The 144179-nt window shown below is 43.0% G+C and overlaps 1 protein-coding gene across 1 annotated transcript; it reads left to right on the top strand.

The window, feature by feature from the left end:
• The first annotated feature begins 65270 nt into the window (after positions 1-65270).
• LOC143990191 (uncharacterized) lies at positions 65271-123572 on the top strand. Its single transcript, XM_077490314.1, has 7 exons — positions 65271-65409; positions 73400-73550; positions 97219-97312; positions 97460-97578; positions 106647-106789; positions 113040-113237; positions 123369-123572. Exons 1-7 carry the CDS (start codon positions 65399-65401, stop codon positions 123481-123483), a joined length of 831 nt encoding a protein of 276 aa, XP_077346440.1. The 5' UTR covers positions 65271-65398; the 3' UTR covers positions 123484-123572.
• Positions 123573-144179: the final 20607 nt, after the last annotated feature.

Here is a 144179-nt window from a genome sequence, read left to right as displayed (position 1 = left end):
AAAATCCCAATAAAATACATTCACGATTTTGGTTGTAACATGACAAAATGTGGGAAATTTCAAGGGGGTAGATCTAGTAAGGAATGGCGACACAATGGGAGCGGTAATATGTAGGAAATTAGGAGCAGTAAAATGGCACATAGGTGATCCCCATTAAGAAGCAGGACCTCCCATTTAAAGAGACTAAGAGACTATCCATGCTACTTCTATGACCCCCCCCCCCCCTTCTGCTCAGTCAGATCCCTCACTCTGTTGCTTTACCGGGAGCAGGGCTTATGGTATGGAGGAGCAGGTGACTCTCTCACCCCATAAGACAGTGTTTAAGCCTGATTGGCCAATTACCAAGCCAAATACTGTTATAAAGGGGATGGCAGTGAAATCATCCACTAGGATGAGCTCCATGCAACACCAGAGCTTACCTACCTGTGGACTGCAGCAGGGAGATGGTGAGAAAGTATGGATTTTTAAATCTATCTTGCTTAATGGACTGAGAATATATTTTCATTAAGCCAGTGTAAACCACATTGGGAAGAGGGCTAGAATAATGGTTACAAACACTGGGGGTCCTCTCCAAGTTGCTATAAGAAAAAGTAAAAATGTAATTAAACCGCTTTTTAAATTTGTTCACGTTTTATTAACAGCAATTTTCACTTGTAACAGCATTAAAAGTAAGATGTTAGATCTTCGCTACTGAATGACCCTAGAGTGAGGACTTAAGCTGGGCAAAGATGGTTGGGGTTTTTTTGTGGGGGAAAAAAAGGAACAGATTCCTCCGCCAACACAAGTGAGGCGGAAGGAGGAACCCCCTGCAGGGACATTGTATTCTGACAGAAGCCAATCAGCAAAAGCTTGCTATTGCAATTGTTCGACAGAAGTCACTCTATTGATCGACTGCTGTCAAACAGGGAGGGCCACACACCGATCAAAATGCAGCTGGTCCTTGCTGAGCCACATGAATTTCACACTGTCTATGCCCCACTTCAGAGGATTGGGTCCCACAAGTAAAACTGGATCTGGTACTAATCAAGTGTGTCCACATCCCTATCATGTTCCTTTTATAATCTTCATCTGTTGTGATACATTTCATGACACAAAAGTGATTAGATTAAGGTGGCATGAGTTGCTTGTGCGGATATAAATGCAGGGGTATGGGTCCCCACACTTAGGAAGTGAACTGAATTGAAGAAGCCACTTGGATGAGTGATGAAATGTCTTTAACATTATAGAATACGTCAAGTTGAATGTAACAAAATACTTTATATGAATTGTGTATCTTTTCAATTGTTGATTATTACTAAAAATAACAGACTTTTTTTGATCCAGTTGTTTTTGCTCCAGGTTTAATACATTGCTGCTTTTTTGTTGCTATACAGAAGGTGTCCATTTTAGTTTACAGTACAAAATCCTGTAATAAATGTCACTGTTTTATAATTTACTAGAGTCTTTAATAAAACATTCAATTCAAGATGAATTTCCTGTATTTAGTTGTTTTTTTTTTTATAAGGATGGCGTGATCACAGCCTACATAAGCACAAATTGCTGAACAATTTATGGTTTTGGAGATAGAGTTTTAATCTGAGCAGTAATGCCTGGCAGCTTTTTATTAGCAAGAGGGTTATACAGTAAAAGACAGATGTATGTGTGTATTACTGTATTGTGCTGTCTCAAGGCATTCTACGAAGAGGATGGATAGCTGTAATGAAATGAATAGCACATAGAACACTTACATAAAATGGCCTTGTGATGATCTTTCTTTTTTCTCCATCTGCAGTCTCTTCCATTAAAGGCCGATACATGCAGCATAAAGTCAGGATTATAGTGTACAAAATGTACAGGAAAGTGTACAGCAGAAAGTATTTATATCCAAATGTAGACCATTTGTATTGAAGGAGCTCCTTTAAGGGTGTTATTACTAAGAGATTTAATGCCTAAAGTTGTGAGAAGAAACACAAAATAGCAGGTTAGTTGTTGGAGAGTGAAACTTTTTGCTGATTTCCTTACTGTGCTTTATGTTCTTTTTATTTAGACATTTTACAAATTACTCTTAGGCTTACTAAAACATTAACCTTTAACTCTTGAATTAACCTAGTCGAAAAAAGCTCAAGTAAAGTTGGGTATACCCTATGAAAAATTAAGTATGAGGCCCGATTCGATTTTAGTATAGTGTTTACACAACTTTCGACATCCGATCCAGACTTTCCAAATGAAAATTTCCGAAGGGACAAACTCCAAAAATTTTCTCGTATGTGAACAGAACTAATGATTTTAGTTTAATGTGTCGTTTTCGGATGTTTTTTGTATGAGAAAAATCAGATACAAAAGACTGTGCATGATCAGATACATTAAACAAAAAAGAAAAAAGCCTTTGTCGTACAAAAATGTTCAACCATTAGTTCTATCCTCGGTTTTGGCCTGCTGTGAAACATCGAGGAAAACTGGACGATTGTTAACCCGATTTTCTTACATCGTGTACTGGACTTAACATGAAACTCAAAGGATTCCAATTGACTCTTTTAGCACTAATTATAGGTTTGAATATGAGAAACCAAATAATCTAAAATGAAGACCTACATAAACACAACACATTTTCAGCAATATATAGTAATATAATACAAGAGGTGTTAAGCTACACATACAATGACTGATATTGGGCTGCTTGATTGTAATGCCAGTGATAGTTGGACAGTGAAGGAGATAATGCCAGAGGGATAACTAAACACACAAGCATTGGAAGTGCTTGTTAGCGATATGTGGGATTATCCACTATGTTGCCCACAAACAATTATTCCTTTTGCTCCTTATAAGAAAGATATGCCTATCTATGACCAAATTCTACCCTGTTATAAGAAAGATGTTTCTGTCTAATGTCATCTTCTACCACCATGCCAGAAAAATCTATTTGTCTAAGGTCACATTTTACCACCATATAGTAAAGATCTGCCTATCTAAGGCCACCATCTTATGGAAAAAGTTTCCTGTCTATGGCCATCTTCTACCACCCTGTTAGGAAAGATGTGCCTGTCCAAGGCCACCTTTTATAACTCCAAAAGAATAATGTTGCTGTCTAAGTTGACCTTCTACCATGCTTTATAGGAAAGATATACTGTCTAAGGCCACCTTATAGGAATTACATACTAGTGGTGCCTAGCACTTATCTTTAGTGGTACACATATGAAGGACACAGACACTTAAAGGAGCCCACAGAACAATACCCATGACAGGCAACTGTGACAATAGTTGGAATAATCTCAGGGAATTCTGCCTTCACAATTCTCTTGTGTCCACAAAATATGAAATGGCAGCCAAGTACTAAGATTTTTATTAGTGGAGTAAATGTCCTCCCTCCACCCCCAATTGGATGCTTAAAGAGGAAGAAAAGCTGTTCTACATTGGTTTTTGCATGTTGAGAATGAGGCCCTATCCTATGACCCTATGTTTCTATAACACTAGCCCCCCTTGTAACTTCAACCTTCATACTAATCCTCTCTAATATAAACTTAAAGCTGAACTCCAGTAACCTAAAAATCCTCCCTTGCAGTAGGGCTGTGCCTGCACTACTGCATGATTCAGCAACTATGTGACGTGGCAAAACTGTTTTCTCTTACCTGATCCTGCCGCTGCAGGCTCCTCTGCACTGCTAGCCTGGTCCCTGCAGCCTCATCTTTCCTATGCACCAGCGGTCCAAGGTGCTAAGACATCATCAAGACTGATGCAGGTATCATAGCCCTGCATTTAATGTGAGAACACAGAGGAACAGTCCAAAATGTAAGCATGGGGTAGCCTTTCCATCTCCTAGACATAAATGAGCAGGGCTTTTAGGTTTCCTGGAGTTGTGATTTAACCCCTTGTTTGCTTGCTCACTTCACCTGCACACAGGATCTTAGGGACAGAGTCTACCGTACTGAAAAAGCTGTTCCTATTCGCTAGAGATTATGAGGGGATGCTAGGAACTGTGTGAAGTCATCCTCCTGAACATCATAGCTAATGCAACAGCAAAATAGCTCAAATTGCAAATGAATAGATCAGTAATTATGCAGATAGGTTTACTCATCCCTAGTTGTAAGTGTAAAGCCTAGTACCTACTATAAGTTTCAACCCAGTAGGCTGAATGAAAAAAAAACAAATGCATGCAGAGGAGATCATGTACTAACAAGACGATATTATTACAGCGATCTATCTGCTGAGCTAAAACACACAGGTCAGCGCTTGCAGCCATTGGTTGAGAGTGGTGATTACATGGTGATCGGCAGACCTTTTTTTGGTCAAGCACCTTCAACAGATGCTGGACATCTATGTGTGTATGGGGCTTAAAATGGTTGCAAACCCCATTCATGAAATCTGACCTATATCTATAGTGTTTACTTATCTATCTCCAAAGTTCTAAGTGACGTGTCTTTCTGCTGCTTCAATCCTCTGTTATCAGCAGAGTCACTTCTGACAAGTTCTCTGACACAGGCGGTAAGAGCAGCAACAAATTTTTTTGGAGGGAGCTTAGAGGGAGATTAGCAGAGAGCTTGTCTATTCACAGTACAGCTATGCATGTTCCTTCGTTCCTCTGCCTATGTGGAGGGGGTGTGTGCCTTTCCTCCAATCAGCTCTCACACAGTGTAATCCCAGACTCCACACCCACTGCTGAATAAGGAACGACAGCAGATACAGTATCTCACAAAATTGAGTACACTCCTCACATTTTTGTAAATATCTTATTATACCTTTTCATGTGACAACACTGAAGAAATTACACTTTGCTACAATGTAAAGTAGTGAGTATAGATCTTGTATAGCAGTGTAAATTTGCTGTCCCTTCAAAATACTTCAACACAAGTGAAAATGTCCAAATTTGGCACAATTGGTCATTTCCCCTCCCCGGTGTCATGTGACTCGTTAGTGTTAAATTTGGTGTTATCGCTCTCACTCTCTCATACTGGTCACTGGAAGTTCAACATGGCACCTCATGGCAAATAACTCTCTGAGGATCTGAAAAAAAATAATTGTTACTCTACATAAATTTGGCCTAGGCTATAAGAAGATTGCCAAGATCCTGAAACTGAGCTGCAGCACGGGGGCCAAGACTATACAGCAATTTAACAGGACAGGTTCCACTCAGAACAGGCCTCGACATGGTCAACCAAAGAAGTTGAGTGCACGTTCTCAGCGTCATTTCCAGAGGTTGTCTTTGGGAAATAGACGTATGAGTGCTGCCAGCATTGCTGCAGAGGTTGAAGGGGTGGGGGGGGGGGGGGGGGGTCAGCCTGTCAGTGCTCCGACTATACTCCACCATCTGCATCAAATTGGTCTGCATGGCTGTCATCCCAGAAGGAAGCATCTTCTAAAGATGATGCACAAGAAAGCCCACAAACAGTTTGCTGAAGACAAGCAGACTAAGGCCGCGTACACACGGGCGGACTGTTCGCCCAACTTTGTCCGCTGAACAGTGTTTCAGCGGACAGTCCGCTCGTGTGTGGGCTTCAGCGGACAGTTTTAGAGGACAGTCTGACGAACAAAGTTTTTCGGAATTCCCGTAAGACAGTCCGCTGAAACTTGGTTTCAGCGGACAGTCCGCTCGTGTGTAGGCTTGTTCGACAAACTAAGTTTCGCGCATGCTCAGAAAGGATTTACACGGCGAAGGTTGCATTGCAGTGTATTGGATGTCGAATTTCTCGTCCCGTCGTACGTGCCGTTCATGTCATCGCGCACGCTTTCAGCGGACTGTTCGTTCATCGTGTGTGGTCAAGTCCGTTCATGCAAATTTTGAGCGGACTGTTTGTCGGATTGTTTGACGAACAAAGTTGGGCGAACAGTCCGCCCGTGTGTACGCGGCCTAAGGACGTGGATCACTGGAACCATGTCCTGTGGTCTGATGAGACCAAGATAAACTTATTTGGTTCAGATGGTGTCAATAGTGTGTGGCGGCAACCATGTGAGCAGTACAAAGACAAGTGTGTCCTGCTTACAGTCAAGCATGGTGGTGGGAGTGTCATGGTGTGGGGCTGCATGAGTGCTTCCAACACTGGGGAGCTACGGTTAATTGAGGGATCCATGAATGTCAATGTGTACTGTGACATACTGAAGCAGAGCATAATCCCCTACCTTCGGTGACTGGGCCGCAGGACAGCATTCCAACAGGACACGACCCCAAACACACCTTCAAGACAATCGCTGCCTTGCTAAAGAAGCCAAGGGTAAAGGCGATGGACTGGCCAAGCATGTCTCCAGACCTAAACACTATTGAGCATCTGTGGGGCATCCTCAAATGGAAGGTGCAGCAACGCAAGGACTCTAACATCCACCAGATCCGTGATGTCATCATGGAGGAGTGGAAGAGGACTCCAGTGGCAACCTGTGAAGCTATGGTGAATTCCGTGCCCAAGAGGGTTAAGGCAGTGCTGGAAAATAATGGTGGCCACAAAAAATATTGACATTTGTGCCCAATTTGGACATTTTCACTTAGGGGTGTACTCACTTTTGTTGCCAGCGGTTTAGACATTAATAGCTGTGTTGAGTAATTTAGAGGGGACAGCTAATTTACACTGTTATACAAGCTGTACACTTACTACTTTACATTGTAGCAAAGTGTAATTCCTTCAGTGTTGTCACATGAAAAGATATAATAAAATATTTACAAAAATGTGAGTGGTGTACTCACTTTTGTGAGATACTGTATATATGTAAAACATATGTAGGGAGATTTGTTTCATCCCTGTGCATCATCTGAGGCTATTACCTGCAATGGGTATAGGAGAGGGTTCCCATCCACTTTAACCACTTCCCGACCAGCGCACGACGATGTACGTCGACAGAATGGCACGGGCAGGCATATTGGCGTACAGGTACGTCCAATATTCAATGCCGCCCTGCCATCGGGAGCGCGCCGTGAGTCTGGTCGCGGGACCCGCGGACTCGATCGCCGCGGGCATCTCCGCGATCGTCTCACGGAGCGGCCGAATGGAGGAAATGCAGAGTAAACAGCATTTCTCCATTCTGCCTAGCAACTAGTGACGCTGATCTCTGCTCCATGTGATTGGAGCAGAGATCAGTGTTCACTAAATGAAAGCCCAACCCCCCCACAGTTAGTAACACACCCCTAGGAACACTTAACCCCTACACTGCCACCCACTGGTTAACCCCTTCACTGCCAGTGTCATTTACACAGGAATCACTGCATTTATATAGCAGTGATTACTGTATAAATGACAATGGTCCCAAAAATGTGTCAAAAATGTCTGATGGGTCCCCCACAATGTCGCAGTCACAATAAAAATCGCTGATCGCTGCCATTACTAGTAAAAAAAAAATAATAAAAAATTATTAATAAAAATGCTATAAAACTATCCCTATTTTGTAAACGCTATAACTTTTGCGCAAACCAATCAATAATCGCTTATTGCGATTTTTTACCAAGAATATTTAGAAGAATATGTATCAGCCTAAACTGAGGGAAAAATTTTTTTTTTTATATATTTTTGGGGATATTTATTATAACAAAAAGTAAAAAATAATGCGTTTTTTTCAAAATTGTCGCTCTATTTTTGTTTATAGCGCAAAAAATAAAAACCGCAGGGATGATTAAATACCACCAAAAGAAAGCTCTATTTGTGGGAAAAAAAGGATGTCAATTTTGTTTGGGAGCCACGTCGCACGACCGCGCAATTGTCAGTTAAAGCGACGCAGTGCCGAATCGCAAAAAGTGGTCTGGTCTTTGACCAGCAAATTGGTCCGGTCTGTCAAAAGTTATAGCTCTATAAAACATTTTGGCTGCAGTTGGCCTTTAAAGTGGGAGTAAACTTCCATAAATAAATTTTACCTATAGGTATTCGTATAATAAGGCTTACCTATAGGTACTGTGAATATCTCCTAAACGTGTACCCTTTAGGAAATATTTACTGTAGATGCACCTGGTGACGTCCCCGCAACATGCACTCTGAAGGCCACCCGGGCCGCTCCTTCAAAGTCTTGTGCCTTAACCACTTCCCGACCAGCGCACGACGATGTACGTCGACAGCATGGCACGGGCAGGCATATTGGCGTACATGTACGTCCAATATTCGTTGCCGCCGTGCCATCTATCCCTATTTTGTAAACGCTATAACTTTTGCGCAAACCAATCAATAATCGCTTATTGCGATTTTTTTTACCAAAAATATGTAGAAGAATACGTATCGGCCTAAATTGAGGGAAAAAAATGTTTTTTTATATATTTTTGGGGGATATTTATTATAACAAAAAGTAAAAAATAATGCGTTTTCTTCAAAATTGTCGCTCTATTTTTGTTTATAGCGCAAAGAATAAAAACCGCAGGGGTGATCAAATACCACCAAAAGAAAGCTCTATTTGTGGGAAAAAAAGGACGTCAATTTTGTTTGGGAGCCACGTCGCACGACCGCGCAATTGTCAGTTAAAGCGACGCAGTGCCGAATCGCAAAAAGTGGTCTGGTCTTTGACCAGCAAATTGGTCCGGTCTGAAAGTGGTTAAAGGATGACTCCCGCTCGCATGCGTGGAAGTGACATCATCGGGCTCTGACCACCCACACAGCTGGAGTCTGCAAACCCAGAAGGAAGACCAGGTGAAGATGGGAACGCCTTCTGCGGTGACAGCGCATCACTGGAAGGCTTTGTTTTCAAGTAAGTTTCACATAATGTGCTACTATGCAATGCATACTAGCACATGCTGACATTGCCTTTCAGGGTTTTAAAAAATAATAAAAAATTCAGCCATTAGTAGTGCTTTAAATTTAAACCTTATTTTCTAATCTTCATAAATTGTATTATTTTTTAAAACGTTTATACTATATAAACATATCAGCATTTCTATTTTTACAGCTGTAGATATGGTGAATCATGCCGGAACACACATTCAATCCAGAACTGATTTTTTTTTTTTTTTTATTTAACATAAAACTTTCTATACCAAGGCTGTTAACTGGAAACTATACCATTTTTGTAATTAGACTACAGTCATTTTCTCAGTAGCACTCCAGATGACATTAATTATATTTCAGGGGTTATTATTTTCTTCTTGTTTTTGCAATTGAACAAAGAAAGTCAGTTTTTGATTTTGTTCAAGTACAGCCTACTTTCAGCATTCTTGTTGCAGGTACATATAGTATCAATGACTGACAATTTTTCATTCCACCAGGATTTGCGGTAAATCATACAGTGCGGACTTGAGGGGCCCAAAAGACCAGCATACATTTTTTTTTTTACTTTTTCCATTAAATAATTAAACATCTATGAAGGACATAGTTATTCATTACTACTGTAATGCAATTGTAAAGAATGTACAATCTAGTTATTGGAAAAACTTGTAAGACATTTCAAATTACAAAAAATTACAATTTCAAATTACCCATAAAAAAGAACAGAAAGTCTTTAGATTTCTATACAAATTGACCAGGAACTGAATGAAATAGGGAAGCTGTTTCCACCTGGGGAAGCAATTAGTGAGAGTGAATGATTTAATTAATGCTATTTGTACAGAGCAAAATGAAAACCATCCTGCATAGTACATTGGTAATTAAATATTTTATTTCCTTTGCCCCTTCAGTTATTCCTTTGTTAGAGTTGCCAAAACAATCTTATTGTTACAAATGAAGTGCCCAAATCAAGTACATTTTGCAACAACTGGGTGACTGCTGGTCTGTGTAGGGATTTTCTTAGATGACCATACACATTCACCACAACTACACCAACATAGGAGGAATTCAATAAAACTGCTGCTCCACTTTTCTGACGTTAATTGCCCTTGTTTCAACAGCGACTTGTGCACCAAGTTCAGGTAGTAGTAATTTTCTCCACTTCTGCATTGTGGAACAACAGTTATAAAAAAACAGACCCTAATCTGAGCATGCAGCCTGGCAGGCACCACCTTCTAGTGACATCACCGACCGAGGGCATGCTGGGTCGGTGAAGTCACAAGAACTGTCAGACGGCAGAGCTGGCAGATGACAGGAACCTTTGTCGAGACCAGAGTTTTTTTTTTTCTTTTTTTGGGTCGTCGGTGGCAGCAGTCATGATTGATGGAACTACAGCAGGGGGCATTTTTTCTAATTTTTGACAAAAACTTGTGTTAGGTTTTTATTTACTTTTTGCACTTTTTTGGTGAATGCGTAGGGGTACTATGTATCCCTACTCATTCACATAGGGTGGGCCGGGATCTGGGGGCCCTCTTGTTAAGGAGGGCTTCCAGATTATGATAAGCCCCCTTCCCACAGACCACTACAACCACCAACCATGGTTGTTGGGAAGAAGCCTTTGTCGTTCCCCCCCCTCCCCCTCATTTTCCTGCATGATCAGATAAGGGCCCAGTATGGATTGGGGAGGGACCCCCGCAACATTTTTTTTTTTTTTTTTTTACATTTTTTTTTTATTGCCGGCAATGTTTTTTTACATTCAGCTGTCAGCGGGAAACCCCGCTGACAGCTGATGACTCATCCATTGTTAAGAACGCAGTGGCTGGCTTCCCCACCCACTCCTTAACCAGCTTACACACTAGGCAAAACACTGCTAAACGTTGGCAAAAAAAACGCTAAAACATTTGTGTTTTTTGCTCAGCCTTTCTAAAGCAGTTTTTAGCTTTGTATTGTGCATGAAGCCTAAAAGAAACCATAACTCTATAGGCAATGGGTAAAAAAAAGATTCCAGTAGTCGCTCAGTGTGTAATGTAAATGAAAAGCAGTTCAAAGGCATACAGATCTTGTTTGGCTATTAATTCTCATTTGATTAATGAGATAGAAGTCAGTGATGGATGGGAATAGGGTGTTTTTTAAAAGCCAATAAAAAAGTCTAGTAATGTAAGGCATGTCAAAATAGCTTAGCTAAGATGCATTGCATTATTTGCATTTCTAAGAAATGGAATTCATAGTGAAAAAGTGAGCAAAATCATGTCTTGCATTAAGAGAGGTATGGACTTCAGAGACAGAAATATAACTTTGCCCCTGTAAAAATCATTAGTAAGATCTCATCTGGAATATGCAGTTCAGTTTTAGGCACCAGTTCTCAAAAAGGATATCGGGGGACTGGAGAAAGTGCAGAGAAGAGCAACCAAACTGATAAGAGGCATTAAGGAGCTCAGCTATGAGGGACTAAATGTATTCTTTCTGGGTAAGAGGAGATTAAGGGGGGGATATGATCAACATGTACAAATATACAGTATAATGGGTCCATGTAGTAAACTTGGTGTTGAGTTAATCACTTTAAGGTCATCACAGAGGACAAGGGGCCACTCTTTACATCTAGAGGAAAAAAAAATTTAATCTCTGAATATGGAAAGGTTTCTTCACAGTAAGAGCTGTGAAAATGTGGAATAGACTTCCTTCAGAGGTGGTTCTGGCCAGCTTAGTAGATTGCTTTAAAAAGTCTTGGATTCTTTCCTAAATGTACATAATATAACTGGGTACTGACATTTAAAGGTAAATTTCATCCAGGTTATATCAAATTTGCCTCTCATGGATCATGCTTTGCTGGGGTTTTTGCCTTCCTCTGGATCAACTGTGGATAGGATTGTGTATATGGGATTGTAGGATTTTTTTTTTTTTTGTGTATTGGTATGTAACTATGTACTTATGCATAGTGATATGACACTGTATGGCCACCATGCAGTGAATTAAACTTGGAGAAGGGGAGTGTTAAAAAAAATCTTGTTTATTAGATGCTTGCTTTTAGCAAAGTTGGTTATCACAGCAACTATGTACTGTAGATATTCAGAGTTATTTTTCCAATGAAGGTCAAGTTGTGCTGACCTCAAACATCCAGTCATGTGTAGGAAACATCATATTTTTAAAACAAAATTTCCTTGCATATGATTGGATATTTTATGCAAAGTCAATTCTTGTTTGACCTCATTCACTTACTTAAGTGAACATTCTCTTGGAAAGTTAATATGCTCTGTTCTTTTAGTCTATTGGGGTCATTACGTTTACAGACTGTGCTGAATACAAACTTTTGTCCTTGACATAAATGATCACTTCTCAGTTTTTGGAGAACTTCTAGGGAATGTGGTCTCTACAGATGTATTGTAGTTTTTTTCTATTGTAACACTATATGAAGCAGTGATAAAATTGATTGTAAATATTCACCTTGACTTTCCTGGGCATCTAAAGGTGCTCCTTTCTCAACCAATAACCAACCAGATAATTTGTTTATTACCCACACAAGCAGCAAATGCAATTACATATTCTCCTAAAATAAAAACACAGATACAGTATTGTACAGAATTATTATTTATAAACACTCATCTGTATTCACATAATCAGAGTTTAAACCGTTTTTAGAATAAATCTGTCATGAAAGAAATCTAGGGCCGCTATTGGTGACCTCTTTCTGAAGTTTCAAGCTTGTTATTCTGACCTATTGGTCTTAATACTTTGAGTTAGTGACCTGGAAGAAGTATGCAAGGCACAGAAATGTCAATCGTCTTTATCAACATACTTATTCTGGGCCAGTGACTCAGAGTAGTGAAGGAAGAGGGTCAGCATAACAACCAGGCAAATAGGATTTTCAGAAGGAGGCTTTTTTTTTTTCATCTGGGTTTCTTTTAAACTTAAACTTTGTCAGCACATCTATTTTCACTGGTACCACTGTTATAGTTAGCTGTAATCTTTTATGTTTAATCAATTATATTTAGTATTTGCAGATAATACAGACTTTCTGTACAAATACAAATCTTGCCTAAACAAATGCATCCAAACTTGTACAATTCAGATATGATAATCAAAATACAATGTAAAACAAAAGAATTGTGTTAAACAATGGTAACGAGACACAGATAGCAAGTATAGAATCAAAACCTTCAATACATCAAAAGCCAGTGGACTATATTGAAGAAACAGCAGATGTAAAAGAAAAGGTATGCATCATTTGGGATACCAAACAGCAACTTTAAGTTCAACTAGGGGTATAATATGCAAGTTAGCAGCCAATGCAGTAAAATGATCAAATAAATGATACAAAAAAATAGCAGAAGTAGTAAAAAGAAGGAAGAGAAAAAGGGTAAAGGGAAAGAGAGAAAGAAGGGAAAAGAGGGGTGGGTGGAAAGAAAAATGAGAGACCATGAAAGGTGTCCAGAAGCAATAGGAACGTCAGGCGTTAGTAGAGATCAAGGAGTCAAGGTCAGAGGAATATCTGAAATGAGATCATACTGTCCACATAAGTTTGTATCAGTCAGATTTGTCCTCATCCCATGTGATCATATGTTCCACAGAAGTAATCTTGTCCATTTTCGCAAGCCCATTTAGCCATTGATGGAGCCTCAACCTGTCGCCAACACCTGGCTATCACAGAACGGGCTGCTGTGATAAAGTGCCTAAATAATTTTCTTTTAATTTGCCTATAAGAGCCTGGCAACATAGACAATACATTAATCTGAGGTTCATTAGAGATTTTATCTCAAACCAGTTTGTGAAATAAGTTTAAAATTTTATCCCAGAATGGGAGGATTTTCAGAAAGGTACCCCAAATATGGCTCATGGTGCCAGACTCCTGTAAGCATCGCCAGCAAGTATCAGGAATAGATAGCTCAATTTTTTGCAGAAGTGTAGGGAAACTTTACCACCTAGGTAAGATCCAATAAGTACGCTCATGCGCATGAGAGGATATAGATAGATTGTATGAAACGGACAGTATTTTGTCCCAATCCATAACAACCGTCAATACTTGCAATTCCAATTTTGAAAGAAATGGGGGCGGGTCTGGGTATGACTCCCGCAACAAGATCTGGTATATCTGCAAAATTGTGTGGTCCGGCCTGGAAGATTGGGATAGCAGAGATTTGAAATCTGTATAAGGTTGTGTCAGAAAGTATATCAAGGACCATGTTTTCAAATAATGTTCTACCTGTGTATACTCTAACCTTGCACGTAATAAGCTATGACAGGAGGGGAGTATCCTGGAGAAGGGAACAAGAGTCTGACCACTAAGGTTATGACTCAAAAGAGGGCAGTCACTGCTAGTTAAGAAACTTAGGGCTTGTATCTGCATGAATTTGTATCTGTATGAAGCACCACTTACTTATTAAAGTATATCTAAACCCAAGAGCAACAATGAAAACATCTTGCACCTTGCCAGCCCTTATATATGGGAGCTGCATTCGTTTTTACAGCAAAATCCTATGTGCTTGTAAGTTCCAGTGAGCTGGGCAGAAATTTCAAACAATGTTATGAGCTTTTATCAGTACTCTTCTGTTATAGAGAGGGGAGGTTTTTGTAGTCAAAATTGGGAGCACAGCCTAGCATGATAATGCTGTTCCTCCAAAGATATAGTAAAGTAAGTAAGCATTGTCACCCTAGAAGAGAAAGTCTGTTACTAGGGATCAGCAGGTACAAATAAAGGATATAAGACTTGAAAGAAGAAAAGTGATGCAGCCACAACATGTAGATCTGGTAAGATACAAACTATTTTTATTTTGTTCCTGGGTTTAGATACAACTTAATAATTTGACTTTTTTAGTTACAGATTTTTAAATTTTCATGTACAAATGACTCTTGATACTGAATTGAAACAGCATTGGTCAAATTTATACATGTGAATGCAGTGCTGTTTGATCACATCTGTACATTTGTGTGTATTATAATTTAGGGCTATGGTACAGTCCCAGTTCAGCAATGGTGGCTGTAGACCTTGCTGCCTTTCATGATGCAATGGACCTGATGTTGTAATCAGGGCTGAAACTGGGGGGGGGCATGGGGGACATGCCCCGGGTGACGCATCTAGGGGGGTGCTGCCAGGGGTTTCCATCAATACCACTTGCACTGGGAAGAGCTGCTCTAAGGGTGTCACTGCTGCCTGCTGCTTAGTTTGCCAAACACTGGAGAACCAAATAAGGAGACTGCACAGGCGCACTAGCGCTAAATCACTCTGCTCCTCTCGCCCACCAGCACTATAGAAAGGCATTCCAGAGTTACACTTCAGTATGGGAGAGCCTTTGTGGAACTGGTAGGCATGTATTAGGACAAGGAGAGGATTTTGTGTGCAGAAGGCCCTGGACTAGGAAGTTGGGGTTGGTATAGCAAAGGATTGAGGGGCTTGAGGGGGTGCAGAGAAGGCCCTGGATGAGGAGGCCCTGAGTGCAGGGGGGAGTACAAAAGAGGCCATGGGCCGGGGGGATGCTGAGGAGGCCCTGGACTGGGAGTGCAGTGCAGGCCCTGGGCTGAGAGGGGGGATGTGGAGGAGGCCCTGGACTGGGGGGTTAGGAGGAAGCCCTGGACTAGGGGGTGCAGTGGGGGCCTTGGGCTGATGGAGGTGCAGAGGAGACACTGGGCTGGGGGGGGTGCAGAAGAGGCTGTGGAGTGAGGGGTTGTAGAGAAGACCCTGGATTTGGGGGGTGCAGAGGAGGCCCTGGGCTGGGGGGTGGTGCGGAGGAGCAGGGGCGGACTGACCAGTCGGTCACTCGGGCGCCGCCCGAGGGCCTGCGGACATTAGGGGCCCGGCCCGGACTCGGCCATATGAGAGGCCACTTGTAGCGGCTGAATTACATGCCGCGATGCAGATGCTAACTGTGCGCTGATCCCTGCCACCCCTCCTTCCCCCATCCATCCCAGGCCAGGTGCTTGTACTGTATGCATCGTGACATCACCTAAATTGGGACCGACGAGAAGAGTGGAGGGGCCGGCGGGGAGCAGCGCGCTGTTAGAAGTGTCTCAGGCTCAGCATCCAGTGACTCGGTGAGTGAAGCCGAGACACCAGGGCCGCCACACGCGATGGGGGGGGGGGCGCGGTACAGACAGATGCATGGGCCCCGGGTCCCTCCATCCCACAGAGTCCTCCTGTGCTGTGTGCATGTCCTATGTGCATGTCCCCCTGTGTGCTGTGTGCATGTGCTGTGTGCATGTCCCCCTGTGTGCATGTCCTGTGTGCATGTCCTGTGTGCATGTCCCCCTGTGTCCTGTGTGCATGTCCCCCTGTGTGCTGTGTGCATGTCCTGTGTGCATGTCCTGTGTGCATGTCCCCCTGTGTGCTGTGTGCGTGTGCTGTGTGCGTGTGCTGTGTGCATGTCCTGTGTGCATGTCCCCCTGTGTGCATGTCCCTCTGTGTGCTGTGTGCATGTCCTGTGTGCATGTCCCCCTGTGTGCATGTCCTGCTGTGTGCATGTCCCCCTGTGTGCTGTGTGCATGTCCCCCTGTGTGCTGTGTGCATGTCCCCCTGTGTGCTGTGTGCATGTCCCCCTGTGTGCTGTGTGCATGCCCCCCTGTGTGCTGTGTGCATGCCCCCGTGTGTGCATGTCCCCCTGTTCTGTGTGCATGTCCTGTGTGCATGTCCCCCTGTGTGCATGTCCTGTGAGCATGTCCCCCTGTGTGCATGTCCCCCTGTGTGCTGTGTAAGTGTCCTGTGTGCATGTCCCCCTGTGTGCATGTCCCCCTGTGTGCTGTGTAAGTGTCCTGTGTGCATGTCCTGTGCTGTGCAAGTATGTGTCCTGTGTGCATGTCCCCCTGTGTGCATGTTCTCCCATGTGCATATTCTCCCGTGTGCATGTCCTACCGTGTGCATGTCCTCCTGTGCTGTGTGTGTGTCCCCCTGTGTGCTGTGTAAGTGTCCTGTGTGCATGTCCTGTGCTGTGTAAGTGTGTGTCCTGTGTGCATGTCCCCCTGTGCTGTGTGCATGTCCTCCTGTGTGCATGTCCCCCTGTGCTGTGTGCATGTCCCCCTATGTGCATGTCCCCCTGTGCTGTGTGCATGTCCTATGTGCATGTCCCCCTGTGTGCTGTGTGCATGTCCTGTGTGCATGTCCCCCTGTGTGCTGTGTGCATGTCCCCCTGTGCTGTGTGCATGTCCTATGTGCATGTCCCCCTGTGTGCTGTGTGCATGTCCTGTGTGCATGTCCCCCTGTGTGCTGTGTGCATGTCCTGTGTGCATGTCCCCCTGTGTGCTGTGTGCATGTCCTGTGTGCATGTCCCCCTGTGCTGTGTGCATGTCCCCCTGTGCTGTGTGCATGTCCCCCTATGTGCATGTCCCCCTGTGTGCTGTGTGCATGTCCTGTGTGCATGTCCTGTGTGCATGTCCCCCTGTGTGCTGTGTGCATGTCCTGTGTGCATGTCCCCCTGTGTGCTGTGTGCATGTCCTGTGTGCATGTCCCCCTGTGTGCATGTCCCCCAGTTTGCTGTGTAAGTGTCCTGTGTGCATGTCCTGTGCTGTGTAAGTATGTGTCCTGTGTGCATGTCCCCCAGTGTGCATGTCCTCCCGTGTGCATGTCCTCCCGTGTGCATGTCCTCCCGTGTGCATGTCCTCCCGTGTGCATGTCCCCCTGTGTGCTGTGTAAGTGTCCTGTGCGCATGTCCTGTGCTGTGTAAGTATGTGTCCTGTGTGCATGTCCCCCTGTGTGCATGTCCTCCCGTGTGCATGTCCCCCCGTGTGCGTGTCCTCCCGTGTGCATGTCCTCCCGTGTGCGTGTCCTCCTGTGCTGTGTGCGTGTCCCCCTGTGTGCTGTGTAAGTGTCCTGTGTGCATGTCCTGTGCTGTGTAAGTGTGTGTCCTGTGTGCATGTCCCCCTGTGTGCATGTCCCCCTATGTGCGTGTCCTCCTGTGTGCGTGTCCTCCTGTGTGCGTGTCCTCCCTCCAGTGTCCCCATGTGTGTGTGCATTCTCCCTCCAGTGTCCCCCTGTGTGTGTGCACTCTCCCTCCAGTGTCCCCCTGTGTGTGTGCATTCTCCCTCCAGTGTCCCCCTGTGTGTGTGCCTTCTCCCTCCAGTGTCCCCCTGTGTGTGTGCCTTCTCCCTCCAGTGTCCCTCTGTGTGCGTGCCTTCTCCCTCCAGTGTCCCCCTGTGTGTGTGCCTTCCCCCTCCAGTGTCCCCCTGTGTGTGTGCCTTCTCCCTCCAGTGTCCCCATGTGTGTGTGTGTGTGTGCGTTCTCCCTCCAGTGTCCCCCCCTGTGTGTGTGTGTGTGTGTGTGTATGTGTGTGTGTGTGTGTGTGCGTTCTCCCTCCAGTGCCCCCCCCCCTGTGTGTGTGTGTGTGTGTGTGTGTGTGTGTGTGTGTGCTTTCTCCCTCCAGTGTCCCCCCCCCCGTGTGTGTGCGCGTTCACCCTCCAGTGTCCCCCCCTGTGTGTGTGTGCACGTTCTCCCTCCAGTGTCCCCCCTGTGTGTGTGTGTGCGCGTTCTCCCTCCAGTGTCCCCCCCGTGTGTGTGTGTGTTCTCCCTCCAGTGTCCCCTCCCATGTGTGTTCTCCCTCCAGTGTCCCCCGTGTGTGTGTTCTCCCTCCAGTGTCCCCCCCGTGTGTGTGTTCTCCCTCCAGTGTCCCCCCTGTGTGTGTGTGTGCGCGTTCTCCCTCCAGTGTCCCCCCCGTGTGTGTGTGTTCTCCCTCCAGTGTCCCCCCCCCCCGTGTGTGTGTGTGTTCTCCTTCCAGTGTCCCCCCCCGTGTGTGTGTTCTCCCTCCAGTGTCCCCCCCCGTGTGTGTTCTCCCTCCAGTGTCCCCCCCCCGTGTGTGTGTGTTCTCCCTCTAGTGTCCCCCTGTGTGTATGTTCTCTCTCCAGTGTCTCCCTGTGCAGGTTTGGCTTGAGTGTGGAGACCAAGGGGGCCCCATGATCTTCTATTGCCCGGGGGCCCCATGAGTTGTCAGTCCGCCCCTGCGGAGGAGACCCTAGGCTGGGGGGTGCAGAGGAGGCCCTGGACTTGGGGGGGTGCAGCGGAGGCCCTGGACTGGGAAGGTTCAGCGGAGGTGCTGGAGTGGGGGGTGCAGAAAAGGCCCTAGACTAGAAAAGGGTTGGTGTGGCAAAGACTCTGGATTAGGTGAGAAGGCCCTGGACAAGGAGGGGAGTACACAGGAGGCCCTGAACTGGGAGGTGCAAATAAGGTCCTGGACGAGCAGGGGAGAGCAGGAAAGGCCTTGAACTGGGGGATGCAGGGGGGGTCCTGGATTAGCAGGGAAGTAAGCAGGAGGCTCTGGGCTGGGGGGGGGTGCAAAGGAGGCCATGGACTGTGTGATGCAGAGGAGGCGGCCCTGAACTAGGAGGGTAGTACTCAGTTCTCAGCCTTAGAGCTGGTGGGGTACAGATGCCGCATCCACCTACGTATGTATGATAAAAAAAAAATTCCCATTCCCGACATCTCAACTTTCTGCTATCTGGCCCGCCTGACAATTAGGCCTCATACACATGGAGCATATGCGTCTATGCCCAGTGTGATAGCCGTGTACCGTGTGGGGATGCATGGTGTCCTGTGCATCCCAGTGTAGGCAGTTCAGTAAAAGTCAATTGGAATGCAGCAGCTGCATAGACATAGTCGAATGTCAAAATGTGACACACAGGAAGGGATGCATGTATCCGAATGCACAGTGTCTGCATGCAGATCTGTGCACCCATTTCTATAGATGAAGCTCTCTGGCGGATGCAGATGCAGCAAAAAATAGCTCAACATACAGGACCTGTTTCAGCGCCTGTCTGAATGAGCCCTTAAGGGAATTTATCAAAACTAGAGCAGGCAGAATCTGGAGCGGCTGTGCATGGCAACCAATCAGCTTAGCTTTTATTTTCATTTTCAAAGCTCAGCAAGCTAAAGATAGAAGCGGATTGGTTACCATGCACAGCTGTTCCAGATCTGACTGCACCAGTTTTGATAAATTCCCCTCATTGTGTTTTACATTTCTTACTCCTGACTACTGCATTCTAAGTACAGAATTCTTTGTTAAAGTGGTTGTAAAGGCACAAGGTTTTTTACCTTCATGCATTCAATGCATGAAGGTAAAAAACCTTCTGTGTGAAGCAGTCCCCCCATCCCCACCTAATACCTGAGCCCCCTCTTGATCCAGTGATTTCCACAAGAGCCTTAACTCTATGGGGACTCACACTCCTGATTTTACTTTTAGAAGCAGCAGAAGTCATTGGCTTCCACTGCTGTCAATCACAGCCAACAGGGCCGGTGCTACCACTAGGCAAACTGCTGCCTAGGGGCGCCCAGCTGCTGATTTTCCTCCACAACAGCATGCTCTGCAGGCTGCAGCATGTAACTAACTCAGTCCCAGGCAGCTGCCCCGTCCGTCTGGTGGTGTAATTAGAATCACAGCAATAGAGTCCCAGCACCAGAGGAAGCAGAGCCAATGCTTCCTGTATAGCGCTGCCTCCTGTCACATGGGCAGGGCAAAGGGGATGGAGTCAGGGGTGGAGCCAATGGGGGCCGCAAAATTAGGTTTCGCCTAGGGTGTCAAAAATCTTTGCACCAGCCCTGACAGCCAATGTGCCAATCAGGAGACGGAGTGGGTGGGAGTGAACCTTCTTGGATGCCCCCAAAGCAAGCTGCTTGTTGTGGGGGTACCCAGAAGGAGGGAGGGGCCAGGAGCACCTGCAAGGGACCTGAGAAGAGGAGGATCGGGGTTGCTCTGTGCAAAACCATTAGATAGAGCAAGTACAGTATTTATCGGCATATAACACACACCCCAAGTTTAGGAGGGAATTTTAAAGAAAAAAACTTTTAGGAGGGAAGTTTAAGGAAAAAAACTTACATTTAAATGCCCATTAATGCAGCCTTGTCAGTTTCATTTGCAGCCTTGCATTGCAGCCTTGTCACTCATTTGCAGCTCTCGTTCTCGGCGGCTTTCAGCTTTTATGAAAGCAGCCGAAAGCCACCGAGAACGGGCGAGTGCGGCCGAAAAGAACAGCAGAGAAGCTGACAATCGGCGTATAACACACACCCACGATTTTCCCCTGATTTTAAGGGGAAAAAAGTGCGTGTTCTACGCCGATAAATACGGTAAGTACAACATGTTTGTTATTTAAAAAAAAAAAAAAAACAAGACTTTAACTACTTAAGACCGGGCCTATTTTTTTAACTCGGTGTTTACAAGTTAAAATTATTTTTTTTAATTACTTTTTTTTCATAAATCCTTTCATACATTCATAAATGGCAGTCGTTGCAATACTTTATGTCACACCGTATTTGTGCAGTGGTCTCACAATTGCAATTTTTTGGGAAAAAATAATGTTATGCCAAGTAAATTGATGCCCAACATGTCATGCTTCAAAATTTCGCACGCTCTTGGAATGGCAACAAACTTTTATCCTTAAAAATCTCCATAGTCGACATTTAAAAAATTCTACAGGTTGCTATTTTAAGTTACAGAGGAGGTCTAGGGCTAGAATTATTGCTCTCGCTCTAACGTTTGCAGCGATACTTCACATGGTTTGAACACTGTTTTCATATGCGGGCGTGACTTACGTATGTGTCTGCTTCTGTGTGCCAGCTTGGTGGGACGAGGCATTTAAAAAAAAAAATGTTCTTATTTATTTTACTTTTTATTTTTACACTGTCCTTTAAGAAAAAAAAAAATGGGTCTCTTTTATTCCTATTACAAGGAATTTAAACATCCCTTGTAATAGAAAAAAAAGCATGACAGGCCTCTTAATTGTGAGATCTGGGGTCAAAAAGATATTTACACTAAAATGCAATAAAAACAAAACAAAAAAAAACGCTGTTTCCACCATCCAATGGTGTAGAGCCGAGCAGGGGCCATCTTTCCCTCACTTGGCATCTCGTCTCCGCCGCTACCGATGGCTTGTGTCGAATCTGCCACTGAGACCACTTTCATCTGAAAGCGAACCGCCCGCTGAAGCAGAGGATATCTGCTGCCACAACAATGCTATTCCTCTTCAAACAGCCAACGTACAACTGTGGCAGGCCGTAAGTAGTTAATGTCACGTTAAGGTTAGCTGTGTGTAGTAAAGGATATGCAATATAACAATTTTATTTTATCAAAATTAGTGTACTAAATTTACACTCAGTACACTAAAATTAGTGTACTGAGGTTTGTTCAGTCTGTTACATACTCACTTGTGGCACAGTCATTAAAGCATATGGCCATTTAAGCCCCTCCCACTGTTTATGCAATCTGAACACACCCACGGGTTTGGTGTGGCACCGCTACAGTGCCTTCCAAAAGTATTCACCCATCTTGGCATTTTTCATGTTTTGTTGCCTCACAACGTGGAATTAACATGGATTGTTTGAGGATTTGCAACATTTAATTTACAGAACATGCCCACAACTTTAAAGATGTGTTTTTATTGTGAAGCAAACAACAAATAGGAGAAAATAATAGAAAAAGTCAATGTGTATAACTATTCACCCCCCTAGAGTCAATACTTTGTAGAGCCACCTTTTGTGGCTATCACAGATCCAAGTTGCTTTGGATAAGTCTCTATGAGCTTGCCACATCTTACCTTTGGGATTTTTGCCCATTCCTCCTTGCAAAACTGCTTCAGCACCTTTTAAGTTGGATGGTTTGCACTTGTGAACAGCAATCTTTAATGCACACACGATCAGACTGTCCAGCGGACAAACCGCCGGACTTTGAAGCGGAGGTCCGCCGCACTTTCCGAACGAGCGGACCTGCCCATACACAACCGGACTTTTCGACTATGGCGGGAGTCCTCCGCACTTTTGAAAATGAACGGACTTACCCACACACGGAGGAAAGTTCGTTCATTTTGGACGCGGCTCCAGGTAGACAGGACTAGGGAAGGAAGTCAATGTCGCCGCCTTCAGTGGCGAGATTGATACGTCGCTGGCCCCGTCACCTGGTATGGACTTAAAAAAATGGCGTGGGGGTCCCCACCAGGTCCATATAAGACCCTTATCCGAGCACGCAGCCCGGCCGGTCAGGAAAGGGGGTGGGGATGAGCGAGCGGCCCCCTCCTGAGCCGTAACAGGCCACGTGGCCTCAACATGGGGGGGTGGTTTGGTGGAAGGAGGCCGTGTGCCCCCCACCCCAAAGCACCTTGTCCCCATGTTGATGAGGACAAGGGCCTCTTCCCAACAACCCTGGCTGTTGGTTGTCAGGGTCTGCGGGCGGGGGGCTTATTGGAATCCGGGAGCCCCTTTAATAAGGGGGCTCCCAGATACCAGCCCCCCCACCCTATGGGAATGAGTATGGGGTATAATGTACCCCTACCCATTCACCTGTGAAAAAAATGTAAATAAAACACAACACAAGGTTTCAAAATCATTTCAGAAAGTAATAACAAAATAAATAGGCATTGACCTTAAATGATTATAACAATGGAAAAACACCTTAAGTGCATAAAGAACACAGCAATGTGTAAAGTGAAAAAAACATAAATAAAAGTCCATTCAAGGGAAGTTCCTATGTGGATCCAAATAAGCGTTTGTGACACCACGGTGATTAGAAACGATCCAAAAGCTCATAAAAGTGCCCGTCACCGTACAATGAATGTGCTTACCAGAAAATAAGCAATTTGGGCGTTTGTATATAATCGATGGGTCCCATCAAAAGATATCCTCCTTTTTAGTGGGTCAAATCTCCATCTCCCAATAATGCCCTCCAGGTATTAATATGCTTCGTGGAGCTCAGTAATTCCCGAAAAAGAAAGGGGCTTTTATGCAAAGAAGATAATCCATCAAACGATCTCATCTCTTGACCTGACTACAGTAAACAGAAAGTTGATAGTCTGTATCCTCATTGCTGCTTGGGGCGTTTAGTTAGCCTAGTAGCAGGTTCTCGGCTACTAGGCTAACTAAACGCCCCAAGCAGCAATGAGGATACAGACTATCAACTTTCTGTTTACTGTAGTCAGGTCAAGAGATGAGATCGTTTGATGGATTATCTTCTTTGCATAAAAGCCCCTTTCTTTTTCGGGAATTACTGAGCTCCACGAAGCATATTAATACCTGGAGGGCATTATTGGGAGATGGAGATTTGACCCACTAAAAAGGAGGATATCTTTTGATGGGACCCATCGATTATATACAAACGCCCAAATTGCTTATTTTCTGGTAAGCACATTCATTGTACGGTGACGGGCACTTTTATGAGCTTTTGGATCGTTTCTAATCACTGTGGTGTCACAAACGCTTATTTGGATCCACATAGGAACTTCCCTTGAATGGACTTTTATTTATGTTTTTTTCACTTTACACATTGCTGTGTTCTTTATGCACTTAAGGTGTTTTTCCATTGTTATAATCATTTAAGGTCAATGCCTATTTATTTTGTTATTACTTTCTGACATTTTTTACTGTAGGGTTGGCGCAGTTTTTTGTCTCTGTATATTTGTTTGGTGTTGTATCACATCTATTGCTGCTGCCTGTTTCACATTTAGTATATTTGTTTTCGTTTTTTTCCTAGTGCGGAATAATTTTTTCCATTTTCAAAATCATTTATTGCACAGCTCCCGGGGTCTTCTTCCGTCTTGGTGGGTCTTCTCGCCGGACTCCTCCACTATCTTCTGCTCTTTTGCTAGCTCTTTTACTAGCGGAGGAGCCCAGCTTTCTTCTTTGTCGCCGCCGCCAGGGGGTCTTCTTCCGACTTCAGGGGTCTTGTCCCCCTCTTCGGTTCTTCTTGACGGGCCTCCGCTCCTTCTTCCAGATCTTTTACTGGCGGTGGCCCAGTCTTCTGTCGCCACCTTCTCTTCTTCTTCCTTGAGATGTTGACTCGACGCTGTTTCTGGCCGTAATGACAGGGACGTGTTGCGCAGCAACTTATATAGGGACAATGGGTGGGGTCACCGGGTGATGTACCCGCCCATTATGATGTCACAGTCCCAGAGGATTATGGGACTGTGACATCATAATGGGCGGGGAAATCACCCGGTGACCCCGCCCATTGTCCCTATTTAAGTCGCCGTGCAACACATTCCTGTCATTACGGCCAGAGACAGCGTCAAATCAACATCTCAAGGAAGAAGAATAGAAGGGAGTGACAGCAGCGACAGAAGACCGGGCCACCGCCACTAAAAGAGCTGGAAGAAGGAGCGGAGGCCCAGCAAGAAGAACCGAAGAGGGGGACAAGACCCCTGAAGTCGGAAGAAGAGGCGGCAACAGAAGACCGGGCCACCGCTAGTAAAAGAGCTAAAGGAAGAAAGCGGAGGCACGGCAAGAAGAACCAAAGAGGGGGACAAGACCCCCGAAGTCGGTAAGAAGACCCCGGGCGGCGGCGACGAACAGGAAAGCCGGGCTCCTCCGCTAGTAAAAGAGCTAGCAGAAGATTGCGGAGGAGTCTGGCGAAAAGACCCCCCAAGATGGAAGAAGACCCCCGGAGCTGTGCAATAAATGATTTTGAAACCTTGTGTTGTGTTTTATTTACATTTTTTTCACAGGAGAATGGGTAGGGGTGCATTGTACCCCATACTCATTCACATAGGGTGGGGGGCCGGTATCTGGGTGCCCCTTATTAAAGGGGGCTCCTGGATTCCGATAAGCCCCCGCTCGCAGACCCCGACAACCAACGGCCAGGGTTGTCGGGAAGAGGCCCTTGTCCTCATCAACATGGGGACAAGGTGCTTTGGGGTGGGGGGGCGCACGGCCCCCCTTTCCCAAAGCACCCCCCATGTTGAGGGCACGTGGCCTGGTACAGCTCAGGAGGGGGGCGCTCGCTCGTCCCCATCCCCTTTCCTGACTGGCCGGGCTGCGTGCTTGGATAAGGGTCTTATATGGACCTGGGGGGACCCCATGCCGTTTTTTCGGCGTAGGGCTTCCCCTTTAAGTCCATACCAGGTGACGAGGCCAGCGACGTGTCAATCTAGCCGCCGAAGGCGGCGACATTGACCTCCTGCGCTAGTCCCGTCTACCTGGAGCCGTGTTCAAAATGAACTGACTTTTCTCCGTGTGTGGGAAAGTCCATTCATTTCAAAAGTCCGGCGGACTACCACACACACGGCCGGATTGTCCGGCAGACTCTGGTCCGCCAGACCAAGTCTGCCAGATAGTTTGATCGTGTGTATGCGGCATAAGTCTGACCACAGATTTTCTATTGGATTGAGGTCTGGGCTTTGACTAGGCCATTCCAACACATTTACATGTTCCCCTTAAACCACTCAAGTATTGCTTTAGCAGTGTGTTTGGGTCATTGTCCTGCTGGAAGGTGAACCTCTGTCCTAGCCTCAAATTACACACAGGGTGGTACAGGTTTTGCTCAAGAATATCCCTGTATTTAGCACCATCCATCTTTTCCTCAACTCTGACAAGTTTCCCAGTCCCGATTGCTGAAAAAACATCCCCACAGCATGATGCTGCCACCACCATGTTTCACTGTGGATGGTGATGTGATGTGTTGGGTTTGCGCCAGACATAGGGTTTTCTTTGATGGCCAAAAAGTTCCATTTTAGTCTCATCAGACCAGAGCACCTTCCTCCATACATTTTGGGAGTCTCCCACAAGCCTCTTTGCAAACTCAAAATGACTCAAAACGTGCCATTTTGTTTTTTGCTGAAAGTAATGGCTTTCTTCTGGCCACTCTGCCATAAAGCCCAAATATGGAGCGTATAGCTTATTGTCATCCTATGTACAGATACTCCAGTCTCTGCTGTGGAACTCTGCAGCTCCTCCAGGGTTAACTTAGGTCTCTGTGCTGCCTCTCTAATACCCACCCTGTCCGGTCCGTGGGTTTTGGTGTGCGGCCGTCTCTTGGCAGGTTTGCTGTTGTGTCATGTTCTTTTCATTTGGTTATGATAGATTTGATGGTGCTCCTAAGGATCATCAAAGATATTTTTTTGTTACCTAACCCTGACTTGTACTTCTCAACAACATTGTCCCTTATTTGTTTGGAGAGTTTCTTAGTCTTCATGGCAGTTTTTGGTTAGTAGTGCCTCTTGCTTAGGTGTTGCAGCCTCTGGGGCCTTTCAAAAAGGTGTATATATGTAATGACAGATCATGTGACACTTAGATTGCACACAGGTGGACATAATTTCACTAATTATGTGACTTCTGTGAATTATGTGACTTCTGAAGGTAATTGCTTGCACCAGAGCTTTTTATGGGCTTCATAACAAAGGTGTTAGATGTAGAGTAATAAAAACCTGGTTGATCCTGCCATTCAGTGCTTCTTCCTTCTTGTCTGTGTCCTCACTGCAGCATCTGATGCTGTGAATAGCCCGTTGCCGCTCCAGTTTCAGTAAACAGACAAGCTGTTCAGCTCCTCTTTTGTGTGAGTCTAGTCAGCTCACATGACTATAAGTCATTATTCTAGCCTGGGCATTTAAATGTTGATAAATGACAGGCCCCCCTCTCTCCTCCTGCAATGCAAAGCACAAAAATGCAAAGCATGCAGAAGATGGCTAAACAGAATGGAAGAGAATGTCAATAAGCTAAAACTATACCATTTTAATTAACAAAAGTATTTTTTTTAAATATTCCTTTGAAAGGTTAAAACACTTGAGATGTATTATGTATTTTTATTTTACATTACAAATGTTTTTTTGTTTTGTTTTTTTACAATGTCATGTGACCTCTACAGACGCAAACAGCTCTGTGTAGGCACTGACAGCTAGTTCATCAGATTACTTTATGCTCCTCATCCCAATGGGAACGAGCATGGAAAGATAACATGACCACTGCAAAAAAGATTTCAACTAAGGTATCTGGAAGCTTTATTTTAATAAATGAAAAGCAAAAGGATGCTGTGTAAACTTATTTAGTAAGCCTCATTTCACTTATTGTAATTGAGTTTGGTGTCTCTTTAACAAATGTGGAAAGCAAAACATTTTTTTGTCTATTCCTAGTACAACCAAGTGCATGTATCCATAATGGCCCTGTACTGTGGCAGAAATAGAGGAAAATGTACACTTTTATTATTACTATTAATATTATCATTATTATTATAATTATTTTATTATGGCATGGCCCAAGAGTGATGATCTTTCAAGAACAGTCCAAAAGTCTGTGCTTAGAATAATTGGCTAGCATTACTTAAGTGTACCTCAATAAACTACAAATATATATATATATATATTCCAAAACATCTTCCACTTACCAAACTGCGATGTGCTTAATGTTTAATCCAATAAAGGTGTAATAATAAAAATAAGGTCTTATGTATGAATGCATTCTTTATAAAAACTAAAGTTAACTAAGCCCTCATTCAGCAGCAAACATGCCCTAAAGTTTGAGACTGATTGGTGGTTTTGAGGAAAACACATGTAACCTAAATAAACTAATAAATATTTTGAGACCTTATTCATTTTACATTTTTACAACGATCTCAAGTAGCGAAAAAAAAAGGGTAAGAGCTGACCGTTGCCACTTGCCACACATGCACCTGTTAGAAATACTCAAACTAGAGCGTCAACTAATTATTCCCCTACTTCTTTTTCATTTACTCTACAGTAAAAATAATGTCCCTTTTAGCTTGTTGTGAAACATGTCCCATGGCATGGTTATAGAAGAAAATATCCCTGTAGCCGCACATCAAAATGATCCCATTCATCTTGAGTGTATGGCAGCCTCAGCCTGGGCTCCAACCAGACCATTGCTCTAACGTGTTTCTCTCTGCCCCTCGGAGCTTAATCATGTTTGACCATAGAGCTCCATAGTCTTCAGAATTAGACTCGTATGCACCTGACACTCTTTTTGTAATCTTGTGTGACAGCCAATGATGCATAAAATCCCCCCTCATGATCTCCATACCCATGATTAGGCTCCGAGGGGGGAGTGAAATGCGTTGGAAAGTGGCCTGGTTGGAGCCCAGGCTGAGGTTGCCATACACTCAAGATTATTGGGATAATTTTGATGTGCTGCTACAAATAGATTTTCTTCTATACTTAGTGATGGAAGGAGCTGGGAGGAGCTCCCTCCCAAGCCAGCACTCACAGCAGTGGACACCTAGAACTTGCACCCCTTCTAAAGCCAGTGTGGCTCACATAACAGGTTCCAATGGCACCAGTGTTGTATATGTCTGCCTTCCTTTTCAGTAAGCTTTTTAACCATCTCTGTATTCTGGTTTATATTTGCTATGTATAGAGCCATCTCCCCTGGGGACAAGGATTGATAACAGACATGAGGGTACCAATAAAAACCTTAACATTACTAAGAAACTTCATATACACCAGGTACATTATATCTTATTAGACTAGTGAAATAATTGTTCATCTTCAAGCATAGATTTATTAAGCTCCATTATTTCATTTAATGACATATTAATCTTTGAAACACTATATTCTGTGCAGCCACATAATGTGATGTTAATAGAGGGTAATGTCGCATTAAAAGCAATGAATAGGACACTTCAGAAATTGATGGTAATGATTTTCTATTAAGATAGAATCACTATCAGAATTTCTGGTGTGATGACACCAACTAATGGATGGTATTTAAGATTTTAAACTATTATTATTTAAACTTGAATTGTGAATCTTGAAAATGTTAATAATCACTTGTAAATAATCGGGTTATTACAAGCTTGCAGCTCAATGAGAGCTTAAATTTCATTGGCCATAATGTTTCATATTGCGGAATACATGGTTGAAGCTGAGGGCTAGTTCACATTTGTGTGGATAAAAAATGCTGGAAAAACTGATATGCAATCACCTATGCTTGCTTACCTGTGTTTATATGCACATTTCTTAAAACTTATAACACATTTAAAATTAAGGCAAAGAGGTGTATTTCAAAAGGACCTGTGATGCACCGCTCAGCGCCAAATTCAACCCATCAGTATCTTTAAAATATAACGTGCCCCTTCTAATTAGTATGGGGTAAAAAGAAAGGGAAATTGAGAAGCCGTTTAAAAAGAGATAAAGAATTATGTAACCAGTAGTATAAAAATGAATCAGTCCAGTTCCTGTAAATTTAAATACTAAAACAGCACTCCAAATAGAATATATAATTGGGGTTTGAAGCGGTCCACTTGTATCTGGATAGAGATTCCGGCCTTCCCACCCAGCAGGTGACTTTTCTTATGTCCCTTTTGGAATTTGCTGCCTCCCATAACTATTTTTGGTTTGGGAATCAATATTATAGACAGACCATGGGAGAAGTCTGGCGAATCTTTTTATGGCCAAATGGGAGGAGGATGTTATCTATGCTCATAATACACCCCAAATTGTCCTATGGGCTAGGTACATAGATGACATCCTCCTCCTATGGGAAGGTCAGGAATGTGATTTGAGGAACTTTTTGGAGTCTTTGAATAGAAACGAAAGGGGCATACAACTTAGCTACGAGATAAGCCAATTAAGAATCAACTTTTTGGATTTGACTGTCTCTGTGGTAGAGGATCGTTTTGTCACCTCAACTTTCTTTAAGGACACTGATAGGAACTCCTTCATTCCTATTGACAGTTGTCACCACACCCCCTGGCTTAGGGCAGTCCCCAAGAGTCAATACATCAGATTAAGGCGTAATTGCTCAAAAGTTGGTGAGTTTTTGACACAGGCTGAGGTCCTTACCTCGAGATTTCTCGAGAAAGGATACCAACAGGATTTTTTGACCGAGATCCTTAACGAGGTGACCAATATCGATCGACGTGATTTGTTGGTAGAGAGAGGCCCACGTGAAAATGCCATCCAGGGAAGGGTCCCTTTTGTGACCACCTATTCACTTCAACAGAAAGGTATAAAAAGGCTGATTAACAAACATTGGCATATTGTTAGCAGTGATGCCACATTGAAAAATGTGTTGGGTGAAAGACCACAAATAGTGTTTAGGGGTGCACCGTCAGTACGAAATCGTCTGCCACCAAATGTTATTGACCCACCCGTGAGAGGTAGAGGTTTTTTTGACCAACTCACCGGGTTTTACAAAGGTGGAAGATGTAGGGTCTGTTCTCTGAATTCCTTCCTTCATAGACGGACCACTACATTTAGTAGTACAGCCACAGGGATGGACCATAACATCAAGCCATGTATTACATGTGTTACTACTGGGGTGGTCTACATGTTGCAGTGCCCATGTGGGCTGCAATATGTGGGACGGACCAAACGTCCATTACAGATGAGACTCAATGAACATATAACAAATATAATTACTGGTTTTCCTAACCATTCAGTGTCCAAACACTACTTGATGTTCCATAATAAGGACCCTTCCAAAACCTTATTCTTAGGAATTGACAAATATAAACCTCACTGGCGGGGTAGTTCCCTGGTAAGGGAAATGTCAAAACTCGAGATGTCCTGGATTCATCGTTTAAAAACTTATGCCCCTTACAGACTTAATATTGATACTGATGTCAATGCTTTTATCGATAACTCTTAATTTCTGTTTATTATTGCATATGTTTTATTAGCATATATTCGTCTATATTGGAGTTTGGTGGACTGACCTTCCTCTAGATTTCTTGTTTTACCTGTTCTGGGATGCCAGATAGGTCTATAAAAATTATATTTTTTAATTATATTTATAATTTTATGTACACTATCTATCGATTATTATGTATCGATATGATATTTACACACAATTTGTGTTAAGATAGGGATCTGGTAATTTTCTATGGACTATATTCACAGATTATCACATATTGTTTTGACATTTATATATATTATTTTAATAAATTAGCTGACATTAATATTCACTTCATTACAGCAAAATTTATTTTTCATATATACACATCTTTGTTCTACTAATTCACATATTATAGGTGTGTGACATTAAATATAGTGGCACAATTATTGTATCTATTTGCTATTGGATTTGGTTTTAGTTACTATGCCATTTACATCGTTCACTTTTTGCGTTGGTGTATGGCATTATGTGGACTATATACCGTTTATTTTAGGATATTAGCATACTGATATTCATATATTTTTATTATTTTATTTATATATAATTTTTGATTTTTGGTTAAGGTTATTCTTACCCTAGATTGGATTCGACCCTCTGAACCGCTCGCGTGATAAAGTGAGTTCTTATGAGCTACATTAGTCCATAAGATACGCGAGTTTGTTCTTTGTTTTAGTGAGGAACCAATCGTACAATGTTCAGGGCTATTCGCCATCAACTAAAATGGCGACGTTTGACCGAATCTCGCATTTCAGAACGAGGTTTCTGTTTAGCCTTGGTTATATAAGGTGGTGCGTCGCTGCGCTGCCCGTTCCCCATTGACAACGTCATTTATGACGAAACGCGTCTGGGAAGGCACGCAGTGACGCCATCACGTTGTAGGAGGGGAGGACGGGCTCCCGAATGCCGGCTGGCTTTTTATGTTCCATTTATGCATGCTGTATTGATTCGATGCTCATGTAAGTGCGCTACTTTTTACTTCAATAAATCGTCCAAACAGTATCACACTATGTTGGTTTCCTCTTCTTCCCTCGAGCTACTGATAGTAATTTTTGGGATCGTTGATTAAGATGTGCTTATAAGAGTGCTGTTGTTCATTTCGGTGAGCTGATCTACTAAAAGGAGGAATATTCTGATGTGATTGAGGATATAGTTACAACGCTCTAACCAAGGTTCCATCTGGTAAGCGCACTCACTATATGGTGACGGGCACTTGTGCGCATCTGAGTGTGTTCAACCACCGTGGTGTTTTCACTTAGGACCGCAATTGTTGATCATTTATGGACTCTTTTATGAACTCTTTGATGATGAATTCATATTAATTGTTATTCTTTATTTATAAGTTTTGAATATATCAACTATTCACATTCTTCATTTTATATTTTTCTTTTTGGGGAGTTTACTTATAGATTATTTTTTGTTGGCGCACCTTTTTGTATTTTCTTATTGCTGTTAGGTGTTTGTATCCCATTTATTGCTGCTGCCTTCTTTATAGATTATTAGTAATTTTTGTTTGTTTTTGTTTCACCCAAGCGCAGTTTATTTTTCCTTTATCCAAATAGAATACAGTCCAAAGTAAAACCATATAAAATGTAATATATATAAAAGTCTTTTTTGTGCAGTAAAGGTGATGATAGTGGTTCCATCAGTGTTGAAGGGTGTTAATGGTGATTATTCCAAATGTTGTTACAATACCATCCCCCAGAGTTCACAGGATTTCACCACGTGTAACACATCCCCTTAGGGGGTTAAACTCACCAGACAAAGCTGATAAACACGCCTTTAAGGAGGTATTCCCTTAATAGGTTACCATATTCCCATCATCCACTAGGGTCCAGCTGTCATATGTACTCCATAAACGTCTGCTGATTGTAGCCAGCAATAGATCACTGTCTTACGCTGGTCTCCACTCTTCACAAACCAGATCTAGACCCCCATGAATAAAAAAGCTGCATAATGCCCCTGGATGTCTGAAATCACTGTAGTAGATACTGATGTTTCAGTGCTCTCCACTTGCTTCTGGGTCCTGAACACAGGAGATCGGCCATGGCATGACTGCAACATTGCGGTGGACATATCGGACCCTTTTGACACTATTTTGTGACCATTCACATTTATACAGTGATCAGTGCTATACAAATTCATTGATTACTGTATAAATGTCACTGGCAGGGAAGGGGTTAACACTAGGGGGCAATCATGGGGTTAATTGTGTTACCTAGGGTGTGATTCTAACTGTAGGGGGAGGGGACTCACAAGGGGAGGAGACCGATCGGTGTTCCTCTGTACTGGGAACACATGATCAGTCTCCTCTCACCTGACAGGACGTGGATCTGTGTGTTTACACACACAGATTCACGGTCCTGCTCTGTTAACGGGCAATCGTGGGTGTCTGGTGGACATCGCGTCTGACGTGGTGGGGGAGTGCGTGCCCCCCCAGATGGCTGGGAAGTCCAGGATGACATTTGACGCCGGCTCAGGATGGGAGATCCCTTCTGCGGATGTCATATGACTATGGCTGGGACAGGAAGTGGTTAATGTGTTATCATTTCCTTTTCACAAAAAAATACAATAAAATAATTATTAACTGACACAAAAACAACATAACTTACAAAATCCCTGCTAAATATAAAAGGTAACATTTTATTGAGGTAATAAATAAAGTATGTATGTGAATGAGGTCTTGGGGCTCATTCACATGGGTGCTGTGGCCTGTACAGTGTGATCCAAATATTTTTTTATGTGGCTGGAGTGGTATGCAGGCAGCCTGTTACTCTATGGGGATGCATAAACTGTATGAACACAGTCGCAGGTCCTAATTTGACAGACATGTATAGCCCCAAACACAGATAGTGTTCATTTGGGACCACTCCCCTTCACCTGTTAAATTAGGACCTGCGGCTGTGTTTGTATAGCTGCTGCGTCCCCATAGAGTGACAGGGGGCCCCAGACACATGAGGAAACCCATGTGCCCTTATATTTTTTTACATTTTGAATTATGTTTACACTTTTTAAATTATTATTTGATGCCATTTTTTTTTCTCAATGCTTTTTTTTGGGGGGGGGGGGGGGGGGGCGGGGGGGGTTCAGTGGATGGTGTCAGTAGGGCAGTGGACAAAGTCAGTAGATTTATTTTTATTATTATTTTATTTTTATTTTTTACAAGACAGAGGATCCTGTTCATTCACAAACTAAAGCATAGTAAACACAGTTTACTATTAGTCAGTTACGAATATACACAGTGAATGATCAGTAGCGATCACTGGATGTGTTCATTCAGAAAAGGAAGAGGCAGGTATATTACATATTTACTGGCCCTTTCCCTGCTCTCCATCCTGAAAGCATCCCCTCAGCAGCTGGCAGGAGAGGAGAGGAGGGAAGCGAAGCTGGAAGTACTGCAGGGAGATGAGGTGGGGGGGGGGGGCAAGGGAGCACCCAAGGGGCAGAGGCAGCAGGGGAAATCTGATGGACAGTTGAGTATGATCGATATAATGGGGAGGGGGCAATTACAAGAACTGATCTTCCTGCATGGCTCTCCATGAAGCAGCTGCAAGCCACTGGAGGGAGAGCAGGAGAAGCTGGCTTACCACTGCTGCGCCATACAGGGAGATGGGTTCTTGCTTTTAGTGCCTCTTTTTATCATACACCTCTGTCTTTATCTGGCTGGCCCAGCCCAGGGTTGTGTTCCCTTCCGGGGTTGTGATCTGCGGCAGTTCTTTGGCAGGAGGTCAATCCCCACCCCCACCAATGGATGAGAAGGGGCAAACAACTGCCGCACATCGCAACCCCCGGAAGAGAACACAATTCGATCCCTATCAACCATCAAAAAGCAAACCCAGTTTAAACTAATGGGCAAAAAAGGGGGGACTGAAACAGGAAATTAAGGTAAATGAGTATGTAGAGAGACTCTGGGATATAAAATGTTAGGTGTGACAGGTCACTAAAAGCGTGTGTCTTCCACCCAATTTGGTAGAGCACGAAGGAAGGTTTTACCTGGCCAAATGGCGGGCCTCCATCCTTATTATGAGTTGACCTGTCATGCCTAACATTTTATATCCCAGAGTATCTCTACCTGCTATTAGTTTAAACTGGGTTTGCTTTTAATGTCTCTTCTTATCATTTGTGTGTTTACACAAATGAAGGCTGGGTTCTGACGTGTAGTTTATTGATAAAACCACCCCGAAAACCAGCCCCAACTTATCAGCTCTGCCCATCATTGTAAAATATGGCCTCTTCTGTAGGCATCCACCCCTTACATGATTCTCAATAATATATCCGCCCCTTTGAGAAATCCACCCATATGAGCTCTGCCCATCATGTGGCCTCTTCTGTATGCATCCACCGCTACACCCACCCCTTGCAGAGTTGCATGAGCATCGGGAGCGTGCGGCACAATGTAGTCTTAATTGCGCAGGCGCCATGTACAGCTGATGAACAGCAGTTCATGTTTGTAGACTTTTGGCGTCTCCTTTGTCCTCCATACTACGTAAGTGCTGCGTCTGCACAGTACAGGGCAGACACTATCCGACAGGGGAGTTTTCTCGGCAGAATAACGGCTTTGCTTCCCTCCTCTCCTCTCCTGCCAGCTGCTTTTCTGTCCAGCAAACTCATAATAGGGGTGGTCAGAGCATGACGGACAGGACACAGGAGGTGGTCAGAAGATGGAGGACAGGACTCAGGAGGTAGTCAGAGGATGGCGGACAGGACACGGGAAGTGGTCAGAGGATGGCGGACAGGACGTGGGAGGTGGTCAGAGGATGGCGGACAGGACACGGGAGGTGGTCAGAGGATGGCAGACAGGACGTGGGAGGTGGTCAGAGGATGGCGGACAGGACACGGGAGGTGGTCAGAGGATGGCAGACAGGACACGGGAGGTGGTCAGAGGATGGCAGACAGGACACGGGAGGTGGTCAGAGGATGGCAGACAGGACACGGGAGTGGTCAGAGGATGACAGACAGGACACGGGAGGTGGTCAGAGGATGGCAGACAGGACACGGGAGGTGGTCAGAGGCTGGCGGATTGTTACTTCTTTATACACTAGTGTAGACAAGTTGCATAACAATATCTCAGTTATAGCCAGAGTTATGAAAATTGTATGAAACGTATTCTGTGCAATTCAAAACCTAGACCGCAGATATGTTTTGTGGAATCACATACCAGTTAGACATTTATCGATCTGCCATTAGCCAGCCTGGATCAAGGGGCAACCTATTAATGGACTTTATAGCCTCCAATTATTAATTTACAATCAGACCTCTTGACAGGTTTCTGGTTATCAGGGTTCTTCTTATAATACAAAAATGAAAAACAAAAAAAGAGATTATTGGGTGTACCCTGCCAAACATAGGAGCACACCAACTCATTAATATGTTGTACCTCTAACCAACACATACATCTACCAACATGACCAATAGGGTTGTCACAACCTAAAGGTTAATTAGTGGGGCAGCCAACAGTTTAGCTCATAGTCATGTATTATCAAAAATCTTTAAAAAAAATACTACAAACAGAAAAATACCATTACCCTGCACCATGTTAAAATGACAATGGTGTCATGGGTAGTGGTATTTTTATAAAAGTTTCTACCACATTTCTTGATATTTTTTATATTAAATAATATAAATGATCATGAGTTAAATTGCAATTGTTTCACTAAATAAGAGAGATTGGCCTAACACCCTCCAGTTCGATTCGTGCCAAAACTTTCGATCATCGGAGCTGAACCATGAACCCCATTAAAGTCTATTGGACCTGAAAAGGAAAAACCAGAAGTGCCCATTTTGAAGGCCTACAGTATATGCACGTTTTTGGGCATACAAAGGGTATGAGGGTCTAGACACTGCCCTGGGGGACATGTATCAATGCAAATTTTTTTTTTTTTAAAAGATCATTTTTAAATGAGCAGTGATTTAATGATGCTTAAAGTGAAATAATAAAAATGAAAAATTCCTTTAAATATAGTACCTGGGGGGTCCCCTTAATATGCCTGTAAAGTGGCGCATCTGTACAGTGTATAGAACCTGCTGCAGCAAAAATGACATTTATAAAGAAAAAAAAAATTTCCCTGCAAGCTTCCTTTATTATGTAAAAAAATGGCTTGGGGAGCCAGTCTGTATGATGCCACATTTTAATTCACTCGGAAAAAGATTACAGATTTTTTGGATAAAATCTGATGTTTGTTTGACAGACATTGGATAAAAGTAACAGGTATGGAAAAATTGGGCTTTGGGAGATTATGGTGCCTTCACCCAATAACCCTATAGAGGTGCTGTTGATGAAAGCAAGAATTGGCCTTGCTGTAAAAAATGTTTTATTATATGCACCTGACCTGTCAAACAGGTGCAGAAAAATTGGTCCTTTTGTGTCAATTGTGCCCATTAAACCTATACCAAAAATTACTTCCAGATAAAATCAACACCCACAAAGCTAGGCAGCCTAGACAGTCTTTCAGAGATTCCACATTCCAAACACCCTTAAGCGGCGACATCGCCATTAGAGGGTTTAACCACTTCCCACCCGGCCAATGCATATATACGGCCGGGTGGGAGCCGTCTAATCCTGATAGGACGTTCAGGAACGTCCTTCAGGAGTAGCGGGATCGCGCGCGCGCGCGCCCGCGCAGCGGCGCGATCCCGATGTGCTCGTGTCACCCGGACACGGCACATCTCAGATCGGCAGGAGGGCTCTGTGATTGGCCCTCCTGATCACATGACGGCCGTGTCCAATCACGGCCGTCATGTGATGTAAACAAACAGCCGGTTGCTAGGCAATCGGCTCTCCTCTCCTCACACGGAAGTCACCGCTGAGGAGAGGAGAGCAGAACGCTGCAGCCGGCTGATGATCAGTGAGTATGAGCTGCTTTTTACAGCTTTTTACTCACTGATCATCAGTGTAGTGTAAACACACAACACACCACACAGTACAAACACAGTCCCCACATATGTACCCAAAACACACATGTCCCCAAAACATACATGTCCCCAAATAATAAAAACACATGTCCCTAATAATAAAAACATGTCCCCCACATATGTCCCACTAAAATCACATGTCCCAATGATTATCTGCACACATATGTACGTGATCACCTGCACACATATGTACATGATCATTTGCGTACATATGTCCGTGATCACACAAACCAATTATTATACACTTAACGAAATTTTTTTTACCAAAAACATGTAGCAGAATACATTTTGGCTAAAATTTATGACAAAATTTGATTTTATTGGATTTCTTTTCAAATAGAAAAAAGAAAATATTGTTTTTTTCCCAAATTTCCGCTTTTTTTGCGCTTATATCGCAAAAAAAAAAAAACGGAGTCGTGAATAAATACCACCAAAATAAAGCTCTATTTGTGCGAACAAAATGATAACAATTTCATTTGGGTACAGTGTAGCATGACCGCGCAATTGTCACTGAAAGCGCTAGAGTGCTGAAAGCTGAAAATTGGGCTGGGAAGGAAGGGGGTGAAAGTGCCCTGTATTGAAGTGGTTAAACAGGAGGTCTTGGGAGTAAGGAAGAGAACTTTTAGGTTGATATTTTGAGACTAGGCTAGGGATGTAGCTGGGGGCCATGTTGTGGATAGCCTTGTAAGTTGTTGTTAGTATTTAAAATTTAATTAATTGGTTTAGCGGAAGCCAGTGGAGGGATTGAGGGCCAGTTCACACCACATACTGTCCAATGCATTTTTTTCATCATCAAAAACGCATGGAAAGTAGGTTATATGTTTTTCAATGGCATAGTTCACACCAAAGCTTGCAGTTCCAGTGCATTCCAGTTAAAAAAAAAAAAGTGGAACATGTTGCATTTTACCTGCACTGGACTGTACTGGAACCCTGTAAAATGCATAAAAATGCACTTGAACACATATGTCCTTATTTAAGATTAAGAAAAAAAAAGGGGGAAAAAAAAGCACTGGACTACATCAAAAACACACTGGAACACATCAAAAACATTTCAAAAACGCACATGCAGAAAAGCATCTGGAACGCATCCGGACTGCTTTTTTAGGGTGTGAACTGGCCCTGATAGAGAGGAGTAGTAGACACTGAATGGTTTGGTAAGGTGGTTGAGCCTGGCAGCCGCATTTATAATTACTGAAGGGGGATAGCCTATGCAAAGGTAAACCAATGAGGAGGGAGTTGCAGTAATCGAGGCAATATCAAATAGAGGAGAGAAGCAGAACACATGGAGTAATATAGTTATCCTCAAGGGCAGCCCATCCATTAAAGGCACACGGGTGCCGCCCTCCCTATCTTTGCATGGATTCCAATGGGAGGTGTGTGGTTTTTTTTTAAGCTCCTGATTTGAGCCATAGGCTCTAATAGGCTTCAAAATACTAGGTGTTTCAATAGTTAATGAATAGAATGAGTAATCCTCCTCCCAGCCAATCAGGAAGCTAGTCTTGAGACCCGTCACCAGATTGGCTGAAAAGACAGGTGATCCTATTGGACGCTTAGGAGAAGGGAAGGAGATGCTGCTGTGATGGAGGAGAGGTCACAGGAGCTGCTGCCGATTCTACCCAGCTTCCACCTGCGACCCATATGAGTTAAGTGCCTGGACCAAATGGCAGACAGCGAGCGGGGGGTGGGGTGATTTTTGCCTCCCCCATCCCCCCAAAAAAAACACCAGCTGCCACTGCATCCTATATGTACCTGGAGTGTCAGAAAAACTCAGCAGAATATTTAACATACATAGCATCCCTATGGGGTTGATTTACCAAAGGCAAATAGCCTGTGCACTGCAAATGCACCCACAAGTGCACCCACACAAGTGGTGGAAACCAGTGGGATCCAGGAATACCCATCTACAGTCTGGAGAAGTCTGGCTAGAAATGGTCTTCATGGAAGAATTGCAGCCAAAAAGCCATACCTCTGACATGGAAACAAGGCGACTCAACTATGAATGAAAACACTGGAACTGGGGTGCAGAAAGATGGCAGCAGGTGCTCTGGACTGATGAGTAAAAATTTGAAATTTTTGGCTGTAGCAGGAGGCACTTAGTTTGCCGAAGGGCTGGAGAGCTGTACAATAATGAGTATCTGCAGGCAACAGTGAAGCATGGTGGAGGTTCCTTGTCAGTTTGGGACTGCATCTTTGCATATATAGTTGGAGATCTGGTCAGGATATATGGTGTCCTCAATGCTGATACTTATACATCATGCCATACCATTTTGGTGGAGTGAGATTCGTCCCAATCGAAACAAAGTCAACAACCCCAAACATACAGGCAATGTCATTAAGAACCATCTTCAGGGTAAAGAAGAACAAAGGAGCCAAGAGTCCTGGAAGTGATCGTTTGGCCCCATCAGAACCCTGATCTCAACATCATTTGAGGCAGCCTACATCCACAGGAGACCTCTGGTTAGTTCTCCAAGAATGTTTGGAACAACCTACCTGCCAAGTTCTTTCAAAAACTGTATGCAAGTGTACCTAGAAGAATTGAGGCTGTTTTGAAGGCAAAGATTGATCACACCAAGTTTTCATTTGATTTGCATTTCTTTTCTGTTCATTTACTTTCCATTTTATACAATTAGCAGTTTTCAATTTGTTCATTTTTGTTTGCTATGACTCATTATTATAATATACTATATTTTACATTGAATCCTCATCCTCTATTTTGTGAGGTTTGTAGGTAGCCTGTCATAGAAACATATTTCTAAACTATACACTCCAAAAAGCTATGTGATAAACATTTTTGTAACAGAAATGTGCTGTGATGATGTTATTGTTATTTAAAAGGCAAAAAGACAATTTCCAAAACATAATAATTATGTTTCAGAATCCTGTCCCTTTTTTACGGTGTCACCTTTGTTTTCTCTCTTTCCAGCATCTGCATTGGCAAAGGTGTAATAAATGTTATTCAGGTTTAGGACATTTGCAATTATATACTCTAAGTGAAAACGTGCATTGGTTTCTAAGATCATTTTTAGATCTGGAATTATGTTGGTATGAGAAATTTGCATTTCTCACCTCTAAAACCAGAAACATAATTGTATTACTGTATTTCCAAACCTTTATACATTTCACACTCTAACAATGTGTCTGTTGGGAAAGGGAAAGCATCCAGTAACACACACAGGCATGTACTGGCCATTGGGACTACCGGGAGTTTCCCGGTGGGCCGATGGCTCAGTGGGCCACTCTGATGTAAAAAGGGCTGGTGATGGGACACTCTGATGTAAGGGGACTGCTCATGGGACACTCTGATGTAAGGGGGCTGCTCATGGGACACTCTGATGTAAGGGGGCTGGTAATGGGACACTCTGATGTAAGGGGTGCTGATGGGACACTCTGTTGTAAGGGGGCTGGTGATGGGACACTCTGATGTATGTGGGTGCTGATGGGACACTCAAAATGTAAGTGGGCCGGTCTGGATGAATTCCAGGGCCAAATTTCTGTCCCAGTCCAGCCCTGAACACACATGCTTCCATATTGTTATACAGTGCTGCAACAGGTATCACATTTCCCCCCATAACACCTATAGAAATAACACAAGTATAATAAGATACACACAGATATACAAGGGTGGACTGAAAATAACAACGCTGGCCATATATTTTCTACAATAAATGCAATAATGCTGCACATATATAGATAACAATTGTATAATGTGATCCAACCATTGAAAAGGTTTTCCACCAGGCAATATTTATGTAAATATGCACATTCATATCATACAATGTACTGTAATTTGAAAAGTAGAAAAACCAGTAAAAAGTATTTTTCTGGGGAACAATGGGCTATGAACCATAAAAATCTATTGCAGTAAAAGCTCCTTTCACTACTGAATTCTCGAATGCTCCCTAGAGCAGATTATAGTTCAAAGTGTAGGTAACAGATGAGGGCCATGTAAAAACTTTGGCTACTCTAGCATTAAAAACATTTAAATATAATTTAAAAATCTTTAAAAGAAATAGGTGGGAAATCACATGACATAAACTATTTGAAACATGTGGGCTCCTTGAGGGTAGGGACGGATGTGAGTGTGCAATGTACAGGGATAGGGACAATTGTAGACACTCACTCAGGTTGAACTGGATGGACTGGTGTGTTTATTCAACCTTACTAACTATGTAACTATGTTGTTGTCTCCATAGGGCAGTCTGCAGTCCTTTGAAGAGTGGCTACGTTGCACATCATAGCTTTTGTTAAAGGGTAACTCAGGGTAATAGCACATGGAAAAATAATATAGCATATCCAATTGCTACACAAGCCATATAGAAATGTAATGTTATTTAAATTTACCTTTCCTTTTCATCCTGCAGCTGTACATTTCTGTAAAGTTCAATGCAATATGGCACCTTGGAGGTGTTCCCTACATGTTGGTGTACAGAACGCCTCCAAAAATGGAAATTCCTGCTTGTGTGTTTTTTGGTTCATTGATATACTCAGAAGTCTGCACTAAGATGCAAATCGGATTTTAGGTATCCTCTGCAACAGAAATTGCATTTTTGGTGACATACTCCCTAAGGCAGTGATGGCAAACCTTGGCACCCCAGATGTTTTGGAACTACATTTCCCGTGACGCTCATGCACTCTGCAGTGTAGTTGAGAATCATGGGAAATGTAGTTCCAAAACATCTGGGGTGCCAAGGTTTGCCATCACTGCCCTAAGGCCTCATTCTCATGAGGCAGATCCGCTTCCACGGAGTCCGCCTCTGTCCGCCAGCTCAGCGGGTGATCTCTGCTCACTGAGCGGGGAGGGGCTTGTTGAGCGCCGCTGGTTTCTATGGAGAGATCAGATGAAAACGGACAGCATCTCACCAGATCCGATCCACCAGCGAGGGATCTGAATGTAGGGCCATCTGTTTGCTTTTAGCAGATCGGACCGGGTTGGATGTCAGCGGACATGTCACCACTGACATCCGTCGCTCCATAGACTAGCATGGAGCGCCCGTTCAGGTCCACCGTCAAAACTGACAGGCGGACCTGAATGGTCAGACAGTGTGAAAGGGGCCTAAAGGTTAATTATTTATAAATAGATACAGACTACAGAACACTGAGAGTGGACAAGGTGATTATAATGAACTAGATCCTCCCATTCAGAATCAGTATCCATAGGACATGGTCAAAAACCGCTATTTCTTCATAGCAGAAAAAGGTAGAAATCTGCAACAAAGTTTGTTAAAGGTTTAGATCGCTTTTCCAAAAAATAAAAATAAACTGTCTATGTAGATAAGGACCACATGTAGATGAAAACCAACTGTAAAACTTTGATTATGGTTGAATAATATCCCCACTGTATTTGTACCTTTGCATACCTCCTGCAGCCTGGACAAAAACTCCCAGGAATGGTATCCCCCTATTCTTCTATGGTGGACATTGTTCTCTCAGATTCAAATCCCTGTACATGCACATTCCCTCACCTGTTTTGCAATAGCTCTGAGCTCAGTGCTGCTGCAAGAGAGGAGACAGCAAACTGTTTGTGTTCAAAGATTTGATTCGAACAGATATTGCTAGAGTGCCCCCCTTCCCAGTAAGCGGGTTTTATTACCTGTTGATTCTGCCAGTAAGTTCCTTTAACAGACTAACTTGTTTAGGAAAAGTGCCAGTTGGAAGGTTAAGATAAACCATTTTAAAAGAGGTTCTTACAATGGTCAGTTTGAATTTATATAGGTAAAACCTTTATCCTATAAAGGAAAAAACTTGCTGTAACTGCTTAAAAATATTTAGTTGGTGTCAGGCTTGAATTTGTTAGTCACCTATGTAAAGTCCATCTAATGCCGTGTGCACACGACCGGACTTTCCGACAGCAAAGGTCCGATGGAACGAATCCACCGGACAATTCGATCATGTGTGGGCTTCATTGGACCTTTGCTGTCTAAAAATCAGACGGACTTTAGATTTAAAACATGCTTTAAAACTTTCTGACGGACTCGAGTCCAGTCGAAAAATCCATTTGTCTGTATGCTAGTCCGACGGATGAAAACCGACTCTAGGGAAGCTATTGGCTATTGGCTATGAACTTCCTTATTCTAGTCCGGTCGTATGTCATCTCGTTAGAATCCGTTGGACTTTGGTGTGATTGTGTGTGGCCAAGTCCGTTCATTCAGAAAGTCCATCGGAACTCTACTGAAAAGTCAGTCGGGAAGCCCGTCAGACCTAGTCTGCCGGAAAGTCCGGTCGTGTGTACGTGGCATTAGTCCATTACCTGCACTACCTTTTCTACAATGCTGCTGTCCAAAGATGGTTACATTGCTGCTCCAGAGATACAGTGGGGGACTCAATGTAGACCCCGAAGACTGGAAGTGTATGATATATTACATTTTTGTTTTGGGGTTTAGTTATGCTTTAGATGATATAATTGCAGGGAGTGGCATGGTAATGAGTGTTATGCCCTTTAATAGTGTACAAGATATGGATCAAGAGCTTTGTTACACAAAGGTTGAGTTATATAGTCTAGCAGGCAGGGTTTTTGGCATAACAAAGGCACTGGGTTATTGACGTGAACAGGAAGTTAGGATCAGACTGGATTTCTGGAAATTATTTTTGTACCTGAGGTATTGTGCATGTAGTGTAGAGATGTACTAAACATGTTTAGCCTAATTATAGAGTACAGCAGTGGTTCTCAACCTCAGTCCTCAAGTACCCCCAATTGGCCATGTTTTGAGAACTTCCCTTAAATAAAATAGCTCTTATCAATACCATGTCATTGATATTGATTTAAAGCAGCTGTGCAAAGTACAGGAAAACCTGAAAACCTGGCCCACTGGGGGTACTTGAGGTCTGAGGTTGAGAATCACTGGAGTATAGGACACAGGCTGAATATTCCTAGAGCCTGGGTTATGGGCTGCTACCTTCAGGTGAATGGACACTGGCAAAGCTTTGCTAGACATGGCCCCATGGGCGTAACCCTATAACCTTACCCCAGTCTGTGATATTATTATTTTTTCTGGTGTCCTTTGGTGATGGGCCTCTTATTCCTTCTGAAAAAAAAAACATTTTATGCCTAACTAGTTTATTTTTTTACAAAAGATTTTCCAATCAGCTCTTAAACAATCTCTTGAACGCCTTAATCATCAATAGAAATGGTACATCCAGATCAGTGCAACCTCTGTAAAACCTTGGAATCCGTACCTGAACCCCATGCTGTGAGGCCTAAAATGTTGCTTCAGGCACTGAATCCTGCTTGGGGGCACTTAGTGCAACAAGTGTAGTTAGCTTCCGAGTCCAGGACTGTGGTCCATCCCTATGGAACCCAAACCCTGAAAAAATCTGCAGGGGTTTTCCCACTGTGATGGGGAAAGCCTGGACCCTTTTTAGAAAGCCGCAACAAGGACAAGTAAGACAGGTTTACCCTGTATTGGATTGATACTGTAACCCCATTAATTACAGGTTTCCTGAATATTATGTTGTAAAACTGTCAGGAAACCAGATGCTAGATGCTAGATGCTTCCCTAGAAGAAGACAGGATCCTATTTTAGCACTGGTCTCTGCATCCAATTCTACCTATATCCCAGGCACACATAAAGATTCTTATCTGACCAAGGCAGATTTTCTGTGATTGTGTCAGACTTTCTTTGATGACTAAAGGATTTAATACAGCAATTACTGTACAGAGCAGAAAAGCACCACGATTCTTCTATACCCTTGCTGTCTCTGCCAGAGTCAGAAAGTGAAATGCCTCCTCTAGAGAATGTAGGTATTGATGGAAATGAAGATGACCAAGAGGCAGTATTAGAGGAGCCTGAAGAAGATTTCTCACCCTCAATATCTCATACACCTGATGATATTGCATAACACAATATGCTTACCAGTGTAGATAAGCTCCCTTTTGCTGTGCACAAAAAACCTTTGCAATGTCACACTTGAAACTTCTCCATCTGAAGAAGCCTGAAAAGACCTGCTAAGTACAAAAATAAATCATTCTCTATTCATGAACAAATACAATTAATGATGATTGGTTTAACCCTGAAGAAATTTTCACCCCTCCGAGAAAACTCTGAGAAAGTGGTCTTTCTGGTACTAGACCCTGGTGTCTCCATCTTAAACTAACATCCTACTGATGTTCCTTCATTTAATTATTTCTTGCAGTCTATGCTTACAGAAAATCTGAGATGCTTTTAAAGGCTCCTTTAACTTTGACCTGAGGTACTGTTTGTAATGTTGGCACAGTTGTTTATGCCTTGTTGCTGTCCTGGATGTCCTTCGCTTCTCATTCATTGCTTGGGGTTGTCCGCAGGTCTGTAAATAGGCCACCTTTACTTCTGTCCCTGTGTTATTTGGAATTTGCTAAAAAACTGAAGTTTAAACATTTTCTTCTATACTGAAAAGTGCCACAGTCCCTGCTGTAGAGAAAAACCCCCATAACAGATGAGACTAAAATTGAATTATTTGGCCTCAACACTAGGAATGCACCAATACCACCTTTTTTAAACAGAGTATGAGTACCGATACTTTTTTGCAATTACTCACCAATTAGGGAGTTGGGTGAGGGCTGGGGTGATGGCAGGGTGGAAGGGGGGTAGAGGGGTAAGTGAGGGCAGAGTAGTTGAGGGAGGGGTGAAATAGGGATTGTGGGGTGGGAAAGTTGGGATGGAAAATGCTGTGATCACTGGGGGAAGAGGATGGGAATGGGAGGGTCACTGGGAGACATGGGAACAGAGATCACAGCTGGTGGGAAGTAGGAGGCAACAAAAGGTGGGCAAGAGGACACAACACAGGGAGGGCACAGCACAGGAAGCAGAGGGGGTGCAGTACAGGGGGTTAGGATGGCACAGTCCAGGGGGTTAGAAGGGCACAGTAAGGGAGTTAGGAGGGCATAATACAGGGAATAAGGTGGGCAGAGTACAAGGAGTTAGGAGGACGCATTACAGGGTGTTTGGAGGGCACCGTACAGGGGGTTAGGTGGGCACAGTACAAAGAGCTACTAGGGCACAGTACAGGGAGAAGGACACAGTACAGGTGGTTAGGAGGGCACAGTACAGGAAGTTAGGAAGGCACAGTACAGGGAGTTAAGAGGGCACAGAACAGGGGGTTAGGAGGGCACAGCACAAGGAGATAGGAGGGCACAGTACAGGGGGTTAGGAGGGCACAGTAAGGGGGTAGGAGGGCACACTAAGGGGGGTAAGAGAGCACAGTGCAGGGATCACTGCTGGCAATCTACTAGGCAGAGCTCTGTCTCCCATCCCTGCATTGTACACAGCCCGAACACAGGCAGAGCTCCTGCTCTACACAAAGCACACGCTGGAGCTGAAATCCTATTCTCTTACAGCTACAATGCACCCAGTGTATAGCTAGCTACCTGGTTGCAGTTCCGACCTGTGAAATTCCTTGGTAGGAACAGCAACTTAATGTCAGTAGCTAGCTACACACTGTGCACACATGGTAGCTGTAAGGGAATGGGATGGGGAGAAAGAGCTCTTAGTGCTGTGCTCATAATGTACCATGTGGGACAGGAGACTGCCGACAAACGTCAGGGGCAGAGGAGGGCTTAGAAAGCCCACCCCTCCCCAGTACTCCCCTAAATCGGGGCATGATCTTACTACTGCTGTGCTCCATGCTGGAGGGTTGTCTACTGCTCTGAACCCTGCTGCCCCCAGCTGACATCACTTCCTGTATTGGTTTTTGGTATCGGAGCATTTTTTACGAGTACCGATACTCACGAAAATGCCTAGTATTGGCACCGATACCGGTATCGGTGCAACCATGCTCAATAGCCCACAGTATGTTTGGCGGAAATCCAACACAGCTCACTATCCATATAACACCATTCCTACAGTAAAGCATGGAGCTGGTAATATCCTGTTTTGGGGGTGTTTCTCTACAGCAGGGACTGGATCACTTGTCAGGATAGAAGGAAAAATGCAAGGCAAAATACCATAAAATTCTTGAGGAAAAGCTGCTGCCATCTGCCAGAAAGTTGTCAATGCGAAGAAGGTTTACCTTCCAAAATAACAATGACACAAAGCACAAAATAAAAATGAACACACAGTGGTTGAAGGAGAAAAAGGAGAATGTCCTTGCATAGCCCAGATATAAACCCCAGGGAAAATCTGTGTAAGGCTACTTTCACACTGAGGCACTTTACAGGCACTATAGCGCTAAAAATACCGCCTGTAAAGCGCCTCAGTGTGAAAGTGTCCTAACTATTTGCAAAATAGCAGTCCACAAATGGTCACCATCAAATTTAACTGAACTTGAGCAGTTCTGCAAAGAAGAGTGGGCAAATATTGCCAAGTCAAGATGTACAAAGTAAGTAGAGACATATCCCAACAGACTAAAGCCTGTAAACCAAATGGTGGTTCAACAAAATACTGATATAATTGGGTGATCCTTTTTCCAACTCTGGTTCTGTTTTTGAATTTTTTTCTGACATGTTGATGTTATATCTTTTACTTGCATGTTATAGGTTGCACTAGTGAATATAGCTGGATAAAACAAAAACGTTGTCTCTTCATTTAAGGCTGCAAAGCAACAAAACGTGCGTATTTTAAAGGGGAGTAATTCTTTTTAATACCCACTGTAGGTGCACACAGCACGCCTCTCCCTCCTTTCTCCACAGTCCTATGCACAATTACTTGAGGTGGTCATTCATGTTTAGAGATGTGCTGGCTAGTAAAGATGCCTGAGGGTATCAGACTTGAAGTGGTTTCTATGACCAGATTTACAAAGACCCCTGTTCACAAAAGCATATGTAAACACAGCAACAATGTTTAAAATATATAGATTTCTTGAGATTTGAGGCTAGAGATGCTGCAGCTGGAGTATACTGTGGATAGTGAGAATGCCACTTGACATATACCTCGGATTCCCGGTCAAACCTTTTAAAACCTTCAGTCATGCCAGCTCTTTTTACAAATGTCACTTTATAGAACCGTAAAGCTATGAACTAAAACAATATTCTAAACTCATTAAAGTATATACTATATAAACTAATCACTAAAATCTGATGTAAGATCAGAAGCGGCTCACAGCAGGGGTCAGGTGCATCTTCATTTATTTGGACCTGAAACGGACCAAGAGACGCACAGAACTCCTGTGCAATTCACACCAGAGCCGCTGCCGAGATGTGTGAACCAGCTCCATAGAGCGCTGTCACAATCTTCTGCTATGCAAATTGGATACGGGGAAAATCACATCCAATTCACACTGGTGTGAACCCAGCCTTAAACACAGAAAACCCGGTGACCAGGAAATACACATTTGCTGCAATTCATTGTAAGTAATTAGGCATCTGTTGCCATAAGTGTAGCTTGCTGATTTGTAAAATATATTTATGCTATTTGTATATAACACTACTAGATAAACTTTATATTGTAACTGTTTAGAGATGTCAGGAATAAATCTCCAAGATGGATGCATGTTGGTAACTAAGCTGGGGCATTCTGTATGGCTGAACAAATGTCTGGTTTATATTTAATAGTACATCAAAAAACAACCAGCATTATTCTAGCATACCTTTCAGAAATTGATTAATATTCTCTCCAATTAGTCTTTTCAGAGGTTTCATGTCATTTTCCTTTGCTGCTTTGAAAAAAAGGTTTTCTTTTATGCCAATTAAAAATAACATTGTTTTCATCATTGTTGCAAGCACAAATACAGATACTTCACTGTCTTTACTGTCATCTATTTTGGAGCATGAATTAGAATTATTGTGAACGAAGTCTGCTTCTTTCACGTAAGCAAGTGGAAGGAAGCTCTGATCAGCCCACACAATGTCTGCATAGGTGACAGGCTTTGAGTTTTTCTTATGTTATGAACTCTGCCATAGTAGCAGGCAATCTACCTAACTACCAATGTACTAAAAATGGTGCTGAGATACAAGAATAGTAAATTAAGGAATGCAAAGTGGTCCTGTCTTGAAAATGAAATTGCAAGAAACCTGTTTCCCAACAAAAAATAGCATAAATACTGATCACGCCCATGTCTCCAATCATTCTTTTAAGGAGAATTTGATTTCTAGCAAAAATTGGAATAACACTCCTAAAGCCACATCTGTATATACCGTATATACTCGAGTATAGGCCGACCCGAATATAAGCCGAGGCCCCCAATTTACCCCCAAAAAAACTGGCAAACTTATTGACTCGTGTATAAGCCGAGGGTAAGACATGCCTGTCCATCCCTGTGTGTGTGTCCGTCCATCCCTGTGTGTCCGTCCATCCCTGTGTGTCCGTCCATCCCTGTGTGTCCGTCCATCCATCCCTGTGTGTGTGTGTGTGTCCATCCATCCATCCATCCATCCATCCCTGTGTGTGTGTGTGTGTCCATCCATCCATCCATCCATCCATCCCTGTGTGTGTGTGTCTCCATCCATCCATCCATCCATCCCTGTGTGTGTGTGTCTCCATCCATCCATCCATCCCTGTGTGTGTGTGTGTGTGTGTGTGTGTGTGTGTGTGTGTGTGTGTGTGTGTGTGTGTGTGTGTGTGTGTGTGTGTGTCCAGCCTACCTGTGTCCTGAGCCTTTGTCCCGAGCCTCCGTCCCGTGCCGAGCCTCCTTGCCTCCGTGCCTCGCCGCCGTGCCTCGCCGCCATGCCTTGCCTCCGGTCCCGTCCCGTGCCGTGCCGTGCCGTCCTGTGCCTTGCCTCCGTCCCGTGCCCTCTTCGTTCGGCGGCCATTGTAAAATTCAAAAGCTGCGCCGCCGCCTTCGCCTGTGATAGGCGGAACACTGAATTTCCCAGCAGCCTGTGTTCCGCCTATCACGTACATCGTATCATCCTCGTCCGTAGTACGAGGATGATACGAAGTCCGTGATAGGCGGAACACAGGCTGCTGGGAAATTCAGTGTTCCGCCTATCACAGGCGAAGGGGGAGCCGGAGGCGCGGCTTTTGAATCAGAATGGCCGCTGTCTGTCTGCTCGACACGCTGATCGAGCGGGCAGACAGCGATGACTCGAGTATAAGCCGAGGGGGGCACTTTCAGCCTCAAAAAAGAGGCTGAAAATCTCGGCTTATACTCGAGTATATACGGTACTTGTTTGGAAGAGAGAAGGAATAAAGAGCCAGAGGGCTTTAATTCGGACTTTACAGGCAAGATGGACAATGATATAGTACAAAAATATATTATATATATATATATATATATATAATATAGTAATGCATATCTAGTGTAAACAAGAGAGTTGACACCAAATGGATGGCAGTGAGCCCCTGTGCGTAAACACGTTTCGCTATTTTGCTTCGTCGGGACACACTTGGGGGTAGTTGAAAGGAACAGATCTCACTATCAAAGATAAAACAAATCAATCAGACATATTATAATAACATATAATAAAAAACTTTCAAACATTGTTATATCCAGAGAACATACGCACATCAGATATAAATAGCTTCCTTGTCAGCATAGAATTATCTCCTCATGGAGAGCTCCCAGATGATCACCAGAGAATCACCATGTAAAGCAGGAGGCAGTTTCTTACTAATACCAGCGACTGTGTGTAAGCCCTTATTTCGACGGAAAATGTCTGATCGGACCGTGTTGTCGGATAATCCAACTATGTGTGGGCTCCATCAGACTTTTTCCGTCGGAATGTCCGACCAACAAAGTTTGAGAGCTGGATATAAAATTTTCCGACAACATGATCCGATAGGACTTTGTCCGATCCTTTGTAGAGAATTCCGATCTGACAAAGTGCCACGCATGCTCAGATCAAATTATGAGACCAAAGCTATTGGCTACTAGCCTGAACGTAGTCCCGTCGTAACGTACAAACGTCATCACGTTCCGAGCGATCAGATTTTCCGACAACTTTGTCCGACCATGTGTATGCAACACCAGTTTCGGACAAAATCCGTTGGAAAAAATCCGTCAGATTTTGTTGTCGGAATGTCCGACCGTGTATACGGGGGTAAGGCTGCAATAACCAGCATCAATTGATGGCTAGGAAATGGAAACTTCTGGAGGAGCCAATCTCTTGATCCCTATCAAAACTATGTCCTGTAATGACGTAGAGGACAGAGGGAAGAACCACTGAACATAATGAAGGTCAGGAAAATGACATTTTGGGGAGGGTTGGTCAATTACAAGACTTAGGCAGACATTTGAGTCCTACGACAGAAAAAAGGCAACGCTCTCACTGGAAACCCATGTGGAAGCTGAGAAGAACCGGTGCCCAGGCTGATAGTGTCTCCAGTATCACTTGTGTCATTTCCTGCAGGCAGTGGTAAACATATATATTTGCTCTCTTGTTTTACAAGGAACAGGGTATTTACAACTTAATTTTCACAAAAGGGTTACTTTAATTAGTTGATCTAAAAAAAACATGTGACCTCATTTGTGCATAATCACATAGCTTTTGTTTATCAACAAAGCCATTGATGATCAACAGGTCACCAAGCATGTGTGCTTACCCATGCCTATACCTATGATCTCCTTCATAGGAAGGAGTGATCTACAGGAGTACTGCTCCAGTGCTATCTCAATTGCAAGGTCATTATCAAATGTACAAAGCTCTAAAATATGTCCAATCAATCAAATTCACCACAAATTTATTTGATGGGTCTTCAATTACCACATTCCATACAAGCAGTGTTGCCAACCTTCCAGGTTGAAATTTACGGACACGACACCCAAAATTTACTGGCACAGGCAAGTTTTTGCTGACATTTCTAAAAGTTACAAAATTACAGTTTTAAGTGTGATTTCGGTATTTAGGCTACAAACAAGCACAACAGACAATTAGCAATGTGATTTAAGGTAGATATTAGGCAAAAAACATATTTCTTATTTTATTTTCTAAATAGTAAGTGGCTCAGGGACAGGACGCAGGAGGGCAAGAAATTAGAAAGGGGCGGCACACACACATGAAATTGACTCACAGTGCCACTGACGGCAGCACATGTGATGATGACACCTCACTGACATGACACGTCCCCTCCTGAGTCACAGTGACAGTCTCTATACACGCCAGGTGGTCCTATCAGTCTACTCCAATCCAAACAGCACTGACAGTCCCAATTCCCGCTTGCCTTGCTCCCGTTCCGCAGACCCGCACAGGATGCTCCGGCCGCTCCGCTCGTTTCGCTTGAACATGACATCCCCCTTTCTAACGCGACATACTCAGGTACCGCCTCTGCCAGACCTGCCCCCCTGCTGGCAGCGCCCAAACACACTGTAGCAGGCACTCAGATGGCCTGGGCCAGCTCTGGACGTGGACTGCACATGCGCATTTCTGAGCGTCACAGCCATAGTTTTTACTGGCAACCTTTTCCTGTCACTGCCATTTACTGGATGGAGAAAAGTGCCCCTTTTTTACTGGCTGCCAGTAAAAATACTGATGGTTGGCAACACTGCATACAAGGTTAAAGCCCAAAAGGCCCAAGGCAAGGGATAAGCTTTAGGCCCACTCTCCCCATTTAACAATTCAAATGGCCATTTGTTGTATAAGGATTATTTATAGACATTGGAAACTACAATTTCCAATGTGCCTACTCATAACCTGACAGGCTGAAACTTGTAGTTTCACAAAGACTGGGCTAGTAGTATATGTTGGGCAAGTATATTACCCAATACAGGCATACCCCACTTTTAAGTACACAATGGGGTTTATTTACTAAAGCTGGAACGTGCAAAACCAGGCTCACTTCTGCATAGAAACCAATGAGCTTCTAAGTTTTATTACCCAAGCTCAGTGGCGGTGCATCCATAAAGGGCGCAGGAGCGCCCCCCCACTCTCCTGTCACTCTCTAATCACCATAGATAGATTCAATCATTGCATGAATCTATCCATGGTTGCTGCTGACACCCCCTATTCAGGTGCCCGGGCCCTTTTCGGTCACCGGGCACCTGAATTACAGCGGTGGGGGTGTTTTTTGGATGCACCTGATTAGAGCTGTAAGCTCTAATAGGCGTCCAAAACAGTGAGAAGCGGGCGCAACGCTGTGCGTTCCTTGTCACTCAGCAGTATTTTAGCAAACTGAAGGATTTCGCTTTGCTAACACTGTACCGCCCCTTAGCCAATCAGGTGCACAGGTCTGTATTACCTGTGCCCTGATTGTCTGAAACGACAGGCGCTGTGATTGGGCGCCTATCAGGCATCCAATCATAGCAGAGGATGAGAGGAGGAGTGGGCAGGAGAAGAAATGGAGGACACCGGACACCACTGCCACCATCACCCGAGACAAAGTAAGTGCCAGGGCGGGGGGCACAGTGGCAGCACTTGGGGCACAGAGATCAGCAGCATGTGCAGTAGGAGATACATGGTCTTCTTTGCAGGGACAGCTTTATTTTGAGTCAAAAGGAAATCTTGCTCTCAGGCTCTATGCAGTTGATGTTTTTTCACTTTATTTTAAATGATTCAGAATGCAACAGGAACACACAAAGTGAGTGGCACAAAATTTACTGAGAAACATACAAAGAAAGTAAAATGCAATGTACCTGTATCTGCTTTACACTGTATCTGTGCAATTTGGAGGACTTAAAAAAAGGAGGATTGCTTGAGTGATTTTCAGGAAGGATAAATTGTGAAACCTGTTCATTATGGGCAACAATTCACACTTTTTCTATGTTTTTTTTTCTATTTTAATTTATAAATAGCCCCATTATATTTTAAGGTCTCTGTTGGTTACAGGAAATAAAGCTTGCCTCACACTGCATATTACTTATATGTCTTATTATACTTACTGAGCAAAGTGGCTGCGTTTGATGGGCACAGCGGCTGCCTTTTAATGGGCACAGCGGCTGTGTTTGATGGGCACAGTGGCTGCATTTTAATAAGAACAGCGGCTGCATTTGATGGCACGGGGGCTGTGTATTATGGCACAGTGTCTGTGTTTGATGGGCACAGTGGCTGCTTTTTAATGGGCACAGTGGCTGCGTTTGGTACAGTGGCTGCGTTTGATGGGCACAGTGTGGTTGCAATTGATGGGGCTTTTTTTTCAGAATTTTTCAGTTTGTTTGCGCCCCCCCCAAAAATTTTGAGCACCAGCCGCCACTGCCCAAGCTTTATTGAATAAGCCAAGGTTAGAAGCTAATTGGTTTCTATGCAGAAGTGAGCCTGATTTTGCACTTTCCAGCCCTAGTAAATAAACCCCATTGTGTACTTAAACGTGGGGTATGCCGGTATACACTTAGATTTTATTGGTATGACTTCATGGAAGAAGAGTAAAAAACATTTTCTAAATGTTTATCATTTATTGTCCTTTAATCAAGGCCCTCTACCTATTTTTTTATTTTCCTTTCAACCCATCTACCCATCTTTTTTCTTTCCTTCTCTCTCATTTTTTCCTTCTTCCTGCTATTACGCTGTTTAGCTTGATTCAGCTTAACTCTCCGGGTCTCTGTTTTGTATTCCTCTCTAGCTGTTAAATCTCCTTACATGTGCTTTGTTTCTTTTTATGTTCCCTTTATTTATACAGTTTGATTTCAATGTGGCATTAGATCACTAGGTCTATCAGACTCTCCATATTGTTGATAAGTGTTTCATCAGGAGCATATGGTTCATATGGTTCACCCATGGCCCAATATCCCCATAATTATTATCAATATCACATAGGATTTGAATCACTCCAACAATGTTCACAGCACTTTACAAAGGGAAGCAGTACAGTTACAATACAATTCATCACAAGAGGTTTGAAATATTTGCAAAAGGGCCACTTCATTCACTTTGTCTGTACTGCCATGGCCTGCCCTTATAGACAACAGGTGCATCCTCTGGATGGGTGGGTTCAACCCACATGGGTTGATTTAACTAAGGCAAATGAGCTGTTCACTTTGCAAGGGAAGTTACACTTTGCAAGGGAATTTTCCCCATACCTTAGTGAATGTGGTGAAGTTTCATATTGTATTATGCTGAAATGTAAAACCCACCTTGTGAGAAAATTTTGATGACATTTAATTATGATATTTTGCACACAACTATGACCTTCGAACTTTCTGAAGAAAGAACTGTATTGAAAAGTTGAGAAAACTTTTCCTAAGGTTTTGTTTACCTATGTAGATTCTGTTGCATATGGTGCATTTATATACAATCATGCATGTTTGAGATTTGAAACATATATGTGCAGCTCATTAAATTCCCTGACAACACATGAGAAAATAAACCACATGTTTAAAACACTTTTCTTTTTTAACACAAATGCATTTTTAAACACAAGGAAGAAATATGGGAAAAACACAAATCATCACCAATAGGAATCACTGTTTTATGTCACACATCAGTACAAATGCAGGGTTATGGGCTGCATAAAGGAGACCAAACCCACCATCTGAGTAATGTGGGCATGTTGTTGTTATATACAATTGGAGCTATTTTATCAATAGTAATCCCAATCTCCATTAAATACAATTTTATTTCTATTATATAAAACCCAATTTAGTACAAATATAATTCATATTTGCATGCAGGCTTTAATGCTCAACATTTTCAGGAGATGGACACTTGAATGACATCTTGTAATTTCACATTGGTTGTTAATGCTAAAGCTACAGTATATACTATTTTTACAGAACGCAACAGTGCATAATTGAAACTATCATATAGACAAACTTATAAGCATTTACTGTACTGATACTTGTAGAAACACATTGTAAATTTAAGACCCTATGCACAAATTTTCCTGGTTTGACATGGTAATTATACTGTTTCCAAAAACTATATTGCAGAAAGTGTTTAGATATGAATTTCTTCCCATCGCTTTCTTTTTCGAAATAAAAAGATTTGCTTTCTCTGACTTAAAACCATTGGCATGTCCTAAGGGAATGCTTTATGTGTCAACTAGCTACATATCCTACAGCCTTCCTGCAAGGAATGTACAGAAAACAGATACATAGTGTACGGGACATTTGCCCCTGTGCATTCAACTATATGTTAACTTTCAAGTAGTTAACAAAATAAAGTGCTTCAACTGTTTTCTGGTTGGTGGACATGGAGCCCCAGGGCCATCAGAAAGCAGCTGAATGTCATTCTACAGACATGAATGACAGCTCAGTGTCCTTTATCAGAGTTATTTGAACTTAATTGGTGTTTGAATTGACAAATGCAAACATCATATGGTGTCCAATAAATTATTCCCAATCTTTCATCTACATTTCACTGGCTGTAGGTAATTTGTGACCCAGTCCTCTCATTCATTTGCATATCAACATATTAACAACTGTTTACCATAATTTATACAAAAAAAATATCAGAAATAATACAATACATATACTGGCATAGTATTATACCATCATAACATTTTTCCAATTAATCACTTGAAAAATTGTCACTTTTTAAGTGGCTTACCTTGCTTGTTTTGGAATTGATGGATTTTGGATTAAAACAAAATATTGTACCTATGGCTAGGGACCATATACAACACAATATCAAATAATATAGTATGTCTGGAGTTTGTAATAATATTTTTAAAGGTAAACTATTAAATAGTGGCTGCGATAGTCTTAATTTTTTGGGCTAAAAGCATTTTCAGTAAGTACAGAAAATAACTAGCGATCTTGCCAGAAATACAAAGTCACTGTCTTTGAGATGACCTGGAAGCAAAAACATTGTTATCTCTCCTGTGTAAACTACTACTACTACTACTACTAATACCATCAACACTTGTGTAATAGATAAACTTAGGAAGACATAATTAAAGTCCAGACTGTGTAACAACCATGGCCTGTCCATAGATACAGTAAAGGAGTGAGCATAGCCACCAAGGACAGGATGTGTGTTATCTGCAAGATTACCAAATAAAAATAAAGAAAGAAAAAAACAAATGCAGCCACTACATTTAAAGACTGGCATACTGCAATATATTGCATTTTGGTTTTGGGTGTACATACACTTTAATAGATAATTTTAACTCATTATTTTATCCTATAATCCTACAGTAAGTGTTATACCGCGTACACACGTAGCCAACTATCCGATGGACTTAGTCTGGCAGACTTCCCGCCGGACTTTCTGAACGGGCTACTTGCCCACACACGGCACTTTTTCAGCGGACTAATACGGCGTACTAAGTCCGCCGGATTATCCGCCGTACCTTTGAAATGAACGGACTCGCCCACACACGTGGAGGAAAGTCCGCTCATTTGAGCGTGTCTCCAGGTAGCCGGGGCCAGCGAAGGAGGCGTCGCTGGCCCCGTCACCTGGTATGGACTTAAAGGGGAACCCCAACGCCGAAAAAAACGGCGCGGGGGTCCCCCCCAGGTCCACATCAGACCCTTGTCCGAGAACGCTACCCGGCCGGCCAGGACAGGGGGTGACGAGCGAGCGCCCCAAAGCACCTTGTCCCCATGTTGATGAGGACAAGGGCCTCTTCCCGACAAGCAGAGAGAGCGACGAGGCAACATTTGAAGAGAAGAAAAGAAGACGTCGACAGCGGCGACGGCGGCGACAGAAGACCGGGCCACCGCCTGTAAAAGAGCTAGAAGAAGGCGAGGTGGTCCGGCAAGAAGAACCGAAGAGGGGGAAAAGACCCCCGAAGTCAGAAGAAGAGGGCGGCGGCGAAGAAGAAAGCTGGCGAGAAGACCCCCGAATACGGACAGAAGACCCCCGGAGCTGTGCAATAAACTATTTTAACCCTTGCGTCTTGTGTTTTTTTTTACAGGTGAATGGGTAGGGGTACATTGTACCCCATACTCATTCACATAGGGTGGGGGTCGGGATCCAGGAGCCCCCTTATTAAAGGGGGCTCCCGGATTCCGATAAGCCCCCCACCCGCAGACGGCCAGGGTTGTCGGGAAGAGGCCCTTGTCATCAACATGGGGACAAGGTGCTTTGGGGTGGGGGGGCTGCGCGGGCCCCCTTCCCCAAGGCACCCCCCATGTTGAGGGCACGAGGCCTGGTACGGTTCAGGAGGGGGGGGCGCTCGCTCATCCCCCCCTTTCCTGGCTGGCCGGGTAGGGTGCTTGGACAAGGGTCTGATGTGGACCTGGGGGGACCCCCACGCCCCTTTAAGTCCATACCAGGTGACGGGGCCAGTGACGCCTCCTTCGCTGACCCCGGCTACCTGGAGACGCGCTCAAAATGAGCGGACTTTTCTCCGGGCGGGAAAAGTCTGTTCATTTCCAAAGTATGGCAGACTGGCATACACACGGCCTGATTGTCCGCCGAAATGCGAGTCTGACGGAAAGATTGGAGTGCAAATCTACTTTCTAAGTCCGCCGGACTTTTGGGTAAAAAAAGTCCACCGGAGGCTACACACGGGGGGATTGTCCGGCGGACTTTTCAACCGGATTGTTTGATTGTGTGTACGTGGCATTAGTAAAAGTTGATGATTTGAATGGGAGTATATAGTATAGTAACCATAACAGACAATGAATACAAATAGATAGATAAATGCGGCGCTACCTCCAATGAACGGCAAAAGAGCGCTGTATATAATCAAATGCTGCTGAATCCTTATCCATCCAGCCTCAGTATTCTACCGCTGTAAGTGAATCGCTGTATACCGCTGTGTATTAACAGTTAAAATTCTCCCAATTTCTCCAAAGGTATCCAGTAATCAATGATGGTAAATATGGAATGGAAGAAAACAAAGGGGGCTCTCATGTGTAGTATCAAATAACAACTTTAATAAAAGATATCCACACTTACATGAAGGTATACACAGGAATACACTCAGCAGACGCGAACTTCCGGTTTCGGCCGTAACCGGAAGTAGTATGTGCAACACCAAACTCCTTCCCTGACGCGTTGCGTCACACCTCATGACTTTTTCAAAGGGCCCTTTGAAAAAGTCACGAGGTGTGACACAACTCGTCAGGGAAGGAGTTTGGTGTTGCACATACTACTTCCGGTTACGGCCGAAACCGGAAGTTCGCGTCTGCTGAGTTTATTCCTGTGTATACCTTCATGTAAGTGTGGATATCTTTTATTAAAGTTGTTATTTGATACTACACATGAGAGCCCCCTTTGTTTTCTTCCATTCCATATTTACCATCATTGATTACTGGATACCTTTGGAGAAATTGGGAGAATTTTAACTGTTAATACACAGCGGTATACAGCGATTCACTTACAGCGGTAGAATACTGAGGCTGGATGGATAAGGATTCAGCAGCATTTGATTATATACAGCGCTCTTTTGCCGTTCATTGGAGGTAGCGCCGCATTTATCTATCTATTTGTATTCACTTACTTTTGGTGTTGAGATCACCACTTTTTGTGCTGGCTGCTTCCTGTGTATGTGATTTAGTTTATTTAGTTAACTAGTTAATAGATAGGTGGAGCGCATTAGTATTTCTTTATATACATAACAGACAATGGGGTTCATTTACTGTAGGAAAATAGACTGAACACTTTGCAGGGTAATGCCGCGTGCACACGATCAAACAAGCGGGTGGAAAAGTCCGGCAAACTGAAGTCCGCCAGACAAACCCCCCCGCGTGTAGCCTCCGGCATACTTTTTTGACCCGAAAGTACGGCAGACTTAGAAAGTAGTTTTGCACTCCAATCTTCCCGCCGGACTCGCATTTCGGCGGACAATCCGGCCGTGTGTGTGCCAGTCTGCCGTACTTTTGAAATGAACGAACTTTTCCCGCCCGGAGAAAAGTCCGCTCATTTCGAGTGGGTCTCGCGAAGGAGACGTCGCTGGCCCCGCCACCTGGTATGGACTTAAAGGGGAACCCCAAAGCCGAAAAAAAAAGTCCACAACAGACCCTTGTCCAAGCACGCTACCCAGCCGGCCAGGAAAGGAGGGGCGAGCGAGCGCCCCCCCCCCCCCCCTCCTGAGCCGTACCAGGCCGCATGCCCTCAACATGGGGGGTGCCTTGGGGAAGGGGGGGCCACGCGGCCCCCCCACCCCAAAGCACCTTGTCCCCATGTTGATGAGGACAAGGGCCTCTTCCTGACAACCCTGGCCGTTGGTTGTCGGGGTCTGTGGGCGAGGGGCTTATCGGAATCCGGGAGCCCCCTTTAATAAGGGGGCCCCCGGATACCGGCCCCCCACCCTATGTGAATGAGTATGGGGTACAATGTACCCCTACCCATTCACCTTTAAAATAAAGTACAAAAAAACACAACACACAAGATAAAATAGTTTATTGCACAGCTCCGGGGGTCTTCTGTCTTCGGGGGTCTTCTCGCCGGACTCCTCCGCTATCTTCTTCTAGCTCTTTTGCTAGCGGAGGAGCCTGACATTCTTCTTCGTCGCCGCGGCCTCTTCTTCCGACTTCGGGGGTCTTGTCCCCCTCTTCGGTTCTTCTGCCGGGCCACCGCGCCTTCTTACAGCTCTTTTACAGGCGGTGGCCCGGTCTTCTGTCGCCGCCGCCTTCCGTTCTTTTTCTTCTTCTCCTTCTTCTCCTGGAGATGTTGACTCGAAGCTCTCTCCGGCCGCAATGCCAGGGACGCGCTGCGCGCCGACTTATATAGGGACAAGGGGCGGGGTCATCGGTTGATTTCACATGGGTTGATGTCACATGGGTTGATGTCACATGGGTTGATGTCACATGGCGACAGTTCCAGCATCCTCCGGGACTGTGACATCGTAAGGGGGCGGGGTCACCATGTGACATCAACCCATGTGACATCAACCGATGACCCCGCCCCTTGTCCCTATATAAGTCGCCGCGCAGCGCGTCCCTGGCATTGCGGCTGGAGAGAGCTTCGAGTCAACATCTCCAGGAGAAGAAGGAGAAGAAGAAGAAGAACGGAAGGGGGCGGCGGCGGCAGAAGACCGGGCCACCGCCTGTAAAAGAGTTATAAGAAGGCGCGTTGGCCCGGCAGAAGAACCGAAGAGGGAGACCCCCGAAGTCGGAAGAAGAGGCCGCGGCGACGAAGAAGAATGCCGGGCTCCTCCGCTAGCAAAAGAGCTAGAAGAAGATAGTGGAGGAGTCCGGCGAGAAGACCCCTGAAGACGGAAGACCCCCGGAGCTGTGCAATAAACTATTTTATCTTGTGTGTTGTGTTTTTTTTGTACTTTATTTTACAGGTGAATGGGTAGGGGTACATTGTACCCCATACTCATTCACATAGGGTGGGAGGCCGGTATCCGAGGGCCCCCTTATTAAAGGGGGCTCCCGGATTCCGATAAGCCCCTCGCCCGCAGACCCCGAAATCAACGGCCAGGGTTGTCGGGAAGAGGCCCTTGTCCTCATCAACATGGGGACAAGGTGCTTTGGGGTGGGGGGGCTGCGCGGCCCCCCTTCCCCAAGGCACCCCCCATGTTGAGGGCACGCGGCCTGGTACGGCTCAGGAGGGGGGGGCGCTTGCTCGCCCCTCCTTTCCTGGCCGGCTGGGTAGCGTGCTCGGACAAGGGTCTGTTGTGGACTTGGGGGGGACCTCCACGCCGATTTTTTTTCGCCGTTGGGGTTCCCCTTTAAGTCCATACCAGGTGGCGGGGCCAGCGACGTCTCCTTCGCGGGCCCCGCCTACCTGGAGACGCTCTAAAAATGAGCGTACTTTCCTCCACGTGTGTGGGCGAGTCCGTTCATTTCAAAAGTAGGGCGGATAGTACGGCGGACTTAGTACTCCGTATTAGTCCGCTGAAAAAGTGCCGTGTGTGGGCAAGTAGCCCGTTCGGAAAGTCAGACGGACAGTCTGGCGGGAAGTCCGCCAGACTAAGTCCGTCGGATAGTCGGCTACGTGTGTACGCGGCATAAGTTGCACTTGCACTTAGTGAATGAGGTTAAGCTTTGGTGACTGTCATCATTCAATCATTTGTAAGAAAAAATACTGTGTATTTTTTCATTTCCTTACATGAGATTGGCTATTATTCGCAAAATGAAATTTCCCCACATTCACCAAGCTCTGGAGACAATTCCAACTTTCCTTGTAAAGGGTACAGTCTATTTACCTTTAGCAAATGAACCCCCATGCCTTAAGTCAAAGTTAGCTAATAATTAGTAAATACCTTCTTTCTACGTACATCTCACATATTGTATATAAGCCAAAGTTGTCATGAGACATTGTATACAGAATTGAATAGCAAAAGTCAGTAACAGCTAAACATCTTCAGAAGGCACAGCATAGTAACAGGATATATCCACTTGGTGTCTAATAGGGCAGGCCATGGCAGTACAGTAACCAAGATGGCCCTTTTATGATATCCACATATTACAATTTTTTTTTTACTGAATGGTATTTTTCTTGCATGTTATTGGGTATTCTTTACAAAGTGAAATTTCACCACAATTACTAAGCTCTGTGGGAAATTGTCATAGTGCAACTTTCTTTTCAAAGTAAACAGCCTATTTGCCTTTAGTAAATCAACCCAATGTAATTTAACCTCCCTAGCGGTGATCCCAAGTCTGGCTCGGGCTGGGATTTCAGTACCACGAGCGGTAACCCCGAGCCAGACTCGGGATCGCATCGCTGGATACAGGGAGGATACACGGAGATTTTACTTACCTTGTCCCCTGGATCCAGTGATGTCCTTCACACTGTGTGAGCGAGCCGACCTCCGCTCGATTCACACAGTGCCGAGTGCCGCCGAGCTCCGTTCCCTGTGACGTTACGACGCACGGGAGCGGAGATCGGTGCCAAATTCAAAAAAGTAAAAACACAGAAAACATACAGTATACTGTAATCTTACAGATTACAGTACTGTATAAAAAAAATACACACCCCCTTTGTCCCTAGTGGTCTGTCCAGTGCCCTGCATGCACTGTTATATTATAAATACTGTTTTTTTCTGCCTGGAATTTGGAGATTGTCCATAGCAACCAAAAACTGCCCCTTTATGTCAAAAGTGATTTTAGACCAACTAGAAAATAGTGATAATAAATTAGAATCACTTGCAGAATTGAGAGATAGCGATTTGTGGGGAAATTCGTCATCTAATGACAGTGACAATTCTGCAAATGAGCAAATTTCTGTGTTTTTGGATTTGAATACATTATTGAATAATTTTTATTATTTATTATCATTATTTATTATATTATCAATTTTATCATACCCGGCATGTCTACTAGACTCTTGTTTGAACAGATTTAAGTGAGTTATTCCTAAGAATTGCAGGCCTACAATATAAAACGGCAAATTTCCATGCAAAATAATTGTACCACTTTCAGCACCTAAAATCAGAACTAATCATACTGCCAGGGAGGTTAAATGGCTATTCTTTATATACTACAGTGCATTTGAACATGTTTAGCCAGCGTTAAGACCAGATGAAAACTGTTGGCATTCATCTTCTGGGTATGTTTTAATTGTGTTGTCAAAGACATGTGTGCCATTAGGAATGACTGGTTCGTCCTAACTTTGTGGCCATTTCTCAAATGGGCAAGGTTGAGCCACAAGGGTGATTTTTGTGAGGGATGTTTGGTATTCATTCTGGGAATGTCATGCAAAGAGGAAGTTTCCCCACTCGAACACCCTAGAATGGAGGTTAATTTTGAGTCATGGGATTGCGGAGAGGTATTATTGAAAAAAGAAAAAAAAGTCACAGCAACTTGGTGGGTTGAGGGGGTCATTGAGGGATCAGTGAATATTTGAATTGTTACAAAACTCGGGTGTTCACCTGGGTACGTTGCTTCCACTTGATTGGTTATTGGTGGTTCAGCCAGGAGCTAGGTCCCCTGGGGGAAAATGTCAGAACACATGGGTCTATAACATCTTTGAGTTGGTTAGGGTGCGGCTGTGGACACCCAAAGGTCCCCTCCTGGTTGCATTTCTAACTTGTAATTAAAATATCTTCTGTGGCCAACTAAACCAATGTCAAGCAGTCCATGTTATTATTGTAAGGACTGGTATGAGGGCCGAGGTTGACAAATCATTTAGTCAAGAGATGATGGTCAAATAGGGAGACTGAATGAAAGAAGACAGAGAAATATAGAGGGATTTAGAAAGATAAATAGATAGATAGATAGTTTGAAAGATAAGTAAAGATAAGTAAGCTTATTGTTTGAAATGTAGAAAATCTACCATAGTACATAGTCATGGATTTAATATGCCACTGTAAGACCTGCAGATCATCTTAGCTAGCAATTCATTTTTCATTTCAATATCCTCCTATATTAAGTTGTCTTTGTCTTCTGTACCATTGCTATACAAAATTTATAAACAAAGTGATTAACCATGGACAATTTTAGACAATTTAAGTAGTGCAATCTACCAAAATCTTTGCTGTAGCCAAAGTTGACCAAATAACATAAGAGCAAGACCAGGGTCTAGCAATGACATAATCTTGTTTAGAAGAGGCGTGCGAAAATATGTGTTACAATGTGGAGTTATGCCAAGGGCAATGGCTATAGGTTGTTGTTCATCTGAAATACTCTAGTTTATTTTTATTTTTTTATTCTATTTTGTAATAGGTCAGCTTTTTATCTTGCCTTGTTATGTTTTGCCATTTAAAGCATCTTTAATTTTCGACCAAATTTTTCAACCAAAATAAAGTAGCCAATTGATGGCATTGTATCGAAAAGATGAGCTCTTCAATAAGGAGTCATATGGAAACCTGGGCAGCGGAAGTGACGGTGTGTTACTAGGTAACAGATAGTGTTCCTGGAGAAACTAGATCCATGGAGCCATCCTAAATATTCCACAGAAACTGCACAATGCCGGAAGCTGGGGATCTGCAAAGGTGAAGACAAAGACCCTCCACAAATGAATGCTACATTTCCAGACACACAGTCAGGGGACTGACCACATGAAGTCATGTCAGAAAGGTAAGAGTTACAGACAAACTATTGCAGCTTGCGTATCTGCTGTCCTTTCGGAGGACAACTGAAAGACAGTCTACTGTTACAGGATTAAGTGTCTTTTTCAAAAGTGCACAGAGACCTGAACAGCTGATAGAGGCTGAAATTAGCTTAAAAACAGCTTTTTTGTAACTGAATGTTCCATCTAATTAAATTAAACTTTAGAAGCCAGCTTATTTGGGTATATTTCTTATATGAGCACTTTTAAATGAGTTTGGCAATAGATTGAAATCATTTCTTGAAGACATGTGCCATTTAAAAGACCTCAGAATTACGTTTCTTTATTGTACAGCTAAATCTATTTTGTGCTGGCTGGCCTTGGGTGCAGCATTATCCCTTAATAACCACTAATTGCACTCCACAATGTAAAAAATACAATGTTATCATTTTGAGCTATGCAATTCCATTACATCTAGTTCAGAATGGCCTTGAAATAATGTGACATTAAATGTGTATAATAAAATTGACATTATGGATAATTTTATACCAAATGGACATCAGTGCTATACATTGGGGTCTAATTGTAAAATTTCCAAATGCAATCATAATCACTTGTTGCAAAGTGCACAGTAACATATTGCAGTGAGAGTATTTTTTCACATAATTCGCTGTATTGCTTCTGAAAGCCAGCATTTTGCTTTAAAATGCTGTATAATGTAAATTTTAAGCTATCTAAAAATGAATTACGTTTCTCTGTCACCGGTTTACTTTTCCGCTATAATCTCAGGATCGCATCATTTGCATAGGTTAGTAGACCTTCACTTTAAAAGAGGACACTTATGAAAAATGCATGTTGCAGTGCTGCACAGAGACTGCTGTATTCCCACAGTATATGTATTTTATTTTGGAGAGTAAAGTATATTACTAGATTATGGTACAGGGCTAAATCATAATAACTATGAAAATTAAAGCTGCAATAAAAGTAGCATCTGCGGTTTTTAGGTCAGGCATTTTCCGGCACATAAGATGTAAATTGAAGTACAGAAATATCAAGCTGATGCTGTATTGTTACTGTAGACATGGATTTTGTGTTTTAGCTAGGGATTTGAGGAAACACATTAAAGTACAAACACACTTGCAAAATCTCTTTCCTGCTACACTACAAATAGAGAAATTCACCTGCAGTCTTTTTGAATAAAGACTGCAAAATGTACCACGTTCCTTTGTTCAGGAACAGTGACTGCACCCAAAATAAGTCTGGATGCACCTATGTTGTGACAGTCTCTTAGGGCAAACAAAGTGCACATAGACTTCAAGAATCACATAGGGGTGTATATCTTCTTTAAGCAAAAGTAGAAATATCCTTACTGGACATCCTTTTCCAGCAGGACCTGTGTATCTTCCATACCATTGATCTGCAATTACAGTTCACGGCTGCAGCATGACCTACTGGCGAGATCTGGTACTACAATACTTCATGAATGTGTCCCAATAAATAATTTCTTTGTTCTTAGTAATGCTGTGCACTTCATAATTATTATATGCATTTAATGCACAGCCCATGCTTTTATGGTAGATAATACTATAATGTATATGTGCAAAATTATACACTGTGCCATCTGTTTCATTGCGTACATTTTTAAAAAAAGTTTATACTTTTTTAAACTTATGTTTTATAACTGTTTTAGTATTTTTCTAAAACCTTAATTTTTCAAATCTGCCTCTAACTGAAGTGCTCTATATAACGAAGAAGCAGACAAGAAGGGGTGAAGGGAGATAAGTCACTGCTTTGACCCTGAGTTGTGTATGTAAATTGTAACTTGAGCTATTGAGCTCTGTAAACAGAAGGTCTAAGAAAATCATAGAACGATGTGAAACAGATCCTGGAGCTCCAGCTGCTGGCTGCATATGAAAACATAAAAAAAATGTATACAATATTTCTTATTTTATTCCGTATCCTCTTTTATTCCCCACTTTAAGGGTTTACAGGACATACCCCACATTTAAGTACACAATGGGGTTTATTTACTAAAGCTTGGCTTGTTCAATTAAGCTTGGGTAATAAAACCTGGAAGCTCATTGGTTTCTATGCAGAAGTGAGCCCGATTTTGCACTCTCCAGCTTTAGTAAATAAACCCCATTGTGTACTTAAAAGTGGAGTATACCTGTATAGATTTTTACCACCTAAGGGAGTAGTGAGAGCAGACTTTATCCATATTCAGCTATATATTTTACTGCTAATCTATACATTTTTGTGGCTATTCACAAGGATAGAGCAATCTAAATATAATTGTATGCAGCCAAATTCCCAAGTCTTCTTCAAAAGGATTTTTTTACCTGAAAACATTACAAATTATTAGTGTTCTCATAGTATTTTGGCACATTCATATGACAATGATACATTAAGGTCCTATACATAACTAATGGAAGAGTTTGCCCTCAATCCTAAATGGTTGAATGTTTTTTTGTCAAATCGTACAAAATCATGATCTTTTTGCCAAAGGTAATAGGAGCCCTTTTGATGCCAGTAAAATTTGTGTTGATGATTGGTCCATTTTAAGCCAAAAAGTGTGAAATACACATCCTGTAAATAACTAATCTCACTGTGGATTTTAAAATTGTAGGTTTTAAGCATAGTCGGCAATCATGAAAGTTGGCTTACCGTATATACTCGAGTATAGGCCGACCCGAATATAAGCCGAGGCCCCCAATTTACCCCCAAAAAAACTGGCAAACTTATTGACTCGTGTATAAGCCGAGGGTGAGACATGCCTGTCCATCCCTGTGTGTGTGTCCGTCCCTGTGTGTCCGTCCATCCCTGTGTGTCCGTCCATCCCTGTGTGTGTGTGTGTCCATCCATCCATCCATCCCTGTGTGTGTGTGTGTGTGTCCATCCATCCATCCATCCCTGTGTGTGTGTGTGTCCATCCATCCATCCATCCCTGTGTGTGTGTGTCTCCATCCATCCATCCATCCCTGTGTGTGTGTGTCTCCATCCATCCATCCATCCCTGTGTGTGTGTGTCTCCATCCATCCATCCATCCCTGTGTGTGTGTGTCTCCATCCATCCATCCCTGTGTGTGTGTGTGTGTGTGTGTGTGTGTGTGTGTGTGTGTGTGTGTGTGTGTGTGTCCAGCCTACCTGTGTCCCGAGCCTGTGTCCCGAGCCTCCGTCCCGTGCCTTGCCTCCTTGCCTCCGTCCCGTGCCGTGCCTTGCCTCCTTGCCTCCGTCCCGTGCCGTGCCTTGCCTCCTTGCCTCCGTCCCGTGTCGTGCCTTGCCTCCGTCCCGTCCCGTGCCGTGCCTTGCCTTGCCTCCGTCCCGTGCCTTGCCAGGATCGCCGCTCTTCGTCGGCGCCTCGGCGGCCATTCTAAAATTCAAAAGCCGCGCCTCCGCCTTCGCCTGTGATAGGCGGAACACTGAATTTCCCAGCAGCCTGTGTTCCGCCTATCACGGACATCGTCTCATCCTCGTACTACGGACGAGGATGAGACGATGTCCGTGATAGGCGGAACACAGGCTGCTGGGAAATTCAGTGTTCCGCCTATCACAGGCGGAGGCGGAGGCGGAGGCGCGGCTTTCGAATTGTAGTATGTCCGCCGTCTGTCTGCTCGATACGCTGATCGAGCAGTCAGACGGCGATGACTCGAGTATAAGCCGAGGGGGGCACTTTCAGCCTCAAAAAAGAGGCTGAAAATCTCGGCTTATACTCGAGTATATACGGTATGTAAAAAGATGTAATGATTTGTTTTGGATAATTTTATGGGTAATTTAAAAATCATTATCACAATAACTAGCCCTTTCCCTAAGAAAACTGATTGGTTGCTTCTGTCTTGAGAAAATCCTTATTGAAGAAGAAAGTCATGTTAGAAGGGGCAAATGTGAATATCACTTTAATCTAGACAAAGCGTTAAGATTGTGAAATGACCACCTTCTATGATGCTTATGATTAGGATATACAACAGAGCGAGGGCACAGTGACTTATCCTTTACAGCTGTTTAAAAGATTTCACTGGCTATAAACACAATCATTAGACAGATTTCAGGGGTGTTTTTTTTTTCAGGAGATTAAACATTTCCAGCCATGCCTTGCTATCCCGCAGGAAACTAAAGCTGCTAATCCATCACAGCTAGGACACAGACTTTTAAAAATAGACAGATAACAGCAATATGACATGCTGAGGTGTGCTGTGTGGCTTTGATCTGTTTTTAAGGCTTTCTAAGTAACTGCTGTGGGTGTCACTCCATAAAAATCAAAGATTGCTTTCTGTCCTTTAGTTTCACCTGCACCCAGCAGTCACATAATGGAAGATGATGTAGGATGTTCAAACCTCTTATGAGCCCTAGCAATTTGTTCTCTCCATTTTGATTGTGTATGGTTTTTGGGGTTCTACTGTTCATGGAAAAAAAAAACACAACAAAACATGCACAGCAGAGCAGAAAACATAAATGGCAACCAATTAGGTCAAGTTTGAGCCGCCGGGTGAGAATTCTTTTGTATTCTTCCCTTCATTGGTTCTTTTATGTGCTCTTTAATTGGTAATATGGTATTTCATTCAATAATCCTTTTCAGAGGCAACCTAGAGAAAATTGATATAAACTGGATTAAGAATAAACCTTAGACCTGTGACTGTGTTATGTAGTTAATTGCTGAAAATGTACAGTGCTGACTTACATTAAAGCTTAGTCAATTTATTTTTTCTTAAAAATCAGCACAAGGGAGAGTACCTGAATTAAATAAGAAATGTCCCTTGTGCTGCTGGCTGGTCTCTTAGGCAGGCCATAGACTGTGCAAAATTGTTTCTTGCAACCAAAGGTTGCAGAATAGGAATTTTCACGATTCCCCCATCAACACAGAGAGACCTGTCAAGAAATTGTCTGCTCCCAGTGGGGGCTGGTGGGGGAAGCTGTCCCCGCCAGGAGAAGACAATGATTATTGCTAGCGGCTATAGCAGCTGCCAGCGATAATTACAATTGAATCCGGCAGGCTGGTTGTACTCAAGTTGATTGATTGATCAACTTGGTACATTCAGCCTGTCACACGTATATGGTGGTCCTTTATTGAAATCCAAAATCCTCTACCCCCTCCCTCCCATACCCCTGAAGTGGTAATTTTCCAATGCTGTCAATCGTTAATAAAATTGTCCGAACCTATCACAGGCACTCATCAAACGCATTGACTATGCCCGCCTTTCCGTTCCCTTCCTTCATTCATAGAAGCTGTATTATTGCTTTCATATATTAAAGTGGTTGTAAAGGCAGAAGGTTTTTTTTATCTTAATGCATTCTATGCATTAAGATAAAAAGCCTCCAGTGTGCAGCAGCCCCCCTCAGCCCCTCTAATACTTACCCAAGCCCCATCTAGATTCATTGATTTTGCAGTAGAGACCTGGCTGTCCGGGACTCTCTCTCCTCATTGGCTGAGACAGCAGTGAAGCGCCATTGGCTCCCACTGCTGTCAATCAAGGTGAGTCAATGAGGAGAGAGAGGGGGCAGGGCTGGGCATGGCTCCATTTTTGAATGGACACACAAAGCTATGGCTCGGGTCAGGTGCCCCCATAGCAAGCTGCTTGCTGTGGGGGCATTGAAAAGGTGGGAGGGGCCAGGAATGGCGGCAAGGGACCCTAGAAGAGGATGATCTGGGCTCCTCTGTGAACAACCGCTTCACAGAGCAGGTAAGTATAACCTGCTTGTTATTTTTACCCCAAACAATTAGATTTTAGTATCACTTTAAATGAGAGCTATAGTATGAATGGAGGACATGCTGCTAAATGAAAGGTCTCCCTCCTCCATTTATATATCAATTCCTTGGCTCTATTAATTGGAAGATCACGTCTACGGGGTATAGGTAAGGGGTGAGGGGACTTTGGATTTTAAGTAAATCAGCAGCACAAAGGACACTTCTCTTTGAATGCAAGTACTGTCTCTTATGCTGATTTTTTTTCTTTTAATTTTGACTAAACTTAGGCTTTAAACCAAAAGCATTTACTTGAACTTAGACTCAGAGCATTTACTGTGGATACCGTAAACAATTTTTCTTAAAATGACTATGGCATAATCATGAATGCTCTCTATTCTCTATGATTAAGCCCCGATGGGCGGGGTGAATCGCATCAGTGGTGGGGATCAGGAGGAGCTCATGGCTGGGGCTTTTCATATTTCTCATCACCTGTTAAGCTAGTGGTGTGCGGCACCTTTCACCCCCTCATACTTCAATGCGTTCTGGATTAAGCATAAGACAGCCTGCACCCTTATATTGCTGTGAGACAAGGATTTACCAGAGCACCTTGAGTGCTATAAGTACCATTTTAAAGGGCATTTGAGAGTACAGCATAGTATGATTACCTTTCACCACCTCTGCTGTCAAAATGCTCAATGTACAGAAAGAAGGGCAAAAATATATTCAGCACGGGCAGACATTGCTGACAACACTTACAGCCATCAAGGTCAGGGCAGGCATTGTAACCTTCCAAATGGAATGTTCCCACAGAGATTGATTATACAAATTTCAAAGAAATAGTACAGTAATAATGTACAATAGGATTCATAAAAATGTTGTAACAAATGATGGAAATGTGAGGGATTGCATCCTCACTAGCTCGACGCGTTTTGACGGTTGACCGACTCATCAGGAGCAAATGTATAATGTCTGTAAATAATGAATAATTGCAGGTGTTCTAAATTAAAAAGCCCATTGTATAAGAAATATTATATACAAATACATTTTATATAGAAAAAAGATGGTCAAGTCCACAGAACTTACAACCCATAGGAATGCCGAGCATGAGTTGTCCCGGTGTGCATGGGTCGCCACATCAAACCTCCACCGGGAGCTGAGGCGCAAAGAGTCCGCCCAGAGCACCCGGCCGACAATGAGAAGCCCCCAGCCAGCAAATAGAGTAATTGGAGTATTATGTCGATAATGGCAAGTAGAATCTATAAGATAAATAGAAGGTATTTTTTATGATGAACCTGGTAGCACTGCCAAGTACCAAAGAAATAAAATGCCTGGAGAAAGAAAAGTGAAAAAGAGTGACGTGACAGTGCACAGATGGAGCCATTAAAACAACCACCTAAAAGATGTGCAAAGAAGGTTACAAAAGAGTAAAGCAATACAAAGGAAATATATAGACCAAGAGAAATTAAAGATGGGCAAGTGACCATATACAATCGTATTAAGTGATGACCATAGAAGATCAGCATGAGTATAATTGAAACAATGGTGAAAAAAGGAAGTATATGAGGAAACCATAGTGTGTATAAGTACCCATAAATAACGGATATCAGATCGATGCGTGATATGAGGCAGGTAATGCAAACCGGTCATACTCGTTTTGTCTTTTGATACTGTACAAAGGCTTTCTTATGAGTTGAGCCCCATCCTTCACAATTCTAAACTTCACTCCTATTATTTAACTGCCAGAAACTCAAGGAGCTGTAAAGGCAATTAACAGTTGAATGACAAGTGGAATGCTTAAAGACAGAGGGACTAGGGTTAATCTTGACTTGGAAAGGAGTTAAGATTCACAGTCAAGGTTCTGTGTACAAACTGGGGTTAGGGTCCTATGGGCTTCAGAGGGGCACATAAATTGATTGTTAAGATTTCAATGGGTACATTGTTTTGGATTGAGCCAAACTGAGTCAACACACACAAGCTCATAGCAAAGGCTTTGCTTTGTTGTTTGTCCCTGGCTGCACTCGAAAGGTCCAGTCACCTTCATTGCTGTCTCTCTTTAGGAGTATTTCAAAGCCGCTCAGAACAAGGCCCAAAGCCATAGGCAGAGGCTGTATATTCATGTGCAGTGACACCAAAAAAGATAAAGTAACTGCCTCATAGCTATCAGCCATTTACATATTCAACAGCATTTTATAATCCAAACTAACTTTTAAGTAATGAGCTTCTGTGTATTAACAAAGGAATGGCATCTGTTTGTGAAACAAATCAGTGTGGTAAGAATATAAGGCCAAATGAAGCACAGCTTGTGATTTCCACGCTCTGTTTAAAATATTATCTCTTTAGCTCCTCAGGTGTGAACACGAGCAGCAACAGCTTTTCTAAATCCTACTCATCACACTGCTCTGATCTCAGTGAAACTAACACACCTTTACCAATACTGTCAAGTAAAAGAAGAACTCTGCCGCAAAGCTGTGATTCTGGCATCTCATCTCCAGTGAGTACTTTGAATGATTCCTTTATTTTATAACAACTAAACTTTTTAGGACAGTTGCCTATACAGAGGTAGGGGTATTACTGCAATTGTGATTGGGCCTTGTAATGCTGGTACTGTTATATCTACTGCAAAAGGTTGGCAACCTATGAAATTATCGTAATTTATATTTTTAGGTGTAAGATATAAGAATAATCTATATCTTAGCACATCAATCAACCTTTAATTCTACACATTTCATTTTGTAACAGAGTTTAGAATATTCTGGTTATTCACAAAAACTGGAGCGTGCAAAATCTGGTGCAGCTCTGCATAGAAACCAATCCGCGTCCAGGTTTTATTGCCAAAGCTTAACTGCTTGCCGACCAGCGCACGATGATGTACGTCGGCACAATGGCACGGATGGGCAAATGGGTGTACCTGTACATCCCCTTTAAGATGCTGCTTAGTGGGCCTGCGCCCGCCACGTACTCCGTGAGCGTGCCCATGGGTCCTGCAGACTCGATGTCCGCCGGGGGCCAGCGATCATGACATAGAGCAGCAGAATGGGGAGATGCAAACAAGGCATTTTCCTGTTCTATCTAGCAACATGACAGGAATCTACTGCTCCCTGTCATTGGGAGCAGTGATCTCTGTCATGTTGTAGTGAGCCCATCCTCCCCCCAGAATCTCTCCCTAGGACACACTTAGCCCCTTGAGCGCCCCTAGTGTTTAACCCCTTCCCTGCCCATGTCATTTACACAGTAATCAGTTTAAAACAAGAGAGAGCCCACGCCAGCCCTGGTATATTATCGTTTATTAGAAAATGTCAAATTAAATTAAAAAGCAGGGAATTGCACTCACAGATTGCCGGTGTGTAAACAGCCTCGCTGCAAGTACCTGTAAGATCATACAGACCAGGAGAGGAGGCTGTCGTGGAAATATTGTTGCTGTTTACACACTGGCAATCTGTGAGTGCAATCCCTGCTTTTTAATCAATTAAATAATAAGTGATAATATACCAGGGCTGGCATGTGCTCTGTCTTGTTTTTAATCAATTTGACTTTTTAATAAACGATAATATACCAGGGCAGGCGTGCGCTCTCTCTTGTTTTACACTTTTTAGATATATGTCTGCCACCCAGTGGACTTTTGAAAGAGCTGCAACACCCAGAGCGGAGTGAATATATAAATATCCAGATGCATTCGTGTTGAAATGTATAGGTGGGGACAGCACTAATCTTGGTTCAGGTTGTATACACAGTAATCAGTGCATTTTTATAGTACTGATCACTGTATAAATGTCACTAGTCTCAAAACAGTGTCAAAAGTGTCTGATGTGTCCGCCGAAATGTCGCAGTCACGATAAAAATTGCAGATCACCACCATTACTAATAAAAAAAATGAATAATAAAAATAGCATAAATCTATCCCCTATTTGTAGACGCTCTAACTTTTGTGCAAACCAATCAATATACGCTTATTGCGATTTTTTTTACCAAAAATATGTAGAAGAATACATATTGACCTAAACTGAGAAAGAAATTACTTTTTAATATACACTGGGGATGGAAAGTATTCAGACCCCCTTAAATTTTTCACTCTTTGTTATATTGCAGCCATTTGCTAAAATCATTTAGGTTCATTTTTTCCTCATTAATGTTCACACAGCACCCCATATTGACAGAAAAACACAGAATTGTTGACTTTTTGGCAGATTTATTAAAAAAGAAAAACAGAAATATCACATGGTCCTAAGTATTCAGACCCTTTGCTCAGTATTTAGTAGGAGCACCCTTTTGATCTAATATAGCCATGAGTCTTTTTGGGAAAGATTTCCCTGCAGCTGAAAAACACCCCACAACATGAAGCTGCCACCACAATGCTTCACTGTTGGGACTGCATTGGACAGGTGATGAGCAGTGCCTGGATTTCCCAACATATACCGCTTAGAATTAAGGCCAAAGTTCTATCTTGGTCTCATCAGACTAGAGAATCTTATTTCTCACCATCTTGGAGTTCTTCAGGTGTTTTTTAGCAAACTACATCGTATTCATGTGTCCTGCACAGAGAAGAGGCTTCCGTCGGGCCACTCTACCATAAAGCCCCAACTGGTGGAGGGCTGCAGTAATGGTTGACTTTCTACAACTTTCTCCCATCTCCCGACTACATCTCTGGAGCTCAGCCACAGTGATATTTGGTTTCTTCTTTACCTCTCTCACCAAGGCTCTTCTCCCCCGATAGCTCAGTTTGGCTGGACGGCCAGCTCTAGGAATGGTTTTGATCATCCTAAACATCTTCCATTTAAGGATTATGGAGGCCACTGTGGTCTTAGGAACCTTAAGTGCAGCAGAATTTTTTTTTTGTAACCTTGGCCAGATCTGTTCCTTGCCACAATTCTGTATCTGAGCTCTTCAGGCAGTTCCTTTGACCTCATGATTCTCATTTGCTCTGACATGCACTGTGAGCTGTATAGGCAGGTGCGTGGCTTTCCTAATCAAGTCCAATCAGTATATTCAAACACACCTGGACTCTAATGAAGGTGTAGAACCATCTCAAGGATTATCAGAAGAAATGGACAGCACCTGAGTTAAATATATGAGTGTCATAGCTAATAAGTCTGCAAAAATATCAACAATTCGGTGTTTTTCGGGAGAAATTTGGGGGGCTGTGTACATTAATGAGGAAAAAATGTACTTAAATTATTTTAGCAAATGGCTGCAATATAACAAAGAGTGAAAAATTTAAGGGGGTCTGAATACTTTCCGTCCCCACTGTATTTTTGGGGGATATTTATTATAGCAAAAAGTTTTTTTTTTAGAATTCTTGCTCTTTTTTTTTGTTTATAGTGCATGAAATAAAAACCACAGAGGTAATCAAATACCACCAAATGAAAGCTCTATTTTTTGGAAAAAAATTATGTCAATTCTGTTTGAGTGCAACGTCACATGACCACGCAATTGTCAGTTAAAGCGATGCAGTGCCACATTGCAAAAAGTGGTTAAAATGGTTGTTACCCTTAAAAAAATAGATATCATGTTTCCTTATAGTAGGTTAATCAGCACAGTGTTTGTGCTGTCTAACCTGCCCCTCTGGAAACTATAAAAAACCTGGCTGATCCTGGCAGTTACTGCCCTCCCTATGTTAAGTGACCACAGTTTATAATGGCTGCTGAGCCCTGACACCATGGTCAGTTTACATGCCTCCGCCATCCGCTGCATTTCCTCTGTGCTCCCCCTCCCCTCCCTGCCTGTTAGCTCGGGAATGTGTCTCTGTCTCTGCTGCTGTTCATAAAATACTAACATTTTGCTGCCAACCCCTCTCTTTTAAGCTTCCATCCTGCACTGTATAAGTGTTTATTAGAAACAAAGCCTCTAAATATATTTTTATGATATATATTCAGGCCAGTCACATGACTCCTTGCTGCTCTGATACTCCGATCCAGGACTACAGCAGGAGGAGCTGAGCGGCCAGCTCAGTGGTCCCGGGACTTCCTGCTGATGTCAGAGGAAGAGCTCCTGACTAGAGCACTACAATTTGGCACTGGCGCTTTAACTGACAATTGCGCGGTCATGCAATGCTGTACCCAAATTAAATTTACGTCCTTTTTTCCCCCACAAATAGAGCTTTCTTTTGATCACCCAAAATTTAAAAAAATATAATAATTTCTTCATCGGTATTGGCCAATATATATTCTTCTACATATTTTTAGTAAAAAAATTGCAATAAGCATATATTGATTGGTTTGCGCAAAAGTTATAGCATCTATAAATTGTGGGAAAGATTTATGGCATTTTTATGGTATTTGTATTATTTTTTTTTTTTTATTAGTAATGACGGTGATCAGCGATTTTTTCGGGGCTGCGACATTATGGTGGACAGATCGGACACTTTCGACACTTTTTTGAAACCATTGACAATTATACAGCGATTGTTGCTCTAAAAATGCACTGATTACTGTGTAAATGTCACTGGCAGGAAAGGGTTTAACACTAGGGGGCGATCAAGGGGTTAACTGTGGGTTCCCTCACTGTGTTCTAACTGTATGGGGATGGGAGTGACTTGGAGAAGAGACATATCATTTTTCCTACTTGGTAGGCACAAACAATATGGCTCCTCTCTTCTGACAGCACAGGGATTTGTGTGCTGGCGCTAGTGCAGACGATCGCACATGGCCGGCAGCAATCATGCCAGTTGGCCATGCACATCGGGTCCCCCTGCCGTGCAGTGGGCACACGCGCCCTCTGGTGGCCAAAAACGGGTAGGATGTACCCTACGGGATTTTGCACAGGGGAGCCATTCTTCCACAGTATATCTGCGTGAGCCGGTCGGGAACCGGTTAACAAACACTTATACAGTGCGGGATGGAAGCTGAAAATAGGGGGGCTGGCAGAAAATCAAAATGTAGGGTTGCAAACCCTTTAAAGCTGCTGAAAACCCATTCAATCAAGTTTCTTTAAAATGAATCATTGCAACCTAATGTACTGTTTGCTCTGTGTGTAAAGCTTCCTACCTGCTTGCTTTTTGTGAAATCATTTGTTTTGTTTTCAGTGATGTCACTGGCGCATACGCTGTTAGTCCTATTTTTCCGGCAAGCTTTTTGTGCCGGAAAATTGCTGTGTACATGCCGGGGCTGCGTCATTTCCTTACATCAGCGTCAGCCCTGAGATCCCGCAACACTCCTTCCTCATTGACAAGCTGGGCCTTAACCGCCTGTAACTCGCTGCATAACTGGGAGTGTGGAGATGGAGAGGGGTGGCGAAGACAGAGCCTGTCTGTCTGAAAAGAAAATGAAGCTTGGCTTCAGGAACTAATGCGCATGCGCGAGATTATGGGCACAGAGAAAGCATGAGGGCAGAAATAAAATATTATTGAGACATGGAAGACAGGAGTTATAATGGTTGTGGCTGCATACAAGCAGAAGCTTTCAGAAAAAAACAATTCTATCAAGTAAGAACATTCTATTTGCATACTGTATGCAGTACATATCTACAAAACAGCAACATGAAATTGCATATAGCTGATTTGAGGTAACATTGTCTGAGTTTACTACTGCTTTATTTGAACAAGCTGATGTTAGAAGCTGATTGGCTACAATGCACAGCTGCACCAGATTCTGAGTGTGCCAGTTTTAGTAAATCTCCCCCATTGTGTAGACATTCCTAGTATGTTCTTTTACTGAAGAATGTGTAATGACCATTGGGTAAGCCATTAAAAACCCCCATCAGAGCAGAAAACAGAATACTTCTGACAGGGGTTTAAGTATAAATCTGTCAGGATAGGCCCTGTCATCCTGAATTCACATTATCTATTGGGCCTTGCTATGTATTGAAAGCTACTGCCAGGACAAAAGTGTGTTTTCAGTCAGCAAACAAAGTACCTGCAGTAATTTGGCTTTCCTTTCTTATTAGATAATCCAAACAGCATAATGGGAATTGTAATAAATAGGATGAACATGAATTTAACATTTTTGCATCCACATGGATTGTAGCTTTGAGTCATAGTACAATATACATCTATATTAGAAGCATTATTCAATGTATGGAAGCTGAACAGGGTCCTTTTTCATCAGAAAGATAGTGACATTGAGGCCCTATGATTTCTCCTGGTGGCCCTGTGCCATTTCATCCACTTACTGTACATTAAATGTACTTGGTAGGAGGGGGCCTCCATATCCTTTAAGAAGTGGAGCAGGCAGGGTTTACAAGAATGCAATATCATTTTCTTTTTCTAAAGCTGGTCATAGATGGTTCGAAATGCACCCATTTCAGCAGGGACAGGCTGAATTTTGATCAATCTACAGAGATCAATCTCTTGAATAGGAATGTTGAACCTTTTTCATTTGCTCAGCACTGATCAGTATATTCTGACAGCAGAGGAGTACTGCTGTCAGAATACAATAGCACAGCAGCAAGAATTCCTCCATCCACCTTGACTGTGTCGCTGGGGGAATTCATTAAGGTTTTTGATCAGGCGCCCAATCCATCTATGGCCAGCTTCAGAGTTTGGCACATTCATGTGCTGTCACCTGAGATTTTAAATACAGTAGTACATTATAGTATTCAGTTTCAACTGTATTGGTTGTTTCCGTATGTGTTTGACTGCTTTTTCACCTCTCTCCTCCAAGGCAGCTTTAACATCCACAACTGAATAGCCTGTAAAGACATGTTTAAAGATAACTAAACCGAAACCTTATTTTTATTTTGTAAGCTAAGAATACAAAATATCTGTTAACCTCTATGAGCTGAACGGAAGACTATTGTCCTTCCTTGCTATGGTCTTTAAACTACCATCCTCCATGTTATGGAGCTGAAAAATAAGAAAATATAGAAGTCTATATCAGGGGGGATGCCTGGGTGACAACCATAGCTCCCTCCATAGATACAGTGGAAGAGTGATGTAGACACCCAAGGGCAGGAAGTGTATAAGATCATCAAGTGAAAATGATTCAAAAGGAGCTTGAAAAATAAGCTTGAAAAAAATAATAGTAATGCAGCCACAGGACTAGTAAGCTACAATATATTACATCTTTGTTTTGATTTATAGATACACTTTAATGGAATGAGCATTAAGAAACAACCATTTGTCAGGTACAGTTTGCCTGCATAGTCAATAAACATATAAACTGTATGACTTTCTTAAAAGCCATATGCTCCATTAAAATGCTGCCAGACGAGCAAACTTTTGTTTAATGCAAACAGCCATATCAATAAAATAGATATAGGGATTTTGATGGACAGATTTACCACTGAAGATATTGGTCTTGGTATTATATCCTGCAGTTATCCAAACCGTAAATATCTGAGATGACTTAGGTGTCCGTTTATGAAGCAGTGATCAGTGGAGATCCAGAGGATCGCCGCTGATCACAGCCCATAAACAGTTTATAAACCAGAGATAATCGGGGGAGAAGTGTTTGAACTTGTTCTCCCGACGATTATCTCCACACTCTGAGAATCCTCATTGAATGACACAGTAACGGCCAGTTTATGAAGCTGGGATCTCAGCGCTTCACTGGTGATCTGTGTCAGAATTCACACTCTCCGATTCACCAGCTCAGAGGTGGAGAATTGGGGAGTGAAGAGAGAATGTGGGGGGATCTGAGGGGGAAAGAGGAATATAATTAACTTCCTTATGCCTCGTTCAGACCCCCCCAACACTGTAACCATGCCCCCCTGTCATATTTATGTGTATACATATATATACACGGTATATATATATATATATATATATATATATAATGTGTATATGTATATATATATATATAATGTGTGTGTATATACATGTATATATAATGTCTGTGTGTATATACATGTATATATTATGTAGCGGGGCGCTTTATTTTACTAACATTAATCACACCGCGTGTCAGTGTATTGAGCTGTGATAATTTATCACTGCTTAATAAATTGACATCTCTGTGTATCGGTGAATTTCTAGTATTGTAATCTCGTAAAGTCTCACGAGATTCCAGTATTATGGGCCGTTCTCCAGAGTTAGAAGCGTTTGTAGATCGCTTCACTCCTCCAAGGGTGAAGCAATCTACTCCGCTTTATAAACTGGCATACAGAGGAGAAAGATCTCCTCTGTGAATGCTGGAGAATGAAGCAGTGAATGGATTTCACTGCTTCATAAAAGGACACCTAAGTTTTAAAAGTTGAGGCAAAAATAAAACTCTTTAAATAAAAGTGTAACCAAATTACATTATTAATTTGAGTAAAAAAAAAAAATTCTTAAGAAAACTACTGCTCCTAAATAACCTTGCTACTATTCTTTGAATATAAGGAACATTATGAATATTTAATTCCATTAGAGAATGCAGAAAACCTACTGCTTTCAGACAGACCCTTATACAACAAAAGTTACACTCCAAATATACCAGCATATTCTAAACCAGCCATTTTCAACCAGGGTTTCGTGGAACCCTAGGGTTCCTTCAGAGGTGGCTAGGGCTTTCTTGAGCTGTGGCTTATTTATCTCCTGTTTGATGGTGCCTAGATAGTTCTGAGCCAATGCCACTTGGAGGAGCCAGTGGTATGACACCAATGATCTTTATAGCTCTCTGTAAGGGGGCCATTCTTACCACCACTGTAAAAAATGACATTCTTCTCACTGAACACCAAAGTAAGGGGCATTGTTCCCACTGACCCCCAATGAATGGATTTTATCAGGGGTTCCCAGAGACCTGAAAATTATAAAAGGTTGAGAAAGGCTGCTCTAAACATTTATCTGGTACTGGTGTCTGTGCCTAATGGGTACCCTCAGAGTTGTAAACAGATTCTGTCATTAAAAGAAAACAATTCCCAAACTAAAATGCAAAAATATGTGTGACTGCTAAAAATGAAATAAGTTATGAATAAAAAGTGTCGAATAATACTTCCCCAAACAATTATTAACATACATAGGTGCAAACCATCATTGGTAAATGACTCGATTCAAGTGTTCAAATTCATCAAAATAAATGAATTAAAAGTGCAAAAATCAATAAAAGAAATAAGAAAATATAAAGAATCCAATGTCCAAGTTCATCAAAGGTTTTATGTGATTTCTTATCTTCCAATTTTAAAGAGTCATCTGAAGACCATTGTGAACTTTTTGCATGAAGGCACTTTATACATTCGGAGTTAGGACTTTCTTCAGATGACTCTTTGAAATTGGATGTTAAAAAAACACATAAACTGAACTTTCTTTATATTTTCATAGATTTTTGCACTTTTAATGGATTTATTTTGATGAATTTGAACACTTGGATTGAGTCATTCACCTATTCTGGTTTGTACATATGTATGTTATTAATTGTACAGGGAAGTATTATATATGTATTTTATACACTTTTTATTCATAATTCATTTAATTTTAAGTGCAGTCACACATATATTTTGGATTTTATACAATGAACAATATTGTTACAGGTGGTATATACACCCAGCCTCACTCTCCCCACCTCTGATGTTTTTTGCTCCTGAATTTTCCTTCTCTACGATTTTAATCATAGAGAGAAAACTATCTCGGACAATGAGATAGGAGGATCAGTAAGGCACAACTATTATGGCTGCTACAACATCAGTGGAGGACGGTGTTTGGTGACAGAAAAGTATTCATCCCCTGGGCCAGTATTAATAAGATATTATGGGCTAGTGGCGCTAAGTGGAGACCCTAAGCTATTCAGACATTTATCAGAGCAGGACCCGCAGTCAATGAAACATGCTGGGTATGCAAAGGCTATCTTGTGAAAACTTGCAATTGCAGCATCTGACAAAGGGAAGCCTTTCAACACAAACTTCCTTTGTGTTTCTGAGATGTCAGTGCCTGACTGTCAAAAAGCACAAAGGAAACTGATGCAGAAAGATGTGAAATGGCAACCATCTTTCACCATGCCCATCTATCTCTAGAGCCTCATACTACACTTTATTAAGACTACAAAACTCTGCCCCTATGCTGAGAGAGTCAGTTGGTTGTGTTGGTCCCCAAGCTAAAGGTTCCTAGTTTTCTCCAGGACCATGTACAAATAAAAAAACAAGCTAATTGTAGGACAAGTCTTTAAACCATTAACACGCACTGAGAAGAATACATAAAGCTGATTTATTTTGTCCGAATGTGTCTATAGAAACATTACTTCCCCATCAGTGCATAATACAAAGCCAGTTTGCTTTGGCAGCAGTGGATGTTGCATTGGGACGCTGAAGAGTCTTGAATTCCATGTCCTCAGCCAAAAAATATATTCTTTACAACTTAAATAAAGCAATGCATCGTTTCTCTGTCTACATCTAAGTAAGATATTTTGAATGATATAGAGCAGAGTGTCAAAGATTTGACCCAAGTAAAGCATTCAATTTCCTATTTATTTAAGATAAAGGCAAGTCTATAAAAACAGGTTGTTCTCAGACATGCAATGGAGATTATATCTACTAATTTAAGATGAAAAAAAAATGTTTTCTAGGGCCATATCTGACTGAGGAGGCATGTTTCACCAGTTCTTCATTCACAAAACAGTACTATATTACTAGAGCTGGAAGAAGAACAATTGTATTTTATGCCCTTGGCAAAGTTTCAACTTCCATTATACTAATGTAGGAAAAAATGAAACTATAGGTCAACCTTTCACAAACCTTTTACTCCAGAGGAATCCTTGAAAAATATGTAAGTCTCAGGGAGCCCCTGCTAAAATGAATTTATCGAGACCAGTTGGAAGAATGCCCCTTAGGTGGGTGGTTAGTAAGGAGAATGACCCCCTTACAGAGGTGGTCACATTGCCACACTTACCACCTGCTACAAAGATAATTGAAAGCACTGACTCAGTCAGAGTTTAAGGAACCTTTAGCAATCTCTGGAGGAACCCTAGGCTTCCGGGGAATCATGGTCAAGAATAATTGATATTGGTTGTTATATTCCTGTTCTTTCTTTCCTATTGTGTAAAGGTAATTATTCAGTTTAACCCTTTCACTGCCAGGCCCTGTGCTCCATTTTGTACACTCAGGTGGCCAGACCATTTTTAAATTTTTTTTTTTCACTTACAGCTTTCAAAATTTGTGAAAGACCCCCCAAACCATATATTTTCTGAAAGCATATGACCTCTAGAATGAAAAGAAGGTGCTACTGATTTTTAAGACCCTGCTGTATTTGTGCAAATGTTTATCGAACCAATATTTTGGCAAAACATACACTAAAACCATTATTAGCAGATAAAAACACAGATAATTTTACAAAAATCCTGCTAAATCCCTACTAAATATAAAAGCTTAACCTGTATGGAGTTAATAAATAACAAAAAGTTTTAATTTTTACATTACACCTTTTTTTGCAAAATGGTGAAAATCATACGTACGCAAAATGTATGTATACAAATTTCTCTAAAAATCTGAAGGTTTTCATTTTTCTCTTACAGCTTTCAGAATTTGTGAAAAGACCCCCAAAACTATATATTTTCTGAATATATTTTCTGAAAACATATGACCTCTGCAGGGTGTCGGGCCTATACGTTTGTATGAGTTTTTTTTTTCACATGATTAGAGCCCGAAGGCTCTAATTGGCTTGAAAAAGGTTGGGCTCGGGCCGCAGAGCATTGCTCCCCAAACCCACTCACTTGTGACAATAGTGAGATAATATTCGCTATCTTCTTCCGGCTTCTCCTCCTGGCTAATCAGGATGGACTGGGTTGGCTGGGAGGAGAAGCTGAGATATCCATTGAGGGGTGAGTGCGGGGGGGGCGGACCATCACCATGGAGGGGTGAGTGCGGGCAGACCTGGGGGGTCTTGCTATGCTTGTGATTTTTTTTTTTTACCTTTTACATTTTTTTATAATCTTTTTTTATTTTTAGCTTTTTTTTTTGGGGGGGGGGGTCTTTGGTGAGATATCAGAGGTCTAAACAGACCCCCATATCTCTTTTTTTGAGAGGAAATGACTGAAGATAGTCTCTTTTCTCTGTGTTACTTTACTTGAATTAACTGAAAAATCCGTATAGAGATTCCATTCATTCAGAAAATGACAGTCTGATACATTGTAACACTCGCGGTTACAATATATCAGCTGTCAGTGTCAGTGGGCACATAGCAGTTATCAGTAGTGATCGCTGCATGCATCCTCTCTTTTACAGGGGGGAATTTAGTAAACACATGTTTACTAAGTCCCCCAAGTCCCTAACTCACCCAAATCTGCACCGCTACCCCCTCCTCCCTGTCATCCCCAGCCTGACAGATCATAGGGGATCAGTGCAGAGAGAAGCTGCTTGGAGCGGCCATGGATCGAGGGTGCGGGGGGCATTTTGAAAGGGTGATCTGACTGGAAGGGGGGAAATATCTGGATCCCCCAAAGCCCCATGCAGCTCCTAAAGCTGGCAGGAGTGGAAGAGGACGGATGCCGGATAATGATGGCGGCTGCAGGGAGCAAGTTTGCAGGGGGGGGTGGGATTGGGTGGAGAGGGAGCAGGTTTGCAGGGGGGGTCGGGTCGGGTGGAGAGGGTAATTAGTGCTGGGGGCAGAAGGTGGTTGAAGGGTATAGGAGAGGAGAGTGGGGGGGGCAGTTTTAGATGGAAGGGTGCAGTGGGGGTGGAGAGGCAGGGGGCAGGGAAGTGGCAGCATGGGTGGGGGGGCGGTCACATTAGGGGTTAATAACTCTGATCAGCGGGTTGTAATCCACTAATCAGAGTTGTATAATTGTTCAGTAGAGTCTGCTGAACAATTCTGATATAAGCTTATGGTCATTGAAGTGTCCATAAGGTTATAGGAGAGGGAGAAAGAAGGTCCATACACTATACTGAAAAAACTCAAGATACACTATTAATGGCCACCCGTCTAGTATATCATCACAGCGCTCAAACACCCCCCTGTTCCCCAGCTGCCACTTAAATAATTGAATATATCTCTCAGAAGGTGAAAAAAAAAAACTAACAATCACAGTGCAAAAACCACCTTGTGGCGCTACAAAGAATAAACACTGTTAAATAGCAGTGTACTACAATGCCCAAAACTGAGCTGTGTGAAAATTATAAACGCATGTGCATAAATGCATTACAATAAACAATGAAGTAAAATGTGATTAAATGACAATCAAAAAATCGCAATCAAAAAATCGCATAAAGGTGATAAAGTGAATATGTGACAAAACATAAATAAAACAAATAAACACAATATTTTTCTGCTACAAATAGTGCTCTTAATGGAAATGTGCAGTTCCAAAGTATAATTAATCTTAAAGTTCGATCTTCAATCAGACACAATTGTTGAAGAGTAAAAACTGTGATGGTAGCTTTAATTGAAAAAACTCCTTTTCCAGTGAAAGTTCTATAACAAAGTGTCCATAAACCGCAAAGCCTCCACCGCACCCTTGGTGTTCGTGCCCCCCCTGTTTAGAACACTCACCCGCAGTATTGCCCAGCACTCTCGTGTCGGGCAAAAATCGCTTATAATGTATACAGATGATAACTGTTTCTCCAGCCAATTCTTGTGAAAAACTTAGCAGCAGAGGGTAATCAATTAATATCTCAGAGTTACCTCAGGGAGACAAAAGAAACTTCCCATAGTGGAAAATTGCAAAACTATTTTTAATCTCAATAAAAAACTCGATTAAAATCACACTCACATGGATCCAATTAAAAGCAGGCACTTCAGATAGACATTCCACTTATCAATTAGGAGATCCTTCACTCATAGGCATTGGTGAGCACACTGGAAGCAAGCTAAGTTCATGTCAAAAAGCACCGTCTCTAAACAAGGTAGCTGTGTGGTACCTGACAGCAGACAACCCAATTTGAAAGCAGCGCCAAATAGTGATATCCAGTCCTTCAACTTGTGTGTTCTCCTTCCTCCGCCTTCTCTCTAGCCTTTTACTGTGTGTGCTGGTCGCCGTATAGCCACGCCCCCGACATGTTTCGTCCAATAGACTTCCTCATGGGTTTGGCTATCCAGCTGTAACAACCCCCCTTTTATTTAAAATCACAACCGACCAGTCCCTCCCAGTAAAGGTAACCACTCCCCCCTATACCCTCCAATTGGTTATTGGGCTCTTCCAGTGGGTGGTTTAATGTTTAATTCCTCCCCAGCTCCTCCCCATCTCTGTGTGCAGAAACCCTCATCACTCCCCCACACACTGCTCTCAGCCAAATCAGGACAGTGGAGCACCGCACACATCCAGAGAGGCCCACCCACCTACCCTTCTGCTTATTTACCTCTTCATTAATATCCGTCCCGTAGTAGTGGATGGTTTTATTTCGTCCATGCGCATGCGCGGACTTAAGGGGAAAAGCCCGTTCACTTCGCCAGCTGATTGGCTGAACCTGGGCGCCGCCGTCATCACGCTTCCCCTAGCGTGCTTCCCCCGGGCCGCCCGCTCCACCCGCGCCATCTTGCTACACCCAGGGATCACTAGTGAATTGCGCGGGGCGCCAATCACTGTAAAACTAGCGCTAGCGTATTTCCCCCGGACCGCCCACTCCACCCGCGCCATCTTGCTGCACCCAGGAGTCACTAGTAAATTGCGCAAGCGTGAAACACTATACAGCGTCTTGGCGAGAAGAACAAGGTTTCCTCCTCATCGGCGCCCCGCTCCTGTCAGAATTACCAGTGAACCAAACAGAAGGAGGAACGCGGTCACATCCAATCCTACTTAGTAGCAAAGTGCTTAAATCATCCCAAATAGAGCCATTGCACACGCCATTACGCTGAGCATAGCACCCTAACGATCCTCCCAACCTCAATTCCACAAACAGTAATGAACACCTATGGTGAGGCTGACCCCTCATGCAATGATGTGTATATGCGACAGAATGAGTGTGCACGCAGACTTTAAATGTTTATGTGGGCAAGTAATAACTATGAGATACCATAGAATAAAATGATATAATAATAAAGTAATGTGGTCGGGCAGCGGAGGAGATCACACAAAGGATTACAGACAGTGTGTATTTACCCCCACTACTTTAAAGGGGATGTTCAATGTCACCCTTATTATTGGACAGCTTGCTTATGTGACCAATGCCCAAGAGTTCACATAGCAATATAAAACGCAATATAAAAAATATATAAAAAATGTATCAAAAACTTCTCCTAATCTATAGACACACTAATTGTAAAAGTAAAAATAAAAATAAAAATAAAAATAAAAGTACTAACTATCATATAAACTACTTTTCTCAAGGAAAACCCATCAACTCATTTCAACATGAGAAACATGGACAAACAACACTCATTATAAAAGACCCCAAAGTCTGATAATTGGTGTCACAGTGTACCTCCAAATACACATATAATCCTCAAGAGAGTCTTTTTAGAACAGACAAATAAAAATAAAAATAAAAATGAAAATGAAAAAGATCCAAGTAATCCCCAAGATGCGTGCAAGCGATATCTTACTAGTTAGAATTCTAATTGCTTACAGTCAGGTCATATTCACAATACTACCCTCCAAGCAAGAAAAAGGAAAAGGAAAACGAAGTGGGCAACCCCCTCAATAAACAATGTTATATTGTCAGGAGTTATTGATGAAGCTATTGACATCCAGCTCGATATTCATACCCACTGGTGTCAAGCTCCTCATCAAAAAAATCCACCTCGTTTCCCTTTGTGACAAATCTCTGATCCGGTTTGAGCCCCTCCAAGAATGGTGAACCTGATCAATGCCGCAAAACTGTAAAAGGGATGGATCCTGCTGATGGTACTCTTTGAAGTGCATAGACACACTATGGTACTTGTACCCCTTCCGTATATTAGCAAGGTGCTCCGAGATGCGGACCTTCAATTGCCTTTTAGTGCGTCCCACATAATAGAGCTTACATGGACACCACAGCAGATATACCACAAAGGTCGTGTTACAGGTCATAAACTCCTCTATTTGGAAGGATTCACCAACCCCGTTGGTCACTGAGGTTATACCCCTATTAATCTTTGAAACCGTCCTGCAGCAGATACATTTTCATAGTGTGTCTATGCACTTCAAAGAGTACCATCAGCAGGATCCATCCCTTTTACAGTTTTGCGGCATTGATCAGGTTCACCATTCTTGGAGGGGCTCAAACCGGATCAGAGATTTGTCACAAAGGGAAACGAGGGGGATTTTTTTGATGAGGAGCTTGACACCAGTGGGTATGAATATCGAGCTGGATGTCAATAGCTTCATCAATAACTCCTGACAATATAACATTGTTTATTGAGGGGGTTGCCCACTTCGTTTTCCTTTTCCTTTTTCTTGCTTGGAGGGTAGTATTGTGAATATGACCTGACTGTAAGCAATTAGAATTCTAACTAGTAAGATATCGCTTGCACGCATCTTGGGGATTACTTGGATCTTTTTCATTTTCATTTTCATTTTTATTTTTATTTGTCTGTTCTAAAAAGACTCTCTTGAGGATTATATGTGTATTTGGAGGTACACTGTGACACCAATTATCAGACTTTGGGGTCTTTTATAATGAGTGTTGTTTGTCCATGTTTCTCATGTTGAAATGAGTTGATGGGTTTTCCTTGAGAAAAGTAGTTTATATGATAGTTAGTACTTTTATTTTTATTTTTATTTTTATTTTTACTTTTACAATTAGTGTGTCTATAGATTAGGAGAAGTTTTTGATACATTTTTTATATATTTTTTATATTGCGTTTTATATTGCTATGTGAACTCTTGGGCATTGGTCACATAAGCAAGCTGTCCAATAATAAGGGTGACATTGAACATCCCCTTTAAAGTAGTGGGGGTAAATACACACTGTCTGTAATCCTTTGTGTGATCTCCTCCGCTGCCCGACCACATTACTTTATTATTATATCATTTTATTCTATGGTATCTCATAGTTATTACTTGCCCACATAAACATTTAAAGTCTGCGTGCACACTCATTCTGTCGCATATACACATCATTGCATGAGGGGTCAGCCTCACCATAGGTGTTCATTACTGTTTGTGGAATTGAGGTTGGGAGGATCGTTAGGGTGCTATGCTCAGCGTAATGGCGTGTGCAATGGCTCTATTTGGGATGATTTAAGCACTTTGCTACTAAGTAGGATTGGATGTGACCGCGTTCCTCCTTCTGTTTGGTTCACTGGTAATTCTGACAGGAGCGGGGCGCCGATGAGGAGGAAACCTTGTTCTTCTCGCCAAGACGCTGTATAGTGTTTCGCGCTTGCGCAATTTACTAGTGACTCCTGGGTGCAGCAAGATGGCGCGGGTGGAGTGGGCGGTCCGGGGGAAATACGCTAGCGCTAGTTTTACAGTGATTGGCGCCCGCGCAATTCACTAGTGATCCCTGGGTGTAGCAAGATGGCGCGGGTGGAGCGGGCGGCCCGGGGGAAGCACGCTAGGGGAAGCGTGATGACGGCGGCGCCCAGGTTCAGCCAATCAGCTGGCGAAGTGAACGGGCTTTCCCGGAAGTCCGCGCATGCGCGTGGACGAAATAAAACCATCCACTACTACGGGAAGGATATTAATGAAGAGGTAAATAAGCAGAAGGGTAGGTGGGTGGGCCTCTCTGGATGTGTGCGGTGCTCCACTGTCCTGATTTGGCTGAGAGCAGTGTGTGGGGGAGTGATGAGGGTTTCTGCACACAGAGATGGGGAGGAGCTGGGGAGGAATTAAACATTAAACCACCCACTGGAAGAGCCCAATAACCAATTGGAGGGTATAGGGGGGAGTGGTTACCTTTACTGGGAGGGACTGGTCGCTTGTGATTTTAAATAAAAGGGGGGTTGTTACAGCTGGATAGCCAAACCCATGAGGAAGTCTATTGGACGAAACAAGTGGGGGGCGTGGCTATACGGCGACCAGCACACACAGTAAAAGGCTAGAGAGAAGGCGGAGGAAGGAGAACACACAAGTTGAAGGACTGGATATCACTATTTGGCGCTGCTTTCAAATTGGGTTGTCTGCTGTCAGGTACCACACAGCTACCTTGTTTAGAGACGGTGCTTTTTGACATGAACTTAGCTTGCTTCCAGTGTGCTCACCAATGCCTATGAGTGAAGGATCTCCTAATTGATAAGTGGAATGTCTATCTGAAGTGCCTGCTTTTAATTGGATCCATGTGAGTGTGATTTTAATCGAGTTTTTTATTGAGATTAAAAATAGTTTTGCAATTTTCCACTATGGGAAGTTTCTTTTGTCTCCCTGAGGTAACTCTGAGGCCGCGTACACACGCGCGGACTGTTCGCCCAACCTTGTCCGCTGAACAGTGTTTGGGCGGACAGTCCGCTCGTGTGTGGGGCTTCAGCGGACAGTTTCAGCGGACAGTTGGCCGAACAAGGTCTTACGGAAATTCCGAAAAACTGTCCGCTGAAACAAGGTTTCAGCGGACTGTTCGCTCGTGTGTAGGCTTGTTCGGCCAACTAAGTCTCGCGCATGCTCAGAAAGGATTTCCACGTCGGAAGGTTGCATTGCAGTGTATAGGACGTCGTATTTTTCGTCCCGTCGTACGTGCCGTTCACGTCATCGCGCACGGTTTCAGCAAACTGTTCGTCCGTCGTGTGTGGCCATGTCCGTCCATGCTAAGTTTGAGCGGACTGTTCGCTCAAACTGTTGGACGGACAAAGTTGGGCCAACAGTCCGCGCGTGTGTACGCGGCCTGAGACATTAATTGATTACCCTCTGCTGCAAAGTTTTTCACAAGAATTGGCTGGAGAAACAGTTATCATCTGTATACATTATAAGCGATTTTTGCCCGACACGAGAGTGCTGGGCAATACTGCGGGTGAGTGTTCTAAACAGGGGGGGCACGAACACCAAGGGTGCGGTGGAGGCTTTGCGGTTTATGGACACTTTGTTATAGAACTTTCACTGGAAAAGGAGTTTTTTCAATTAAAGCTACCATCACAGTTTTTACTCTTCAACAATTGTGTCTGATTGAAGATCGAACTTTAAGATTAATTATACTTTGGAACTGCACATTTCCATTAAGAGCACTATTTGTAGCAGAAAAATATTGTGTTTATTTGTTTTATTTATGTTTTGTCTTATATTCACTTTATCATCTTTATGCGATTTTTTGATTGCGATTTTTTGATTGTCATTTAATCACATTTTACTTCATTGTTTATTGTAATGCATTTATGCACATGCGTTTATAATTTTCACGCAGCTCAGTTTTGGGCATTGTAGTACACTGCTATTTAACAGTGTTTATTCTTTGTAGCGCCACAAGGTGATTTTTGCACTGTGATTGTTAGTTTTTTCTTTTCACCTTCTGAGAGACATACACTATACTGACCTGGCCACCTGCGGACACTTCTGTAGGTCCGTACGGCGTACAGACTTGCCAGTGAAAGGGTTGAAGCGATTGTAAAGGATCACTTTTTAGTTTTTAAAAATAACAAACACGTTATGCTTACCCGCTCAGTAAAATAGTTTTGTACAGAGCAGCCCTGTTTCTCCTCTTCTCGATTCCCCCACCAGCACTCCTGGTTCCTCCCCCCTCTGAATGCCCCCCACAGCAAGCTGGTTTCTATTGGGCACTTGTGCATGTTCGCTCCTGAGCCTGCTCTGTGTGTCCAATGACCAGCCAATGGCTTCCGCTGCTGTCTCTGAGCCAATGAGGAGGGAGAGAGTAGAGGGAGCCTTAGCCCTCATGCACATCGCTGGATCGAGATCAGGCTCATGTAAGTATTAGGGGGAGCTGGATGGGAGCTAAATGCAGAAGGTTTGTATTACCTTAATGTATAGAATGTATTGTAGTGGAAAAAAACCTTTAGCCTTTAGAACCACTTTGAATATCACTAACAAGGAAAAATGGTGCAGTTGTGCTACTGCAGTAATAAAGGAAATGGATGGGGAGGGTCAGTTTATCTACATAATAACCATTCACTGGTATGTTATATCTATTCAGTATTCAGTTCAGTGTTTTTTGTGAGTAAAGCCTGGTACACCAGGGCCAAATGTTGGGAGACATCGTCCGGTTTAAAAAACAACAGGCAACATTCAGGCCATGTGTATGCCGGTCTGTCCGACAGAAACAAGCCGCTTGATCGGCTTCTGTGAGATGAGTATGCTGGAAAAGGAGCAGCCAACTGACTTTCAATCAACGCTCTCAGCCAATGGCAGAGATCGCGGATCAGAGTGTTCTGGTGGGGCTGTCCCCCTGTCAGAACACAACAGCTCAGTGGGGGAGATCGCTGCACTAACTTTGCATAGTTAGTACAGCAGTTCCGGAGCTGACAGTTTATTTTTTGTTCAACCTCCTGGGTTGAACAAAAAAAAAAACCTCATGGGGGACGATTTACTAAGGGCATATAGACTGTGCATTTTGCAAAGTGCAGTTGCACTCTGCAGGAGCAGTTTCTCCAGAGCATAGTAAATGAGCTATGTACAATATGTTAAAAAAAAATCCAAGGCACTGCAACAACAGCTCCATGCTGTTCCAATGGATAACAAAGCGCCTCATTACAACCGTGCACCCTCCCCTACGTGTTATGTCACAGGGTCACGTGACTTCCTCCTCAGAGGATTCATACTTCTGCACTTGGATTTTTTTTTTACATTTTGCACATAGCTGGTGCACTGGAGCTCCCATCAAATGTGAGTGTAACATACACATTTTTTAATAAAGTCAAGCTTTAAACAGTTCAAGCACTATGTGGAGCTCCTTTTCTTTTTCATATACGGGTTAAACAACACCAGTTGGAGACACACACAGACAGATTGGAAGGAGGCAATCACATCTGATTAGTCCTGGGAGACTAAAAAGCTTTATCTGACCAAACTTAATTGTGAGGTCACACGAATTGAGGTAAGCACACATCTGATGGGGGAGCACTGGGGTGCAAGTCTGGCACGTGTATGAATAAGAAGATTAATTCAGAGACATTTTTAGAAGATATCACTTTGTACTGAAGCATTATATATGATTTAAGAATTTTTTAATTCACATTATCAAGGATTCGTATGCTGTATATATGAACTGATAAGCACTTTATTGTCAAATTGATTATTATCTATGTAAAGTATCTTATATATCACCATTTTGTGTAAATGATTTAACACAAGATTAACTTAATTTAGCGCAGCTGTTTTATTTATTTATGTTTTTTCACATTTATATTGGGAGTGTGTTACCAGCTGCCTGCTTGTTCCTTTGATTATTTATTAGCTGCTTGCAAGATTTTGTTTAATATTGATTATACTGATAAAACATTAGAACATCACTTGACTTATAATTGGTGGAAACAAGCAGTACATTGTTGAATGTGTAAATAGAAAGGGTGAAATGACCTGTTCATTTACGTACATGCCTTTGACTTACATAATAAATGATTAAGAGATGCAGTCACTTCTTTTTATTTCATAGAAGGAAGAGTATTTGTTTTGCCAACATCTGTACTTTACAAACTATGAAGTGTTAGCATTTAAGGTTGCCCAGATATTTAAAGCAAGTTGTCAGACATGTAGGCATGGGCCAACTGCCCTCAGGCACTGCTGCTGGCTGGCCGCTGCATAAACATAAGTGCATGGTTTGGCATGCAGTATATGGAAGTGAAAGGTCTTCTGAATATCACAAATATGAAACATAGATATCACATGTAAATTGTTCTCTAACTAATACACAATCACCTTGCACCGCCTTTTTAATAGTGACACACAAAACCTTATTTATTCGAACATGTCAGGATGATTGGTCTCAGACCATCTGATCTGACTTATGCCCTGTACACACGGTCGGACATTCCGACCACAAAATCCATTCGATTTTTTCCAACGGATTTTGCCCAAAACTGGTGTTTCATACACATGGTCAGACAAAGTTGTTGGAAAATATGATCATTCGGAACGAGGTGATGTTCGTTGCGTACAACGGGACTACGTAGAGGCTAGTAGCCAATAGCTTTTGGTCTCGTAATTTGATCTGAGAATGCGTGGCACTTTGTCCGTCGGAATTCTTTACAAGCGATCGAAAAAAGTCTGATCGGATTTTTTTCTTGGAAAATTTTAGATCCTGCTCTCAAATTCTTTCCGTTGGAATCAGAGCCCACACACGATCGGATTTTCTGACAATATAATCCGATCGGACCTTTTCCATCTGAATTTCCAAGCGTGTGTACAGGGCATAAGCCCTTGTACACACGGTCGGAAATTCCGATGGAAAATGTCCGATTGGACCGTCTTGTCAGATAATCCGACCTTGTGTGGGCTCCATCGGACTTTTTCCGTCAGAATGTCCGACCAACAAAGTTTGAGAGCTGGATATACAATTTTCCGACAACATGATCCGATAGGACTTTGTCCGATCGTGATTCTCTACAAACGATCGGACATGCTCAGATCAAATTACGAGACCAAAGGGATTGGCTACTAGCCTGAACGTAGTCCCGTTGTAACGTACAAACGTCATCACGTTCCGAATGATCGGATTTTCTGACAACTTTGTCCGAACGTGTTTATGCAACACCAGTTTCGGACAAAATCCGTCTGAAAAAATCCATCGCATTTTGTTGTCGGAATGTCCGACCGTGTGTACAAGGGTTTAGAGTAACTGATGAGATTCAAATATGCAAAGTAAAATTACATCTGTGAAATATCTAAATCTGGGTAGATACTTTTGAACAGTGATGGCAAACCTTGCACCCAGATGTTTCGGAACTACGTTTCCCATGCTGCTCAACTACACTGCAAAGCAGTGTTAATTTAGTCGAGTAAAAAGACTAAACCATTTTAGTCTACTAAATTAATACTATTTTAGTTGACGGTGATGATGTCAGGATGATTGGTCTCAGACCATCTGATCTGACTTAAGCCCTGTACACACGGTCGGACATTCCGACCACAAAATGCATTCGATTTTTTCCAACGGATTTTGCCCAAAACTGGTGTTTCATACACACGATCAGACAAAGTTAAAACTAAAACAATTGAGATGACTAAAATACGACTAAAACTAAAAGCCATTTTAGGCAAAAGACTAAAATGAGACTAAAACTAAAAGGCCATTTTAGTCAAAAGACTATGACTACAACTAAATTGCAATTACTGAAATGTACTGGAGATTTTAGTCGACTAAAACGCAAGACATTTTAGTCGACTAAAATGTACTGGAGATTTAGTCGACTAAATACGACTAAAACTAAAACAAAAACAATTGCAGAAGATTAAAATGTGACTAAAACTAAAATGTAATTTTTGTCCTAAGACTAAAATTAACACTACTGCAGAGTGCATGAGCATCATGGGAAATGTAGTTCCAAAACGGCTGGGGCGCCAACGTTTGTCTTCACTGCTTTAGAACATCAGTATAGTAGAAACTATCCTAGACTGGTCCTCCTTCATACTCACATACTGGGCGGGACTGCGAGCCGAGCCAAGCTGAATACACAGTAGAGTCGACTCGGTCTTTTTTGGCAGCGCTCGCTCCAGAAACAGCAGGGAGACGGGACTACAAGCGGAGCCGAGCAGACGGCTCGTCTTTTCCGGCACCGCTCGGTCTTTTTCGGCGACGCTCGCTCGGTCTGTCTCGGCGGCGGGATATTTAAACATGGGCAAGGCTGCAAACGGCGCTGGGCGAGCTGGAAATGACACTGGCAAGCTGCAAATGACACTAAGCAAGGCTGCAAACAGCGGTGGGCAAGCTGCAAATGACACTGATCATTCTGCAATTATGGACAAGGCTGCAGATGCACACTGATAAGGCTGCATTGACGGCCATTTAAATGTAAGTTTTTTTTCCCTTAAACTTCCCTCCTAAAACTTTTTTCCTTAAAATGCCCTCCTAAACTTGGGGTGCGTGTTATACGCCGGTGTGTGTTATACCCCGATAAATATGGTACATTCTGTACTGGAGGTGCCGGAAGTGCACTCATTATAAGTAGACATGTCCTGTAGTGGGAATAACATTTTTGCCAATAACATACTCTATGATTTAATTAGTTATAATAACTCAGTAATTCTGATAATGAATGGCCCTGTTAAGGCATCACACGCTGCCAGTCCATATAAAGTGTCCTAAAACAAAATATACTAAGCACCCGCTGATATCTCTAGGATGGGAGCTTGTGGGTTGATTATGTTTATTTTAGGTCAAATGCCATTCCCTAATGAGAGAACATATCTTGGATGTCATTTTAATTTTTTTAATGAAAACATTTAATTGCAAATGTAATCACTGTTGTCCTTGTTTGACTTTGGTGATTTCAAGGTGTTGCTTTTGTGGTTTAATCATTTTCAAGTGTTCCATGAATGCACATGAAAACACTTCAAAACATAATTAGCGTTCTTTCTTCTCCTCATTTTAAGCTGCCATGTGATGCGTTCAAATATCTAACTTGGCACAAGTTGAAAGAACACGATGTGCAGGGGACTCAAATTCGTTCTCCTAGAGTGAGAGAAGGTAAAGTAACTAACTCTTATCCAACGTCTCCCTAGAACTATTTATCTACTTTTGATCCAAGACATATATTTCCTTATTATTATTTGTTGTTGGGTGCATCTGAATGTATTCTGTTTATACATATGTGTACATTTTACATGATCACAGGGCCACCAGACGAGGAGCTTGTAATACGAGGAGAGGCACATCTATCACTTGAAAGCGCACAGACCAACGATAAAGAGATTTGGAGACGGAGGCTACAAGAAAACTGGGAGAATTGTGTGGTGAGAGTGGAATTCTAATTGTTGCTTGCCGAAGTTTAATCCAGTCCCTGACATAGGGGTTGCAATTTGGCCCCCATTACTGTTTCCCCCTTTCCTCATGTTCATATGTAACTCTCCCTGTCACCTTTTGAAATCCGCCACTTTTATGTCCACCTCTTGTATCAGGAATTTTACCATGTTCTTCCTTTCTCTGACTGGCAGATGTGTTCGTAATCCAGATAGCAGCTGCAGACAGTGTGCTGTTCATCATGAAATGGAGACTATGCATGTCTCAGCTGACCCTAGAAAAAGGGAGGGCACTTCAAATCACTTGGTCTCCCCACACACTTGTCTATAATGTTACCTAAGTTGACATTTTATCAGAGAGCTTTAGAGGGCATTTTGGTATAGTGAGGGAGGGTCCTGAAACCTCCAGGGGGCAGACCGCTGGGTTGAACGAAAAAACTTCTAGTGTGTACCCAGCTTAACTGTACTGTCTTCCTTTAGGCCCCTTTCACACTGATGTTCCGTTCAGGCCCGCCTGTCAGTTTTTCAGGTGGACCTGAACGGGTGCTCCATAGAGCTCTATGGAGCATCGGATGTCAACAGTGACATGTCCGCTGACATCCGACCCGCTCCGATCCGAAAAAGTGTAACGGAGGAAAAAGCTATTCTGCAGTCCGTCGTCATCCGATCTCCCATAGGGGAGAGCGGCGCTGTGACTGGTCTGTCCCTGCGCAGTGTGCAGAGACGGACCTGTCATCTCCCTGCTCAGCGGGGATCGACGGAGTGATCCCCGCTGAGCAAACGGATATCCACGGGGCAGATCAGAACTGATCCGCCCCGTGTGAAAGGACCCTTATTCTTTTAAAGCACTGCATAAACTGTGGGTGCTTAAATCATGTATGATAATAATGGAAATTAGTGAACCAGAAACCATCATTTCCACCAGTAACATGATATTCCCACCTATAAATTTGCTGGTTGGCAAAGCTCTGTCCTGTAAAAATAGGATTTAGCTTACCTGTAAAATCCTTTTCTTGGAGTACATTACAGGACACAAAGTCACAGTAATTACTGTATGGGTTATATGGCACCTTCTGGTGATGAACACTAGCACACCCTAGATAGGGTACCCCTCCCCTTACTGGGACTACCTCAGTTTTGTAGCAAAGCAATACATGTGTAACCAAAGAGGGGAGGGACCTCTGTGTTCCGTGATATACTCCAAGAAAAGTTTTTTATAGGCAAGCTGTTATAAAAATGCTATTTTCTTTATCATACATCACAGGACACAGAGCCACAGTAATTACTGTATGGGATGTCCCAGAGCAATGTCACCTGAGGGGAGGGGACACAAACAAAAGTAGGACCTATACTTCTGCCTGCAGTACACTGGGCCCAAAGGCAATACCCTCATGCCTTCTTACATCCACCTGATAGAATCTGGTGAATGTATGGACTGAAGACCAAGTTGTGGCTTTGCAGACTTGAGCCATGGGGGCTTGGTGAGGCACTGCCCACAAAGCACTAACAGCCCTGGTGGAGTGCGCTTTGATTTGAAAAGGTGGAACTTTCCTCTTCAAACCATAAGCTTGAATAATTACTTGCTGAATCAATTTGGCAATAGTGGAATCAACGCTGCCTGTCCTTTCCTAGGACCATCAGGCAACACAAACAAAACATCTGTTTTGCAAACCTAAGCAGTTGATTTAAAATAGATTTTGACTGCTCTCACTACATCCAAAGAATGCAGAGACTTTTCTTCCTTAAAACAGGGTTCTGGAAAAAATGAAGGTAAGATAATATCCTGGTATAGGTGAACCTGAAACCACCCTTGGCAGAAAGCTAGGATGAGGGCGCAATACTACTTTATTCTTGTGAATGATTAAATAAGGCTCTTTACAAGAAAGAGCCGCCAACTCTGATACCCTTCTTGCAGAAGAAATGGCTACAAGAAAAACTAGCTTTCTTGTCAAAAGGACTAAAGGAATATGTTGTATTGGCTGAAAAGGCTGTTTCTGTAATGCTGATAGAACTAAATTCAAGCCCCAAGGGTTTAGGGGTGCTCTAACCGATGGATTAAGCCAAGTTACCCCCTGTATAAAGCTTCGGACCAAAGAATGCGAAGCAAGCGGACATTGAAACAATACCAATAAGGCCGAGACTTGGCCTTTGATAGTACTCAAGGCCAGTTTCTAGGATGCCAACCCCTGAGTTCACAACAGGAAACATATGCCTTCCAGACTCTATAATAAACGACTCTGGAAGCTGGCTTCCTTGCATTAATCAAAGTAGATATCACTGAGCCTGAAAGCCCACGATTCTTCAGAATGTGGGTTTCAACAGCCAAACCGTTAAAATTTAGTGTTTGTAAAGTAGGATGGAACACTGGTCCCTGCAATAGCAGGTTTGGACGTGGTGGTAGGGTCCATGGGGCTCCTACCACCATCTTTACTATTTCTGCATACCAAGATCTTCTGGGCCATGCTGGGGCCACAAAAACGATCAACTTATTTGCCCGCTTGATCCTGCAAAGAAGTCGAGGTAGCAGCAGAATAGGAGGGAATGCATAAATCAGTGAGAACTGATCCCACTGGCCCACTCACTAACACATCTGTTCCACATGTGAGTGGATCCCTTGTTCTTGACACCAAGTCATTGACTTTGTTGTTGAACCTGGACGCAAACAGATCTACATCTGGGATCCCCCATCTTTGGCATATAGCCAGGAGGATGTCAGGGTAAAGGGATCATTCCCCCGGGAACAACTGCTGGCGACTTAAGTAGTCCACCTGCCAGTTCTCTACTCCTGGAACGAAGATTGCCGATATGCAGGGCACATGCTTTTCTGCCCAGGTTAGGATCTGGTTTACCTCTCCCTGGGCTGCCTGACTTCTGGTATCCCCCTGGTGATTGATATAAGCCACTGCCGTGGCATTTTCAGATTGAATCCTGACAGGAGAATTCCACAACCTGAATGTCCAGGCTCTTAGGGCTAGGTATGCTGTCCAAATCTCTAAGACTTGAACGGCAACGTCCTTTCAGTTCCGGGCCATTTCCCTTGGACCGATGTCTCTTCCAGGACTGCTCCCCAACCCGCAAGGCTGGCATCTGTTGTTACCACCTTCCAGGTAACTGATAAGAAGGATTTCCCCTCCTGAAGATTCTTGGGTATCCTCCACCAACTGAGGCTTCTGATGCACTTTTGGTGACAAACGCATCGGAAAATCTAGTGCTTGGATCTTCTTGTTCCAAGCTGACAGGATACTGTTTTGCAGCAGTCTCAAATGAAACTGAGCATAAGGAACTGCTTTGAATGAAGCCACCATCTTCCCCAACAACCTCATACAAAAGGCGGATAGAAGGACCCTTCTCTGCCCTGCCCACCTGAACCAGCGCCTTTATGGCGCTGATTTTTGCCTGGGGTAATCTATAATCAGATCCAAGTACTCTAATCTTCTTACTGGTTTTAAAGTAGATTTATCTAGGTTAAGGACCCAACCTAGGTATTCCAGGTAGTTGACTATGATGACCATGCTTTGGTCCAGGCGGTCTAGGTATGCTATTATCGTTATACCTTGAGTCCTTAATCTCGCCAGAGGAAGGGCCAGAAGTTTTGTAAACACCCAAGGTGCAGTAGCTAGACCGAAAGGCAAGGCTACAAATTGAAAATTATGTTTTTCTACTTCGAAACGCAGATATTTCTGATGAGCAGGGAAAATAGGTACATGCAGGTATACATCCTTGATGTCGATTGATGCCAGAAGTTCTCCTCCTTGTAGGACGGAGACTACTGATCGGATTGATTCCATGAGAAAAGAGCACATTTTCAGAAACCGGTTTAGATCTTTCAGATCTAGAGTGGGCCTGACATCTCCATTTGGCACTGTGAGGTTTGAACAAAACCCCTCTTCCATGGGGACCATCATAATCGCTTTTTGTGACAAAAGTCGGTCTAACGCTAGAAAGAGAGACTTCTTTTTCTCTTGATCTTTTGGGGACATTTGACCCGTGGAAACGAGGAGATGGGAATTCTTGAAACTCTAGTTTGTAACCTAGAGCTATTGTGGAGACCACCCATCTGTCTTGAAATTCTTCCTGCCAGACCCTTGAGAACTGCAGAAGTCTTCCCCCCACTTGAACGAGCATGGGCGCCCCTTCATAAAGAGGCTTTAGCGTTTTGTTTTATGGGTTTCCTCCTCCCAGGATTTCTTTTGTTCCTGGGGTTGACCCCGAGCTTTACTTCTTGAACCTGACAGTGGAGGCCGTTGTGACTGCCTGGAGGCTGATGCCCCTGGCACTGGAGAAAGAGCCAGTTTAATGAGGGACATTTATTCCTTTTCTTAACTGGCAAAAGGGTACTTTTGCGATTTGATATTTTTCTGGATATATTTGTCCAAAATATCCCCAAACAGCTTTTCAACACGGAAAGGAAAATCAGCCAAGAGCGTTTTGCACAGCACTTCGACTGACCAATTTTTCAACCATAAGATTCTATATGCGTCAATTGCAAAACGCAAAGCTGCTGGCAGCTCAGCTAACTCCTGGGCCTGCTGTTCAGGGAAAACCTTGAGCATCTGTTTCAAATGGTCTCTCAAGGATTGACACACCCCAATTGCCACCACTGCAGGTTGAGCCACTGAACCTGCCAAGAAAAAAAATATCTTTTAACAGGAATTCCAATCTCTTTTCAGTTGGATCCGTAAGCATTTGCTCATTGTCAACCGGACAGGTCAAACTTTTATTCACAGAGGATATAGAAACATCAATTGCTGGTATACTCCACATCTTAGTGAATTTTTCCTCCATAGGATAAAGTGTTGAAAACTTTTTAGGAGGGAAAAAATGCTTATCTGGGTGACCCCACTCAGAATATATAAGCTTTTCCAGCAATGAATGTACAGGAAAGGCACGCAAGGCTTGGGGAGGCTTTAGTGAACCCAAAGAAGTGTGCTCTTCAACCGAGACAGTTAAGGGTAGCTTAAATGTGGAGTGGACCATTTCAGTAAGAGAATGCACCAGCAACTTTTCAGCATGTGAGGCTGAAGAAGGTCCTTCCCCTCTTGATCCCTCAGAAGAGGAGTCAGTCTCTACATCCAGGGTCTCAAACTAGTGGCCCTCCAGCTGTTGTGAAACTACAAGTCCCATGATGCTTTGCAAGGCTGCCAGTTACAAGCATGAGTCCTACAGGCAGAGGCATGATGGGACTTGTAGTTTTGCAACAGCTGGAGGGCTGCCAGTTTGAGACCCCTGCTCTACATGGTCCCCTGAGGGGGATTCCTTTTTCCTCCTCCCACTGTTCCTCTGTTTGAGGATCTTGAGTGGTAGAAGGAGACCTAATGCGCTTTCTTCCACTCTGCGAAGATGTGATTAAAGTCACTAATCTTTCCTCTAATCCACTGATAGTTGAGGAAAAAACCCTTAGTTACATAGACAGGGGCTCAAGTGTCGGAAGCAATTGCAGCACCTGACGACCCTGATGGCTCAATCTGAGCAGCCTCCCTAGATCTTTCAGGGGGAGATGGTGTTGCGGGGGGGGTCCTTAGGTCCTGAGGGTGACCCCTTTGTGTGTTTATTTTTTGTGGTATTTGTACCATTCCCTTTGGTTATGGTGTTGAGCACCAACGCAGAGGTACAGCCAAGAAAATTGTCCAGCAACTGCAGCTGCTATTAAGCTCAGCCTGATGCAAAGTAAATGTGCCCTGGGAATGCCCGTGTCAACCAACACTCACAAGAGTCCCGTCTGCTCTGTGTCCCTCCTTTAGCTGTATGCACCTGAAAAAGGTGCACTTTATAGCAACACAGCCTGCATTGTGGGTGCTGAAGCACGCCGATGCCACTAAGCCCTGCCCCCTTCCTCCGACCACCCACCGCCCCCCTCATCTTTTTCAAAGATACAGCTTTCCCTCGTATGTGGAGGAGGGCTGGGGTGTAGGAAAGGAGGAGAGCTGCCGGATAGAGGAGCGCATAATGGTGGCGGCAGCCAACCATTTTTTTTAGTTAGAAATAACAAACATGTTATACTTACATTCTCTCTGCAGTGGTTTTGCACAGAGCAGCCCAGATCCTCCTCTTCTCAGTTTCCTCTTCGGTGCTCCTGGTCGCTTCCTCCTGCCCCCACAGCAAGCAGCTTGGTATGGGGGTGCCCGAGTCGCTGCTCTGTGTGTCCATTCAGACATGGAACCATGGACTAGCCCCACCGCCTCTCTCTCCTCATTGGCTGACTGACTTTGATTGACAGCAGTGGGAGCCAATGGTGCCACGCTGCTGTACCAGCCAAAGAGGAGGAGAGTCACGGGCAGCCGAGACACTCCTGCAACATTGCTGGATCTAGATGTACCTCAGGTAAGTATTAGGGGGGCTGAGGGGGGGCTGCTGCACACAGAAGGCTTTTTAGGTTTTTAAGATAAAAAACCTTTTGTCTTTGACTTTCTCAAAATTCTGTAGCTCTGGATCAGAACATTCAGTCCTGTGTCTGGGTTTTGTTAGATGCCTGTAACCTGGCAGAGTACACAGGTGTGTGGGGTCATTATATACTCAGGCCTGAGGATGGCTCAGAGCTCCCAGTTGGAGACAGCTTCCATTGTGGGAGACGGAAGGTCTCACCAAGGTGGTCAGAGGGCCCCAGCCAGAAGCCAGGAGACAAGAGGTCTTTTTTCAGGAGACAGGACCCCTATCGGGGTGTCAGGAGAACCCCAATCCATAAACCAGGAGTCTGCCATTCAGCAGAATGCTGTGACTGAAGGCTAAGAGAGACAAGAGATCCCCTGCATGGGCAACTGACGCTTAGGTGAACTTTCATTTCTTTAATAAAAGTGGGCTTCTTTGCCCTTAAAGTGGTTGTAAACCCTCCCCCACAACTTTGTCCCATGTAAATCAGCATACAAATCCCTAATGAACACTGCTTGTAGATATCTCCTTACTTGCTTAGTATTGTAATCCTTTTTGTTCTTTAGAATGAAGTCACTGAGCATGCCCAGATCTCCCCTTATTTACGGCACACTCTCTATGTGCTTATCTATCTGTTATCAGGACTTCCTACCGCACACAACACTGAACACCCAGGAGGCTGCAGAATCATTCAGAGCTTCCTCCTACACACCATGTGACCATGTGACATCACATGCAGTGTAAACTTGGCCATTACTGCAGTCTTATCAGCTGAAGCTGATAAAGACTGACAAAGGCAAACATTAGACATGGGCACAAGTAAATACTATGAAATAAAACAAGTCAGCTATGAACAGGGAAGTAGGGTTGCCATAGAAACATTGGATTGAGAAGGAGGCTTGGTTAACAGTACAGGAAGTGCTCAATGTAAGGGGCGGAAATACACTCCACTGTGGACTCAGAAGACAATAAATACTTAAGATGGTGCTGCCTAACCCCTGGAAACAAGTTTTTTAAAGATTCTTTAAACAGTAAGTAATATGAGATTTGGGCTGGATTACAGTGGCTATAGTCTGATAATTACTTATTATAATGGACTAAATGAAAAGAAGCATCAGAGTGGGAGAGTTTACTTCCTCTTTAAAATACAGTTTTGGACTGGCGTAACTCATTGTAAATGCACCTACCGCTTGAGTTAATTTCCCCAATGCCACACCCTATAGAGAAATACAGTCATCAGTATCAATTTCTCAGTGTCCTGTCCCACACCAGTGGGCACGATGACAGCTGCATGCTATGCTCTGCCCAACATTCAGCATAGATTACTTTGTCAGGGGTCATACAATTTGAATACAGGGCATTGAGGATGTGATGATCATCAATAGGACTATAATTACACTGCATGTAAAGGGTTATGTTCACTATGGTTGTATTTATATGTTGATATTATTTGATACATATAAATTATAGTGTTGGGTTTCATTTCAGTTTTAAAGTGATTGTACTGCATATACACTGTATTGTTTGGTTTATAAATATCTTCTATCAGAACAGTTTGATAAGGGGAACTTCCCCTTTAACATTTTTGTTTGGCTTTTTTTGGGCTTGTATATTTGAAGGTATTTAATAAAAGTATGTTGATACATAAGTCCCATAATTTTTCAGTATCCTTAACAAACAGGAAACTGAACAAGAATATCATCTCTGTATTAAGTTTATATGTGCACCATGACATTTTAAGCAGCTTTGTGTTCCTGAATACAGTAATGAAAAACAATAATTCTAAAGCAGCATTGTAACATTTTCCAAGCAGTAAAATTTTAATAATGTAATTTTGTACTCATGAGAGCAGGCACACAGTGACACAGAAAAGACTATTAAGAACACTGATTTCTGGGTGAGACAGTGTCCGCCGATGCGCAAAAAATCTAAAGTGTGGCACAGTTTCATGACAACCAGACTTAGCAAGTTTTTAGTCTGCTAAACATGATCACCAGTGCATTTCGAGTGATACTTTATAATGTTTTAACATTCCATAGAGACTTAAATTGGCTTTTGCTGGTCTGAACACAATCTTACATTTGTTGAAATACATATATAAAACAAAAGGTTGTCTAACATCTCTGAAAGCTTGAAATCATTAGAGACAATAAAGCTGGCATTACATGCCTCGGTGGCTGATTCCCTTCACTGGTGGAGGCAGAGGTTGCAAAGCTTTGCCCAACAAGGTGTTGCAGACTGCCCCAGGGAACCAACAGGGCTTTAGCTTCAATGCAGCCTGCCTACAATGAATTCATACATAACAAATGGCAAACCAAGACTGACTATGCGCAAGTGACTTGTCGCATAAGCTGTGATTGTTATAAAGAAAACCAATTTTCTCTGAGTAGCTGAAGTGGAACTTTTAGCAGCTTGTTAAGGAATATGATAAATCTCCGATTTCTACTAGAAATATTGTATTCCAATGAAAATTATATATTGCTGTTTTTGTAGTACAATAAAACCTCCATTTCGCCTAGAGTCATTTTTTTCCCCCTACGTGTTTATTTATGGCTGGTGTATAAAATCTTCATAAAGAAGGGAAATTGCAATACAGAAGAAAAAGGTGCGCTTAAACATTGATCATCCAGAATATGGTGAAGAGGTCATATAAACTCAATGAAAAATTGTGACTGATTTACTACTTTCATTTCCAGAACATAAATCTGTCTTATCAGGGTCTCGGGGACCCTTACCAACAAAACAACCTTCACCGTATTCTTCGACGACTGATAAGAGTGGAGAGACTATGGCTGGTTGATAACTCATTGAAAGATTTGAGTGCCATTAGATTGCCAAGGTATGTAAAAGATGTGTAATAAGTGTTTTGCAAGCACTCAGGAGTCTCTAAAGAACTGCGGTGAAATAAAAAGTCCCAATTACCCTCCCAAGCAGAAACCATGAAACCCCTTGGCTGCAGAAATAGCTGCTCTAGTATGTTGTGGCAGCTGGCCATGTGGACAGATTTCCAGGCATTTGATTTCCAGGCAATTGTTTTTTTTTCTAAAAGGGAGGATCAAATACCCTTTGTAAGAAGTTATTGGTCACATGATGATACCAGAAAGCAACTTATTAACTCCTTGATTATTTCCTGCCTTGACTACTGCAACTCTCTCCTTATTGGCTTACCCTTAAAGTGGAAGTAAGCCCATGGCTTTAAACAGTTAAAAAAAAAGGCATGCCGGGAATGCTAACTGCACATTGGCTGTGCTCTCAGCCAAACTATCAAACCATCCAATGGCTGGTGTCATAACGAATCACATGTGCAGCACCATAGCAGTTGAAGATTAAACAGAGGCAAAGATGGCAGCTTCCTTGGCTGAAAACGATAGGGGAGTTTACTTCCACTTTAAGCAGGCTATCCCCCTTCAGTCTTTTATGAATTCTGCTGCTAGACTAATACACCTCACTAACTGATCCATGACTGCTGCTCCTCTCTGTCAATCCCTTCACTGGCTCCCCCTATCCCACCGTGTAAAATTCAAAATGCTAACCATAACATACAAGGCCATTCACAATATTGCACCATCTATATCACCAACCTCATCTGTGTATATCGCCCAAATCGCCCCCTCCATTCCTCCCAGGACCTCCTGCTCTCAAGCTCCCTTGTTACCACCTCCCATGCTCACCTTCAGGACTTCTCCAGAGCCTCTCCCATCCTCTGGAACTCCCTGCCTCAGTATATCTGATCAGCCTCTACTCTGTCCATCTTTACGAGATCCCTGAAAACTCATTTATTCAGGGAAGCCTATCCCACAACCACCTAACTGTCCCCGAGCCATCCCCATCAAATCATTCTCTGCAGCTATTACCTTTTGTACCACCCCCTCCCTTTAGAATGTAAGCTCTATGAGCAGGGCCCTCCTGTACCTTTTGTATTGTACTGTAATTGTGTTGTCCCCCCTATACATTGTAAAGCGCTGCATAAACTGTTGGTGCTATATGAATTGTGTAAAATAATAATAATAATGATTTCCTGCTTTGGATGCCAGCAAAATACACATCACATCTGGCTATGTTTAAAAGTTAGCCCAACCCCCCAATCAACCCCTGATGTTTAAAAAAAAAAAAGAAAAAATGCCTGACACCTGCCCATGCTATTACATTGTGGGCTTGTAATAGCAGTAAAGTTAAATGAAACGAAAAAAAAAAAAATATGAAAAAATTACTTTGTAATTTAGTAAATAAAAAAATCATTTAAACACAACCCCGTAAGCTTATGCATACAAGCAAATGCAAGTATATCTGTAGGGCATGCATTTGTATTGTACCACATGTGAGGTATCACCATGAACATTGGAGGGAGAGCAGCAATTCTACAGCCATAATTCACAGGTAATTCTATAACCTGTAAAGACTTTTAAAATGGTAGTAAATTCTCCCTGTTTTTTGTTACCTACAGGTAAGCTTGTAATAAAGCTTAGCTGTAGGTAAAATGAACCTTTCCTAAATGTGCACTGTTTTAGGAAAACAGCATATGTTTTAGTTCTATCATGGGTTTGGTAATGCTCTCGCGTACATGTGTGGGAGTGACATCATCGTGGCTTGGCCAATCCAGAGCCGACTAACCCAGAAGAAGACTGGGTTACATAGTTAGTCTGGTTGACAAAAGATATAAGTCCATCTGGTTCTACCAATTAAATGGAGAAAACAAAAAAACAAACAAATTTTTTTTTTCATAATCCTATATAGACAATCCCATACCCACAGGTGATCCATAGGAAGGCAAAAAACATAGCAAAGCATGATCCAATTTGCTCCAGCAGGGGAAAAAAATCCTTCCTGATCCCCCAAGGGGCAATCGGATGTTCCCTGGATCAACTTTACCTATAAATGTTAGTATCCAGTTATATCATGTACACTTAGGAAATAATTCATTAATTTTAAAACAATCTACTGAGTTGGACAGAACCAGCTCTTGAGGGAGAATATTCTACATTTTCACAGCTCTTACTGTGAAGAAACCTTTCCGTAGTTGGAGATTAAATCTCATTTCCTCCAAACGTAAAGAGTGCCCCCTTGTCCTCTGTGATGACCTTAACTACTTGCTGCCCGCCCACCATGACGGCTGGGCGGTGCGGCTCTCGTTCTGGGAGAACGTCATATGATGGCTTCCCAAAATGACTGCTCTCATATGCCCCCCCGGGGGCGCGCAGCGCGTCAATTGACCCCGATCTGTTTAAAGAGCTACGGCCGCGACTCTTTAACCATGTGATCGGCTGTGTCCAATCACAGCCAGTCACATGTAAATACGGAGATGCCGGTAATCGGTGCTCCTCGCCTCACACTGACAGAGTGTGAGGAGTGGAGAGCCGATCAACGTCATCTCCTCACAGGGGACAGCTAGGTTTGTAATCAGGGCACTTATCATCAGTGTCCTGATTACAATTAAGTGCCCACCAGTGACAGCAATAATTGCCCGCCACTGCCAGCAATCAGTGCCAACCAGTGCCCACAATTGCCACCAATCTGTGCCCACAAGTGGCAGCAATCAGTGCCCTCAAGTGCCAGCAATCAGTGTCCATTAGTGATGCCAGTCAGTGCTGGCTATCAGTGCTGCCATCATTGCTGCCCATCAATGCCATGGTGATGGGCCCAGTGCCCATCAGTGCAGCCTATCCGTGCGGCCTAACTGTGACCACCAGTGCCACCTATCTGTGCCCAGTGCCCACACAGTGTCACCCATCAGTGTTCATCAGTGCCACATATCAGTGCCACCCATCAGTGCCCATAAGTGCGGCATATTTGTGCCTCCTCATCAGTGCCGCCTCATCAGTGCCCATAAGTGTCACCTCATCAATGCCCATCAGTGCTGCCTCATCAACGCCCATCAGTGAAGGATAAAAATTACTTATTTACAAAATTCACTGACAGAAACTAGGCAAGCTTAGTTTTTTGCAAAACTTTTTTTTTTTTTTTAGGAAAAAAATAAAAAACCCAGGAGTGATTAAATATCACCAAAAGAAAGCTCTATTTGTGTGAAGAAAAGGATTAAAATGTCACATGGTTACTGTGCAGCATGAATGTGCAATTGTCATTCAAAGTGTGACAGCGCTGAAAGCTGAAAAATTGGCCGGGGCAGGAAGGGGGTGTAAGTGCCCTGTATTGAGGTGGTTAAAGTGTATAGCTCAACACCAAGTTCACTAAGATAGAATCCCTGACAGAGGTGACATGGCACCGCTGGATGGATCCATTCTAAAGGAAAGTCTGACATAATGTGCTAGTATTCAGTACATACTAGCTCATTATGGCTTAAATCTGAAGGGGGGATTTCTTTGTTTTTTTTTTTATTTGTTTTTTAACTAACTAATATTGCCAATCGTCAATTATGGGTGCTGACGTTTTTCACCATTTCACAAGCACATGCAATTGTAAGGCTTTACTATGCACTCGATGCAACTCCAAATTTTATATTTTACCAAAAATGGATATTGTATTTTGTTTGTATTTACTAAAATAAATTTTAGTGTATTTGCTCCCTTAAAATATGTATTTGTAAACAGGCTACATTAAAAAAAAAAACATTGCAACTGCCACCATTTCATTTACCCACATACAGGGCCTCTTTTTCAGTAAATCTATAATTATCTGGGGGTTTAAATTGTAATTCTCTGTCAACAAATGTAGATTTAAACCTCTTTGTGAAAAATAAAAGATTTCCCTGGTTAAAAAGTGGTCAAAGAAAAAAAAAAGGACTACAATTGTTGGTCTTTCTTTTTTAAAATGCTAACTGCTTGTCTTTCATGTGATCCATACTAGTCATTAACTAACTAGGAATAGGTATGCAGATCAGGGATACTGATTTCACTCTGACTTTCACCAGAGATTGTAAAGCAGCTAGCATTTTTAGAAAAAAAGTCAGCATTGGTAGCCTATGTATTTCTTTCAGAACATATTTCCTTTAAACTGAATTTAGAAGACAATCAGGTTGCTTGCCAAGCATAAAATTACTCCTTCAGTAAACACTCTATATCGCCTTAATCTGCCATCAATATTCAGTGTTTTTATAAAATAAATCTAGAGTTATTAATTTTTAGAATGTCATTAAATATTTATGGAATTTCCTTGCAGTTATTTATGGCATCAAATACACAGCATGTCGCAGTGCAGTTACTGAGCCACGTGGAATAGCTAACCAGTGACCAAATTTACTCTACTTTGAGTTTAATTAGTGTCATTGGAAACAACATACTCTGTAAGTAGAAAGTACAAAGAATGCTACAGGATCCATTTCTGATCTGGCTTGCATTCCTTCATGTAAATGCCTAATGAACATGCTGAGAATAGATAATTTACAGAGCTATATTATTATGTGCTAATGGTTTCATAATATAAATAATTCATCACTACTTACTCCTCAATGTTCACACAATGTAGACAAATGGGGAAACAATTTGTGTCTGCTTTTTGTGTGGTCTGTTGATATACACAGTACTGTGCAAATGCTTTAGGCAGGTGTGAAAAATGCTGTAAATTAAGAATGCATTCAGAAATAGAAGTGTTTACAGTTTATTTTGATTAATTCAAGAAAAGGAAAGTAGATGAACAGAAGAGAAATCTAAATCAAATCAATATTTGGTGTTACTACCCTTTGACTTCAAAACCAGATCAATTCTTCTAGGTAAACACAGTGCTTGTGCACACAGATTTTAAAGGAACTTGGAAAGTAGGTTGTTTCAGACATCTTGGAGAATTACCACACATCTTCTGTGAATGCAGTCATCTCAAATCCTTCTGTCTCTTCATGTAATCCCTGACAGATTCAGTGATGTTGAGATCATGGTTCTGTGGGAACCCAACTATCACTGCCAGGACTTCTTTATGATGAAGATAGTTCTTAATGAGACATTGGCTGTATGCTTGGGGTTTTTGTCCTGCTGCAGAATAAATTTGGGGCCAATCACACACCTCCCTGATGGTATGGCATGATGGATAAGTATCTGCCTGTATTTTTCAGCATTAAGGACACCACATATCCTGACCAAATTTCCAACATCTTTCCAGAAATGCATCCCCAAACTTGCAAGAAGCCTCCACCATGTTTCATTGTTGCCTTCAGACATTCATTATTATACAGCTCTCCAGCCCTTCGGCGAACAAACTGCCTCCTGCAACAGCCAAATCTTTCAAATGTTGGCTCATCAGTCCAGAGCACCTGATGACATTTTTTTTGCACCCCAGTTTCAATGTTTTTATTCATAATGTAGTTGTTTACCCATGTTCCATGTATGGATTTTTTGCCACAATTATTCTATGAAGACCACTTCTGGCCAGACTTTTCCAGACAGTAGATGGATGTACCTGGGCCCCCCTGGTTTCTCCCTGTTCTGTGCGGATGTCACTGCTGGACATCTTCAGATGTCAAAGGGAAGTAAGCCTGATGTGTCTTTCATCTGTTGCATTAAGTTTCCTTGGCCAACCACTGCGTCTACAGTCCTCAATGTTGCTCGATCAATGGTGTCCTCAATACTGAGAAATGCAGGAAAATCCATCATTCCATATCATTAGGGAAACATTTAATTGGCCCCAAATTTTTTCTACAGTAGGACAATAACCCCAAAATACAGTCAATGTCATTCAGAACTATCTTCAGTTTAAAAAAGAGTTCTAGAAGTGATGGTTTAGCCCCACAAAGCCCTGATCTCAACATCATAGAGTCTGTCTAGGATTACATGAAGAGACAAATCATTAGTAGTGCAGCACTGTTTGTTAGTTCTCCGAGATGTCTGCAACAACCTAAGTGCTGAGTTCCTTTAAAAACTGTTTGCACAAGCACTGTAGAAGAATTGATGTTGGAAGCTGCCCCAGGTAGCCACACACCAGACAGGTAGTCACACCTAATATTGATGTGATTTGGATTTCTCTTTTATTCGCTCACTTTGCATTTTGTAAATTGATAAAAATAAACAATTTAAATATATATTTTTGAACACATTCTTACTTTACAGAATGTATTCACACCTGCATAAAACCTTTGCACAGTACTGTATTTATACATACTGCAAATATATGCCCTGGTAACCATAGGCTGCTTTTGCTTATTGCAGGTGTAAAGAATTAAACTTAAGCAAAAATCACTTTACAACCTTTAAACAACTGCCAAAGCTTCCTGCAATTCAGCACTTATCACTTGCAGAGAATAATATTGAAGCATTGGGTGGACTTGCAGACCTAAAGCATTCTCCACTAGAATCATTGGTTCTGAAGTCAAATCCATGTGAGTTTCTGGAAGATTATAGACCAAGGTAAGTAACAATTACCTTTAGCTTCATTAAAATATTTGTTCAAGTGTCCAAGTTCGTTGAACCCTCCCAGTTCTCGGTTACGCTGTTAGGCTCCATATCTGTGTGTGTGTGTGTGTATGTATAGTATTTTTCCTAACAAATTAATTCAAGACCACATTGCAAACATTAATACACCCCAATGTAAGTCTTAAATTGGCCATACACCTATAGATTTTTTGCAGATTTTCTATGGTTAGATGGAAAAAGTGGGAAATTCCTCCAACCACACAGTTTAGCGAACATAGAGAAATCTGTTACTTTTCCCATCTAACCATAGGAAATCTGCAGAAAATCTGCAGATAATCTATAGGTGTATGGCCAGCTTTAGGAGCAAAGCTACACTTTAGACAACAAAATCCTAATTAACAAGAATTCCACTACAGGTGAGTCCAATTATTCATTAAATAGGTGTCCAGCAGACAGTTGATTATAAAAGGATGTTGCTTAATGACACCACATGGAAGAGAAATATCACAAGGTCCGAGAAAGAAAATTATTCTTTACACAAGAAGATCAGCAAAGCTTTACTTATCCATCAGATAGCAAAAAGTGATACAAAAATAGAAAAAAAGTACTTGTGCGCTACTCAAAGTGTAAATCAATACATAAAGTGCAATGTGTAGATATAGAGCTGCTGAACTCTTCAGTGGCACCAGCACCTAATAAAAAAATATTACAATCAAATGGAGCAGTGCTATATGTAAACAAAAGAGTCACTCAAAAATTATTATTATATAATCTCCACAGTATCACAAAGATAATTCCTTAAAGTGCAAAATATTTCACAAATTGTGATATTAAATATTCAAAATTCATAATCAAAACTCCATAATAAAGGTGCAAAATTCATGAATGACAATAGTCCAATCAATGTGCACAAAATGTGATAAAATCCAAAATAAACTGAAGGGAAAATTATAAATTGAGAAATCAGTCTCTCAAAAATGTTCTGATGAGAAGGGTTGAAAAAAGTCGCCATGGAAGTTCACTGCAATTAGCTAAAGAAGTAGAAAGCTACACTGGAATGATTGTTCCCCGTGACACAATACGGCTTACACTGCAAATGAATGGCATGCATGGGTGTTGTCCACGAAGGAAGCCTCTCCTAAGCCCATGCACAAAAAAGCCTGCCTAAAATTTGCTGAAAAAGAAGACTACTGGGTCTCTGTACTCTGGAGTGATGAGACCAAGATAAATGTTTTTGGAACTGATGGCTTCAAAACTGTATGGTGTCGCAAAGGTGAAGAGCACAATGACAAATACATGGTGCCTACAGTGAAACATGGTGGTGGAAGTTTCCTTCTGTGGGGCTGCATGGGTGCTGCTGGTCTTGGGAGCTGTATTTTCATTGAAAGAGAAGATGCTACCATCACTCCGTGCCCTAGGTCGTCGTGCACTTTTCGAACATGACAATGATCCAAAACACACATCTAAGGCCACTGTTGCATTTCTGAAGCAGAACAGTGTGAAAGTGATTCCGTGGCCAAGTATATCTCCTGATCTAAATCAAATCGAACACTTATGGGGAATTCTGAAGAGACCAGTTGAACATCACTCTACATCCAGCGTCCAGGCTCTAAAAGAGGTCATTCTTGAAGAATGGAAAAAGATAGATGTTGCAATATGTCGCCAACTTGTTCATTCCATGCCTAGAAGACTTGGTGCTGTCTTTACAAATCATGGAGGTCATACAAAATACTAGATGTAGTAGTTTTTTTGTGCGGTGTATTCATTTTTGCATCAACTAATTTGAGTAAAACCAAAGATTTTGTAATCTATGTTATATTACTAACCTTACTTTCATGTAATGAGCTAAACAAATGTTCTATAATACTCAGTTTTGTCAACATTTTGTAAATTGTTTTTGTGTTCATTGAGATATTGATTAAAATCGTACTTTTCAAAAGGGGTGTACTCATTAACGCAGAGCAATGTGTGTATATACAGTATATTTACAATATATATATATATACACACAAACACACACACAGTAATAGTTCAGAAGGAACATCTATCTATCTATCCATCTATCTATCTATCTATCTATCTATCTATCTATCTATCTATCTATCTATATATATATATATATATATATATATATATATATATATATATATATATATTATATAGTTCAGAAGGAACGCAGTCAAGATACTCTTGCTTTTATTTACTTATATTCATACACAAACAATGGAATAACTTTTTCAGGAGTTCCAGCCCTTTCTCAAGTTCATAGGTGTGTAGAACATCAAATTGTGAAATGGATCTGGTAATTCTCAAAAGAATACAAAATAACAATATTAGTACCAGACATTGTAAAGAAACCTGAAGTTTACATCAAAAACCTCTTTGCAAAGATTTATAAAAACAATATACTGTAGATCATAATCCTTGTTCCCGATGGGTGTAATGCTGACAATCTGTGAATCCATCTAATTTCTCTCTTTTTTCATTCCAACACATGATCGCCTCCTCTCCTCATTCTAGGTATCTCATCTAAAATCATAAAGCACTATCTTTGTGACCCATTCTAGCAAAATATCTAGAGACAGGTGAATTAATTTGTTTTAGTCCAATGGGTGTGCGGTGCTGTGCTATCCTATGCTTTATTTGTTTAATGGTTTTCTCAGATAGATAAGCCCACATGTACAGATCAAAACATAAATCACAAAGTACTATTGACAGGTAAGGTGCTGTGTGTTATAAGAGTTCCTGTCTATAGCGGAATAGCCTTAATGTGTTGACTTTCATAACCAAATCACAATTGAATGCAAGGTAGACATGGAAACAAGCCAACTCTTTTTGGCTAAGAAATACAAGTCTATCTAAATCTGCTAGTGTATCTAAACTACCCTTTGCCCAGAATGACCAATGTCCAAATGGTGTCTCTGTTGCCCCTCCATTCAGAGTTCAGAAACCATAAGACAGGAAGTATGTTACTGGCCAGATCACAAGGTACAAAAAAAAGACAGCCTAAAAAATAAAATGAATGCAGTCACCACAAGTAAGGTTGCCACCTCATACCTTTTAAGGGGCCAATTAAACTCACTTAGTGCCTTATCTGCATTAAATTAGAACCTGGGCCTCAGAATCTGTGTAATTAATGTGTGTTCAGTTTTAAAGGGATGAGCTGGCAACCCTACATTGAAGGGGCTGCACCCCAGTTTTAATATAAAATACGGAAAGGCTTCTTCAGAATAAGAGCTGTGAAAATGTGAAATAGAATCCCTCAAGAGGTGACTCTGGCCAGCTCAGTAGATTATTTTAGGAAGGGCCTGGATTCTTTGCTAGATACACAAAATATACAGTAACTAGGTACTAACATGTATAGGTAAAGTTGATCCAGGGAACATCCGATTGCCTCTTGGGGGATCATGAAGGAATTTTTCCCCCTGCTTGAACAAATTGGACCATGCTTTATTGTTTTTTTTGTATTTTTTTGCCTTCCTCTGGATCAACTGTGGGTATAGGATTGTATATATAGGATTTTATCTTTTTTTTTTCCTTCTATTGGTTGAACTGGATGGACTTTTTTCAACCAGACTATGTAACTGTAACTATAAATAGAGGATTCACAACATATAGTCTCGTCAGTCCACCTCCTGCTCCAATGTGCTACAACCACAAACGGCTAAAAATCATGGTCTCCATGATTAGGTCCTTTGTGGGGGAAACTTGTTGGTCCGTGAGGTGGACAGGCAAGACTATATGTTGTGAATCCTTTATTTATTATATTAAAGCTGGTTTTACATTGGTAATGAAATAAGCATTCAGCTTGTTCATTTCTGCTTGACATTCCACACACCATGTTTAACCACTTCCCACCCAATGACATCATGTGTTGTCAACTTTGAGTAGGGATATCTGAATGATGCCTGCAGCTACAGGCATCATCCAGATATCTTCTTTAGAACTGGCGATTCCCTGCATCGTAAGAACAATCATAGTGGCTATTCAGCCGCTTGATCGTTCTTACAGGCAGCAGGAGGGGACGTCCCCCCCGCCGCCATCCGTTGCTTCTCCCGGATCGCCCGTACGATCGACGACCCGGAGAAGCAATCGGTCCATGCCAGAAGTTCATCATAGAGAATACGGTGGGCAAGATGGCTCCCCAGCATATCTATGATCATTCGGAGGCTGGGCGCAATGTTATACATTACGCCCAGCCTCTGCATTTGAAAGGATGCCGCCGCCTCGACTGGGAGACATTTTATTTTTTTCAAGCTTCCCAGCCTGGAGGCGAGATCTGGGGACTTATTGACCCCAGATCTCTCTGTAAAGAGGACTTGTCACAAACTATTACTATTACAAGGGATGTTTACATTGTTTGTAATAGGAATAAAAGGGATAAAAAAAAAAGTAAAAAGAAAGTGTCAAAATATAAAAATAAAAGTAAAATAAACAATAAAAAACAATTTTTTCAAACGCGAACGTTCGTTCCCAAGCACAGAAGCGAATACATATATGGGTCGCACCCACATATGTGAATAACATTCAAACCACAAATGTGAGGTATCGCCCTGAAAATTAGAGTGAGAGCAATAATTCTAGTGCTAGACCTCCTCTGTAACTCCAACCAGGTAATCTGTAAAAAAATGTAAAGGGTTGCCTATGGGGATTTTTAAGTACTGAAGTTTGGCGCCATTCCACGAGTGTGCGCAATTTCAAAGCCAGAGACATGTTAGGTATCTATTTACTCGGTGTAACATCATATTTTATGTTATACCAAAAAATTGGACTACCTTTACTGTTTTGCTTCTTTTTAGTACATGAAACCTTTTTTTCCCCAAAAAAGGGCGTTTGAAAAATGACTGCGCAAATACCGTGCGAGATAAAAAGTTGCAATGACCACCGTTTTATTCCCCGGGGCTTCTGCTAAAAAACAAACAAAAAAAAAAACAAATATATAAAGTTCTGAGTAATTTTCTAGCAAAAAAATGATGATTTTTACATGTAGGAGCGAAGTGTCAGAATAGGCCTGTGTAGAAAGTGGTTAAGGACGGTGCACAGTAATATATTAAAGTTTTGTTTCTGGGTTTATATACCCTTTCAGGTTTCTTTACAACTTCCAACATTGATTTTGTTACTTTGTATTTTTTTTTTCTGAATAACCAGTTCCTCTGTGTCTGTTTTTATTTATTGTCATGTTCATCTAATGTGTCTTGATAATATATGTGATCATTTTACCTAAATGTTGCATGTACATACATTTAAAGCTAAGTCCAGGCAGAAAGAATATACCAGTTCATACTGTAATGGTATGCACATTAGGTCTCAGATTGGGAGAGGAAGGGGCCACACTGTGAGCCAAGGTGACTAAGTGGGGTTTAAAATATAAACTGAGGAAAGTCATTAGAAGCCCCAGAAATATGACCCATTAGAAGACACAGAAAAATTATTTTTAAGTGCTCATTGATTTTCCATTGATGAGTCCTTAGCACATGCACCCCAATCCATCCTAGCATGTCATAGCCCTCTCTTCTTCTAGGAGTGTCTGACTATTGTCTTTGCTAGCCAGGGTCTTCCACCCCTCCCTTCACCTCCCTACATAACCTTTTATCTAGATGTTGGTGGAAGAGCAAAGGGAAAAACAGCTGACTGTGACTTGAATGATAATTAGTAAAAGTACTCTGTATACTTATAAAGTATATATAATTTTAGAAGCATTGTAAATAGAATCAAATACATGTGTGCATTTTTTTCTACAGAATTCAATGTTTCCTATGCAGCGCCAGATTCCTATATAGCTAACAAAAGACATGGCCTAGGGCACACAATCACCCATGTATCATTGTGCTGTCATTAACACATTTTGGAGCATAATAAAATGTTCTAGATTGTCACTGTGTCTGCCAATGCAGTCTGGCTGGAACCTCATTGTTGCTGTCCCTTTTAGCAGTTTGCTGGTGGAATAGTGTATGTGTAAAGCAGTCAGATGTGACAAAACTACCCAGGAACTGCAGCTGCGTTTGTACATTTAAAGGAAATCTATGCTGGTTTTCTATATTTTTTTCTTTATCTGTTAAGATAAGGGCTAAAACAATAAGACTTTTACAGTTTTTTTTCATTGTTTTAGTTGGGCAAATAGGAAATTTGCACATGACTATTTTTTAATCTATTAACCAGCCAACAGGTAGAACTGGTGTTTTATAAAACATGTAGTTTACTGAGATCAATAGGTGAAATAAATGTACAAATAGATTCAAAGGGTGGGCTCATCCCCATGGCAGATGTAGTTTCTATAATGCTGTATCTCAAAATGCTAGGTCTTGGTGTATAGACTGTAATTTTCATGTATCAAGGTGCAATGACTTGGTGAGTCTGCTCTTGAATCAGGCACTAGGTAACATTGAGATGCGAGATTTATAGTATATGAAAAGAGTGTGGCACAGCAATGGTAAAATCCAAGCATATAAAATTTTTATAAAAAAGAATTCCATAAAACCAAAGAGTTTCAGGGGTTACACCAGTGGCTAGAGTGGAATGCCTTGGGACCAAACAGAAAGAGAGATACTGTGGTTGTGTTATCTGTTTAACATATCCATGGTGCTTTAGGAGTCCTATGTTATTTTCCTAGGTATAGTTTTTGGTATCATCATCCCCCCTCCTATCCTAGCTAATTGCTGATTTAGTTTAAAATAAAAAAAATCCAAAAGGACCTAGAGTATCTCAGAAAAGTGAGTACACCCCTCACATTTTTGTAAATATTTTATTATTATTGATTGCTATTTAATCACAATTTACTTTAATGTTTATTGTATTGTATTTATGCACATGCGTTTATAATTTTCACGTAGTCTAGTTCTGGACATTGTAGTACACTGATATTTAACAGTGTTTTGTTTGTAGCGCCACAAGGGTTTTTTTCTATTTTTTTCACCTTCTGAGATAAATATTTTATTATATCTTTTTATGTGACAACACTGAAGAAATGACTAGCATGTAAAGTAGGGAGTTTACAGCTTTTATAACAGTGTAAATTTGCTGTCCCCTCAAAATAACTCAACACACAGCCATTAATGTCTAAACCGCTAGCAACAAAACTTAGTATACTCCTAAGTGAAAATGTCCAAATTGGGCCCAATTAGCTATTTTCCTTCCCTTGTGTCATGTGACTAGCGTTACAAGGTCTCAGGTGTGAATTGGGAGCAGGTGTGTTAAATTTGGGGTTATCGCTCTCACTCTCTCATACTGGTCACTGGAAGTTCAACATGGCAAAGAACACAGAGGATCTGAAAAAAATAAAAAAAGATGGCCTTGGCTATAATATTGCCAAGACCCTGAAACTGAACTGCAGCACGGTGGCCAAGACCATGCAGCGGTTTAACAGGACAGGTTCCCCTCAGAACAGGCTTTGCCATGGTCAATCAAAAAAGTTGAATGCAAGTGCTCAGCGTCATATCCAGAGGTTGTCTTAGGGAAATAGATGTATGAGTGCTTCCAGGATTGCTGCAGAGGTTGAAGGGGTGGAGGCAGGGCTCAAGTCCTGCGGGAACGCATGGGAACAGAGTTCCTGTACTTTTTCCACAACAGGAACTCAGTTTCTGTTAGCAGTCCTGCAACATTTTGAAGTATGCAAGCTGTGTGTCAGGTGCTACACCATTAGCTGCCTACACAGCTCACAATAGTAAGTGCCACACACCATTGGTGGACTGACCATTCAGGCATTGCCAGTAGGGGGCCCCATGACAGCTTCCTGTTCGATCTACCTGTCAATCACAGCTAGCTGATGGGTAGATCAGGTCCCTGCTGCTAAGAGATTGTATTTAGTCAGACCTTTCGTGATGCGCTCCTCCCCGCCGGCCCCTCCTGATTTTCTGTCTCCTCATCCTCCCCCCCAATCTCCTGCATACTTGCTCTGTGTGTCCCGCTGAATCCCCCCTCCTCTATCTTCAGTGCCATATGATGAGAGAACCCAGAGGAGAAGCAATACGAAAATTGGATGAAAAATACCACTTTTGAAGTGTTTGTGCATATGAGCGTATCAGTTTTTTTTTGGTGGGGGAGTGAATCTTGGGTGGGAGTTCCCACACTTTTTTCCCCAGGACTTGACCCCTGGGTGGAGGATCAGCCTGTCAGTGATTAGACTGTACGCCTCACAATGCATCAAATTGGTCTGCATGGCTGTTGTTCCAGAAGGAAGCCTATTCTAAAGGTGATGTGCAAGGAAGCCTGCAAACAGTTTGCTGAAGACAAGCAGACTAAGGACATGGATTACTGGAACCTTGTCCTGTGGTCTGATGAGACCAAGATAAACTTATTTGGTTCAGATGGTGTCAAACGTGTGTGGTGGCAACCAGGTGAGGGGTACAAAGACAAGTGTGTCTTGCCTACAGTCAAGCATGGTGGTAGAAATGTCATGGTCTGGGGCTACATGAGTGCTTTCGGCACTGGGGAGCTACAGTTCATTGAGAGAACCATGAATGCCAACATGTACTGTGACATACTGAACAGAGCATGATCCCCTCGCTTTGGAGACTGGTCCAAAGGGCAGTATTCCAACATGGTAAAGACCCCAAACTCCCCTCCAAGATGACCCCTGCCTTGCTAAAGAAGCTGAGGGTAAAGGTGATGAACTGGTTAAGTATTTCTCCAAACCTATACCCTATTGAGCATCTGTGGGGCATGCTCACATGGAAGGTGGAGGAGCGCAAGGTCTCTAACATCCAACTGCTCTGTGATGTTGTCATGGAGGAGTGGAAGAGGACTGGCAATCTGTGAAGCTCTGGTGAACTCCATGCCCAAGAGGGTTAAGGCAGTGCTGAAAAATAATGGTGGCCATACAAAATATTGACATTTTGGGCCCAATTTGGACAGTTTTACTTAGCGGTGTACTCACTTTTGTTGCCAGCGGTTTAGACATTAATGGCTGTGCGTTGAGTTATTTTGAGGGGCAGAAAATTTACACTGTTATACAAGCTGTACACTCACTACTTTACATTGTAACAAAGTGTCATCATTTCTTCAGTGTTGTCACATGAAAAGATATAATAAAATATTTACAAAAATGTGAGGGTTGTACTCACTTTTGTGAGATACTGTATGCCCATGGTCATGTGACATATCGGGCCCCAAGTCTTCTTTCATCCTGTGGAGAAGGGTCTTTTTTGGGTGTTCACATGGCATGGACACTTCCTATTGGTTGTCCAGTGGCAGTTTCCTATCAGCATTTAGATGATCGCAGTGGCATGATGACATCATGAAGAGGCAACTGGTAAGTGGTGAAAGACTACAGCACTGGATCCACTATTTATCATTCTGAGAAGCAGCGCTGGGTAGAGAGACTGATGGCAAACTTATGTGGGTGAAAAAAAAAAACTTTAGAAAGCATTTTTTTTAAATGGGTGAATAGCTACGAGGTTGAGCTTTGGCTAAAATGTGCTTTAAATATTAGTTTGTAAAAAAGTATATGTTTTAAAAAGTATTGATATGAAACATGAGTGCAAAAATTGATAGACATGAAAAAATTAAAGTGAATGTAAACTCCATTTATGAAATTTGACCTGGGCACATCTATCTGTGGTGTTTACTTATCTCTCATCGGTTATCACCATGATAACTTCTGACAAGCTCTCCGAAAACCAACCTGAAATTTGTGTCTGGGGTGGTACTATCAATAGATTAGCAGAGAGCTGCTAATTCACAGCACAGCTCTGCACATTTCTTCCTTCCTCTGCCTATGTGGAAGGGAGGTGTGCTTTTTTCCTCCAATCAGCTGTCACACAGTGTATGCCAAGAATCCCCATCCAGTGGTGTAACATGAAGGGAAAATGCTAACAAGATGCGCACTTTCTAAACAGTCTAGAAAGTTGAAGACAGCACATACACCAATAAAACGTATGTAGGGAGATTTGTTTAATCGCTAAGGCTGTTCACTTCATCGGGTATATGTGAGGGTTTACATCCACTTTAAGTGAAATTAATCCAAAACCATCATAGTTTCCCTCTAATTGAAACTTGCACAGCTATTCTATTTTGTCCCTTTAGGCAGCAAAGGGATTAGCCTTCTAGCTATTGAGAAACCATGAGTCTTTGCCTTGCATTAAGTGGAGGGAAATTAAGATCTTAAATATATTTTCTTTACTTTTCCAGAGTATTCTCTATTTTGCCAAACTTGAAAACATTAGACGGAATTCCCAAGCTGTCAGAAGATTGGTCGGTAATAGAAGAAAGCAATTTCTTTTCAAGCAAATGCACAATTTTGTAACTATTTGATTGCAGAGGTGCCTGACATCTGTTCTTCAGACAAAGTAGATTTGACTGGTAACAAGAAGAAATGTATTTTCTCAAGGTGCTAAGCACATTCTATTTTTTTATAAAAATAAATACAAATTTAAACTATAGAATATTGGTTTATTCATTATGAGACCACAACTAGGTAAGCAGAAAACATTGTTTTATTGTTTCCGATGTCAAAAAATAAAAAGGTTTTGGAGCAAGGAGAGGCGGGGAGGAAGTGCAGTGAGGACATTAGAGTGAATATGGGCTAGAAGTCAACTTATGCATCTTTCTTTCCAAATTGTCACTGTTGGTTCTGGTAGATTGTAAACACTCCATGAAATCCATATGCTATCAATCGTTTAAATCCATACTGCTTTGTAGGTGAGTATGCTAAACTTGAACTTAGCATAGTTTGGACCTAAAGGTCTTTGTCTACAATGTTTGTCTTGCCTAGTGCAGCACAGTCCAAAACCTAAACTAAATCCTTCCAGCGCGATATTGGACATGTATGCACTGATTCTCAGTAATAATAACAGTGATATTCTCTTTGTTCATAGCCATCTTCCACCCCAACAGCTTGATTCGATTTCTGATAATGTCTCTTATAGAGGAAGGTTCATATACTTGCTAACTGCTTTTGGAGATGGTCTAAAACACATTTACTCTGGTGACCTGTCCAGTACGATCACCTCAAGATTTTATAAAAAAGTTTGTGATTCTTACAGTAAATAAAACCAAATCTATAACTAGTAGTACAACTCACAGAATCACATAACTCTCATACTCAGTGTGCCATCATTTGAGAGCACAGTGTGCATGCGACATGATGTCACCAGCTGTTTTGAGTGTGAATGTTTCCTTAACACCGTAAGTTTAGAAAACATTCACTGTACCTACAGGTAAACCTTATTATAGGCCTACCTGTAGGTACAAGTTAAAAACTGGTGTTTACTATCGCTTTAAATGGCTCTCAGGCATTTGGTTACAGAACATTGATGACATTCCACATAATTGGCAGTAACATGTACCAAAGAAATTAGCAATAACATTCAGAAACTGGTCCCTAATCAGTTGCAAATATTACTCTATTTAGAAGGGACTGATGTGGTGCTTGCTTACTCATGAAAGATCTTTACAGAACTCTTCTCCAGCCCCTAGGCCTCATTGCATCCTCCTTCCCCCAAAGTGGGAAGTACTCCCACTCTATGCTTGCTTCATGCTGCTCGCTCTTTGCGCATGGACCCAAAACTGTTCCAGCCAGGATAGCAGCTGTAGGTTGCTGTGTGCCTTTGTGAAAAGAGGAACAGGAAAAGGGTGCACGAGCAGTACTGTAAGGCCCCTTTCATGCCAGAGAGGCAGTGGGAAGGCGCTAGGAGTGACAGTGAGTAGATCAGCAAGGTACAGGGACAGACAAGGGGAGAGACTGCCACATGCAGCATAGCGCCAAGTCTTCATCTAATCTTTCCCTGGGAGGTCTCCATGGTGTGTGTCAGATGGGCAGGACTGGAGCAGACAGTCAGTCAGGAGGACTGGCAGTCTGGTAGCAGCCAGGTAGGCTAGCATTTCTGCAAGCAAGTGGAACTGGGATCAGTGGCAACAGGAAGGTAGAAAAAAGTGGGTTTGCTGTTCACCCCATTTTTGCTATTGTGTCAAAGAGGCTGCGAGTCTCTGCCTGTAATGGCCTTTGCTGAACTAGCAGAAACTGTTAGTTTCCAAGGAGTGATCAGCAGGAGCTGTGTTTAAGGAAACCAAGTGTGTGCAGGAGGAAGGAAGAAGTGAATTATCTATACATAGGGAGGAAGTTGTCCCTTGTTCTGAGTTCTGGACATTTTTCAAGTTGGGTATTCTGTAATTTCCCACCCAATCCAAGTTATCAACCCCTAAATAAAACAACAAAAAAACAAGCAAAGAGTGTTTCCTGCATTGGAATGTGTAAAGGAAATGCTATGTGATTGGATGTGCAGCAGTGGGGACCCGGGACAATAGCAACTCCTATGGGGGTAGTGCTACAATAGTATCATAACATATAAAGTCAGGCATAAGGGCCGGTTCACACTGCGGGCGATGCGAGGCGACACCGACTTGCCTCGCCGTGACCTGCCGCGACCTCAGCGGCGATTTGCAAATGACTTCTGTATAGAAGTCAATGCAAGTCGCCCCGAGGTCGCCCAGAAGTAGTACAGGAACCTTTTTTCTGAGTCGGAGCGACTCGAGTCGCTCCTCTCAGAACGGTTCCATTGTACAGAACGGGGGCGACTTGTCAGATTGCGGCGAGGCAAGTCGTGTCGCCTCGCATCGCCCGCAGTGTGAACCGGCCCTAAGGGTAAGGTTCACATCGCTCCAACATGAAAGTAGAGTGACTTCCAATCCAACTTTGCCATGCAAATTCAGTCTGACTTTTATCTGACTTAATGTGACTTTGTACACTCTGTGGCATTGAAGTCATATCAAAGTCAGACCAAAGTAGTGCAGGAACCTTTTCTAAAGTTGGAGCAACTTGTGTCAGATCAGTTAAGACGGCTCTCATAGGGAAACATTTAATTTGATATGCCATGCGACTTCTGCTCTCACAAGTCGGATCCCATGTTGCACCAGTATGAACTGGGCCTTAAAGTGATAGGAATGACTATACCTCTACTATCTAAGTTTAGAATGATAGGAGTCATGATACTATCTACTGGCTGCAATACTGCACTCACATAATGTGCTGAAGGATAAATATCATGCGCAGAGATTTTTATCAGCTGCAATGTGGCGGAAATCCATTTTGCCACCTCCGGCTGGAGATGTACTCGCTAAGTGCCTTTTGTGTTTACATATGACAGTGCTCCTCTCCCAGCAGCTCCACTGAACTCTTCCTGCCTTGCACATCCCTATGAGAGCAGAGGGGAAGGCAGGGGATGCACACAGCCATGCTATTCTGGTGGCAGCACCTCCTCCTGACACCTGTGCCTGTAGCCTGCACCCACATGTTTTAAATAAGACCCTTTTTCTGATACTGTCTAGGTGAGGAGGGGGATTTGGAGATGGAAAAGGGGGCTCTTTACTGGGCAGGTGAGATGGGGGGAATGGGAGAGAGCTGTGTACTAGGAAGAAGGTAAGGGGGGGAGAGTTCTGCATTAGGGGATATATGGAGAGTATGGGGGAAAACCCATGTTTGGCTGTAAATTGGGCTGTGAGATATGCACTCCTGAACCCTGCATTCTGTATGTAATGTGCTCCTGAACCCTGTACATAGCATGCTCCTAAACTCCGCACTCTGTACATAACACACTTCTGAACTCTGTGCATATCACATTACTTAACTTTGTGCTCTGTACATAACACACTCCTGAAGTCTGTACACCGTACATAACACACTCCTAAACTCTGCAATCTGTACATAACACACTCCTAAACTCTGAAATCTGTACGTAACACACTCCTGAACTATGCACTCTATATGTAACACACTCCTGAACCATGCACTCTGTATGTAATATACTCCTGAACCATGCACTCTGAACGTAATGCACGATTGAGCTCTATGCTCTGTACTGTATGTAGTGCACTCCTGAACCCTGTGAAGACCTTTCAGTTTGGCTACACCCACCATTTGATGCAGTATGTGATCTCCCTGCCACAAGAGGAGTGGGGGTGATTTCATATTGGGGACATAGTTGAGTTCCAGTGCCTATTCTCTGAGAAAAAAAGCCCCGATCATCATGTGAATTTTCTGTCTGCCTCTGCAGCACCCTGGACTGTTACCCCAGTTACACAACCCATTATGCAAGAGGTATATATTGTTATATAAAATAAGCCACTACAAAAGAGTATAGTGACCACACAAAACCTCATGTAAAGGGCCTAGTGTTGTAATCAATATGATCTATAGCATGAAGAAGACCTCCGCTGTCTTAAGAACAACATAAATACATACATACAATGGGGACAACGTGTAAGTTACTTCATTTGTTATATGCTTTACTAAGAAAGGTGTTTTTGTTTTCATTCCTTCAAATGGTAGATAACTGGAATCGTGTCCTATAGCCCTACCCGTTTCAGGCACAGGTAGAGTATCTGGTAATGCCTAAATGGAAGGGATTTGATTTGACTTAACAGCCAAAACCCTTGAGCCATCAATGTTCATTATATAAGAACAAATACAACCTAAATATATTCAAAATAATAACTGTATAAGTAACTAATTAATGTTATTCATGTAAAAAATACATAAAGTATTCTGTATTATACATGAGGCTAAGGGGTATTCATATAAGAAAAAAAAGTAATGTAGAACTTCTGCAACTTGACCTCCTGAAGATTTACCCCCTTCATGACCAGGCCAATTTTTTGGCACTGCGTTAATTTAACTGACAATTGCGCAGTCATGCAACGCTGTACCCAAATAAAATGTATGTCCTTCTTTTCCCACAAATAGAGCTTTCTCTTGGTGGTATTTGATTACCTCTGCGTTTTTTTATTTTGTGTGCTATAAACAAAAAAAAGTCCAATCATTTTGAAACAAAACAAAACAAAACAAAAAAATAAAAAAAAAAAAAAAAATATATATATATATATATATATATATATATATATATATATATATATATATATTACTTTCTGCTATAAAACCTGTCCAATAAAAAAATTGAAAAAATATCAAATTTCTTCATAAATTTAGGCCATTATGTATTTTGCTACATATATGGTTAAATAGAATCCTTATAAACGTATATTGAATGGTATTTATTTTATTTATTTATTTTACTAACAATGGCGGCGATCAGCGACTTATATGAGACAAAAAGGAAGTTCTGGACAGCCGCACTCCGGAATATAGTCTTTTTTGTAAAAAGTCCAACAGATACAAGCCACTGCAAAAAAATGGGACAAACGGGCTAACGCATTTCACACTTAACAGTGCTTAGTCATAACTGCCCTACCACCACAAACAGTGCAATATATATACTTACTAAAATATTTGTGTGACTCCATGTGTGGTTAATTACTCAATTAGATCTTCAATTGAAAGAAACCCTTGATTAAGAAAGGTGTTCAACGTGCGTGAATTGGGGGAATACACATGAATGTGTGAATTCAGTGTAAAGATGATCAGTGACTTATAACAGGACTGCAATATTGCAGCAGACATTTTGACACTGACACTTTTGACACTTTTTTGGGGGCCAGTGACACTAATACAGTGATCAGTGCTAAAAAAAAATATGCACTGTCACTATACTAATGACACTGGCTGGGAAGGGGTTAAACATCAGGGGCAATCAAAGGGTTAACTGTGTGTATAGCCAGTGTTTTACTATATTGTGTGAGTAGCTTTTACTAGGGGAAGAGGTGGAATTTATTGCCTGCTTTGTTTACACAGGCAAATCACAGTTCTGTCTCTCTGCCTAACGATCAGTGGGTGCCGGAGGACATCGGGTACCGTGCACATGCCGATCAGCTTCTGCTGTGTGTAATCACAGCCGAAGTGAGCCGCCGTTGGCAGCATGCATGCGTGCCCTCTACCCAAAAGCGTTGGATCACATATATATACTTGATCCAGCACACAGGTGCCACCCTGTAGCAGTAAAACTGCTATAGGGCGGACCTTAAGTGGTTAAGGTGTATTTTATCTAAAAAAGCCTAATTCATGGAGCCTTTTATGCAAACAAAGCATATGCCACATAGCAAAGAGAAATCTTAGTGCACCCCAGCAACTAGAGGTCCTGCTCCTAATTTACCTATTTCATATGCATGTTCATGATAAAACAAAACAACAACAACATAAACAAATTATTACAAGCATAAGCTCCAATGTTGTATATTTTATGCATAGCAGTATACTGCAGTAGCAGTCTCATGAGAGTAATGATATTTTATTTTCAGAAATACCCAACAATCAGCAAATTATATACAAATTAAGCCTATTCCACAAAGCAGACAATTAGAATATTCACATACCCTAGCTATAACCTTGTCCCAGTTTACCAAGCCATTATACATCTATCCAGTGGAGGAACTCAGGGAGCACCAGGTGATAGAAGTTTAAGGTTGGGCATGCCAACTAGGATGTAAAGTAGATGCTAGTAACAACTAATAATAAGTACAGCTTCAGCTCCAAGACCTGAGCCAAAGGTTTTTGCAGAAAAAGCGAATGAGTCACATTATTACTACGTATTTAATCCATTCATATACTGTACACAGTGATTCCCCCAGTACACTGTAGTTCATATGACTACCCTTATCTAGCCCATGCTCAGATGGGAGACAATTAAAGACTCCGAACTCAGAAAGTCTTAATGAGTCCAGACCTAGTGATAAATTGAAGCTGCTGACACCGAAAGAAGAGTTAGCAAACATATTAGCCTGGAGGGTGTACCAGTGTAATAAGAAGTTCAACACCTGCATGCGTTAATAAGCAATCATTAAGTACAGGTTTGTCTATGCAGTCCTTGCATATAGGTTTAGCCTGAGAGCTTCTAATTAAGTATTGCAGGATACAAATTTTATGTCTCTAGTTAAGCCTAGCGGTGGGCTATAGCCTAAAACCTAGCTGAAAGAATCCTGATTATACTTCAGCAGACACCCCCTAGGCTGCAAAAAAGGAGAAAAGGAGAGTTCGATTTAGGGTAAAACTGAGTAATTAGACCCCATTATCCCTGCATTTCAACAAGTGTAACATAAGTGTAGGGAAGAAATTAACAGGTTGGAGCTTCTGCTTACCTTAGACCCCTTTCAAACTGAGGCAGTTTTCAGGCATTTTAGCACTAGAAATAGCATCTGTAAAGCGCCTGAAAACTGCCCTCTATTCATTACAATAGGTGCTTTCACACCAGGGCGGTGCACTTGCAGGACGGTCGGAAAAGTCCTGCAAGCAGCATTTTTGGGGCGGTTTGGGAGCTCAGTATACAGCACTCCCAAAATGCTCCCACACATTGCAATGAATGGGATGCAGATTTCGAAACGCCTGAAAATGGCTTTGGAAGCGCAGCAACATGGGAGTTTTTAACCCCTTCTTTAGCGCTAACGTGGCTGCAGCTCCAATGTGATCTTCTCCAAAGCACCCCTTGTTGAGGGCACATGGCCTGGTACGGCTCAGGGGGGGTGGGCGCTCGCTCGTCCCCACACCCTTTCCTGGCCAGCCGGGCTGTGTGCTCGGATAAGGGTCTGCTATGGACTTTGGGGGACCCCCACGCCATTTTTTCGGTGTAGGGGTTCCCCTTGAAATCCATACCAGGTGACGAGGCCTGCGAGGTGTCAATCTAGCTGATGGAGGCAGAGACATTGACTTCCTTCGCTAGTTCTGTCTACCTGGAGCCACATTCAAAATGAACGGACTTTTCTCCGTGTGTGGGAAAGTGCGTTCATTTCAAAAGTCCGGCGGACTCCCACCATAGTCCGGTGGGTATTTCCGCCGGAAAAGTCTGGTCATGTGTGGGCAGTTGTGCTCATTCGGGTCGTCCGCCGGACTAAGTCTGCCAGATAGTCCAATCGTGTGTACGCAGTATGATAGACACAGGGTAACGTACATATAAGAGGGGCCTAGGAAGCTGAACCAGGAGTTTCCTGACCTCTCTAGGGTAAGCTGGGTTCCAGCCCCTGCCCAAAGTGACTCCCATCACAGTGCCCGATAGACATACTAAGTGTTCAGTAGGTATGTTTGCTTGGGCAACTAATGAAATAGTTTGTACCACCAGTAACACTTGAGTTTCAGGCAACTCCAGATCAGATGTATGAAATCACCTCTATGAGAGTGACATTTAGGCATAGGAGTGAGTCCCTCTGACCCCAATTAAATAGTTTGGCTGGTGTTCTATAGGGCAGGTGTAAAATAAAGAGTTGTGAAAGCTTGTGGAAAGACGACAGGGAAACAAGGGGGACTGATGCCATTTATCTCCCCCCATATCTTCTGACCATGAAGCCTTACACTTAAGTGCAGCAGAATCCAGTATAGAGGTAAACAGCCACTGATATATGCGGAAGATCAATCCTTTCTTCTCCATTGCAGACACAACCTCTGTAATTAAGGTTGATTCCATCTTCTGCATTTCTCGACTGCGATTTTGCGCCTGAATTGCATGTCAGAGTTGTAGATATTGATAAAATTGCTAATAAGGTGGCGAATACTCAGATCATAAATGGTCAAAAGATTTAGCATTTGCTCATCTTTAAACATATGTAGTACATAAAAAAACATCACTTTAAAATGTGCAGGTTTTTTTGGAAAGTGCATCACAATGCATTATAATTTACCCATAAAGTAAATGCATACAGAGGTACTCTCCCGTGGCAGCATTGGTGGGCATCTGTGTATACCCAACAACGCTATCTTGATAGATGATATATGCCCGCACAAGCACGAATGCCAGTTACTTGGAAGATTAAGAGAAGAGGTGTCTTTTTCAAATAAGCAAGATCTAAACTGATGACCTCAACATACAAGACTTTCATCGGGAAAAGAGAGTTAAAACAAGTACAGCCGATGGCAGCCTTATAAAAGGGATGAAGGGCAAAAATGGGTGGATATGTCATTTCTGACAAAATCAATATACATTCCTAAACGAAGCAGCCAGCAGTCCAACGCTTGCTTTGTGCTACTGAACGACTCTTGTTGATTAATTCTCTTCAGAGCAGGAGTCTCATTTCTGTATTCAGTACTGGCTGCAGCCTGCAAATGAGTTAGAAGATCATCCCAACACTGAGTACATTGCAGTCATCCAGCCTTGAGGTGATTAATGTATGTGCCACTGCAAACAGCTCATCCACTGACAGGGCAGCGCAGATGAAGAACTTTGACAAGATTAAACCTGTTCCTAAGCACTGAGGACACCTGGGAGGTTATGGGGACTACATTTAAGGCAATTCTTTCTACTTTGCGGTGTTTGATTATTGAATGACAAAGCACTGGCACAATTAATGGGTTCATTTTTTTTAGTAAACAATGGAACTAATATTATATCTTAACAATCACAGGGGTATATATAATATATCATAATATAATAATATATCCACGTTGTGCAGAGCTTTTTAGAAAAATATTATTGTGCAAAGTAAAAATATCAAAGTATTGCTGATTGTTACGGCAGTCATCTTCTCTAGCATACTACCTGCATTCTCCTACATGACAGGCTGATTGCTTTCTGTGAGGTTAGCAGCTCAACCTTGCTACTAAAATGACAGTACATGTGAATAGCCACAATCAATTACAGGGGGATGGAGCAAATTACTTTACTTTGTGTCAGCTACACAGTAGCATGTATTCACAATTAAGCTACATTTAGATGTGCGGCAGACCTGGCGATATGAGACCTCCTTACTGCCTGCTTTAATTGGGGCCGTCTTAATATCATTATGGGCCCCTGGGCAAAGTAATGCACTGGATCCCCTACTAGCCTGCCCCAATTTACACACCTATTCTCAAGAATCAAAATATAAATAGCTGATAGAATTAAACATATATTATTATTAGCACTTTCAATAAAAAAAGGGGGGGTGGGGTTGAGGAGGGCACAATACTGGGATCAGGACAGCACAGTACAGGTTCCCGGGATGCTGCCTGGGACATGGTCATTCTGGGACAGCTTAGTAAAAAAAGTGACTGTCCTGGCAAATCTAGGACAGTTGGAAAATCTGGTGTAATGCAATTATCATGGGGCCTCCATATACTTGGTGCCCCTGGGCAGTGCCCATGCATTAAGATGGCCCTGGCTTTAATCCTTTAAATGCTGCACCAAGCAGCTGCAACCACACTCTTTACAAGTGATTGCAGAGTGGTTGAGACATGACCCCATCCACTTGAACGGGGCAGCAGTACAGCCCACCAAATGTGACAGGGATATCATTTTTGCTAAGCCAACCAAGGAGAAAAATGGCTTTCTGTGACTAGCATCTGTGGCTAAAAAGCAATCACCTGTGGTTACAATGCAGCAGGGCAGCCACTTAGCATGGGACCCAGAAGACTGTAACAGCGACTACTACAATGATTCTCCGCTTCCAAAGTGGTCTCAAAGGTATGACGCATACATAATTACGTTGGCCCAAGCTGACACAATGTAACCATGCATTCAAATCCATACTTGGAGCTCATTTTTACAATTTTATCGAAAATCCTTTCAATACACCCAGATCAAAGTGGCTTTATACCTGGTAGCAACACTTCACCTAAAGCGGTATTAAACCCAAAAGCAAACATTTATTTTATTGCTGCTTACCATTCCTTAAATGAGCTGGCTACAATATTTTTTAGGATTTCTTTTATTTATATTTGCCTGGAAATCCAGCAACGCAAGTAAGGGCCGGTTCACACAGCAGGCGAGGCGAGGCGTCTCCGACTTGCCTCGCCGCGACCTGCGGCGACCTCAGAGGCGACTTGCAGATGACTTCTGTATAGAAGTCAATGCAAGTCGCCCCGAGGTCGCCCAAAAGTAGTACAGGAACCTTTTTTCTGAGTCGGAGTGACTCGAGTCGCTCCTCTCAGAACGGTTCCATTGTACAGAACGGGGGCGACTTGCGGGAGCGAGGCGAGGCGAGTCGTGTCGCCTCGCATCGCCCGCTGTGTGAACCGGCCCTAAGTCTGTTGTTTTTCAATAGAACAAGATGTCCTGCAAGATATAACAGTTTGAGACAAAACATTTACCACCGATAGGGGTGCTTACAAGGATCAGCTTTTAATTATTTATGAAAAAACAAAGCCTTTATCCCAAAAAAGAAAAAAACTGTTTGCTGTAACTGCTTATAAAGTTTTAGCTGAGCTTTGGCTTCAGTTTGTTAATATATCTAAATCTGCTAGTGCATCTGTTACATCCCTCCCCCAAGACTGACAATGCTGCTGTCCAATCGTGTCTCTGTTGATTCTTCATCCAAAGTGGGGGCACTCGAATACAGGAAGGGTGTTACTGGCCAAATCCAAAAGGACTAAAAGAAGAAAACAAATGCAGCCACCACATCTAATTATTGGTAACATTGACGGCTGGTGCTAAATATTTTTTAACTACTGCCACCCCCCCTCTGCTCGGGGACAAACAGTGGATGGGAAGGCAGCGATTGCCAATGACCCCCCCAAGCGTTAGATGGATGGGAAGGCGGTGGCAAAGACTAACCTTAACATAGGAGGCAGGGGGAATGAAGAGCTGGGCCATTCTCCTCTCCATTCTACTCCAGGCTGGAAGGAAGTGTGTCCTGAGTAAGGATGAGCCGAACACCCCCCCCCCCCCGATTCGGTTTCGAAGCAGAACATGCAAACAGGCAAAAAATGTGTGCGAACACGCAAACACCGTTGAAGTCTATGGGACACGAACATGAATAATCAAAAGTGCTAATTTTAAAGGCTTATATGCATGGTATTGTCATAAAAAGTGTTTGAGGACCTGGGACATGTATCAATGCAAAAAAAAGTTTTAAAAACTGTAATTTTTTCAGGAGCAGTGATTTTAATAATGCTTAAAGTGAAACAATAAAAGTGAAATATTCCTTTAAATTTCATGCCTGGGGGTGTCTATAGTATGCCTGTAAAGTTGCACATGTTTCCCGTGTTTACAACATTCCCTGCACAAAATGACATTTCTAAAGGAAAAAAAGTAATTTAAAAGTACTTTGCGGCTATAATGAATTGTCGGTCCCGGCAATACACATAAAAGTAATTGAAAAAAATGGCATGGGATTCCCTCACCATCCATTACCAGGCCCTTTGGGTCTGGTATGAATATTAAGGGGAACCCCGCACCAAATTATTATTTTTTTAAATGTCATGGGGGTCCCCCTCTAAATCCATACCAGACCTGAATTTTAAGGGGAACCCCGCTCCAAAACTCCAAAATTTAAAAAAATGGCATGGGGTCCCCCCAAAACTCCATACCAGACCCTTATTCGAGCATGCAACCTGGCAGGCCACAGAAAAAGAGGGGGGGACGAGAGCACCATGTCCCCATGTTGATGGGAAAAAGGGCCTCACACTTGCCCGGTGGTTGTGTGGGTCTGTGGGCAGGGGGCTTATTGGAATCTTTAACAAGGGGACCCCTAGATCACGGTCTCCCCCCTTGTGTGAAATGGTAACAGGGTACAAATGTACAAATGTACCCCTACCATTTCACAAAAAAAGTGTGAAAATTGTAAAAATGACATGACACGGCTTGGGGACAAATCCTTTATTAAAAAATAAAAATGTCCCACTAAGTCTTTTTCTTCTCTTGCTCCAGACTGAAAAAGAAAAAAAAAATAGCACGCCGCCACCGATCTGCCTCCATAAGAGGCACCCACCGTAATGGCCGTCCTTTCAGGTGACAGTTCTCTTATAACTGAGGGGCGGGGTACACGGTGACATCGCCAGGTGACCCCACCCCCTCTTACGCACGGGGACATCCCTATGGATTCTTCATAGCGTCAGAGGGGGGCGGGGCCACCCAGTGACATAACTGGGTGACCTCGTCCCCTCTAACGCTATGAAGAAGCCATAGGGATGTCCATGTGCGTCAGAGGTTGCGGGGTCACCCGGCGATGTCACTGTGTGGTCCCGCCCTCATTTATAAAAGAACTGTCACCTGAGAGGACGGTCATTACCGCGGGTGCCTCCCATGGAGGCGGATCGGAGGCGGCGTGCAGGTTTTTTTTTTTTCTTTTTCGGTCCCTAGGCGAAGAAGACTTCGTGGAATATTTTTATTTTTATATTTTTTAATAAAGGACTTGTCCCAAGCCATGTCTTGTCATTTTTACCATTTTGACACTTCCCCATGTTGAGGGCATGTGACCTGGTACGGTTCAGGAGGGGGGGCACTCTCTCGACCCCCCTTCTTCTCCTGTAGCCTGCCAGGTTGCATGCTTGGATAAGGGTCTGGTATGGATTTTTGGGGGGGCCCCACGCCATTTATTTTTTACATTTTGGCACGGGGTTCCCCTTAAAATCCATACCAGACCTGAAGGCCATTTTTAAAACTTTTTTTTCATTGATACTTGTCCCCTGGGGCAGGACCCATGTCCCCAAACACTTTTTATGATAATACCATGCATATAAGCCTTTAAAATTAGCACTTTTGATTTCTCCCATAGACTTTTAAAGGGTGTTCCGCGGCTTTCGAATTTGCTGCGAACACCCCAAATTGTTCGCTATTCGGTGAACAGGCGAACACCCGGTGTTCGAGTCGAAACTTATGCTCGACTTGAACATCGGGCTCATCCCTAGTCCTGAGACACGATTGGCCAGTGTGTCCTGAGACACAATTGGGAATCCTAAGACTTCCTAGCCAATTGGGTCTCAGGAGCTGCTTCCCGATTGGCCGGGAGGAGAATCAGGAAGACAATAGCAAATATTAATTCACTATTGTCACACAACTGGGTGGGCTCAGGGCGCAGTGCTCTGCACCTTGAGCCCACCCTTTTTTGAAGCCATTTAGAGCCTCAGTCTCTAATCATGTACTTTAAAAAAAATCCCCATTGAATTCCATGTGTCCGGCGCCCTGCATCTAGGAGCCGGGCACATGGATTAGGTGGGCGGCGCCCCTGCACCCCGCATGGAAGGGCCGCCATTAATTGGTAAGCTGCAATATATAAACATTTTGATTTTGGGTTTAATACTGCTCTGATATGAGATTAGTTCATGAATTTACAATCCCAGGTGGGCACTTGGATTGTAGTGGGTCTGGATGCAGCAAAAGCAATTGATTCTGTGAAATGGGGCTACTTGTGGCAAACGTTATGCAGCTTTTAGATTTGGTCCTTTATTTATTAAATGCCTATAATTTCTCTATGCCTCTCCCATGGCCAGAGATTGTGTCAGTGGGTAGTGATGGACGAACTTCCGACGGGACGTTTCGCGAACGCGAAACGCGAACGGACACAAACGTTCGCGAAAACGACCGTTCGCCGCGGGCTCCATTGACTTCAATGGGAGGCGAATTTCGCAAACCTTTAGGTCGAATTTGCGGCCACGGGGTAATTATTAGGGGGTAGCACGTAGTCCCACCACCTGGACAATAGCATAATACATGTATGAGGTGAATTTGGGATCGATAACTACAAGCATTTTTTTTTTATTTGGGAAATTGTTCTGACAATTCAGGACTATGGAGCTAATGAAGGCAATGGAGGAGAGGGAAGGTCAGGGACCAGGGTAGGCAAACAAGAGGGTGCAGGAGATACAGAGCACTGACAGCAGCACCGTAATACAGAGCACTGACATCAGCACCGTGACATACAGCGCTGACAGCAGCTCCGTGACATACAGCGCTGACAGCAGCTCCGTGACATACAGCGCTGACAGCAGCTCCGTGACATACAGCGCTGACAGCAGCTCCGTGACATACAGCGCTGACAGCAGCTCCGTGACATACAGCGCTGACAGCAGCACCGTGACATACAGCGCTGACAGCAGCTCCGTGACATACAGCGCTGACAGCAGCTCCGTGACATACAGCGCTGACAGCAGCTCCGTGACATACAGCACTGACAGCAGCTCCGTGACATACAGCGCTGACAGCAGCTCCGTGACATACAGCGCTGACAGCAGCACCGTGACATACAGCGCTGACAGCAGCTCCGTGACATACAGCGCTGACAGCAGCTCCGTGACATACAGCGCTGACAGCAGCTCCGTGACATACAGCGCTGACAGCAGCTCCGTGACATACAGCGCTGACAGCAGCTCCGTGACATACAGCGCTGACAGCAGCTCCGTGACATACAGCGCTGACAGCAGCTCCGTGACATACAGCGCTGACAGCAGCTCCGTGACATACAGCGCTGACAGCAGCTCCGTGACATACAGCGCTGACAGCAGCTCCGTGACATACAGCGCTGACAGCAGCACCGTAAGCAGCCCCAGGAGGAAGTCAGCACAGCACAGGGATGGTGTGATCCCCTCATAATAAGAACCCCCAGGAGGAAGTCAGCACAGCACAGGGATGGTGGGAGCCCCTCATAATAAGAACACCCAGGAGGAAGTCAGCACAGCACAGGGATGGTGGGAACCCCTCATAATAAGCAGCCCCAGTAGAAATATGACACCGCTCAACCTCTTCAAAGAGGAGGGTAGGGGCATATAGTACGGTGTGCTTTTTTGGGTCAGGGAAGTGAGCCAAATGAATTAAGAAGGTCTGTGTGCTTGATTCCAAAAATTGTTTATAGACATATACATGGTCTACTGATCACATGTGTTGAATTCCTCCGAGATCCATGCCTCATTCATTTTTAGAAATGTGAGGTAGTTAACACTGTGGTGAGCTAGGCGAGTACGCTTATCGGTCACAATCCCCCCTGCTGCGCTGAACGTCCTTTCGGACAGGACACTGGATGAGGGGCAAGCCAACAGTTCGATTGCAAATTGGGCAAGCTCTGGCCAGAGGTCAAGCCTGCCCACCCAGTAGTCTAGGGGTTCATCACTCCTCAGAGCGTCCACATCGGCCGTTAACCCAATGTAGTCGGACACCTGACGGTCTAGGCGTTCCCTGATGCTGGATCCGGATGACACCTGTCGATGGGTCGGCTGAAAGAATGACCTCATATCCGAAGTCACCAACACATCTTCAAACCGGCCTCTTCTTGCAGGCGCTGTTGGATTGGTACCCGCAAATCCTTCTCTGGGAGTGGGAATTGCTCCTCTGCCAGCGCACGCAAAAGCAGAATGCAGCATTTCTCGAAGCAAGGCCTGGAAGTGCTGCATTCTGACAGCCCTCTGCGACGGCGGTAACATTTCCGCCATTTTGTGTTTGTACCGGGGGTCTAAGTACGTTGCCACCCAGTACTGGTCCTTGACCCTCATGCTTTTTATACGGGGGTCCCTATTAAAACACTGGAGCATGAAGGCCCCCATTTGCACTAAAGTGGAAGCGGTGTGGTGGCCTGGCTCCTGCTCATCATCCAGGATAATGTCGTCCTCTTCATTCTCCTCTCCCCATCCTCGCACAACAGGGATCCCAGAAAGGTTTAAAGCATGCTCTTCTTGCTCCTGCTCATCCGCCCCGGCACCATCCTCCTCTGACTCCTCATCAGACTCCTGTTGTTGACTTGTCTCAGATAGAGTAGCCCCCCCTGGGAATTCATCCAGCATTGCGACTTCCTCATCTTCCCGCTCCTGCTCCTCCACAGCCTGATCAATGACACGACGCAATGCACGCTCCAGAAAGAAGGCATAAGGTACCATGTCACTGATGGCGCCATGGCTGCGACTGACCAGTTTGGTGATCTCCTCAAATGGCCGCAGAAGTCTGCATGTGTCGCGCATGAGCAGCCACTGGCGCGGTGAAAAAAAACCCAGCTCCCCAGAACCGTTTCTTTTGCAGAGTTCATACAGGTAGACGTTAACTGCACGTTTCTGCTGGAGCAGCCTATCAAGCATATAGAAGGTTGAGTTCCATCGCGTCGGGCAATCGCAAATAAGACGTCTGACCGGCAGATGGTGTCGCCGCTGAATGTCAGCAAGGCGAGCCATGGCCGTGTAAGATCTTCTGAAATGGGCCGAGATTTTCCTTGCCTGCCGCAAGATGTCCTGGACCCCAGGGTATTTGACAAGGAATCGCTGCACGACCAAGTTTAAGACGTGTGCCATGCACGGCACGTGCGTGATTTTGCCCTGTTTCAATGCGCTAAGCAGATTGGCACCGTTGTCACACACCACTTTACCAACTGTCAAATTGAGCGGTGTTAGCCACTCATCTGCCTGTGAACGCAAAGCTGAAAGGAGTGCCGGGCCAGTGTGGCTCTTTGCTTCCAGGCACAACAGACGCAGCACGGCATGGCAACGTCTCACCTGGCATGTGGAATAGGTTCTGGGGAGCTTGGGCGGTGCAGTGGAAGAGACGCTAGCAGCGGAAAAGGAGGAGGCAGCTGAGGAGGAGAGGGAGGAGGATGGAGTAGGAGGAGGAGAAGAAGAGTCAGGCCTGCATGCAATCCGTGGCGGTAAAACCAAATCTACACGGGTGCCACGGGTTACATGCTTGACGGCCGTCAGAAGGTTCACCCAGTGGGCAGTAAAACTGATATACCTTCCCTGCCCGTGTTTGCTAGACCACGTGTCTGTGGTCAGATGTATCTTGGCACCGACACTGTGTGCCAGAGATACATTCACTTGCCGCTGAACATGGCCATATAGCTCTGGGATGCCCTTCTCTGAGAAATACTTCCTTCCTGGGACCTTCCATTGTGGTGTTCCAATGGCCACAAATTTGCGAAAGGCCTCCGAGTCCACCAGTTTATATGGCAGTAGTTGGCGGGCTATGAGTTCTGACAAGCCAGCCGCCAACCGTTGGGCAAGAGGGTTATCCGGCGTCATCATTTTTTTACGCTCAAACATTAGGCCCACGGAAGCCTGCCTTTTTGCAGAAAAATGTGAGCTTGGCGTGATGGAAGGTGGAGTGGAGGACAATTGTGAGGAGAGAGGAGAAGGAGAAGTAGAAGACGAGGCTGGACGGTGAGAGCCTGCAGTGTGGCTTTGTGTGTTCCGTTGCTCCCACTGGGCTCGGTGATGGCTGCTCATGTGCCTTCTTAAGGCGGTCGTCCCTAGGTGAGTATTGGGCTTACCGCGACTAACGCGTTGACTGCAAAGATTGCAGATGGCAACGCTATTGTCAGCAGCGGACACGTTAAAAAAAGCCCACACTGCGGAGCCATGTGCCGGTGTCCTGGGAGCGCCAGATGTGACCGTACATGGTCGATGACTCGCTCCTGATACATTTGCAGTCTGCTTTGTCCCTGCTGTGCAATGTAAGTCATTGCTGCTTCTCCTCCCTATCTGCTGGTCCATATCTCCCTCTGAACTCCCCTCCTCTTCCTCTCTTGTGGGCACCCACGTGACATCACTAGACACGTCATCATCAACGTCACCTTCCCCACCGCTATAAGTAGAGTAGGCAGCAACACCGGGGACCAACCTCCTCCTTGGGCTGATCTGGGTACTGGCGTCAGACTGCTGAGTAGCGCTTGTTGCTACCTCCTCTTCCTGATCCAATACCAAGAGTGGCTGCGCATCAGAAATGTCCTCTTGATATGGATCGGAAAATAATTCCAGTGACTCAAGCGGAAGGTATGTGGTGGTGGTGGTGGTGGTCGTGTTGTTGGTGGTAGTGTCTTTGGGGGTGCACATAGCAGAGAGTGAAGAAGAGGGTGCAGATCGAGAGGATGAGGAGGGTGCAGAAGAGTAAGGCTGAGCGAGCCACTCAACCAAGTCTGGTGCATCCTTTAAAGTAATTGAACGCACCTTCTGCAACTTCCCACTTTGGCTCAAGCCTGTTGCTCCTGCCCTACCCCTACCACCCCTGCGGAAGGGCCTGCCTCTTCCTCTGCATGTCATTTTTTAAATGACCCTGTGACAAAACTCTTAGTCCCTATACCGCTGAAGGACTGCTGCAGTATAGGTGAGCGGTCAGCAGTGGTGCACGTCAACCCTATCTATTGTGGACCTATAGCGGTCCTTACAGAACAGCAGACTGTACCGCACTCAAGCCTATGTACCGTAGCACCCTATACCAAGTTACCAGTCCTTATAAGAACTTTTGTGGACCAAGCAGGTTGTGTATTAGTGTTTAGCAGACTGTACGTCAGTCCCTATACCGCTGAAGGACTGCTGCAGTATAGGGCAGCGGTCAGCAGTGGTGCACGTCAACCCTATCTATTGTGGACCGATAGCGGTCCTTACAGAACAGCAGACTGTACCGCACTCAAGCCTATGTACCGTAGCACCCTATACCAAGTTACCAGTCCTTATAAGAACTTTTGTGGACCAAGCAGGTTGTGTGTTAGTGTTTAGCAGACTGTGCGTCAGTCCCTATACCGCTGAAGGACTGCTGCAGTATAGGGCAGCGGTCAGCAGTAGTGCACGGCAACCCTATGTATTGTGGACCGATAGCGGTCCTTACAGAACAGCAGACTGTAACGCACTCAGGCCTATGTACCGTAGCACCCTATACCAAGTTACCAGTCCTTATAAGAACTTTTGTGGACCAAGCAGGTTGTGTGTTAGTGATTAGCAGACTGTACGTCAGTCCCTATACCAATGAAGGACTGCTGCAGTATAGGGCAGCGGTCAGCAGTAGTGCACGGCAACCCTATGTATTGTGGACCGATAGCGGTCCTTACAGAACAGCAGACTGTAACGCACTCAGGCCTATGTACCGTAGCACCCTATACCAAGTTACCAGTCCTTATAAAAACTTTTGTGGACCAAGCAGGTTGTGTGTTAGTGTTTAGCAGACTGTGCGTCAGTCCCTATACCGCTGAAGGACTGCTGCAGTATAGGGCAGCGGTCAGCAGTGGTGCACGTCAACCCTATCTATTGTGGACCGATAGCGGTCCTTACAGAACAGCAGACTGTACCGCACTCAAGCCTATGTACCGTAGCACCCTATACCAAGTTACCAGTCCTTATAAGAACTTTTGTGGAACAAGCAGGTTGTGTGTTAGTGATTAGCAGACTGTACGTCAGTCCCTATACCAATGAAGGACTGCTGCAGTATAGGGCAGCGGTCAGCAGTAGTGCACGGCAACCCTATGTATTGTGGACCGATAGCGGTCCTTACAGAACAGCAGACTGTACTGCACTCAGGCCTATGTACCGTAGCACCCTATACCAAGTTACCAGTCCTTATAAAAACTTTTGTGGACCAAGCAGGTTGTGTGTTAGTGTTTAGCAGACTGTGCGTCAGTCCCTATACCGCTGAAGGACTGCTGCAGTATAGGGCAGCGGTCAGCAGTAGTGCACGGCAACCCTATGTATTGTGGACCGATAGCGGTCCTTACAGAACAGCAGACTGTAACGCACTCAGGCCTATGTACCGTAGCACCCTATACCAAGTTACCAGTCCTTATAAGAACTTTTGTGGACCAAGCAGGTTGTGTGTTAGTGATTAGCAGACTGTACGTCAGTCCCTATACCAATGAAGGACTGCTGCAGTATAGGGCAGCGGTCAGCAGTAGTGCACGGCAACCCTATGTATTGTGGACCGATAGCGGTCCTTACAGAACAGCAGACTGTAACGCACTCAGGCCTATGTACCGTAGCACCCTATACCAAGTTACCAGTCCTTATAAAAACTTTTGTGGACCAAGCAGGTTGTGTGTTAGTGTTTAGCAGACTGTGCGTCAGTCCCTATACCGCTGAAGGACTGCTGCAGTATAGGGCAGCGGTCAGCAGTAGTGCACGGCAACCCTATGTATTGTGGACCGATAGCGGTCCTTACAGAACAGCAGACTGTAACGCACTCAGGCCTATGTACCGTAGCACCCTATACCAAGTTACCAGTCCTTATAAGAACTTTTGTGGACCAAGCAGGTTGTGTGTTAGTGATTAGCAGACTGTACGTCAGTCCCTATACCAATGAAGGACTGCTGCAGTATAGGGCAGCGGTCAGCAGTAGTGCACGGCAACCCTATGTATTGTGGACCGATAGCGGTCCTTACAGAACAGCAGACTGTAACGCACTCAGGCCTATGTACCGTAGCACCCTATACCAAGTTACCAGTCCTTATAAGAACTTTTGTGGAACAAGCAGGTTGTGTGTTAGTGATTAGCAGACTGTACGTCAGTCCCTATACCAATGAAGGACTGCTGCAGTATAGGGCAGCGGTCAGCAGTAGTGCACGGCAACCCTATGTATTGTGGACCGATAGCGGTCCTTACAGAACAGCAGACTGTAACGCACTCAGGCCTATGTACCGTAGCACCCTATACCAAGTTACCAGTCCTTATAAGAACTTTTGTGGACCAAGCAGGTTGTGTGT

Source organism: Lithobates pipiens, unplaced genomic scaffold, assembly GCF_037356315.1.
Source record: "Lithobates pipiens isolate NorthernLeopardFrog02 unplaced genomic scaffold, aLitPip1_a1.2 Scaffold_18, whole genome shotgun sequence".
Taxonomy (NCBI): Eukaryota; Metazoa; Chordata; class Amphibia; order Anura; family Ranidae; genus Lithobates; species Lithobates pipiens.
Note: the sequence above shows the minus strand (reverse complement) of the source record. Positions and strands in the feature narration are given on the sequence as shown.

Excerpts from the sequence above, each read along its gene's own strand:
- LOC143990191 (XM_077490314.1), top strand. Across the intron at positions 73,551-97,218 it reads ATTCTGGCATCTCATCTCCA|CTGCCATGTGATGCGTTCAA; the intron begins GTGAGTACTTTG and ends CCTCATTTTAAG. Across the intron at positions 113,238-123,368 it reads CTGGAAGATTATAGACCAAG|AGTATTCTCTATTTTGCCAA; the intron begins GTAAGTAACAAT and ends TTACTTTTCCAG.